We start from the raw sequence: 144179 nt of genomic DNA on the forward strand, positions 1-144179 counted from the left end.
GGAAGAGCAGTCAGTGCTCTTAACCTCTGAGCCATCTCTCCAGCCCGTAACATGAATCTTAAAAGATCTTATTAATAAAAAACAAACCCCGAGCAAAGTATTAAGGTGAACGCTGAAAGATCAGAGAAACAAAACAAGCCACATGCAACCTCTCCTTGCCAGTTCCTCAGCTGATCTTGCTTCCTCAGACTGAAAGCCTCTGAGTCCTCACCCAAATGGATCTCAGCTGAACTGCTGCTAAAAACTAAAAGCTTAAAAATCCTCTAGTTTCTGGTCTTCACGCCTTATATAGCTTTCTGCTTCTTGCCATCACTTTCTGGGATTAAAGGCATGTGTCTTTTCCAAGCAAAGACATGAGATTTCAAGTGCTGGGATTCAATGTGGTGGCTCTGTTCCTAGTGTGGCCTTGAACTCACAGAGATCCACATGGATCTCTGCCCCCTGAGTGATAGGATTAAAGGCATGTGTGCCACCATTTTCTGGCCTCTATGTCTTCCTAGTGGCTGTTCTGTTCTCTGACCCCAGATAAGTTTATTAGGGTGCACAATATATTGGGGAACACAATATCACCACAATTTATATTATATTCTGCCACTGCGAATACGTGCAAGTCATTGAGTTAATATAAAAGTAGTCACTGAAGATCAATGGAGCACTTAGTTCTAGTACTTGCAAACTGTTCTAGTTATGTCATTGTTTAATTGGCAATAATGAACCTAAACACTAACTTTTGATTAATTATTATCTTGGTTATTTCTACACTTCCCATGTTCAATGTTCCTTAAAAGCACCTGTACTAAAGTCATGGTCTCTAGATTTCCCCTAATAGAAAGTGGTGCACACTACAATATGAGATCTGGAGGTCTTCCAAGAGACATCATTTGAGAAAATTGTGGTACTTATTTTGAGAGTGTTCTGTTCTTCAGGTTGCATGCCTAATTCTCAAACTCATGAAACAAGCTGTCACTGGAGTCACAGAAGCTTTCTTCATCTACCTCTGTAATTTTCTATGGTTTCCACATCAGCAATCGTGGATTTGTATAGGGAAACAGAGAATAGTGAACAATGCAGACTTGTCTTGACTAAGAATGACACAATCAATTATTTCTTGTAGCCAGTCTTGTGTAATATCATGCCACTATATATAGTATGCTGTGAATGATTGCCATGTAAATTGAAACAACCCATTAATAAGGATCTTCTATTATATTTAATTGTCTAAAGATTTATCCTTTGTCTTTAAGCTCTGCTTAATATTTTAGGAAATGGCTATCATTTTGTTTGTGTATTTTGTTTTACTGCCCTATTTTGAAATCAAGAATAGCTCTTTTTACATGAAAATTTCTCAATAAATGATGGTAAAAAATTAAATGTACCTTTTATCTTGTGCTTCACTTTGGCTTATGAGATTATATTATGCACTAGAGCCAAGAAAATTACCCACCATTTAACAGTTGTGTGCTGGGTGGAAATGGTAGTGATTGAAGTCCAAAGCCACTCTGACTCACCTTATTGGGCTTAGTGTTTCTGTAAATCATTTTATGTACATGCTTGCATCCAATTCTGGCATATATATAGTAGCTAAAACCCAATTTTAGCTAAATATAAGATAACAATATAGTAAATATAACATAATGTGATGACATTTAAGTTCATATACAATCTTATGAAAAAATAGTAGTTAAATATTTGTATTGAAAATATAATTTTATGTTTCCCTTAAGAGAAAGCATTGGGTTAATACTACATTTATTTCATCAGGACAATGAATTCTTCTTATAAAATTCTCAAAGAATGTAAGACAATGCTTAAGCAATCCTTTAATTGCAAAATTTAAAAGCAAAAAAAAATTATTTTTTAAGTAAAAAAGGATAAAAGGATGAAACCAAGAATTGATTGCAAAATTACAAATTTGTGAGAAGACAAGTTATGACTTGAGACTTAGACTAATACATCAAGGAACACAATCACTTTTAAATATAATATTTATTTTTCCCAATGCCATTTGCTTAAAAAATTATCAGTCATTGATTTTTGTACTATTGGTTAATTATATTGAGACCTTGAGATGTAGGACTTTAGAGTTCAAACGTTCCTTTGTGTCTAACGTGTTATTCGTGACATTTCACCCAGTGTATAACCCAAGATTTGCTATATAATTAGATTCTAAATACTAGGATTTAAACTTGTGATTATAATAGTCCATCTAACCAGAAAGGACCCCAAATATCTACTCTTTGTTACATTTATAAAAAATAATAAAAAAAACTGTGATTAGGGAAGTTTAAAAAACTACATTAAGAAAATAAATCATATCACATATCACAATAGAAAGTCAGCTATAATTTGAAAAAGGTAAATGTATAGTAAAGATAGTAAACAGTGTCATTTTTCATGAGAGCATTTTTTTTTTTTTTTTTTTTTTTTTTTTGGTTTTTCAAGACAGGGTTTCTCTGCATAGCTTTGCGCCTTTCCTGGAACTCACTTGGTAGTCCATGCTGGCCTCAAACTCACAGAGATCTGCCTGGCTCTGCCTCCTGAATGCTGGGATTAAAGGCATGTGCCACCACCACCTGGCTTCATGAGAGCATTTTCAAGCTTCATCCTAGAAAAAGGCTAATCCATGTAGCTAGTCCATGGTACTTCACTTACCAGTCAAGCTTGCTCAGTAAGTGAAGTACTAGTTCAGTGAAAAACCTTGCTTTTAAAAGCAAGGAATCAACAGCAGAAGATATCCATGCCTCCCCATGTACACACATGCATGCAAACATACAGGTTTTTATTTGAAGGTCATAATGCATTTGCAAAATGCTCCTTCAAAATTTTACAAATGCCTTTGATTAGAAAAAAATCTCATACAACTAGTGTAAAATGTTTCTGTAGATGAATGGCCACATTAAAATACTGATAAATTATTTATTTTTTTAAGACAAATGTGACTGAAGGAATTTTTGTAGGGGGCTTCATTTTCCTTAATGTTGATAGAAAGAAATTCATTTGCCATGCCAAGCCTTATCATGGAATGGCATTGGTGATTCTCTGAAAATTCTTACGCATTATTTGTTATCATAAAACTGATACTAATTCAAGCCTATAATTTACTTCTTACATGGAAGTCTAATTGTTTAAATAAAGTTTTTGGTGAAGTTTAGGATAAAATCAATTGCTTGTATACTCTATTTTCAGTATGTTTATCTCAAGATTGAATTATGACATTTTATAATGTAAAGATTTTGTCTTAGTTTGGGATTTTATTGCTGTGAAGAGACACCATGACCATGGCAATCCTTTTAATGAAAACATTTAATTGAGCATGGCTCACTTACAGTTTCAGAGGTTCAGTCCATTATGATCATGGTGAGGATTATGGCATCATGCTGGCAGACATGGTGCTGGAGATGAGACTGCTATGTCTTCCAGGCAACAAGAAGTTGACTGACAGGCACACTGAGGGAAGCTCAAGCAAAGGAGGGCTCAAAACCTGCCCCTACAGTGACACACTTCCTCCACCAAGGGCACAATCAATAGTGCCACCCACTTTGGGTGCCATTTTCTTTCAAACCATCACCGATGTATGTTTTAATGTATCCCAAATGATCAATTCATTTATAATATTATGATTTTATGTCTATTTTACATATGTGATATAAGACTGAGATGTTTTCTGTTATATTTGTGGTTGCACTATGTCAGAATACTACACTGCCTTATTTTTAATTTTTTAGATGATTTAATTTTTTGATGATTTCTACAACAGTGATAATTAGCACTTTGGAAGAGTAACTCAATGGGGAAAGATACACCACCTCATTTAATACTCAGATCCTTGGACAACTGCATTTTTTGCTTCTTATATATTTTCTATTATTATTGTAATTATCTCCCAAGTAGGTTTGTGTACTTTGTTAGGCTTTTTCCTAGTTGAAGTGACATGAAATCAATTTTGGGTGGGTTTTTTTTTTTAAAAAATCAAAGAATAAACACGTTATATTGTAATGTTTAGCTTATCTGCATTATTATCCACCTTTTGAAGCTGGAATAACCTGTATTTTTCAGTTCATGGATTTTCTGTATAGTCAATCAAATCAATTATAATCTTTGGAGATTCATGTATTCTTATGAATTCTTATGACTTGTATATTGCATTTTTTCATTTCTTCAGCCAAGGTTTATCAGTTTGAAAATATATGATATAAAAGACCTAAGCTTATTTTTCTTTCTATAGTCCTCTAACTGTTTACCAATTATTTTAATGTATGACTGATTAACTTATAACTACTTTATTTCTACTGCATTATATATGTTCAAATAATGAATAAATACCTATTTACCAACTACTTTTAAGTATATGCTTTTCAGGATACTAACTGTATAACAAATATAGTCTTTAAGTATAAACAAAGGCTTTCCAAAAACTGCAGGAGTTTCAGTAATTTAATTTAATTATTTTAAACTTTATCATTTTTAACTATTTTTATATAGTTGTGTCAGAAAAAAATGTATGATTGCCTTTTCACAATTGTTCTTTTGTTTTGAGCATAAAATTTACAATATGTATAATAGGAACAAAGGAAAATTCAATATATCTTGACATGCAGATTTCATTTGTAAAAGTAATCTAAGTTTAAATAATTTATTGTTTCATCCCTCATCTGAGGCATATGTTGCTTTGTTAAGGTTATACAGTATAATATAAGGACATAATATTTTAGTCTCGAGTAAGAGACTTAGAATCAAGGTATAGTTTATAGTGATAGAAAAACAGCAGCTTTAATATGATAACTTCACTTCTTTGACTCTAATACTAGTGTAAAGAACCATTTTACTGCTAAGCCACATTAAGACCAGATGCAATAACAATTCCTCACATAGCAATGGGTGCTGCTTACAGTTGCTACATTTCCCCCAGCTTAATCTTTTTTAGCAGTTCTACCCCTTGTTTGTCATATATTATAAACTACTCTATTGCTTTCTGTTATATTTAATCTATCTATTGTTTTCCATGTGTTTATATGTGGTGTGTGTAAATGGGTGCATTGATTTACATGTGTCTGGGCCCACTTGTATACGTATGTAAATGCACACATGTGTGTTGAAGCATGTAGAGTTCCCCATCTGAGATTAGCTATCTTCATTAATCTCTCTTTGTGTCTTATTTGTTGAGACAGGGCCTCTCATTTTGTTGGAACTAACCACTCCTACTAACTTCACTAGCCCACTTGCTCTTGGAAGCTTTCAGAGGCTGAAATTGCAGGCAGGCTGCTATGCGCTGCACTTGTGGAAACTGGGGATCCCAAGTCTAGGCTTAATCTGACTGCTTGAGAGGCAAGCACTTTATCTGCTGAGCCATTTCCCTAGCCCTATTTCCTGTATTTTACTCCTTGAAAAACAAATAAGCATGTTTGGAGTCTAATATGTGTTTATCTGTGACCCCATCACATGGTGATTGGCTTTCTTTCACCAATGAAATATGTAGCAGACAATTAAAGGCTATTAATTTAAGTTAATCCTTAATATGCATTAAGGGCTATCAGGGCCTTTTCGAATGTTTGTTCTCCAACAGAAGTAAAACTTTCCAAATGGCATTGATTCTTCTCCTGGGAACTAAGAAGAAAAACAAGGAGAGAGCTGAAAGAGTTCATTTGCCTAACGCTTACACTAATCTCAAAGACCAAGTAGGTGTTTCAGAAATTACAGTTTGCTTTTGTTGCAGGTAATATTACAAAATGAAAAGGTATTTTCTGCTCCATAAGTCATGTTCATGTCTGTATATATATATATATATATATATTTGGTTTTTCGAGACAGGGTTTCTCTGTGTCGCTTTGCGCCTTTATTGGAACTCGCTTTGGAGACCAGGCTGGCCTCGAACTCACAGAGTTCCACCTGGCTCTGCCTCCTGAGTGCTGGGATTAGAGGCATGCGCCACCACCACCCGGCTAAAAGGACTGGACTCTGCATGGTCCGGAAAATAAATATGACTTTTTTTTATGAAGAATAAAAGAGACTGTAGAAGATACATAGTTATTATGTGTGTGTGTGTGTGTGTGTGTGCAATTACAGTTCATTTTATAAAAGTTATACTTGACCTTAGTATTGTTAAAGTTGTTTGTAAATGTAACACAGTACCAGGGGACAACAAATGTAAGTTTTTCTTGAATAAAGAGTTGCATACTGACAGGAAACACTGCTACACCATTAATAATAACAATAGTAATAATAATAATAATAATAATAATAATAATAGTAATAATAATAAGTAATAATAACCTCGCATTGCTGTGAAAAATGCAGTTAACTAACGTGGAACACCAAGAATTATATTTGGTAGAAGGTACTGGCTACCTTCTACCAAAAAGATGCACAGACAGAGAGAAATGAAACTATTTGAATTTAGTTTTAGTTGTATAAATATCCAAGGAACAGTCTATATTTTTTAAAGGTTAAATATTGGACTTTAAACTATCTCATGAAGTTTTTCAGAGAAAGAAATAGGAATTTTAAATTAAATGAAAAATTCTTGAGTGTAGATGTAACCAACCATCTTATTAAATAAGAAACACAGAAACAATGTAAAAGAGAAAGCCGAGAAGTCAGAGCTCAGAGCTAAAATCTCACCCTTCCTCCTGCTGTCCCAGCTTCGCGAAAAGAGACCTACTTCCTGTCGGTTCGTTTTTTTAAAGTATGTTGTTCTGCCTTCTCATTGGTTGTAAACCCAAACACATGACTGCCTCGTCACTGTCTGAATGTACAGCCCCCTAGGTCTTAAAGGCATATGTCTCCAATGCTGGCTGTATCCATGAACACACAGAGATCTTATGGGATTAAAGGCGTGTGCCACCACCGCCACACTCTTGCTATGGCTCTAATAGCTCTGACTCCCAGACAACTTTATTTATTAACATACAATCAAAATAATAATTCAGTACAATTAGATTATCACCACACTTGAGACTGAGTACTTACAAAAGAAGTAATGTATCAAATATCAATATTAAGCAGACTAGTCCACAAAATTTAATTTGACAAAGTGCTATATTTACTTTCTGTTTTTTTGATAATTTCACATATAAATACAATATATTGTGATTGTATCTATCCTCCCATTACCCCTACCTTTCTTTCTGAGCTCCCTTTTCTTCCCAACCAGTCCTCTAATAGCTATAATTTTGAAGATTATGACATCCTACCTTCTAGAATTCCCTAGCTGCAGGAGCTCCCCAGGAAGTGGTGGGTCTCCAGTTTTCCTCTGCCATCCACAATGGGAAGCTAAAAGGCATCAACGTTTAGCACTGGTAATTTCAATAGCCATGCTATTTCTGATGGTCGTGTTTGAGGGACCTTGGTAGGGTTTAAGTAATGAAATCAGTGTCAGTTTAGAGAGGAGTGCTCAAAGACAGTCAGATGTTTCTAGCACTTTGACTTTTTTTTGCATTAATTTTTGCCCTTTGCAAAGTAGAGCATCTCTAGCTTAATCTGAGAGCTACAGTTATTGATGAGTATAAACATAGATAATTAAGAAGAAATCCAGTGTTCATTTAGGAAGACAATGTACTTAGTTCTCCCATTTCCCAATCAACTCTTCTGCCATAGTCTTTTAGCTATGTTTATAGTACTAGATTTGTATTTCTTACCATTGAGCAGGCTTCCAATCCAATCGCAAAGTACTTGATTTCCCCTCAGATGGTCATTCCACTATTGTACCAGTGGGCATATCCTGCTTAGCAAAATGGGCAAGCATAGTATAGACCTTGAAGAAACCTTTGATGATTTTTGTCCTCCAGTAGCCTGCATTGTACCTGCAAATGATAGCCAACAGGATTGGAGTTTCTGGCTAAGTTTAACCTTGATTATGCTGTGTCCTATATGCAAAGTGTGTGGTATCTTCAACAGTGTAATTGTATTATACAGTTTTGATAGGTAATGAATAATAATGGCAGTAATAATTATTCTTTTGGGGGTCTTTGGGATTATTCCTTCCAGCAACTCATAGGGAACATACAGAACTTGGCATTGGGCTTTGCATTACCATTAAGAAATAAATCATAGTTTTAGTTTATAAAACATTGTTTCCATATGGCTTTTTCATAGTTAGAATTATGAACCATTTAATGCACAGAATGTATAGATATACATTTTATCTGATTAGCATAAATCCAGTAATAATATCTACAAAAGAGAAATTTAAAAAAAAACTTAATAAAGTAGGAAAAACCTTCCTTAACAGGACACTGATAAACAAGTCATGAATAAAATGAGACCCTATGAAACTAAAAGCATTCTTTACAGCAAAGAATAGCATCACTCCTGTAAAGAGGCTCCCTCCAAAGAAAGAAGATCATCTCCATCAGCTATACATCTGACAGAAGAATAAGGCTTATTTGAGCCCTTTCTTAAAAGCTTCTATTTGCAGTAGACAATGTTAAACACAGAGACCCACGACTAGCTAAACTGCAGAGAATAAGAAACTGAGAAATTCTCAACCCTAAAGGGAACATATATACCTTATCTGTCCTCTCTGCTCAAGTACCATTGTAGAAGAGGGAGTGAAAACTGTGTAAGAGCCAGAGGCAGTGGATGATTAGAAAGAAAGATTATCTTCTGGACATAACAAGGCAGCTGGACACATGAACACTCAGCAGCTGCAACAGAATAAAGAACTTGTGTCAGCCCAAATCAGCCCAAATTCCACCATTGAGAGAGAAAGTGAATACGTACCCCATAATTCCACACCTAGCCTTGAAAGGATAGCTAGTTGTTACTTCTGGAGAGGAAGAGACAGTTTTCTCTATGAGTGTATGCCCTGCTAAGCCAACCATGCTCTATTAAAAGACCACATATCAAATAATATTTGGGCAGCACAAATTGTTTTTTATGGTAAAATATAAAAGGACATGGAGTAGGATGGAGGGTGGGCAAGAAGTGGGGAGTGGATCTGGAAAGAACTGGAGGAGCAAGATGGGTAAGATCAAATCCCATCATAAGAAACTAACAAAAATAAACAAACCAATTTCAAAATTACATTGTTTGTTTCTAAATTTATCACAAAATCTGAAAATATATATTCATAAACTGCATTTTCATATGTAAACAAGATTACATATTATCTTATTATAATTAAATAGCTTAATGGGAAAAATAAATGGGGCCAAAACTTCCAAAATTCTTCTGAGGTTCTAGAGATGGAAAAAGAAAAAGGTGATCAGAGGGAACCAACATAGCATTTAGTAAGTTATGCTTGGACATAAAATCTCAGTATAAGACACAGCATTAAATAAGAATCAACCAAAGTGCAAGATTGCCTGACATTCTCCTGTTTAGTCCACACTCAAACCTTAAACTTAGAAAAGACAGGGAAAGAAAGTATTGCAAAATATCAGAGGTAAGGGAGGGGTATTTATCCCTCTCGCACAGATGAATCCGTTTTCCACATCTGAAGTCTGAGACTGACATATATGTGAGCTCACAAGACTGTGGCAGCATGCAAAGGGCCTGCACATCTACACCGGATATGGACCCAAGGCTGGGGAAGGGGAAGTACAAATGAGCCCTAGTCCTAACCTAGAAGCTATCTCCAACTGATAATCTCTTACATAGAAAACAAATGTTTTTCTCAGCTGAGTCTCATGGACTTACAAACCACACCTAAGCGCAGGCTTCATGCCAGCAGTGAATGGCTGACACAAAATAAACTCTGGGGAGGATTTTTTGTCTCAAAATGCTGTCTGGGCTTTTTTTCTTTTAACCTTCAAGTCTTTTGCTTGTATGTTATAGTTTCTAGTTGTGTTTTTAGAGGATGTGTGTGAATGTCCCTGTCTCTGCCCCTGTGTCTGTATGTGATCATTTGCTTCGGCTCTTTTTTTTTGGTCTGTTTTTCTCCTAGTCATTTTTAATTTTATTTTATTTAGATGGCTGTTTGTTTTCTCATGACAGTGAAAGAAAGGGTGTGGATTTAAGTGAATGGGATGATCTGGGAGGAGTTGAGGGAGGGAAAAATCATCAAGCAAACATACTGCATGAAAAAAATCAATTATCAATTAAAAATATGACATAATATGTCATGAGTAAAGCATATGATCATGGCTATAATAGCAAAAGTTCAATAATCTTCATTTTAGAAGAAAGAAAGAATGGGAATATAAATCCATTAGCCATATTGTTATTAAAATATAGATCACCATGCATATGTGGTATATACTTGGGGTGCACATAACAGAATTGAGTGAGGCCCCATGTACCTGTCACTATACTCTCAAACCTTACCATTAGGTCATTAGAATATCATATGGAAAAAAATTTTTTCAAGGTAAAAATAAAAAAGGACATGGAGTAGGATGGAGGGTGGGCAAGAAGTGGGGAGTGGATGTGGAAAGAACTGAGATGCTGATATAGCATATTTTAGGAGGGAAGAGGGCAGTGTTTATCTTTTTCTAATAAATAAATCTATTGATACACGTACTCATGTGATATATATGGTTGTAAAGAACTAAAGTCCTAAGATCCCCCGATAGAAAACCTAGTTCTATGGTGGTTGTAGTAGTCCATTTATGTTATGAAGTCTGTTGTTGGCCTTCTCCTTCTCAACCCTATCATAAACAAACAAAAAAAAAGATCTAATAAGCCAGAATTCATCAGTTTTTGAATATGCTATCTAAACAGATATAGAAATACAAAAGAAAGTGTGATGTTACAGAATTGAAATTTTATTTTATTAAGAAAAAGTAGTAAAAATGCACACTCGTTTTCCCATAAAATGTCTTTTTTAAAGGTCTTAATGAATATGTGTGTGTGTGTGTGTGTGTGTGTGTGTGTGTGTGTGTGTGTGTAAAGAAAGAACCAATTGGCTGTCAGAAAAATATGTTTATAACTAAGAATCAGGGAAGAGTGGAAGGTCACGTGAAGGTAGGGGTGAGACACAGTATGGGCGTTAATTATCACAATCGGTTTCTGTACTTTTGTATGAAGTTTGGCTATGCAAACGTCTGTTTGTGCTTGTCATTCTGGGGAATGAATCAAGGCACAGTCATCATTAAATAACAGAGTTATTTAGAAAACATTTACAGAGTAAATAAAATGGTTAAAGGACCTTTGCACACATCAGTATAGGACAACATGGAAGCCACTAGTTTAAACAAATGAGCATATTTGAAATTGAATTCTAAGTTCTTTACCCTAACCTGGCCCTATTTGCTACAAAATACAATTGCAAAATACCTGTTCATCCATTGTGTTATCTTAGTATTCTATTATACTGACAGTCATAGAGATAAATCAGATTTGGGGACAGTGATGTGTCATCTGTACCTTCAAAGTTCTGAATGGGATTAGGTTCAATCAGAAAAGGGTTTGAAACTTGACATCCTTTTTAACTAGGTGTATGACCTTGAGTGACTGCTGTCACCACCCTGAGGTTGAACAAAGCTGTTAATGAGCTTGCAAAGATGGTCCCCTAGAGTCATCTTCACAAAGTGCAATTAGGGCAAAGAAACAGGCCAATTAGTGGTAGGAAACATTAATTGATTCACAAAGGCCTCAGGATGAGCAATGCTGCACTTTATCAATCAACCTGTCAATCAATCTGACTTAAGAAAGGAAAGCAACTAGTAGTTTGCTTGTATAAGTGTACTAATGATGGCTTCTTTGAGACATTAACTATATGTCACCTGTTTGTAAAGGGCTTTTCATCTGAGAAAGAGTAAGTGACTTGAAAAAAAAAGTGGAACATGGAGTTAAAAAGAAGTAATTTAATACATATAAAAATATTTTAGGCTAGGTTGTATTTTAATGGTAGAGTGTTTGCCTAGCATATGCAAGACACTAGACTCATTCACCCGAATGACAAGCACAAACACACTTTCACACAGTCAAAATTCATACACACATACATAGGTATGTGTGTGTGTTTGTGTGTGCGTGCTAATTGTCACACATATATCTATATGTGTGTATATATTTACATATATGTTTGTTTGTGTTTGTGTGTGTGTATGCTAATTATCAGTACCATGGCTTGGATTATGGAAACAATGTCTGATTAAAACTAGAAGATTTTCTCCCTGATACTTATTTATGGAGAATGGTGTAGATGTAACCAATCGTATTATTAAAATAAGAAACACAGAGCCAAGGTAAAAGAGAAAAGCCGAGAGGTCAGAGCTCAGAGATAAAATCTTACCTCCTGCAGTGCTCCTAGCTTCCCCGAGAGAGGGAGGTACTTCCTGTGTCCCTGCTTAAATAATCTTTCTGTTCTGCCTTCTCATTGGTTGTAAACACAACCACATGACTGCCTCATCACTGCCTGTAAGTACCGCCCTCCAGGTCTTAAAGGCGTATGTCTCCAATACTGGCTGTATCCCTGAACACACAGAAATCTACCTAGCTCTTCTAACCACCACGCTCTTACTATGGCTCTAATAGCTCTGACCCCAGGGCAACTTTATTTATTAACATAAAATTAAAATAACATTTCAGTACAAATAAAATATCACCACATTTCCCCTTTTCTATTTTAATAAAAAGAAAAAAGGCAAAAGGTTATAACTAACAAAAGAAAAACTATATACAAAAGTACAATAACTATATACAATATATACAAGTAACAAATACCTAAACGATGTCTAGTCCATTTGTATTTGACAAATCAGAGAAAATAATTCCCTTATCTATCCTATTTTAGTAAGTCCAAAATGTATCTAATTCACTTTCTATCCTAATTAATCTTCAACTATAACTAACTAATCTTCAACTCCCTCAGAGACCCAAGAAGGAAATAATATTAGCTAACAAAAATAAAAACAAGAAGTGCACAAAAGCAACTTCCAAAAATTTTGTGAGTTGACAGAAACAGCCAGCTGCCTGGACAGTCACCTGAGGTTTCTCCACAGTGTTGGGGCATCATCTTCAGCCTATAGGCTTATCGTATCTGACAGACTCATTTGTGAAGTAGGTTGTACACAAGGTCAACAGTTCAACCTCACATTGGGTGAGAGCAGTCCATATACCAGAAACACCTGTATTCCACTAGTGTCATGTCATGATTCAGGATTTTAAATTCTGGAAATTGTTGATGGTTTTTGAATTCAGCTGTCCATTCTTCTTGGCTGTGTATACATGGCTTCATCTAAGCATGCCCTTCTCCACATCCCTCTATTAAATGCCAGTCTACTATTGAGAGGCGTGAGCTTTCAGTTGCTGTTCCATTGCACAACAGAAGCCATCGGCCCACTGCCTGTTCAGCTGCCTTCGAAGAAAAGGGTACTGTACCTTTTCCAGATTGTGAAGGCGACTTCAGGGATGGTGCCATATTGTCCTGGCCTCAGAAGATGCCTTTTGATAAAGCCATAACCACACTTGTTTTGGCAGGAATTGGTAGTCCTTTGTTTCGTGTTCTGTCTGTCCATTTTTTCCTGTTGATTTGAGGATACTTTGTTGTCCAGTGGCTAACTTTTGCCACAATGAAAATTAACTCCATATGCAGTTTCTTCAATGCCCATATTTTCTCTGAAGTAGATTGGTACTGCCAGGAGCCGACATGTCTCAAAAAAGAAAAATTTCTAAGTTATTAAAATATTTTAAATGCCATATTCGTTAGATCTCTGAAGGGTTTGAAGATGACCTGTCTAAAATATATCTGCTCAATTTTTAAAACATATCTAATATGACTACAATTTCTATTGTAATGTCTAACTACTAACTTTCATTTCTTTATATCCTAATAGTTGGTAATAATGTAAAGTATTTAAAACTAGTAATTGTCTTTTTCTTTTCTTTTCTTTCTTTTTTTTTCTTTTCTTTTTTTTTTTTTTTAAAAAAACAAGAACCTTAAATCTAATCTCCTTTGCTTAGCCTTTTTCCTAACCCTTGACAACTTGTAACCAACCCCCCTAAACAATGAAAATTATCCCAGACCCAAAACCCATTAAAAGAACCAAAAAACCACCCGCCCCACACCACTTCTTTGGCAATGTGGGTGTCATATTCTTAAAATTGCTTCCTGCTGGGTATGGGTGAAGTTATCTTTATCCTGAAAGAAAAATTTAGGTTAATTGTCAAATTCTAGGAAAGGTAACTATATCCTTCATTATTATCCAGTCTGTGTATAAAGCCAAAGTTCAGGGTTTATCTCAAGTCCTTATTCAAGTAGTCTTTGAGACTGGATCATCTCAGCTAGTCATCTCAAAATTGCTCTGAGCACCTTGTAGTTCAAAGCTGATCTGTAGATGATGTTTGTCAGTTTAGTGATATTATTATTGTCCACGTGGAATTGTTGTTGTTGTTGTTGTTGTGGGGCCCCATCTTCTTTCCGGAGACTTCAGTTGATGTTAGGCCTGGCCGTGATTTCCTGCAGAAAACTGATAAGAGACTCGAACACAAAGACATATATATGCAGCTAATTGAAGCCTTTTTTCTAGAATTAGTTAGTACTCTATATGACCATTCATATCTTAACAAAGTTTAAAATGCATATATATATTAATCTTGTAAATTTTGATATAAAATTTATACTTTAAGAAAAGTTTAAAGAATCAGAATAGAATCAAAGAGTTGAGATTAGTAATAGAATAGTCCCTTAATTAATTTGGCTTTTGTCCTGTCCCATAGCAGAAAATGGCTCTTTTATTCTGTCATGATACAGGGAGTTTGCATTTTCCTTTTAACAACATGCTTGAGTTTAAAGAAGGAGAGAGCCATTCTCCAACTCCAAAGTCAGCTTTGAATTTTAATTGAACTGGGACTATTAGAAAACCAATAGTGTTAAATCTTTAGAGAAAAGCAGAAACAAACATTTAAGAAGACATAAATTTTTTTTTAGATTATATATACCCATACGCCGTTTCACTTTGTTTCCTGGGATAGATGATTTGTCCCTTTTCTTCAGTTGTCTCATTTGTCTTGTGTCCTTCAGATTCCTTAACATTCATTCTCCTAAAAGACAAAAACAAAAACCTTCCCCCAAGACTAATTTTGGGGATGTTCCTTTTTGGCAAGTTATTATCTGATTAAATGAAAAGACATGTGTTACAGGTACAAGTTAGTTTAAATTGGATGTTCATGCTGATTGATGAACTATCACCTCCTCTAATTAAGAGGTTTTTCTTGTTCAAATCGAACCTTTATCAATTTTGATGGTATCCACAGCTTATCTTCTCCTGTAGAAACAAAAGCAAAACCTCGTCCCCAACGTAATACATACCCTGGCTTCCATTCTGAGGTCAGCACATCCTTAAAGTATATAGGCTGATTTAATTCTGTAGTTTTTTCTATTACCCAATGTCTCTCTGCAGCTGTTGTTCCTTTCTCATTGGCATTCAGAAAATTCAAAGTTAATAGAGCATTATGCAGTCTATTTCTGGGGGTTTTTGTTACTCCTTTCTGTTTATTTAGCATATCCTTTAGAGTTCTGTTTGATCTTTCTATAACTGCTTGACCTGTAGGATTATGTGGTATACCTGTAATATGCTTTATATTGTAATAAGCAAAAAACTGTTTCATTTTAACAGAGACATATGATGGAGCATTGTCAGTTTTGATTTGTGCAGGTATACCCATGATGGCCATAACTTCTAGCAAATGAGTGATTACAGAATCAGCTTTTTCAGAACTCAAAGCAGTTGCCCATTGAAATCCTGAATAAGTATCGATAGTGTGGTGTACATATTTCAGTTTTCCAAATTCTGCAAAGTGAAACACATCCATCTGCCAGATTTCATTCCTCTGAGTACCCTTTGGGTTACATCCTGCTGGTAATGGCGTTTGATTATAGAAGGAACAAGTAGGACATTTCTTTACTATTTCTTTGGCTTGTTGCCAGGTTATGGAAAAATCTTTTTTTAAACCTTTACTATTGACATGATGTTTTTTATGAAATTCTGAGGCCTCCAGCACATTTCCTACCAATAATTTATCAATCTCATCATTGCCTTGTGCTAGAGGGCCTGGCAGACCAGTATGAGATCGGATGTGAGTTATATATAAAGGATGACTCCTTTTCCTGATTGTATCTTGTAATTGAATAAATAGTGAAGTTAATTCTGAAGCATCAGGGATAAATTCTGCAGTCTCAATATGTAATACCACTCTTTCAGCATACTGAGAGTCAGTTACTATGTTGAGAGGTTCTGAAAAATCCATTAATACCAACAGAATAGCATACAATTCTGATTTTTGCACTGAATTATAAGGACTTTGTACCACTTTACTTAAATTTTCTGATTTGTAACCTGCCTTTCCTTGTTTGTTGGCATCTGTATAAAATGTACGAACTCCAGATATGGGTTTTTGCCGTACAATTCGAGGCAAGATCCAATCAGCTCTCTTTATAAAATCAATTCTGTTGCTTTTGGGATATTTGCTGTTAATTTCTCCCAAAAAATTACTGCAAGCTCTTTGCCAAGGTTCACTTTCTGTCCATAATTTTTCAATGTCCTCCTTAGTTAAAGGTACGACAATTTCTGCTGGGTCTATTCCTGCTAACTGACGAAGTCTCAATTTTCCTTTCCAAATCAAGTCAGAGATTTTTTCCCCATAAGTTTTTAATTTTTTATTTGGTTTATTTGGTAAAAATATCCATTCCAATATAATATCTTCCCTCTGCATTAATATTCCAGTAGGGGAATGCCTAGAAGGTAAAATAACCAAAATGCAATCCAGCTTTGGATCAATACGATCCACGTGCCCTTCATGTACTTTCTTTTCTACCAAGGCCAATTCTTTCTCAGCTTCAGGTGATAATTCTCTTGGACTATTTAAGTCCTTGTCACCTTCTAAGGTTTTGAACAAATTAGTCAGTTCATCATTTTTTACCCCAACAATAGTTCGTAGATGAGAAATATCTCCAAATAATCTTTGAAAGTCATTAAGAGTCTGTAGTCTATCTCTCCTAATTTGCACCTTTTGGGGTCTAATTTTTTGTAGCTCTATTTTATATCCTAAATAATTAATAGAATCTCCTCTTTGTATTTTTTCAGGAGCAATTTGTAATCCCCAGCAAGGCAAAATTTTCTTTACTTCTTCAAACATTCTTTCTAAAGTATCTGCATTTGAGTCAGCTAGTAAAATATCATCCATATAATGATAAATTATAGATTTAGGAAATTTTTTACGTATCACTTCCAATGGCTGTTGTACAAAATATTGGCACAGAGTTGGGCTATTTAACATTCCCTGTGGGAGGACCCTCCATTGAAATCTTTTAACCGGTTGAGAATTATTATAAGTAGGTACTGTGAAAGCAAATCTTTCTTTGTCTTTTTCTTGTAAGGGTATTGAAAAGAAACAGTCTTTTAAATCAATAACTATGAGAGGCCATCCTTTTGGTAACAGAGTAGGCAAAGGAATTCCAGATTGTAGAGAGCCCATTGGCTGAATTACTTTGTTAATTGCTCTAAGGTCTGTTACCATTCTCCATTTACCAGATTTCTTTTTAATAACAAATACAGGAGAATTCCAAGGGCTGGTTGACTGTTCAATATGCTGAGCATTTAGCTGTTCTTCTACCAGCTCTTCTAAAGCCTGGAGTTTCTCTGTTGTTAAAGGCCATTGCTGAACCCATACAGGCTTGTCTGTTAACCATTTTAAAGGTAGAGCTGTTGGTATTTTTGGAGGATTATCAGTTGTTGTGCCCTGTTCTTGTATAATATGGATGGCTGGTGACCACTCAAAATAATGCCTTCTAATATTTCTCTCAGAAACATGTGCTAGTTTATGATTTGTTTCTGAGATTGGAGGGATTTTAATCTGAGTATTCCATTGTTGCAACAAGTCTCGACCCCACAGGTTCATAGCTATGTTAGCGACATATGGTTTTAATTTTCCTCTCTGTCCTTCTGGACCTATACATTCCAGCCATCTTGCACTCTGTTTCACTCCAGATAATGTCCCAATTCCTAACAGTTGAACGTTTACCTCTTGAAGAGGCCAAGCTGGATGCCAAAATTCTGGTGCAATTATGGTAATGTCCGCACCTGTGTCTACCAGACCAGACAACAAAACACCATTTATTTTTATCGTTAATTTTGGTCTCTGTTCATTAATAGAAGTTTGCCAAAAAATTTTCTTTATGTTTTCTCCTGAATTTTCTATTCTCTCTGTTTCATCATCCTGACCAGCATGATTTATTCCAATAGTCATTTGGGTATTTAATCGCTCAGAGCAGGGATTTCCTCTACAGCTGCAGGAAAGGTTTGAACTGGTTTTGCTATGGGGGCCTGCATGAGGCCCCTCCGGGAGTTTCCCGAAAACTGAGGCAAAGGATTACCCTGTCTGTCCTTTGTTGATCTACATTCGTTGGTCCAGTGTTTTCCCTTACCACACCTTCTGCATACTCCAGAAGGAAGGGGCATTCTGTTGCCATTGTTCCTTGAAGAAACATTGCTTCTAGGATTGACCTGTTTACAGTCCCTTTTAAAATGTCCTTGCTTTCCACACCCAAAACATCTAACACTCCTCAAACCTTTTGAAATTACTTCTCCAACCCACGTATCATGCTCATCAACCTCAACATTAATTGTTTCTCTAATCCAATCTTCCAAAGGTGCAGATCTTGCCCTTAACGGCCTGATTATTCTTTTGCATGCTGCATTCGCATTCTCAAATGCCAAAGCTTCAATTATTGCCTTACTAGCTTCTGATCCTGAGACCATTCTGTTTACTGCTGAAGCCAGTCTTTCTAAAAAATCTGTGAAAGATTCTTTAGGGCCTTGCATAATCTTTGTGAATGACTCATGTTTTTTTCCTGGTTCATCAACTCTGTCCCATGCATTCAAGGCTGCCATTCGACATAAAATTACGGTTTGAACATCATATAAACATTGTGTTTGTATTGAAGCATATTGGCCTTCTCCAATAAGCTGATCCTGACAAACTTGTATTCCTTTATCCCTCCATTGTGTTTCTACGTTTCTTGCTTCCTCCTTAAACCAAGTCAGAAATTGAATTCTCTGGCTGGGTTCCAGAACAGCTTGTGCAAGGTCCCGCCAGTCCTGTGGTATAATCCTATTATATGTTGACCAAGAGTTTAACATTTGCTTTACATATGGGGAATGCATGCCATAAGATACTATTGCCTCCTTAAACCTTTTAAAATCCATCAGTTCAATTGGAGCCCAGATATTTTGTGTAGCCATTTGATCAGGCATCTGCTGTACGGTTACAGGATAAATTAAGGATGATTGTGTGAAAACAGGCTTTCTTTCTGTAACCTTATGATCCAAACTTGAACCAACTTCACTGTTAAAATTAACAGGTTTTTCTAAAGCTGTTATCCTGGCACTTAAATCGACTATCTTTTTAAATAGTAAAATGAGAATAAGCATGGTGATTAACTGCATAATTCCCATAATACTAATCTTTTCATATAGTTGTTCCATTGTCAGACTGCCTAAAATTTCAAACAAAACCCAATTTTCTTCCAATGTACACAGGAAACCCATTTTTTTAAATGTGGAAAAAATTTGTCTTTTAAATAGTTTCCTTTATGACTTACCAAATCTGCGTAGAACAGTAGAAATCCGAGCGAATTTCAAAACAGCCACCTAGAGTCCTAGGTGTAAATCCAGAGAGAGAGAGAGAGAGAAACAGAGAGAAAGCAAAAGCGAAAGTGAAAGTGAAAGTGAAAGTGAAAGCGAAGGGGTAGCCGGCTAAAGCTTAAAGCCAGCCACTTGTTCCCTCTGAGCCGAGTCAAGGCTTGGCTTTACAGCCAGGGGCCCTGTTTAGCAGGGCAGGCCTGAGCTGTTTGTAGCACTGGCTTTAAGCAAGCAGCTCACAGTCCGGCCTGAGCCCAAGCAGACCTGGGCTGGGGCTAGGGAGCCGGCTGCTCCGGCTAGGGAGCCGGCCCCAAGCAGTTTTTAATGGATTCTTGTCACGTTGGGCGCCAGATGTAGATGTAACCAATCGTATTATTAAAATAAGAAACACAGAGCCAAGGTAAAAGAGAAAAGCCGAGAGGTCAGAGCTCAGAGATAAAATCTTACTCCTGCAGTGCTCCTAGCTTCCCCGAGAGAGGGAGGTACTTCCTGTGTCCCTGCTTAAATAATCTTTCTGTTCTGCCTTCTCATTGGTTGTAAACACAACCACATGACTGCCTCATCACTGCCTGTAAGTACCGCCCTCCAGGTCTTAAAGGCGTATGTCTCCAATACTGGCTGTATCCCTGAACACACAGAAATCTACCTAGCTCTTCTAACCACCACGCTCTTACTATGGCTCTAATAGCTCTGACCCCAGGGCAACTTTATTTATTAACATAAAATTAAAATAACATTTCAGTACAAATAAAATATCACCACAGAATGGTTTTATTTAAAAGTCTTAAAATATCTCTGGACTATAATTATGTTCTTCATGCAAAGAACATCTTGGGGTAATTTCCCCAAATCTCTTTGATATAAAGTTATATAATTATATTACTTCAGTTTAAGTAACAGTGACAGTGGGAGCATGAAGAAAACCTAATTCCAGGCAACATTGCAGAGTAAGTACTGTTAAAAAGAACTTTCCCATATTACACATGGAATTTAAGCAATGTGGTCTCTCATGGATTATATTCAAAGCTTTAAAGTCATGTATGGCAAGGTATACCTATTTCTGGCACTATTCACGTACAACACATAGATCACAAAAATTTAGGTCAATATATAGTGAAATTCCACTGAAACATTTTACATCCATAAAAATGACCATTTTCTGTATCTCATATTTCCAAGAATTAAATGTAGTCAATCAGTACACAGTGTGTCAAGCTCTCTTAATTTAATATCTTAGCATCATATGTCCTAAGCATGGTAGTAACAGTTACAGAGATTATGAGATGTTGACAATGAGCAGCCTTGCTGTTTGGTCCTGATTCCATTATTCAGTGCTTTTATTTGTTATATGTGTGAGCTTTCTATCATCTTCCTTTAATTCCATCAGAAAGGGCTGTTAAAAGGGCTATGGTTGTTGTTCTTGTATCCTACCAGCATGGTTGGCCATGGGACCTGGTTTGAAATTGAATTTCATTAATAGCACAGCAGCCTATTAGCGTCCTCTCTGTATGAAAGCATGTCAGATTCATAGAGAACAAGCAGGGGCCTGTCTTAGTTTGATCTCACAGACACCATTCCTTCTAAAATAAGGGAAAATGCTTAATCAAACCACTGGCCTTGATGCATCCTCGTTTCTGAAGACACACACCCCAGGTGTATGGGTTTGTCTCATTTTTAGATACACATAATAAAACGGTCATTCTGAAAGTTCATTCATGTGTGCCTGATACAACTGCTGACACAGGGGGCTTGTATTCTTTTAGAACATGGGACACAGTAGGGGTTTGCAACAGGCTCTATTTGCTAGTCTGCTCACAATGGATCACAGATGAAGTCCTTTCACTCTAGGTTTCAAAATTGAAACAGCAACCCTCTGAGAAATCTTTCATGTATTTCTTTTAAGTTTGGCTGCAAAAATAATGAGCAATTAGCTCTTGAAATGATGCACTGCTGTTTAGATGAACGACTTGTAGATATTTCAAGTAGCCCATTTGGATCCCAGAGAAAAGAAAAGAAGTCTACCTAGGATGAGCCTTCCTATTTAGTCTTCAAAGTCCTAGGTTGTTCGCCCCCAAGCTGAGCTTCTGAATAAAATCATTGCTTTTAACCTCGATGAAATGTTGGGACTCTGTCAGAATCGTGTTGTTAAAGTTTCATTTTCTAGTGCCAAATTTCTGTGCTCTTTAAGTTGCCTCCAAGAAAATTAGAACTTTAATGTAGCCAACTGTATTCCTTTTTCCTGGTTAAGTTTGATTAAATAAATTTATTTGTAGCTGTCAGCCCACATAGGGATTTTATTTAAAAAAATAAAATTGAAATCCTTGATCACTTTGCAGGGAGATAGGCAAGACTACATCTGGAAGCTGTTTGACAAGTATGTCATTATAAATTAATTTAATCATATGACATATAGTAAGTACATCAGAAGCACTTTCTCCCTGTTAATATTGTTTTGTATTATTGTTAATGAATAACTTTGATTTTCCTCCTTTTATAGAAGGTGTGAATAGCTATAAAGCTACAGAATTATGGTACCGGCATATAATAAGTTTAGATCTAGCAGGCTCAGTGAATGAAACATTTTAAAGCAAAAAACCTCATATTTTCTATACTAAAATCAATTCCAAATTGTGACCAAAGCTAGTCTGTGCCTAATGTTGGCTTAATGCATCTTCAAAAGAGAGTCTGCTATAAAAGGCTAAAAAAGTTGAACATGTATCTTTGAATTTCTCTATATACCTTACTTCTTTGTAATATGTTATTTGTTTACATGAGTTTATGTTAATATAGTGAGACAAGCATTTCTATCACCGTTTATCAACAACTTAGTGAATGTATATTGTGATGAGCATCACCATGTCAAGAATCCCAGTGTCTTAAATGCATGGGAATGTCAAAAACTTTCCTGGTGGATGTCTAAATGATGACTATTGGTTGACCATCAGCTAAAACTACTATAGGAGGAAACTATCATACCTAGCTTTCTCATCCCAGATGACAGCAACATAAAGTTGATCTACAGAGACCCAACACTGAGATTAGCAAACCTACCTCCTCTTCAGCTCTATATAATAAACCTACCTCTTCATTAAGCTATATATGTTAAAAAAACAAAAAAAAAAGTCAGATGGTGGTGGCACATGCCTCTGATCCTAGCACTTGGGAGGCAGAGCCAGGCCGATCTCTTTGAGTTCAAGGCCAGCCTGGTCTACAGAGTGAGATCCAGGACAGGTACCAAAACTACACAGAGAAACCCTGTCTTGAAAAACAAAAACATACAAACAAACAACAAACAAAAAACAAAGCTGAAGTTCTGTGGTGCAAGTGCATTTCTATCAAAGTACAAGGTCCAGTGACCCAAGATTTTTTTGTCCATGACCAGTTAATTCATTCCCTTGGTGCCCTACTCATTTCAATCCCAAAGCTGTGCAGTTCATGACATCCAGGTAAATTATTATTTTTAAATATTTTATAGAGAATTAAAGACTAAAAAAGGAGATTGGCAAGATGGGTCAGCAGACAAAAAAATAATCTTAAGAGCAATACCTAAAATACAATTGCAGATACCACCCAGTACCCATTAGAGTAATACAATCAACTGTAACAAGTTTTCTTCATGCATGGTATATCACATGCATACATTTATACACAAACACAATCTATACACTATTTACACACATACACACACATATATACACATATCATATATATGTATATATACATACATATACATACATACATATACATATATACTCTATTAAAATATGCATAGTTAGAAAACATAAAATGGATAGCTCACCTTTGATGCTAAGAACAATGCTAAGAACAAGCACTGAGTGGAACAACATTGATCTGATGTGTACACTGGCAGTCTACCACTGAGATCAAAGCAGGCTCTTGGGAAGAAGCAAGCTCATTTTCAGCAGAATGTGTTTATTTCTTACTATCATCTCATTTAAGATATTGCACCCAATTCCTAGCAACTAGAACTTATCAAGAACTTTAGCTTGCCTGACTAAAAAATTGAGGTGTTTTGTCTGAGATGCTTTTTTATGAAGTAGAACATGTGAGAGCAGGACTTAGAAAACTGAATGAGGTTGTACCAGCAGGTTTTTTCCATAATGTTCTTTTGTGGATAAGTGTTTTACATGTAACTTATTGATATTATTCTAGAAAGAAAGGTCTTTTTTGTTTCTCTCAAATTCTTTTGAAAATCTTAGTCTGTTTGTGACAGAAACAGAAACTGCACATGAATACAGACACTAGTAGAAGAATGGCTACAGGAAGTCCTGTGTTTAGCCATGTAGCTTCATAGTAGGGTCAGAAAGGTACAAATAGCTGTGCTGTTTGCTTCAATGCTTCAGAGCAGCAACTGGAGGCAAGCCATTCCCTCAACGCTGGTTCCATGTTCTCTGTACATCCATTTTAAATTCTACAGGGAAGGTTTAAGAATGAATAATATACTGTGGATTTGTGCAACTCAGAAATGCTTCTTTAGTGGAGGATTAACTACCAAGAAAATTAGAAACACTTCAGGAATAGAAGAGAGTAGAAGTTAATAAATGGCTAGTAATGGAAAGCTGGAACAAAGGTCCTAGGGGGATTAGCAATCTAAAGACTACTTCATCACAATTTTGAAGTGAGGAGGAAAACCCGTCAAGTCGGAAAGGAATTGGACCATTTATTCTGCTTACAGAAGAGACTGTACATGCTTTTTATAGTGACTTTCTAAGTCAAAGAAAAAAGTGAGAATGTGGCAAAATGTACACACACCAAAAATCAAACAGAATAGTAAATCTTCCATTTTTTTCCTGCATGACAGGGCTTTAATGTTGAAAATTTCCTGACAAAGAGGATCAAGAACAAGAGGTCCCTGTTCCTGCCTCCAGTAATATTCTCATGAATGCAGAGCTATGGGCATTGCACAGAATGCTTACATCTAGAAAATAAGTTTTTGGCTTCTCAAAGTTTTTAGCACTGAGGATTGTTTTTACTTTGGGTATTTTTTCTCCAAATGTTTATCTTTAAAAACCAAGGTCCCGCACTAGTTTCTTTATCATTTTCAGTTTACTCTTTACAGAATTTTTCACTTTTGGTTTACTTTCCTTTATTATTTTTCCAAAGTCAATGTTTGGACTTCATATGATCTTCAGTCTTAAGCTCCCTGGAAGACACAGTTACTAGAACACTTGAGTTGGTTAGAAGCTTGTACCACACATTCATGAGCAGGCAATATCTCTGTGAAATGTGTACATTCCTCTGCCTCCCTCAGGTTGGCACTCATTCTTCTGTGGTGTCCAGTGAAGATCCAAATATAATGGAAAGGGATCATGCTGGGGCTCTAGGGGAGTGATGGGTGTAATCAAGTGAGCCACGTACATCGTTTCACTAGGAAAATCCTAAGTCTTCCCAGATAAGAAAATAAACAACAAAAGCAGAAAGATAGTCTTGAGTCTCAACTTAACTGGAATGAGAAATACCTACAAAATTAATAAAGTAAGTCTTTGCCTTTAGAGGTGATAACATTTCCAGGTACACTTCATAGAAGAAAGAACCTAGGAATCCATAATTTGGATGACATGTTCATGGAATTGTGGATTTCAATGCCTCCTTGGTAGAAGTAATTTTCCTGGGTAGAACTTTAGAGCCTATGGCATGCTCTGTTCCATTTTGTTTCCTATCAACTATGAGGTGGGTTGTTTAGTCGTGTCCTAGCTACAGTGATGGGCTAAAATCTCTAAAACTTTGAGCAAAGTAAAATTTATATGCAGTTTGGCAACATCACAAATTCTGATTTGCCCAGAAAGAAACAGCCATTAGAATGGTTTTTTTCTTCTCTCTTTCTTTTCCTGAAACACACAGCAAGGAATCAGAGTTAAATTTCTGTACTTTGCCCTTGAATCTCCCCTCTCTTCAGCCATTATCATGATGTATTCATCTTTGTGGATCACTTCTTTAAAGTACATGCTTTTATATTCCACCCAATAGGAAAAAATGTATATTTATAATGAGGAATATGAACAACTCCCTGATGGCCAAGCCACACAAATGTTTCCTTTTTTCTTCATATGAAAAGCAGGAAACAGTCATATTTATTAAACAAAGACAAATTTTGGATTCCTGAACATTGAACTAGAATTCAGTACACATCATTTACTTTTCAGGGAGATCTAAGACAGTTATTTATAAAACATTGAATGATAAAACCTGTTCTTCATGATTAATTTTAGTATTCTTTAATTTACTTAGAGTTAAAGATGGAAGCCATTTGAACTTTTGAATGACTACCTAATGGCATAAACATTTCTCCAAGAACTATTGGAGATAGAGTCTGTGAACTTAATTTTTTTAAACTTTTCTTTAAAAAAAACTCCACCTAAATAAACATTCTCTAATAATCTCCATGATTTTCTCTTTAACCAGTGGATGAAAATGAAGTAAAACCTAGTGGTGATAATGTACACCTTTAATTCCAGCACTCAGGAAGCAGAGACAGGTAGATAGAGTTCAGGACCAGCTTGGTCTAAAAGGTGAGTTCCAGGACAGCCAGAGCTGTAACACAGGGAAAGCTTGTCTTGGAAAACAAACAAACAAACCAAAAAAAAAATGAAACTGAACATTTCAATATATGTATTTAAGTTGAGCAGATATATATGGACATATATGAACAAATATATCCATCTATCCACCCATCCACCCACCTATCTATCTATCTATCTATCTATCTATCTATCTATCTATCTATCTATCTATCTATGTATCTAGATTTCAATAATCTCATACTGAGATACTGACTTCTTCATTTGAGTTTGCTAATGTTTTGCAGAATATTGAAGGGGCATCATTGGTGATGGCTGAAGGCAAATACTTTACAACACAGTCCAGTCTTCTTATTAACATTTGTCTTCCAATCTGAAATAGTACTGTCCTTTTTTTCTACTCTATATTTTTACCCTGTCTGTATCATTGAAAAAGTTTTTATTTTGATGACTAGAACATTTTATTTTTAATATTTTTATTTTTTGCTTGAAAATTTTATACAATTTATTTTTATTATACTCATTCTTGCCCTGTAACTCCATCTAAATCGTCCTCATCACTATAACCACATATTTTAATATTCTTTCATTACCCCTCTTAAAAATGAAAATAATCAAAACCCATCCATTCTAATTAGTGTTGGCCAATAATTCCTGAATATGAGGACTTACCTGTAGATTGGTGGATACACCATTGCCATTGCTTTAATGGAAAGTGACCTTTCCTCTCCCAGGAGCAAGAAAATACCAGTAGCTCCTTATCCAAGGACATACCTTCACTTCTTCTTGCTATGATTTTGTTTTTAAACCTCGCATGAACTTGTGCAAGTCTTGTACATGCTGTCACAATCTCTGTCAGTTGATATATGCACCTGCCTGTAGTGTTTGGAAAACACAGGCCCTTTATATTTATCTGCTAGTGCTGGCACTTCCAATACTGTACCTGCTTTCACATAGATCTTGGTGGTGAAGGATGTGCCATCGACATCACATTTAAGTTTGGGTTATCCAAAGTCTCTTTTTCTTTGCTTGTTTTGACCAGTTCTGTTTTTCTGTGTTGATTGCCATCTACTTCAAGAAGAAAGTTCTCTGGTGAGACCTGAGAAAGGAACTTATCTAAGGGTATATTAAATCATTATGGATTATTTTATGTCTATATTCATTTATAAAAAATAATACTATTAAGTTTTCCCCTAGAGACTGTAAAATATTTACCCACAGGTCCTTGGGTTCAATGACAGTGTCAGGTAGGGTGTTCCATGTCATGAAACTGGTCTTAAACACAACCAATAAATGATTGCTTCCTCCCCTAATGCTGATTCAAATAATACACTACAGATACATCTGCCCAGTCAATTCTTTTTTGTAGCCTGTAGGGTTCACAGCTAGGTGAGGGTGGGGATTGCTTTTATCCTTTGGTAACATGTATAGCACTTTCTAATACTATGAATGCTAGCTTGTAGAGATAAGGCTGTCAGTTGAGTGGTAGCTAGATTTCTCCATGTTCTTCGCCATAAGTATGGAGTGTCTTCATATATAGGGTTTTACTCTCAACTTGTGGCAAATAACCAATTATAGCATTGACAATAGCCTATAATGTTTGTGTGTAGGGTCTGTATGATACCACAGTCAATGGTTCAAATAATTGTAATCCATTTCTGTTACACTGGTGTTTCTATTTGAAAGAATGTGATACCTAGTTGGTAGTTGATATATTGTATACCCCTTTATAGTACACACACACACACACACACACACACACACACACACACACACACACACACACATTTTCCATATGGCTTTTTTAGTGTCATTTATCTCTCCCCAAATCCATTCTCTACCTTGCCCTTTATCCCCCTATCTTATATAATCCTTCATTTTCAATTTTATCCTTTTTTCTCCTTCATAGCAGTATATTCTGTTTTCCTTTCCTTGAAAGAACCTTCCTGTCCCATGATTTCTTAATAGTCAACAACTCTTTTATCCATACTAAGAGAAACCTGAAATCTGAAACCTTGTTTTTTACATTGTATATTTTCTCACATATTTTTAAGACAGGAGTGTTGAAATCTGAAAGAATATATCATAGATATATAAAGAAAGAGGCCAAGTTCTCAAGTTCTATAAACATATCTGGGCGTTCTATCATCTATCATTTATTTATCTATATCTGTCTATCTATCTATCTACCATCTATTTATCAATCATCTATTTATCACAGTATTTGATTTTATCTTTCTATGATGTTGTATAGTCTCTTACCTGATAGGGCTCTGCATATTAACACTCCCCCTAAACACAAATAACAGAACTGTGATTTTGTGCCATATTTTAATGGGACAATATGCTAATATTTATTTTTGAATGCTTAAATTCTGTAATTCATTAAATCTCTTTCATATTTTCCTTACTTTTCTTTTCCTATGGTTCTCATTTAGTTCTTAGATAATAGTCTTTTTTATATATTAAAATAGTAAAAAATTCTAAGATATGAAAAAGAAATATCAACCACATGCAACTTTTTCTCTTTGATTGGCTTGCTTCCATTTTCTGATCACACACAAACACACAGACACACACACACACACACACACACACACACACACACACACACACACACACACACACAAACTGCCTTCAATTCTTTCTATTACCTGTATCTCCACTCTTCAGAGTGAAAAACAGGCTAGAAGCCCTTAGCTAAGTTTCCTATCTCACTCTTTCATGGAATGATAGTGAGCAAACAGCCAACTTTTCTTTCTCTATTTTCTTGTTTTCCCTCTTTTGATGAACTTCTACAAGAGTAAAAACAAATGCAAAGCTTACTTAACCTGATGTGCATCTTCACTAAGAAAATTAGTAACATAGTATGTATGACTGATGGAATAGTTTAGTATCCTATCATCAAGTTTGTTAATAATTCTCAGTGTTGGCAAATTATGACTTCATAAATTTAGAGTGCAATGGATGAAATGACGATGTGTAACTGTAAAATCATTCAGAACTAGTGCATAGTAGTGAAGAAATAACAATCTTAGAAAATGAAGTTTTAGGACAATTAATGCTTCCCAAAGCCTCAAATTAGAAAATACGTGCCTCACAAATGGCTGATAACCAAAAAAAGAAAAAGAAAGATATAACTTTAACTTATAGAAGCTGAGAATAAAATTTTAACTCCAGATTTGTTATATACATAAAGGATTATAATACAGATACAGATAATGGATTAAACACTGAACAGTGAAATCATTAATTTTCTTATTAAATCTCATATATTGTTAAACAAATTAAAATTTATAAAACCATTAAAGTAAATTATTTTTCTTTGCCTTTAAATAATTTAAAAGAAATATATTATTCTCATTCACATATAAGGACTTCCTCAAAAAACTAAAATATCATGCTTAAATTCAGATATTATAGAATAGATGAACTGAACTCTGGGTCTGAAACTATTCTATCTGGAATTGCATGGATCAAATGAAGTATTTCAAATATCTAGTGATATTCCATCTATCTACATTGCATCATTAACTATTTATTACATATTTAATATGTAATATTGTGTGTTTTTTCATATTATAAGCACTGAATCATATTTTATATAATGCATAAGATAATTATTAAGATGAAATACACCATTAAGTTTATTTATACAAAAATTAAGATAGAGGTGAGAAAAATAATGTAGCAGGTGACATCACTTTCTAGACCATCCTCATGACCTGAATTTAATCCCTGAATCGCACTAAAAATGGAGAGAACCAACTCCACGTTGCTATCCTCTGACCTGGACATACAGAGAAAGAGGCATAAACAAATTCAAAATTCTATTAGAAACAGGGTGACATTTTGAAGTAAAGCTTAAAACTCAGTTTGGCTATTGCATAATCCATATACATGTGATTACTAGTACAAGAACAGAAATTCTTGTCTTATTTGACACTGAGAGAGTCAAAATTGACTAACCTTTTTCAGAAATGACTCAAGATGAGAAGAGAGTCATGGAGCATTTTGGAACAGGAGATGTTAAAAACAAGAGCTGTGGTATTACAATTTTCATGTAACAATCATATGTAGTTAAAAGGGGGAATAAAAAGAAAGATAGACCTCTGTGAATAGGAATTAAAAGCAATAAATGACAAAGGTTTTTAATGGGTAGACATGAAGATCAATTATAGAGGTCCAAACTATTGCTCATAAATAATCAACATCTCCTGTCAAATAATGGGATTAGTGAGCTGAAGCAATAGCTCGGTTGTGGAGTGTTTGCCAGGTGAGAATGGGACCCTGATGGATTAACTAAGAACACACACACACACACACACACACACACACACACACACACACAAACACACACTCATTTAAGACCAATGCTCTATATGGAGCATATAAAAGACAGACACCCATGTGAAGATTCATTATTCCATAAGTAAATGAACCAAAAAACATGCAAACAAATGTCACAGATCAGACTCACTCACTGTATCTTGGGGATATAGTGTTATTTGACTATTGTGGCATTTTGGGACAGGAAGCTAAGCCTAGCCTATTGGAACTCCCTGAGATGGGGCTTCTGCCTCACTTTATTATCTAATGAAATGTTGTGCTAATCAATCAAACAGACAAACAAAACCAAGTTTAGGAGAACCGTGAGGCATATGCTATAGTTCTGTATTTTGGGAAGTATAGATTGTAGCATGAATCTTAAATGGTCTTATTAATAAAATAAAACCTGAGGCCAGTTATTGGGGTGAATGCTAGAAGATCAGAGAAGCAGAACTAGCCACAGCTTCCTCACCTTGCCAGTTCCTTAGCTGATCCTGTTTCCTCAGACTGGAAGCCTCTGAGTCCTTATCCAGAATGAATATCAGCTGAACTGTGCCGCTCAAAGCTTAAAAGCTTAACCAGCTCTAGTTCCTAGTCCCCATGCCTTATATAACTTTCTGCTTTCTGCCATCACTTCCTGGGATTAAAGGCTCACTTCCTGGGATTAAGGATGTAAATCACCATACCTGGCTGTTTCCAGTGTGGCTTTGAAATCACAGAGATCCGGATGGATCTCTGCCTCCCAAGTGATAAGATTAAAGGCATGTGTGCCACCATTTTCTGGCCTCTATATCTAGTGGCTGTTCTGTTCTCTGACCCAAGATAAGTTTATTAGGGTGCACAATATTTTGCGGAACACAATATCACCACAATGACGTTATTTGAAATTCCTGAAATTTAAGGAACAACTGAAAAACTACTATGTAATACAGGATTTAAGAAATGTCCTTAAAGGAATGATTATATCAGCATCAGAAAAAAAAGAAACAAAAGGAAGGAGAAAAAGAAGAAAGTAAACTGAGTGAATAAGAGAATATCATGGAAAATGAGATATTAGAGAAAATACAGTTTTACTACACAAAGAGCACTATGGAAAAATGAACCTTATATTTTTGAGGTTACTGTCATGTTTATTTTTGAATTTTGCTAGTTGCTTAATTTCCTTAGTTCTTATAGTCTACGTAACTCTTAACAGCTGTGTAGCTTAAGTTCAACTAAGTTATCTAACATAATTTTTAACTTGTCATGTGCCACTGCCTGTGGTAGAAACTAGAATCAAAGCAAGAATGAGGAATAGTTTAAAGCCTCTAGTTTTCCACTTAGGAATATATCAACACAAGTAAATATATATGGTAATATATTAGGGTAGCAACAATTCATCTACTCAGTCCATAAATGATGACTACCCGTATCGTATAAATGATTCAGAGGAGACCATCAAGAAAAGATGGGCTTTAGTGACTCAGAATTATTTTGTATGTGGGTATGTAAAATCATCCACTGTATTTAACAGAAATATGTAATTCCAATAAAAAAATAGTAACTCTAAGTCTGGAAATCTAACAAAGTTCTGGAACATTCTGGGAATTTGGGTGTATATTTAACATTCAACGCTAGTTCTACATGGAACTATAAATCATAGAACATTTTAAATAGAATTGTGACATAAACAGATTTTTTTTTAGAAATATCACTTTGTAGGCAAGATTAAGGCCTGACTGGACATGAGCATTTCCAGAAATAGAAAGATTAAGAGGCTCAGAGAACTGCATCTGTCCCTGGATGAAAGAGAATGCAGGAATATAACAATGACAGAAAATTATCCAGATACTGAAATTTGATTATAGAAAGAGTATATATTTATGACTATAAAATATCCTGTCTTTGTGATATTCACACATGACAATGTATATGTACTTCTTATAATTTAAGTATAACAGATGTATGCTTGTGTACTCCCTACATTTACACTGTTAGGGAAACACTATTCAGAAATATAGATTAAATTTCAATATTAGATGTTCATTACAAAGATGATTGGAAACATCTTGAAGTTAAAATTGGAGGAACACATCAAAAAGGAGGTGCTAGATCATGAATTACAAGTGAAATGACCATGTATCTCTCTGACATGGTGAACATGTTGCTCAACCTAACTGTTCATCATGGGAATTTGAATATAGATGGCTAGAGCCTGTTTGACCCCACCTCTTTCTTACAGAGTGTATAGAAAAGTAAGGAAAATATGAGAAAATAAAATATTGGACAAATGTTTTCTGTCTAATGATTGTAAAATTATAGTGCCAGTGCCATATTAATGAGGAATAAGTGGCAAATGCCGTGATTCTTACTAAAGTACACATCATTTCACAAGTCATATCTTTGAGCAAAAGTCAAAGTATTTGATTCAATTTAATAAAAAACTCAGTGTCTTCATATGTTCCAGCCACTGTACCATGTCTGGACATTTGAGGGTTAGCAGAAGATAAGAGGCCCAGGGAATTCTGCCAAGAATGTCAATAGTCCATTAAATTAACACAGGTGGAGAAGGACATAGTTATGTTTTACATAGAAAATTATGCCAGGTACCAACTCTAAATGTGAATTCAAAAATTTAACTTTTAATTGGAATTAATAATCATACTATACAATCTTTGACTTTATATGATGAAATGATTCTAATAGGAAATTTTCAGACATATCAAAAACACTAATTCAGGCTATTTGATACAGTTAATGAATGTGAATATAATTTAAAATTTAATAACACTGTGATAAAAAAATAGAACAGCTTCTTATACAGCCTTTCAGCCACCACACACAGATTTTTATCTTATTTTTATTTCATTTATAATAAATAAAACTTACTTATTTCATTCCAAATACGTAGAATAGAAACTAAATGTGAAACATGGGTCTTATAATTATAGTAATTAGAATAATTCCACTTGAGTTTGTAAGACCACTGCATATTCTGTTTAGCTTTATTGTCCTTACATTTTGATTTTAAACTGTATAGAAATCCAAGAAAACATGTAAATGTATATAAAACAGAATATATGCACATATACACAATATTTATTAATGAAAAAATATACATTTGAAAGAGAGCTAGGAGAGGTGTATGGGAGGGATTAGAAAGAGGAAGGAGAAGAGAAAAATGATGTATCTATAGTATATTCTAAAAAAAAAATAAAACAAATATCTAGAAACAAAAACACGTCTGTGACAATATTACCTGCCAAGGGGATAAAATTCATTCACCCACCTTCCTAATGTTAAAAGTGAGAGCTGTATTTTTTTTTTTTTCAGTTTTTATTCCTGTTGGCACAATGAAAAAAAAAATCTGCTCAGCTCTCTGAGTTCTTACAAGCAGCAGCAATGGGATTTCAGACATGCTGAGAAGAGCAGCATGCCCCAGTCACAGCTCAGGAGCAATTACTGTAGATGACAGTGTTTACTCTCTCCAGGAGATGTCACTAAAGACTGGCAAGGACAAGCTTCACCTATTTGTGACAATTAGAAAACTGGAGAAGGTAGACGCAGTGGGGTATACAAAGCTTCACTCACACTGAAAATATATTTTTCTGCTTGTACTATGTTCAGCCTCTTAGGAAAAGAACAAAAAATACATCCTGCCTTATAGGAGAATTTGCTTCTGCTCATCAAGGAAAGCAGCTTTTATCTATCTTAACAGATATACTGCTACTAAAATTAGGAAAAAAGAAAATCCTTGGCTGCTGCGTATTGACATGACAGCATTTGCCTTTTCTCTCCAAAGAGGAGCCAAAGAAGAACCTCAGGGCAAGAGTTCATTCATGAAATTTGTGATGTGTGGTTTTAAAATTTTAATTTATTTTTAAATATGAAAATACGAAAAACAAACAAACAAGACAGGCTATTGCTAAAGCTATGGGTTGCCCCTTCCCCCAAAAAATAATGATGGTAAGGTCCTATTCCTGAAGACAAAATCTATACAACCCCTTGAAAATGGAAAAATCAAACTGGTGTCTTGCTAGAACCTTAAGCACACTAATGAATCTTCCTGGTACTGCAAGGACTCAGCAAGCTACTAAAGAGAAAGATAAACCCTAGCACAGCTACAAACACTTTGATCTACAATGGTTACCTGCATTCAAGGTGTGCTAGTGGCACAAATTTAGGAGATTAAACAACCAACATCTAATTGGATTTAAAGTCCATTCCATGAAATGTAACCCATCCCTGACACTGCTTTATAGCCAAGAACCAGAGACTAGATAGTCCAGGAACAAGGAAAAAAAACTAACTACTGTTCTATTAAAGAAAAAAAGGACTCCTAAAGACATTCTGATATACTCATAGATGGGTACTTTGCTCAGCCATCATCAGAGAAGCTTCCTTCTGCACCAGAGTGGAATAAATTCAGAGAATCACAGCTGGACAGTGTGCAGAGAATAAAAGACCTTTGGATGCTCACTCCTAAATGTTATGTCTTCATCAAATTCCTCACCTCATGGCTCAGAGAACTCTGTTGAAGTGAACATGGAATAGGAGCTACAGGGGATGGAGGAACCTAAGGAAATAAAAACCTTCTAAACAGCAGGACTGATGTACGCATGTACTCACAGAAATTGTGAGTATTCACAGGACCTGAAGGCTGCACCAGATGGAGTACAAATGTTGACAGGGGAAGTAGACACAATCCCCAATCCATAATCTAAAAGCTATTTCCAATAGATTACCACTTGCAAATGAAAAATTAGTTTTCTCAAATAGCGTCTCCCTAAGGATACAAACTACTATTAAGTGCAGGCTCTATACCCAGCAGAAGATGGCCAACACAAAGTAAACTTAATGCTATTTTTGGAATATTTTAATCTCATGATGTTTTGTCCCATCATTTTTTGTCTATTTTTTTTTTACTTATCATATAGGTCTTTTATTTATATATAATGGTTTCTGATTTTGTGCCTTTATGGGATTTCTGTGATTGTCAATATGTATATTTCCATGTCTATACACATTTCATGTACTTTTTCTTTGATTCTGTTTTTCTATTCACTTGTTTATAATGTCCTGATCAGGTTTATTTTTTTTTTACTTTATATTATTATTTTTTTTATAAATCTGTTTTCATAAGGAGAGAGAAGAGAAAATGGTGTGGATTTGATAGGAATAAGAGGATAGGGAGGTGGGGAGGATCTGGAAGGAACTGGGGAAGGGGAGTCATAATCATAATATGTTGTATGAAAAATCGTATTTTCACTAAAAAATATTCATACATCATTTCCCCCTTTCCTTTTCTCTCCACCGCTCCCCATGTCTCCCATATGCAGTCTCTCACAGTAACAGTCTTCTTTTACTATTGTTACGTATGCACATATACATACTCACATATGTTGCTAGAGTTTTCCTGGTCCTGCCTGGCCCACGGTCAGGACAAATCTCTCTTACCCGCCAGTCCTGCAAATGCTCAGACTCAAGCAAGTAAACACAGGGAGACTTATATTACTTATAAACTGTCTGGTCATGGCAGGCTTCTTGCTAACTGTTCTTATATCTTAAATTAACCCATTTCTATTAATGTATAATGTGAGGCTCGTGGCTTACTGGTATCTTAACATCTGCCTCTCATTGTGGTAGCTGACAGTGTCTCTCTACCTCAGCTTTCCACTTCCCAGAATTCCCCTCTTTCTTGTCCCACCTATACTTCCTGCCTGGTTACTGGCTAATACGCACTTTATTTATCAATCAATCATCCACAGCACATATATATATATACTCCTAAGTATCTAAATACAGCTGAGTCAGTCTGTATAATGTCACTTTCATATAAATACGCACACACACACACATACACACGCACACAAACACATATAAGTATACATATGCATATACATACATATATATGAAGTAACTATATGTACATGCTTTGAGGGTTAATCACTTGGGGCATTTTAAAAGTATCTGTAGTATTGATATAATGGAAGGAAGTTTATTTTAATAAAGCTAAAATTTAACCCAGCTAGTCTTTTTAATGGGCTAATAACTTTAAAAATATAAATGACTCAGACCTACAAAATGCAATGTGGATTTTATTTTATAATATCATAGAGATTTCCATAAATATTTTAAAGTAGGTATTTTTATAATAAGAATGTCTGCTACTTATTATTATAGCAATGCTAGTGATTATAATCTCAATGTTAAAATCAAACACTACTTTGACATTTAATAATTATTATAGAATTAATTTTGCCTGAAATATTTAATCTTTAAAAATTCAGAATGGCTTCAGTGATGTGGTCTTTGATCATTTCTCAAAATCACTTTTTAAGATGAGATTCAATCAACTTAGGTATATTAAATAGTATTAGTTTATAAAATATACAATATCTATAATAATACAATATATGTAAGTTTATAATAATATGATGTATGTGCCTTTAAAAACCATCTGCAATTTTGCCTGATCTTGAGACGTCATAGACCTAGACATCTTTACAGTTGTTTTGTCAAAGGCACATGCTGTCTGTCCAAATCCATTCTGAATCCTTCTTTATAACTGTAACCTTTTGTAGCTCGAAATTGTGGTTTGGAGAAGCTATTTTTTTTCCAGTGGACAGTGGTTAATGCAGACTACTATCTGGTGAAAGTACTGAGAACAAATTACTCTGAGTCCTCAGTTATGATAATCTATAACAACCTCCCATCATCCAAAGCTCAGGAAACTTCATGGAAGAGCCTGAGGGCAGGGACAGTGCAGACTTATTGACATCAGGACTTGACAACACTGTATCGCACATCATTTCACAGCAGCCATACTTACCTGCACAAGATCAGCGTGAGATAAAGACAATCAAAGTGACAGCATGGAATGGGAGTAGATTCTGAGGTTTCATGCATACCTAAATAGCTACTGTTAGTTTATGGCAACATCTTATGGACCAAGCAAAATATTAGCTTCAGGAATATTTTCAAAATATTTCAGGAATATTACAGAAATTATTTGATAATATAATACTATTTTATGGAAAATATCACTTCATCTCATTTTTTTAAAAAAATATGATTCATACAATTTCTGTTTCAAAATTAGAAGGTCTTGGCTGGAAATAACCAGAATGGAAACAGTTGTTGCTATTTACAGAAAACCCTCCTGATAATTTATGAGAGTATTTTTGCTTTGTTTTTATCAAGGTCATTTTTTTATTCCTGGATCAGCCATTTAACATTTAACCAAACATCAAACGTATTGGTATCATTGTACTCTCACTAGATATTTTTATCCTTGCTGTGACAAAAACAACCAACCAACCAAACAACAAGTTGTCTGACAAGATGCCGCTTAGTGGCAGAGGGCTTTAAATTCTGTGTACTGTCAGATAGGAGTACTAAAGATGGGAGCAGCACAGTCACGGGAAGAGGAGGTAGCCACAGCCAGGCAGCAGGAAAAGAATGTTGGTACTGAACTATCTGTCCCCTTTTTATTCATTCTAAGATACCAGCCCATGTTATTGTCTGCTCACATTCAGTGTATGTCTTCCTTCTTAGTTAATACTTTCTCTCAGCATTTTGACCAACACATGCAGTAGCATGAATCTATGGAGATTCTAGCCCTTGTCAAACACAACTAATAACAACCACCATGATACTTCTATGGAGTTAGACACAATATACTATTGTTACTAACAATAACTTCTCACTTATGAAACTTTGTCCCTTTTGCTTTTAATTTTACTTCAGTTAATCAGGAAATACTGATATTCCATGCCCCAAATAGTAATATAATGCTTAATAATATAGTTAAAAATCTAAAAAATGCATGTGGGATGATTTTTTCTCATCATGTGAACATTGCAGAATTCACTCATTATGTGAAGATAGTGATAACATGAGTAAGTGATATAATTTAATGGGACCACTATAATATATGAATTCTGAAATTCAATAGAATGCTACTTTGTTGTACATAATATATATTGGATTGGAGTAAAAATTAGATCTTGAGAGTGAAACTTATGATAAGTGTATACAAATATGTTTAACTTAGGCAGCTATGATGCCATCTGTCTAGGCAGAGGATGAAAAATGGGGTGAAAGGAAGATCTAATAAATAATAGCCAAGGAATCAGATGTTTGAACAACATGAAGGAACTGCCTTGTCTAAGTAAGTGGATGTGAGGTTTAACACAAAGAACTAGTTTTGATTTGTTACACTGATTTGAAAGTTTTATACTAGTTTGAGAATCTCATAACATAGCTCATGATTCATATTCACACCATGCCATACATTTTTCACAATGTAGATACTAATTTTAACTTCATTACTTTATGGACAGCATCTGTTTCAATATCAGAAGGGAAACTGACTTTTGAACCTAATTAATAGTGTTCTTTATGGTTGACTTAAGTGACTTTCATACAAATTTTGCTTATGATAATGTACTTTACATTCTGAATTTAGAACTTCATCTATACTTAGCTCCAAACACATTTATAATGCCAATGCTGCCTTTTATAATGACATATATTTTGAATTAGAAACAACTATTTCCTGAGAAAGAGAGACTCGGAATAAATAGGCCCCTTTATGTCCTTGAATCAAATGCTACATAGTTGTAATAACAGGAAAGATTTGTTAACTGCCTTTCAAATAAAATCCAACACTTTATCACAATACTGCCCAGAGAGTGCCTCCTTGTTGTGATGAACTTGTGAAATTTTCCTTAGGTCACATTATAACATTGTGTATAAAAAACACAATGTGAAAAACAGGCATAACCTAGCATAAACCATAAAACATGAAAGCCTAGAGAATTGACCACTTGGGGGTAAAAACAAAGCCTTTTTTAATAAGTCTTGCATACTTCCTTAGAATTTTGGCTATGAAGCTTTCCTATCAATATATTGTGGGTATTTTGCAAAATTGAAATCATAGACAGCAGCACCTACAAATGCATATATTAACACATACGCACAGACAAGATACACATGTACACATGTACTCATATATACAGTAAGATTGACACCGGGGACTGAACATAACATTGTTGACAAGAAAGCACTATCAAAGACGAATACTTTTCAGCTTTCTCACATTTCCACTTCTCTTATTTTTTTTCCTTAGTTACTTTCACGAACATTATAATAATTGTGATTGTTTCTAAATTGTAGACTAAGGGTATCAGGACATAAGATTTTCTGAAGTGCCCTCAACTATTTAGAATTGTCTCCCAACAGTTGACATGTCAAACTACTTACTTTCTATGTGGAATATCTTATCACCCCCCTCCTGCCCTCAGCCACTAAAGTCCCAGAGACCAGGCAGCTGCTTCTTATCCCATCTCCTATGGCACCAGTGACCACCAGAACCATATGTCCACCCTGTACCAATTGGGAACAGGTAAGGCCCTAATCTTCAGACTGGGCAGACTATTTCTCTAGTCCCTAAGCCCCTGTGGCACATTCTGCATAACCCCCCCCCCCCGCAAGCCTTACAGCCTCAGGGACCCAAAAAAAGCTTCTTCCCGCACCCCCTCAACAAATCAACTATCCCCTGTGGGACCAGTGACCACGAGAGCCATATGCCCACCGTGTACTGATTGGGAACAATGACCATCAGAGCTATATGCCCCTCCTGGCCAACTGGGAAGAAGAACAACCACAGGAGCCAGAGGCCCCACCTTTACCAATTGGAAAATGAGTGACCTGGAGCTCCACCTGTTTGGATTAAAGGAAGAAATGGGTAAATGGGAGTGTAAGAACATATTAAACAACATAAAGAGCAATATAATGCCACCAGAACCTACTGATCCAACACCAGCAAGATCTGAACATCCCAAAGCAGATGATACAGAACAAAATGACCTTCAAAACAACTTTATGAAGGTGATAGAGGCCATAGGAAATGTTCAACATCCTTAGCTATCAAGGAAATGCAAATCAAAATGACACTGAGATACCATCTTACATCTGTGAGAATGGATAAGATCAAAAACACAGATGACAGCTTATGTTGGAGAGAATGTGGAGAAAGGGGAACACTACTCCACTGATGGTGGGAGTGCAATCTTGTACAATCACTCTGTAAATCAGTAAGGCAGTATCTCGGAAAATTGGAAATTAACCTACCTCAAGACCCAGCAATATCACTCCTGGACATGTACCCAAAAATGCTCAACAATGCCACAAGGACATTTGCTCAACCACGTCCATAGCAGCATTATTTGCTATATCCAGAACCTGGAAAAAACCTAGATCCCCTGCAACAGAGAATGGATAAAGAAAATGTGGTACATTTACACAATGGAGTATTATGCAGCAGTAAAAAAAAAAAATGTCATCATGAAATTTGTAGGCAAATGGATGGAACTAGAAAAAAAATATCATCCTGAGTAAGGTAACTCAGAACCTGAAAGACAAACATAGTATGTATTCACTTATAAATGAATGTTAGATGCAAAGCAAAGAATAACCAGGCTACAATCCACAACCCCAGAGAAGCTAGGTAAAAAGGAGGACACTACGAGCAACACACATAGATTTCCCTGGGAAAAGAAAAGGTTTAATATCTCCTGGGTAAACTGAGAGAGTGGAATAGAGGAGAGGAGATGGGAGGTGAGAACATGGGAGAGACATGGGGAGGGAGAGTAATATAAGAGATATGTTTACAGAATTTACCAATAACAGGATAGGGAGAAAGCTGAAGCTAGGGAATATCCCAGAAACAAGGTTGTCCCCAGATAAGACTCATAGAAATTGTGAAAAGGTGCTTGAACTAGCCTTTCCCTGCCCTCAGATTGGTGTCTACCCTAATTTAGTTCATCATAGAACCTACATCCATTAACTGATGGAAGCAGATGCAGAGACCCACAGCCAAGCACTTGGCCAAGATCCTGGGGTTCAGTTGAAGAGAGGGAGAAAGGGTTGTAAGAGCAAGGGTGGGTCAGAATCATGATGGGAAAACCCACAGAATTAGTTAACCCAAGGTAATGGGAGCTCATGGACTCTGAACTGACAGCTGGGAAGCCCGCGTGGGACTGAACTAGGCCCTGTGAGTGTGGGTGAAAATTGTGTGACTTGATGTGTTTGTGGGTCTCCTGGCATTGGGACCAGTACTTATCCTGGGTACATGAACTGGCTTTTTAGACAACATTCCCTATGGTGTGATGCCTAACTCAGCCTTGACGCAGGGAGGAGAGGCTAGGTCTGTCCCCAACGTGGTATGACAGCCTGTGTTGATTACCCAAGGGAGGCCTTCTTCTCTATGAGGAGGGCATGGTGGTGGGATGAGTAGGTGGGATGAGGGAGAGTGGGAGAAGAGGAAGGAAGGGGACAGAGCTTGGTATGTAAATAGAAAGATAAAAATTATATAAAAAAGAAATATTGGATCAATCAATGACAATAAAGTGCAGGAAAAGTTTCTTACTGTTAGGCAAATGTATAATGGTGAATCAAAATAAAAATTCTGTAGGCTTCAATGTAAATGATAAATCCATGATAATCAAATAGTAAGTAAAGAATAAAAGATGTCATATATATATGAATATACATGTGGCATTTAAACTTTATTGTCTTAAGATTCAAAATTATAGAAGTATTTATGTAATTTTGAATTAATGTCTGAGGTTGTTTTATTCTCACCATTTTTCATACATCAAAATATTAAAATAAATAAATTGCTTTATTTTACATTTAGTCCAAATGTAATGTTCAAGGCAGTCCTTCATTTCCCTCAGCTAAAGGAAACTTTGTGTAAATTTCTTGCTTCCTTTCGACCTTGGACCTTCTTACCACCTAGTTCTTAGAGTATTCTGATGGTCTTATCATGAAAGCCCCTCCCCTCTATTCTCTTAAAATGTGTTTCCTAGAAAACACGTCATGTAAATTCTCACTGCCTACCTAGAGATGTCTGTAAATCCTTCTTAAAACTCAAGTACTGAGAGGTATCTTATGAAATGTCATCCAGTCAGAAGGCATTCCTAACTCAAATTCCTAGAGATGATATGTATTTAACTTAGGTGAGTTCCTTGTCAGAGTAGTAAAATGTCCCTCTGTTATGAGATATAAGTATATTTACTTTTTAAATTGCAATTTATAATACGAATTTACAACGCTTCAATCCATGTCTTTATATTCTCCAGCCGAGGAATTAGGGAGGATTGCACACTTCATGTACTATTGCCAAAGCCATGAATTGAATTTTCCCAACTTATTCAATGTTTCAAATTAGATTTGTACTTTGCCAAACATTATCATATTTTAATGTGTTAAAATCTCCAAGGATTTTTATCCTTATACCACTTTCATAATGCATAAAAAGTGGACATTTACTTGAAGTTTTCTGTTACTTATTTTTACACCTGTACATATTTTATTATAAACAAATAATAATTTTTACTCTTGATGATTAAAACATAACATTCAGAAGTTTGCTTCTCATTGTACTAAAGTATCTATTCAACAAAGAGTGGTAGAGAATAATATACAATGTATGACTTGCTCAAAAATCAAATTTTCAATTGAAATAAAAACTAGTAGTTTCCACAATTTTGACAAATGGAATCTTTGAAAAATCATGTGATGAAGATGTTATTGTCAGGCCACAAAATACAGAGGCAAGGAGGTAAGAACTTAATGCTGGAGAAAACACACTTTGTAAAGTATGAACCTGTATATTGCCAATGCCCTGGCTTGTCTATTGGTTCTCTTATTATTTGATAGAAGAACTTCTTATAATTTGGTGTAATATTTTTTATAACATCTTGTTAATTTTATAAAGTTTGCTTTGCACCATATTCATCTTAGATATGCCAGTTCTGTAACTAATAATTTCAATTTTAAGTAATAAATCATGCTTTCTTTTTTATTTTTGTAATTATTTGAAATAATATGAATGTATAACTCATGTTTATATCATAATTTCAATACACTTAATATAAAATCCACTGAGTTCTAATGAAGTTTTAAAGTATAACATGACCTGTTTTTCAAGTAGTTTGGTTATATTATATTCAACTGGCTTCAATAGTGTCTTGTTTATGAATTTTAGTCTATCAAAAGTAGCTTTCTTTAATACCAAATGGCTCAAAAATGTTATTTCTGATTTGTTATGCACAATAGCACATTCATTTTTATTCATTGGACTTTTCTCAAAAACTGCATTACTTTATTTAATATGCTAACTTTGATTTTACTACTTATGGTAACCGAATGTCTAAAAGACCAAAGGTGTATATTAGTTCAGTGTACTCCTCAGTTAAAGAGAAAGTTTAGTACCTCTTGCTCAAAACTATTTCAATATTTTTTGAAACATATTATACATTTAATTTTCATTTAAAATATACATTTAAGCTCTATATGTATTGTAAATAAGAGATTTTGCAGGTAAGTTGAACCAGGCTACACTTTAGTCTGTAATACATCATTTCAAGGGCAATATTGTTTCTCAAACTGGAAAAAAATATTTTATCTATCATTTATTTACTAATTATAATAAACTTTCTATACAAAACAATTAATATTTACCCTTATGATGATGCACTTATCTTGTTTTTAGTTTAGCTTTGTTCTGATTTATTTTACTCTGAATATGCTAACGAACATAGATGATGGTCAAATACGTGCTGTTTGATCAGACCTATTTCAAAGCAAATGAACTCAAATTCATTTTTAAATAGCTGAAACAACAGCACAATTATATTTCTTAATTTATGTAAATGATTAATTTATTAATTTATATGAATAAGTTTAGTCTTAGAAATAGTTCAGAGGTGTCAATAAAATCATGACTTTTCCTTGTATGACTTCGTTTTTGTTGTATGACTTCCTCTTACCAAATCTGCTAGTTTCAAAGGTGTCTGTACTCCAGACATACCACCTGAAACTTCTGTTCCCCCAAAGGAAAAAAGAAAATCAATAAAACACAATTGTTTCTCAGAATTATCTGAGTTCCCTAGACAAAGTCACAAATAGGCATTTCGCCACAGTGTTGGCATGTGTTTCTGCCTTAGATCAATAGCTACACCATAGAGGAGGCACGTGTTAAACTCTCTACCCAAAATAGAATATTATGAAGTGAAGGATGGTGGCTTATGAGGTAGAATGCATTGATGGAAAAACATAACTCAGATTTTACTGATTCCTTAGTATCTAAATTTTAAATTTCTTATGAAGCAAAGTGCTAAACTTTGTATATTCTTTAAAAAGAAATAACATTTTATATCAAATATTATTAATTGAAAATAAAATAACACCACTACTGAGAGTTAAAAATGCTATAGGATAGTTTCATTAAATTAATGAGCCCCTGACTCTACCCTTGATGTCTCTTCTAATTATACATGATGCACAGTTTCTTTCAAGAGAAGACATCTAATTAATTAAATACAAATGTCATCTATAGGTCGTTGACAGACAGGATGATTACTGATGATTCAGTTTAGTCCATGGCAACTTAATACTCCTCTGAGATTTGCAGAAAATGTCATGTTAAATCAAAAACTTCTCTCACAGAAGAATTTCAAACGAAACCAAAGAAAGGACAGAAACAGGAAAACTATATTGCCAACTCTTATCTAATTCTTATAACTCTTATCTAATCTGAGCACTAATAGAAACTTTCCCAGATGCACATATGTAGAAAGTTCTTATTAAAGCACATATATAGAAAAGAAGAAATGAACAGTCACATTAGTCTATGAGTATCAAACATATTTTCCATTTGTACAGGAATAATGTACTGCTTAAATTTGTGAAGCGTTATTTACTTGGGTTTGATTCCAGAAACTAATGAAGTATTCTCAAAATAAAGAAGAAAAAGAAAATAAATTTGCTATTGTATATATTTAAGACATTCTTCTTATGGAATATAAAGTCTAAGAAATACATCTGCATTTTCTGATAAACTTTGCTTAATAATTTTCAAATACCTGTTTTGTTCATGTTTTAACATGTGCAAGAAAATGGAAGTGTCATTAATTAGTGAATACTTTTGGAACAGTTGTAAGCATATACTCCATATTACATTTATGTTTTGTTTATTTTATTTGGTTTGTGTGGGTGGGAGTATTGCATGTGCAAAGGGTGAGTGTAAAGGCCAGAGAACAACTTTTGGGAGTTGATTCTTTCATTTACCTATACAGAACTTAGAGAATGAACTCAGGTCCTTGCACTTATAAGTAAGTGCCTTTAATAGGTGAGCCCTCGTGTAGGCCTCGTATTCACCTCTTACAGTTAGTATAATAATATTTCAATGGAATGACTGGAAATAGTTCAAATGATATTGTAATGAAATCACATAATTAAAAATATTGTAAATAATAATAAAATAATAATAATAATATTCTATGCTTGACCAAAATAATTTTCAAGTGACTTGGCCTAATTGCATTAATTTTCAACTAATAAATATTATTATTAAAAGGATGAAGCATTTTAATATTTAGGATGTATGCAGAATTTTATTAAAATATTTTAATTATTGGATGTTTTAAGTAAAAAAAATGATTATCATAAATGTGACCTTTCAAAACTGAAGTGATACATTAATAAATTACATTTATTAATAAAGGTAATAAATACATTTAGATATAAATATTTTCCTTTTTTGTTAATTTGTTGCAAAATTATTATTTTCTCCTTTCATTTTAATATTATAGAAGGACAGAGTGTTCTTGTTTTGTGGATTAATGTTTTGGAATCAGGATATGATACTCTACATATTGAGTTAGAAAATCAGTACACATTTATTAAACATAATGGCATTTTTCTTAATTCCCTATGATTTATAATCAACCAGAAACTTGTTAGTATTTATTCATATTACTCTCTAGATGTATTTTTTCTTCTAGTCTTCTCTCATACATTATATCCATTCCTCCACTCCTTCCAGTCCCTACTCCTAACTCACCTCTACCTTAGATCTTCTACTCCTCCATTTCCAGAAGAAGAAGAAGGAGGAGGAGGAGGAGGAGGAGGAGGAGGAGGAGGAGGAGGAGGAGGAGGAGGAGAAGCAGAAGGAGAAAAGGAGAAGGAGAAGGAGAAGGAGAAAAGGAGAAGGAGAAAAGAAGGAGAAGGAGGAGGAGAAGGAGAAGGAGAAAAGGAGAAGGAGGAGGAGGAGGAGGAGGAGAAGGAGAAGGAGAAGGAGAAGGAGGAGAAGGAAAGAAGAAGAAGAAGAAGAAGAAGAAGAAGAAGAAGAAGAAGAAGAAGAAGAAGAAGAAGAAGAAGAAGAAGAAGAAGAAGAAAAGCAGGCACCCAGGCAACCCATCAGTTTCTGGATGATGACCCTTTGATGACTCTTGAACTAGGCATCAGTCTAAAAGCATAGCAGAATATAATAAGGAATCATCTAAATGTATTTTTAAATTTTATTTTTTTAAGTAAATTTATTTTACAACATCATTTAGTTCAAAATAATAGCCACAGATTCCCCTGTTCTCCCACTCTCGCCCCCCTCCCCCTCCCCCCACCCTACCCGCCATTCCCACCTCCTCCAGATCAAGGTCTCCCCCGAGGACCGAAGAATGGATAAATAAATTGTGGCACATATACACAATGGAATACTACTCAGCAGAGAAAAACAATGACATCATACGGTTTGCAGACAAATGGATCGATCTAGAAAAAAATCATCCTGAGTGAGGTGACCCAGACTCAGAAAGACAAATATGGTATGTACTCACTCATAGGAAGATGCTAGATGTGGAACAAGGATGACTGGACTGCTACTCACATCACCAGTGAGGCTACCTGGAAAACGAGACTCTAAATTTTATTTTTTATTAAATCTATTCTACATGTTTTATGTTATAACCCAGGCTTCCCTAGAATTCACAATGTAGTCCAATCACAATGTAGCTTCAAACTCATGACAATCTTGTTTACCATGATTTGTGAGGTTTTGATTCTATTGTGAGTCAGTGAACCAAACTATATGTACTTATACTGCATAAACTGAGAGCATGGCTCATAAGAAAAAAAATTGCTGAATATTTCTCTTTTGGCTTTTGGAATCTGTCTAAAATGATCTAGCTTTTTGTGTTGACATGAGGATTTATTAGGTATGCATTGCTCTCTATAAAACATATTTATATGCTATGCAGTTGAAAGTAACAATGGATATTTGGACTAATTTTCATAGTGTTTGTCTTTATAAATTACCCCAAAGAATGACTAAGACAGGGTTTTATAGAACCAGAAATGATAAAATGAATTGGTTTATGATGTTTGTTAAGAAGTGCCTTAGAGTATGTGGACTGACTATTTCAGCAACTGCTTTCTCCCAAAGGAAAGATCAAGAGTCCAACAGCTTTCCAGTCCACATGGAGGGATCTTTCAGCTTGTCTTCATTATACATCATAATCCTGAAGAATTAGGCTGTAATACCAGTGAAAGAAAGAACTTTTCGATGAGAGTGAGGGCCAACAGGCAAAGAACAAATTTTTTTTTCCTCCATGTCCTTATCAAAGACTGCCACTAGAAGGTGAAACCCACCTCAATAAACAAACTCGAGAAAAAATATCCCCTCACAGTTAAACCTAGCAGTTTGAGTTATAGTTAATTCCAGCTATAGTCAAATTGTTAACCAAGAATAGCCATCACAGTAGGTTTAGAAACAATTAAAATATCAAGAAGAAATATTAAGAACCAGAAATATTGGTCATTCCTGAGAGTTGGAAGGCTATTAATAAAGGATATAGGAATATCTATCTCCTGCCTTCATAACACATTGTTATTGCTAATGTTATAGCATATGGAATATAACCCATAATAAAAAGTCTTGATACTATATAAGACATAAAATGTACGTGGTAATTGATATTATATGTAATGCTAATTATTACAGACTTCATTAAGGTTTGAGATGAATAAACAATATAAAGGAAAAATGTCTTAAAACATGTTGGAGGCAAATTAGTAATTCTTTAAATATTTATTTGAACATTTGACCTAATTTGAACATTTGAAGCCTAATGACTTCCTTTACTTATATTTTTAATTATTTATTTCTTTTATTTTACATCCCATGCACAGTTTCTCCTTCCTCTTCTCCTCCCATTTCCTCACCAATCTCCCTTCTGCCTCTCCACCCCTAGTCACTTCGCTATTTCTGTTCAGAAAGGGGAAGGCCTCCCATGGGTGTCAAGAAAGCAGGGCATATCAGGTTGAGGTCGGACTAAGCTCCTCGCTTTGTATGAAGGCTGGGTGAGGCAACCCAGTATGGGGAATAGGTTCCCAAAAGCAAGCTCAAGCATTAAGGACAAGCCTTGATCCCACTGCTAGGAGGTCCATAAATGGACCAAGCTACACAACTGTCTCACATATGTAGAGGGACTAGATTGGTTACATGTAGGCTTCTGAGCTGTCCTTCCAGGGTCTGTTAGCTCCTATGAGCTCACATTAGTTGTTTCTGTGGGTTCCCTTGTGATTTTCTTGACTCCTTTTTTTCATACAATCCTTCCTGCATCTCCTCAACAGGATTCCTCAAATTTGGTTTAATGTTTGGCTGTGGGACTCTGCACCTATTTCCATCAGTGTAAAAATATTTTCAAAGGGTTAAAAATCAAAACTGAGTGAATATTTTATTTAATAAAATTATAGTTACGCATTAAAATATTTGATACAGATATCCTAACGTATGCCTGTAGACCCAGAATCTAGATGTTGGGTAACAAAAATCATGAATTCATGCTTAGCCTAGCCTACTGTATCGAAGGATTGTGAGACCATCTTGGACAATCTGTCCCAGCACACACACACATACATACACTCACAATGTTGTTGAGATTTGCTAAACAATGTTTCATACTTTATTTTTATTAACAGTAATATAAGAGCAATATTTGCTTGTATCTAAGTAACTTATTTATGTAGAAGTTACTGGGCTCCAGCAGTGAAGGACTAGAGGTAAGAAGACAACTTTTGAGTCCTGGTGATGGAAATCAGATCATTAAGTATATGGTGGTATGTGCCTTGCCATCTCAGCACCTCTGTTTGGTTTTCTCTAACTAACATTTATTTTAATAAATTTGGAAATAAATACCATAGCATAAAAATGTTTAGTGAACAAAAATCACACATTTAAATATAAATTTTGACAATGCAATCATAGTTACTAAAATTTAATTGTGTGTAATGTTTGTTTATTGAATTTTAACTCATACATAAAGCTTAGAATATGAGATACAAATATTTCATTTAACATAAAAATTTCCAGTTTCCTGTACATTAATTTCTTTTGTTACAAAGGAATCTCTTACTTTCCTGTAATGCTGATGTATTTCGTTTCTTGACTTTGTTTCCAGTGTTATTAGAATTCTTTTCAAAATATGCTTATCTCTGTCTCCAATTTAAATGCTTTACTTTTTGTAAAGTGTGTGTGTGTGTGTGTGTGTGTGTGTGTATATGCGCGCGCGCACGTGCCCGCGCGCGCACAAGGTGATTACGTATGAGTTTAGTTTTATTCTTCAATGGTAGATATTCAGTTTGCTTAGTAGAATTTTGTGAGAAAAATTTACCTCAGGGTAATCTTTGTAATTTTTTACACCTTTGTGACTGAGAACCTGTTAGTTTATTTTTTGGTCCAGTATTATATGTCATTGATCAATGTGTTCCTTTTTTTCTCAGTAACATATAGCTATTATTTGTAATGTTTTATATTGAACTTGAAATAAGATATATGCTGTTCTTTTTGTTGTGGTTATCTGGTGTCTTTTCTATTTCCATATTAGGTTTAGAATGCCCTTTTGAAGATCTGGCATGATGCACACTGGGATTTAATGATTGACACGAGTTTGTAGATTTCTTTCAGAACATAGCCATAATAACAATATTAATTCTGACAATGCTTGAACATGTAGAATATGTCCATCTTTTATTATTGCCTTCAATTTTTTTCTGTGTCTTCAAAGTTTAATTAAAAGGTCTGTTGCATACTTGACTAAATTTATTCCTATTTTTAAAAGAAGCTATTACGAATGTGGCTCCTTTCCTAATTTATTTCTTACCAAGATTGTCATTGTTACTGTTATTCAGAGTATTACATAGTTTGGTGTTAAATTTATAGTCTGATATTCAGTTTTATATATTTATCAAGTCTCAGATTTTTTGGTGTAATGGTTAGAGGGATCATCTTCACTGCAAATAAACATTATTTGACTTATTATTTTCCTTAGATATTATTTATACTTATTACCAATTTATTGCAAGTTTGACATTTTGATTTTACTAAGGAATTAACTATTTTACTATTTCTTAATTTAATTAAAATAAAATTTCACTTTTCACTAACTCTTCTTCCTTCTATTCTTCTTATGTACTTTACTTCTCCCTCTCAATTTGGTCAATTCATTCAATGCCTCCTTTTCTTCAGCATTTGTCATATATATGTACATACACACATATGTATATGATCATATAACTATAATTTGATGGTTCCATTCTATATTCCCTGTGTTCATATGACCGTAGGGCTGGACAACTAAAGTGGATAACCAATCAGTAGGCTAATTCCTGGAGAAGACTAATTCTCCCTCCTTTAGCAATTGTTAATTTCTTGTAGCTCTTCAAATGTTTGTGGAGCCCTGTGAGATTTTCTCCACATGTGTCAGGATGTCAATTATTGTTGATATGGTTCTTGTCTTGTGTAAGCACTGGTGGTGAGATTTTGTGGGTGTAGCTTTTCTGCCATGGCTAGAATGCACAAGCACAGAATAGACTTCTGGTCCTCTGGCTCCTACAATCTGTGTATACCCATATACCCTATTTTATAATATTACCATATCCTTAGGTGCAAGGGTTGTGATACAGATGTACCCACTGTGTCTAGGTTTCCCAGGGACTCTGTTTTGAAAAGCCATTACACTCTACTTTCACCTACTCATTTGAAAGTATCAAACATTGCCTCTGTCCAATTGTTAATAAGTCCACTGATGCAGAGATGCTCATTGATAGCTAAGATTATTGCTTTCTCAAGCACTGCAAACAAAGGTCACATACCTTCAATCAGTAAAATGATCAATGTAATGGAAGGTTGAACAAAGATAAATTTAGGAATACATATTATATATGTATATATATATATGTATATATATATATTATTTGTATTTGAAATGAGTTATGTGTATATGAAATCAATTACCATTTTAAAGTATGATTCCCTGAACAACAGGAAGCATGTAAGAATTTAAATTTTCCAGCTTCATTTCATATATCCTAATTCAAATTTTTCTACTAGGGAAATCTAAGAAATTGTGTCTTTGCATGCCTTACATTAAATGCTGCTGTGTAGTAAAGATAAAAGAATAGATTACTTTGACACCAAGAATAGAGAAAAGAGAGAGTGTTCAAGGCATTATTCTTCAGGCATAACATATAGGACCCATAAGAGAGACATTTTATTCAAATAACTACAAGAAAGCCTCTGATAGAGCATTAAAAAAGAAAGTTGATGAATTTAGATTCAGCCTGTAATCAGGGACTTTATTTTATAGAATTGTACAGAATTTTAGTTTTTACTTTATTTTAAAGAAGATTGAACATTTTAAAACATTATTTTACATAAAAACAAACATATTAATTCCTTCTATTTTTACTCTAAGGAAAGAATATCGCTTCAACCAAGAAAGCATGTAGGCTAAACTGCAGATCTGTGCATTTCTGTCTCTACTTGCCCAATCCCTATCTCCTAGTCTTGTCCACATCTCTGCAGCAGAACACATGTTGAAAGCTTCCTCTACTTTTCTTTTTTTTCCCTTCTTCAGTGGATGACAGTGATCTTATCCTCAAAACATTTTTGGGACACTCATTGATTTTTCCAAGACCCTAAAACCAAGAGGAATCTGCTGGGCACCCACAGGCCACTTGGGCCAGCTAAGCAGGTAAACTAATAGCAAATCTTTACCTCTGTTTCCACTCCTCCAGTACAATTCCAGGATCTCATCCCCAGGTCTGTAGCAGAACATTCCTGTGGCCTCTCTTCACCCTCTACTCTAATTTCCAGGGGACTAATCACATCCTGGGTAGGACACTCTGTCCCCCTCCATTTTGTGGACCCTCTTACATCTATCCTATCTCCATTTCTAATATTCAGCTTCTATTACCTAGAAACATGGTACTTACATCCCCAGTGGCCACACTTTTTCTGAATTCCAGAATTATTTCTAACCAAGCAAAACACTCACTTTCCTAAAAGAGAATGGAACAGAGACTAAGGGTCAAAACATCCAACGGACAAAGAGGAGACAAAATAGCAGCAGCCAAAATGACAACCTTGTTCATCCCAGAAGCCTAGACTCCAGCATAAAAACACAATTGGCAACAGCCAGGACAGCTGCACTGGAGCCCAGCAACAGTAGCAGAGCAGACCCTGAGTACTACAACACAGCAGAAGCACAAGCAGAATACATTAATATAGGCTTTATGAATATGAGAGTGCTCCTTAAAATGGTAATGAATGAATCCATTAAAGAAATCTACAAAACACACACCAAAAGGAGGAGGGAATGAATAAAAAAAATCTCAAGACCTGAAAATGGAAATATAATTTTTTAAAAAAGAAACCTAAACTGAAGTAAATTTGGAAATTAAAAATTTAGGAACTTGAGCAGGACACTTAGTGGTAAGACTTATCAACAAAACACAAAATCTGTAAGAACAATATTCATGCATTGGAGATGCAATAGAAGAAATGAATACTACACTCAAAGAAAACAGTAAATCTAAAACATTCCTAGTGCAAAAATCCATGAAATAAGGGAAACTCTGAAAATATGAAATCTAAGAATGATAAGGATAGAGGAAAGAGAAAAAAAAACCTAGGTGAGAGACACAGAAAATATTTTTAACAGAGCATAGAAGAAAACTTCCCTAACCTAAAAAAAGGAGATGTCTTTCAAAGTAGAATAAGCATACAGAACATTAAATGGGCTGAACCAGAAAATGAAATTCTCCTCAGCACATATTAACCAAATCGGTAATTATAAGGAACAAAGAAAGGCTATTAAAAAGTACAAGGGAAAAACACCTAGTAGCATAAAGACAGACCTATTAGGATAACACCTGATGGCTCAATAGAGAAAAAAAGCCAGAAAGGTTTGAACAGATATTTTACAGATTCTGAAAGACCGCACATGCCAGTGGTCTAGACTATATACCCAGAAAAACTTCCAATCTGCATATAATAAGAAAATAGACATTCCATGATAAAACTAAATTTAAGCAACGTCTATCTACAAATAAAAGCTGTGAAATAATCCTTCTGTACACTGTGAATATGTATTACTCTCATTGTCCAATAAAAATTGGACAGGGCATTAGAGATGCAGGAAATATAGGTTGGACAACCAGACACAGTGCACTCTGGGAAGAAGAAAGCTGAATTCAGGGCAGATGACAGCCAGCTACCAAGGAAGCACAACATACCACCATCAACAGCACACACACACACGTACACCACAACATACCACCATCAACAATAACATTAACCAAAACAAAAAACACATATCAGAAAACACTTCTAATCTATAAACCTTGACATCAATGGTCTTAATTCCACAATAAAAGACACACAGTTATAGAATGGATGTGAAAACAGGACCTATCCTGAGGCAGGGTGCACAAGGCCTGCCCAATTATGCACTAGGTTTTCTGCATGTATTTTATGTACAGTCTTCATTTAAATAGACGTATAAAATATATATCTATTATTTACCATTTCATAGGAACTGACCTTCATATATATACATCTTTGCTGGAAAAGGTGAACTAGTCTTCATTTTTTTCATAAGAGTTTCTCTCTCTCTCTCTCTCTCTCTCTATATATATATATATATATATATATATATATATATATATATATATATATATATATATATGAAAGAATCATCCATTTTATGCATAAAATTGGGAGAGTTACTAGTCATTGTGACAATCTGCAGATGCAGTGATTTGTTCATCCTTTCAGCCATGGCAAAAGGAAGAGAAGAGTGAGGACAGTCCTTTCCATTACATGGTTTCATATAGCCCTGAATAAGGTTGTTACGGGTAGAAGATTTTAAATGTATTTTTTTCAGTATACTTCCCTTACATTAAAATGTATGACATTCTTAGCAACCCTTTAAATATTTATGTCTCACTTTCCCTGACTTCACAAAATGCAGGTAAACAATAAAATGTTACAACATGTTGGATGAAATCAGTGAACAGAAGTAATTTTTAAGTTTCTACCACATTAGATTCCATGTTTTTACATAGTATATCTCTGTATTTCGTTTTAAGATGAAATGCAAATGTTACACTGGAAAGACAATATCAAGACAGTGCAGAAAACTAGTGTAGAGGGAAAGTAGATAATTGACAAATATATATAACAATATCTTTCATAAACAGTCAAATTGCCTTAGTGATCCAACTCATGCATATTTTATGTCCCTTTCCCCTTGGGGGACTGAAGTATTTTTTTTGCCATGCAATATGATTATTTTTGTTTAAAAATGAAATATGCAGCCATATACAAAATACAGTATTTTCCCCTCATTTTTATCCCTTCAATTTAGCAGCAAGGAAAAAATATGTTGAAGAGAAGATAACTTTCACATAAAAGTGAATATGGGTTCTGGTCTAAAAGACCTAAATACCAGTTGTCACAATTAATCTTTAGTAATACAATTTCTTAACTGTAATACTTGGGAATATGACTTTGAAACACATTCATATAGTCTACTTTTGAAAGATTTTATTTACTCAGCTAAGTTTAAGAAGCTAAATAGTATCTTTAATTAGAGATGTGTCTTCTGTAAAATCTAACAAAATATGACACAATTCACTTTGCTTATATATAGATTTGATCAAATATGTAGCATCCAAATTTTTAGGAAGACAGAGTATGGCTCCTTTCATTGTTTTAATTATTTCTATAGTTGTTTTATCTTTCAGTTAAAATATTCATCAAATTATTGATAACATTTACAAGTTTTGTCTATTATAAATATAATGGACCAGAAGATATGTGTTTTTCATTGCATCAAAGTACACACTATTTTTTACCTTTTATATTTTTCAATTCTTCATGTGTTATCATTCTTCTCCTTTAATGGAAATCATGTATTTAAATTATTTTGTTAATATCAGACAATTTCTACCTTCTTCACTGGTTGTTCTGATCTTCTAAAATTTTCAGCATTAGTTATATAATTCAACTCTGAAATCCTGCATACCACCAATGTTCATATATTGATTTAATCAGGTTTTCTTATATTTCATACATATATGTTCAATTCTGCTACAACTTGAGTTGATTTGTACAACTAACTTGTTCAGTTATGCACTTTTTTGTTCTTCAAGAGTTTATTTTCTCTTTTGTTAGCTCCTGTTTGTGTTCAGTAAAGTACCTTCTTTAAGGAGATCTTTGCTCACATTCTTATGAATTTATATTTATCTTTTAATGCTGTATAATTTTGTGGTGCTGTGAGATGCTAAAAGAAATCTAACACTTTTGTAATACCTAAAATACATATTTCTGACAACATAAACTAGAAGTCCATATTCAAAGTGAAGATGTTATCTTTTTCTGTTGATCTTTGTGATACTTTCTAAGAATAGAATCATTCTGTGAGATGTATTGATCAGGTTCAAGTGAGATCACCCAAATAAGTTGTGAAAAAGCCCCGCGCTTCATATTTTGTAATCTTCAAAATGAATGCACTGACCAATTTCATGGTTTAAAATAAAAAAATTCAGAAACAATGCTGCATTTGTTTAGAAATGTGCAGAATGCGTTAGATAAACCAATCAATACCTAATTACAAGTCTGCAGCTTTCTCTGTCTTAATGCTTGCACTTTCACAGAGATAAACCACATGCTGTGTGACCTGATGTATTTGTTCTGACAGCACTTTTAAAGGAATGTTCAAAACCTGGCAATGACTGCATTCTTCCAAGAGAAATAATTTTCCAAGAGACTTATTTCCACACATGTCTGAATGAATGTAAAAAATCCAAAGAAGTGCATCAGTAAACAAATATACAATGCTCCAAATATTTGGTTCTTTTTAAGATAAATGCAATAATTAAAAGAAAAAGTGGGTATTCAGATTATAATGTGAATTTTATCAGTGACCACATATAGTATGATAATCGAGTTGAAAACTAATATAGCCATTAATGCTGCTCAGACATATTACTGTTTGTCCACACAGCATAAAGATTGTTAATACTTGAAATTGATTCCACAAAAATAGCTAATTGTTTTTTGTGATTGGACATTGGTCATACATTGTAATATACACAATGCAAGTCTCCATATCAATTCCTGAGTGGAACTCACTTAATCATAATGTCCAGACCTTATCCTACATAAAGATAACACTGTGTCAAGAGTAACCTATTATCAAAAGCATTTTCTGTCTCTTGACTTTCCAAACATTAATGTTTTAGTTGACAAAGACTTAAGGAAGAGGAAACAATTACAGGAATGTTTACTTTAATTTTAGACTGTTTCAAGTATTATTTAGTTGGGTGAAAATTTATGGATATTTTAAGCAATGGTTGTCATGGTAATGCTTAATGCTATTGTTCAATATTATTATTGTTGTTTTCTTGGAAATAGAATGTATTTTTAAAAATAGAGATTTGTTTGTAAAGATAGTGTTATTCATATTCATCATTTCATTCACTTCAGTACTCCCTCATCTTAACCATTTTGTTTCCTTCCTTTTATCTAGGAACTACTTATACTCCTTAGTAAGGGTTGTAATTATCAGAATGTATATTTTTCTATCATTTCTTTTTAAATGAAATTTATTTTTAGTATGACTCTCTCCCAAAATTTGCATTGTTTAAATTAAACGTGTTTTAAAACTATTTTTCAAATAGTACATAAAATAATGGGTGTATAAAAACCTTCTCACACGTTGTTGTTTTCACAGTTTCCTAATTGAGGCAATTTCCTCATCTTCTTCCCAGCCTTGGCATTTTCTGTCCCTCTATCTACTGCTTCTGCCTTAGTTCACTTGTACTCTACTGAATTCTCTTCTATTTCCTTCCCCCTAAAGTCTCTACCTCCCTCTCCCAATTGTCCTTCTAATCACAAACATATACATCCTCCCTGCAATCCTTTATATGAGAGAAAGCATGCAATATTCTTGTTTCTAAGTCTGACTTATTTCACATAATGTATGTTCTCTGGCTCCATTGAATTTCCTGAGAATTTTGAGTTTTAAGTGAAACAATTTTAGTTCCTTTTATACAGGTAACACAGTGTCCATATTCTGAATATGCATACAGTATATTTCTTGAAATTAGAGAGACATATACTGCCTGAAATTTCATTCTCCTTAGTAGAGATGTGCTGTAAAGCTGTGATTCTTTGTGTAGCCATATCTCATGAGGAAATGCTCCTCTCAAGTTCACTATACAGTGCTTATTCATTTCGTTTATGATTTTAGTGATGAGGGTTTTAAACAAACTCAGCATTTAAATCTCACATACAAGAAGGAAGTGATTTCCTGACTGCCCTCACATTTTATTTTTGCATATGACCTGCAAACTCGACTACATTTTGAAGACCTGCAGACTTCAATCTCTTTGTAATTCTGGTGAAATGAAATAAGTTCCATTAGTTCCCTTCTTTTATTAATTTTGAATGCAACATGTAGTAGGCAAGAATTTTACTAGAGCAAATAGTAGAAAATCATGCTATTTCTGCCATTGAGTACACTCATTCAGAATTCTGTCGCCATCAATTCCTTAATATTTACTCAGAGTAAGAATTCTCACGTATGATTCACTAAGAATCCTAGAACATTTCCTCTCGCCCTTGCAGCTATTTTTGAAGCCACAAGATTAAATTGCATGCTTTCAACATTTCAGGAAACCATGGTGGTGCTACCTCAAAACCATAAACAATCTTTCATTAGATGTGAAAAGATGAGTGACTGCTATATGTATATTCAAATGACCTGTGATTTACTTAATACAAGTTCATATGCTTAATATTATGTTAGCCATATACATATATTCCTATATTGTGTAGAAGAAAATATATAGTTTTTACATATATCCAATATGTAGTATGTGTACATGTATATACAAATAATCTATGTATATAATCTATATCTATGAAAACCTGTTTTGTTCATTTACATAAATACATGCATTTTTTATAAATGTATTCTCTGGCTGAATGAGAAAATTCACATTTCATATTCATATTGACTTATAGAAAATTAAGCATTTTTTCTGCATATGATTTGTCAGTTTGTTGCAAGATGTGTTAATGGGTAAAACATGTGTTTCTAATATTATTTATTTCTAAATTATAAGTGTGATATATACTTTATTCTGGTATTAATGCGAAAAATAGTTCTTTTCAGCCTTACACTTTTCAATAGTCATTTACTCAATTATAAAGGCTAGGAATTGCCATATATTCATACATATCTCTGCCAATCATAGCAACGTTTTTAATATTATATTTTTACTGTCAAGATTATGATATTATTAGATGTTTTATCCCTTTGTTTTCCCCCACAAATCAAATGCCTTCCATATATTGTAGTATGCTGTCTTTCAAATTCATGACCTCTTCCTTGCATTAATTGTTGTTACACACACACACACACACACACACACACACACACACACACACACTATCTGTAAATACATAACTATAATCAGTTCATTTTCGGGGGGTTTAATTCTTCAATTAAAGTTTTTTTTTTTTTCATTTTGAATACTGCCCACTGTTCGGCCTCTCTCCCCTTCTCCAGCTTGCACCACCTCCCCCCATCCTACCCCACCAATTCCTCACAGGAGTGAAAGCCTCCCTTGGGTGTTCACCATAGGCTGGCATACTAAGTTGGGACAAGCCCAAACCCTGCCCCCTGCCTTATTCAGCTCAGTTTTTATAATGGTGTATGTATGTTTTGGGCTCAAAATTTCATGCTAGACAAGCAATTGATATACTCTTCAATGAAACAAAAGACCATTTCTGCACTCCTACCTTCCATAATTCTTCGTATAAATTTTCATCCTCCTGAGCAGTCCTTTTCCCAATAGCCAGTTACATTAAGGCAACTATGTTAGTGAGATTGTATGGGTATAATATATGATATTACTAACATCACAACTTTGGGGCAAAGTCTCTCACTCTCTGGTCCATGGCCCTTAAAAAGTTTCTGTTCATGATTCCACAAAAGTCTGTGATGTGTAGGTCAAAATGTGCTGAAGATGTGTCCATTAGGTCAGAGCTCAAAAATTTTATATTTTGATTGGTTGTAGATTTCTGAAACCGTCTCCATCTGGGCAAAGTAAAGTTTCCTTAGTGAGGGATGAGGACTACTCTGATCTGTTGGTATAATCACAAACTTTTAGAGATTATATAGATTTAGTAGAGCTACAGTTAGTGGTTCTCCTCAAAATTTCCTGACTTCATTAGGCCTGAAAACTTAGCTAGGTTTCCAGTATCAGACACGGTTACCCCTGTTTTGAGTGGTATCTTAAGTCCAATTATGTAGTTTCCAGTTATCATTTTAAGCTTTTTGGCCTTTCTGTTATCAGTTATAGATGGTTATTGTTTGTAAACTGTACAGTATATTCCATGTTATTATAGCAGTACAGATGATCCATGACAGAAATAAAGCAGCTGTAAGAAAACTTCAGCTTAAATCTCAATTAAGAAATCAAAGAATTTTTATCACTACAGATAAACTAGTTTAATATATGTGATATATAATAATATTTTACAATGAAAATGATATATAAATGCATGGGTGATGTTTCTTGATTCTCAATAAAATTGACCACTTTTTCTAATGGAAAATGGAGGAGGAATGAATTTGAGGAAGAGGGGAGGTGGTCATGGGACTCTGGTTGGGATGTAATTTATGAGAGAAGAATAAAAATAAAAAGGAATAATAAAAACTAGGAATTTTTATCTTATTTACTCAAATTTCAATAACTTACTCAAAGATTAATAATTTTATTGAAGATCCCAATATGTGTATAGAAGTATTAGGAAAAATTAATAGCTTTTGCTTTTTTGTAAAATTATCTAAAATAAAATTATATACACCGTGTTGCTCACAAGAATTGTACTAATGTTTTATGTTCCTGATTGACTTATACTTGAAAAATTCATTTCCAGACATAAATCGATATTAGCATATAGATAGAAATGAATATTATGTCAATAGTGATTGACAAAGTTGATACATTGTGGCTGCCACATTTTAGATTAGTTTTACCTTTTGTCTTAGAAGCAGAAAATGTAAAATAGTGCATCAATTTTCCAATCCATTTAAAATGAGAAGAAAGTAATAAGCTAGAGAAAAATAATAAAGGCTTTACAGTTAGTATATGACTGACAGCTGGCTAAAATGTGTTTCCATTGTAAAGACAGGCTAGCATCAACAAAATTATGTTGACTTACTTGGTATCTTGTGACATCCTTTGTCTCTGCAAATACTAAAGTACAAAGCTGTAACTATAAAATAATAGTAATACTTTGTTCTTTTTCTGTGGATTTCTGTTAATGTGACACTGTTTTTATATATAAAATACATTTGGAATGAAACTCGATACCTAAATAGTATAATTAATTTAAAGCATTTCTAGTGTTTAAAAAAAGTTAGTGATCTTTGCAACTCATTATGTGATGAGCAAACAATGTTTATATAAACACAAGTATAATGAAATAATAAATATATTAAAATATACTGAAATTCAAATGCAATGTTAGATATTAGAAAATTAATTGTAAATATTTCGAAAATAAGAAAAAAAATTAAAGAGCATCATTTCCTGAATAGAAATAGAAAAAAAAAAAACAACTACAAAAGCATGCCAGGGTGAAGTGAAGAATTTTAGAATTTACTACACATACAAACACACACAGTCACTAACATCCACCCACATGTACATTTATGCTTATGAATAATTTGGATGTGCATATGGAAATAATTAAGTAAAGAATTCTAAGATCTGGGTAAATGTGTTTAAGTTTTTCTTTATTGCTAAAAGATGTAGAATTGAAGCAAAAATTATTAAATAAAACTTTATAAGCTTTCTTACAATTTGTCAAAATGTACAAAATAATAATAGTTTCATTAATATCATTAATGCTGTGTTTATTATTGAAAATTGAAGTGGTGTATAACAAAAGAAATGCACTAAATCAGCTTTCAAATTTTTATAATTTATTTTTTATTTATGTATATTTCAGTGATTGTGTGTGTGTGTGTGTGTGTGTATGTGTGTGTGTGTGTGTGTGTGCAGGTGTCACACAGGCCAATAGATGGCTTCTGATTCTCTGGAGCTCTACTTAGTAGAGGTTCTGAGTCATCAGAAATGGGTTAAAGGAAGCCAACTGCCACCAATGCAAATAACCACTGAGCAATCTTTCACGTTCCCAAAACAACATTCAGATTTAGGTCTGACGCTATTTGGGATATAATCTTGATTAATTGTCTCAAATCATGGAGATGAATCCTAGTTTCAAAAGCTAGAAACTTGACAAATTTCTCTACTTAGTACCATGATAGTATGTAGCTCATGATTTTCTAAAAATAAATAATGGCTTCTAATTGAAGTCAACTCAGTGTCTCTTTTTCTCCTTGAGCAATTTCAAAGCTACTAAGACTTTTAGCATCTGCTCTGTGATCTCACTTTTCCCCAGCTTCCAGCTCCATGGGGCTTCTTGTACTCTTGTAAGTCATTGCATAACTGAGCAGTCAGGATGTGATCGATGTCAGCAGCCACTGTCCCTGACAGATGCTGTTTCCCACCAGTAATTTGTCATCTCTTATAGACATGAAACATTCAACTATTTCTTGATGATTTACTATCCCAAATCCTGTGTTCTATAGCTTCTGTTTGGAAGAGGAAAACCTTAACATGTTTTGGAAAAGATGCAACAATCTCCATTATTTTCTCAATATAAGAAAACTCTAAAGCAAACACATTTTTGTCATTTATATTCCATTTTTTGCTGACTAAAAATCAAGTGGAATTTTCTTCATCTACTTTTATATGTTATAGTAGAAAGCAGTATATTAAAAATAAAATGTTTCACCATAGGTTTCATATAACAGTGAACATGACATATAAATTGCAATATGCAAGTTATAGTATGATATAAGACATACAATATTCTTGAAACATAAATACACTCTGATTATATCATTCCTCAATACATTCCAATAATATTTCTAAATTCTCAATACTCTTAACATTGTGAAATGACCAGGAGTAAGGATTTCACTTTAGTTTATGCTAGAAATTTTAATTGATGACTGCCAGAATTATAAAACTAGATGAAAAAAGAAGTTTAAATTTTTGAAAAAATTCAATGTTATTAATTGGTAGAAAACACTATTTTTCCAAAATTTGCTCTTACTTTAAAAAAAGTCTTTACAAGATTTACAATAAGATGTATGAGATTGCTGAATTGATAGAAATAGATGTTTTATGTATAACAGAAATCAAATAATTCAAATTACAGAGTAACTCAAGACAAATGTAACTATTTTATAAGATGATTTTAGAATATATTCTTTTTTATGTTCTCAATGTTTAATTTATAATTTTAAAGAATATTTTTCTAGCATTAGCAAGTATAGCAGTCATTGACATAACTTGTTAAAGCAGGTGACTAGAAATAACACTAGGGGTGTTGATTCTCTAGATTGAGAAGATTTTCACATAATTAGCAACTTTAACAAATTCACAAGTTGCAGTGACTCTTTCACACTGGTTAAGCCCTTTTCTAAGCTACTACTCTAAAATTCAAACATTAGCAGTACATGACTATAAAGCTTCCTTAGTCTATCCCCTTTGGCACCTGAACTACATGAAACATACATGACTTCGATCATGCTTTTCTCTGAATAGTGCTTTTTAATGGGTCGTAATGTGTTAACCGTGGGGACAGCCTATCATGTCATGCTCCTCTCCAGGTCTAACTTATTCCCCGTTACAAAAATTGTTTATACTGTTTTCCAGACAATTCATGAGATCGTTTAAGCACATGTTAATTCTTCTAAGCTACATGAGTTACAACTATTACACAGGTATAGAAATTCAAGATGTCTATGGGTAGTAGATTCTTTGAACAGCTCCAGGCCTCATGTTTATCTGTGGTGAACTCTTTGGAATCCAGTTTTTTAGCATAGTGCCAGGAATAGATTGTTCTTGCTGCTTTCTAACATATGTTTTCATTGCAATTGCTCAACACTGGGTAGCCAGTGTGATGATGATCTCCTGATTTGGGAGTAACTCAGATATCGCATAACCATAGAGTTTTGAAAAAGCAATATCAATCAGTAACCATACATACCTTGATGTAGATTCGTATGTACTCAATATGTAATCCAGGTTTTGATATTATGAACAATTTTATTTTATTTTTTTTATTTTTCACATGAAAAGAATTAGTGAGTATTCTCCACCGACAAATTTGGATTATGGTGTTTTTTTTTTTTAATATAACTTTTATAAAATTTATTCTAAAACTAAAAAAATAAAAAAACACATAAAAAACAACAGCAAGAACAAAATGCAAAGCCTCAATTATTTAATAATAAATGTCTTGGCTCTCTTGATTGTTCCAGTAGTTCCAAAGCTTAATTTACTCTCTTACTTAATGGGTGTACATTTAAAAGTTATAGAACTAATATGACATCAGATATTATGTATAAGACATGTAAATGTCATTTAGTTAATTCTACCTTAATTCTTTATATCATATTGTACACACCAATGATTGAATGCACAAACACCAGTTATGATAAATATAATCACTGGTTTTGCTACTGGTCTCATTCACTGTTTAAATTCACTTTAGATTTACTTCAGGATTTTCAGTGTGATAATTGGAGGTAATTGTACTAGAAAGCTTCATTTCATATATTGATAGTAAGTATATTATTGACATGTTTATCTTGGAAATGTGCAGGTCTTGAAATTTTGTTCATTGTAATATTATTATGTTTTTTGACTTCTATTTTACTCACAGCTCAACTACTTGTTCTTTTGAAAAATCCTTCTGTGCCTGCAATTAATGCATTCTGTTTCACTCTTTTAATATCATTCAATTATATAAATTTTTATGTTTGCCTTTAAGAAATCTGAAAAATGTACTGAAAATAGATCAGCATTTAAGATCCCAGATTGTTGTAAAAGACCAGAGATCAGTTTTCCATCCTCAGATCTGGCAGCTTACAACCTACTGTATCTTCATCTCTAAGAGAGCTAAGGTCCTCTTCTTGAATCTCTGGTCTCTGCATTCACATGCCCAAACACACACAGACAATATAATTTAAAACAAATATTTAAAATATGCTCAAAATGTATCAAATAGTTTTATCATCCTCCTCATCCTCACCGTCATCATCTAAAAATACTCCCCAAAGCATCTCAATGTAAAAAAGTATACTATGACTTGTTATTTACTACATAATGAAACTTTTAAAAATAATTTGTAACAATAAAGGTAATTAATAAATTAATCAAGTACGATTATAGTGAGCATGCACTTAAATAAGAATTTATTATTCTGATGACAGTGTTTATTTTCTAAAAACACATCATGTTGTGATATTTTGGTTTTTTCTCTAACTACTTACTAACGTATTATCATATTTCAGTATAGTAAGCAATTTGGAATTATAGCAATGTTTATTTTAAAAAGCTTTAAAATATCCAAGATCAGTGGTTGGCATTTATGTTTTCAGGCCAATATCTGGATTATAAAGAAATAAGTACTGAGAAAGTTCCAAAATGCTAAAAATAAGTGGAAGCAATTAAATTTACATCTGACATCTATTTGATATAACTATGCCATAGGTCATCCAGAAGCCAAGTTGCATTGGTTTCAGGAAGTCATCATTAATAAATTGGAAGAAGCAGTTATTTAATCAGACTACCACCTTCCCACTACCCCACCAGTCACTGCTCATGGTTGAAGGCTAAGTTATATATCAACATTGATGCTAAAGAATGGTTCACATTTCAGGTACAGTCACAAAATCTTTCAGAAAATCTATCACTTACAATGATTAGTGAATGAGCATTTATTGTGAAACAAAATAAGAGAAAACTAAAACAAGTCACAAAACAGCAATAATGAGTGAAAGATGAAATATAGTGAATGGAGAGAAGCATGGTAGCCCGTTAGATATTCTTTACAGTTCTGAGTTAGTGAAAGGAAAACTGGAGAGACAGAGGGTGAAATTGGAAGTAGAAGCAAACGAGGATGAGTTCTTCAGTGTATTTCCAGATTTTGGTACCTAAAATGAAAAATAATTGACTCAAAGTAGCAATCCCACTCCAAAGCTCCTCCATGAAATACATTTACAGAAACAAACTTAAGAGAGTCTGGAAATAATCATAGACATGTGTCTTCATGATACAGAGACAAAATATATGACTGCTAATCTGCCTGTTTAGAGACAATACTTTTTTTAATTTATTGGAGTTTAATATTTTTTCTTTTTTGTTGTATTTTTTATTTATAATTTAATTTAATTTTACATATCAGCCACAGATTCCTGTAGCTTTAGTTTTCCAGCCTTGCCCACAGTCAGGACAAATCTTTGTCACCCGCCAGTCCCACAGTCGCTTAGACCCAACCAAGTAAACACAGAGACTTATATTGCTTCAAACTGTATGGCCGTGGCAGGCTTCTTGCTAACTGTTCTTGTAGCTTAAATTAATCCATTTCCATAAATCTATACCTTGCCACGTGGCTGGTGGCTTACCGGCGTCTTCACAAGCTGCTGGTCATGGCGGCAGCTGGCAGTGTCTCTTTGCCTCAGCCTTCCTCTTCCCAGAACTCTCCTCTCTCCTTGTCCCACTTACTTCCTGCCTGGCCACTGGCCAATCAGTGTTTTATTTATTGACCAATCAGAGCAATTTGACATAAAGACCATCCCACAGCAGATTCCCTTGTCCTCCCTCTTCCTGTACCCTGCCCCGACACCCCCCCCCCCCCCGCCATTCCCATCTCCTCTAGGGCAAAGACTCCACTGGGGATTGAGTTCAACCTGGTAGATTCAGTCCAGGCAGGTCCAGTCCCCTCCTCCCAGGCTGAGCGAAGTGTCCTTGCATAAGCCCCAGGTTCCAAACAGCCAGCTCATGCACTGAGGATAGGTCCTGGTCCTACTGCCTGGATGTCTCCCAAACTGATCAAGCTAATCAACTGTCTCACTTATCCAGAGGGCCTGATCCAGTTCGGGGCTCCTTAGCTATTGGTTCATAGTTCATGTGTTTCCATTCGTTTGAGTCTGGATATCATTTTTTTTCCCCAGAGGTGAGGACCGAACCCAGGGCCTTGTGCTTGCTAGGCAAGGCAAGCACTCTACCACTGAGGGAAATCCCCAACCCTGGATATCATATTTAATCATAAGTAGAGTGGTGCAATTTATTTTTACTTAGAATTTTTATCTAGGAGAACCCAAAAATCCAAGTTGGGCATGAATTGTATTTTTTGTTTGTTTGTTTGTTTGTTTGTTTTTCGAGGCAGGGTTTCTCTGTGTAGCTTTGTGCCTTGCCTGGAACTCACTTGGTATCCCAGGCTGGCCTCGAACTCACAGAGATTTGCCTGCCTCTGCCTCCCGAGTGCTGACATTAAAGGCGTGTGCCACCACTGCCCCAGCTGAAGAGGTATATCATTATTTTTAATCTTTTCCATTGAAATTAAAAGGGAGACAGTGGATTACAAACATTCTAAACAATTGAATATTTTCTTTAAATCAATATTATAAATACAGAATGATGTGATATATTTAGAAAACTGTAAAAAAAAAAAAAAAACCCCGCTGTGGCATAAAATTATGTGTCGGAGTACAAGGGGAGAAGGTATAGGGAAGTCTCTTTTGGTTTAAAAAAAAAGTGCATAATATTGGTAGGGAAAAGTGTTTGCACGAGCATATATGAGGTGTTGGATGAGGGAGTCAATGATAGATTTGATCAAACTGTTTTATGCTTTGCATGCATGAAATTCTCACACAACAGATAAAACTCCACTGCTTTGTAGGTCATTTCCATTTCATGTTATGTTTTGCATAAATACTCAATAAGTAGGTGAGAGAAAAGTGGCGTGTAGTGTACTCTGCATGCCCTGGTTCTGTTTGTTTGCTCATTCATTTTTCAGAATTTAAAAACCTGCTTCTGCTCCATTAAACTTAAAACCATTTATTTTAATACCACGAATAGCATTAACAGACATGGAACACAAACTATTGTTTGTACAGCAAACTTTGTGCTCTCTCTCCCCTGGCTCCTCTGCCTTCACATCCTTGCAATCATTTTCATTCTTCCGTGAGCTTCTAATTTCCCCCCAAGTATGAGGTCACTTGAAATGTTTGTCTTCTCATGCTTCATGTATGTGATGTAGTCCAGTAAATCAAACTGTCACGCATTCAAGTCACTGATGTTTGGAAGTCCCGGGTTTGTAGTCTCATCATCAGGGACTTCAGATGTGATTCTTCCATGGTGCTTCTGCCCACTCACTCTTACCATCCTGTAACACCGGCTCCACTCATCCATTGTAGGTTTTGCTGTTCTATGTAGTGCACCTCCTTCTTTGAAAAGGAGTCAATCAGCAAGAAAGGCGCTCGATATGGGGTGCTCCATTCTTTGTAGGTGCCCCAGGTATTCTATAACTTGAACCACCTCCTCCTCTACTGTCACTGCCCAAGTAATTGGCAGTCTTCCAATTCTTTATACTTTAATGATCATAGCTTCTTCTTTAACTTTGAACTACTGCAAACTCAGTCCTTCTACAATATCTTACTGGATCGGGGAGGAAGAGATTGTCAAAGCTTAGGTAGTATTTGGAAATTTTCAACATGTCTACACTCACTGTGAATTCATTATTAGATTTAGCATATGACAACTGAATTCTTAGATCTGATTTTATAATATTTTACTATTAAATTATATTCTTTCCATTCATAAACAATGAAGGAATACCTTAACTTTTTGCCCAAAATAAAATGATCAGGCTATTCTATTACTTGCAAGTAGTATTTAGTTTTTCCATCAAATCTTTCCTTAGGAGTCATCTGAGATTGATTTTTGTAATTCTTCTACAACCGGAAGTTAATATGATATATTATAGTACTGCTCCTGTAAACATCCACACTTTATTTTTAACTCAATGGATCTACTTTAGGAATTAATATCTGAACGTGATCCTGAGAATATTAATTTTTATTTTTTGCAGTTGGATGCAATGACTGTGTGAAACAATCATGTGTGCATTTTTATTTCATTACTCTTATTTAATGTGTAAGATGTCAAATGGCAAACATGGAGCCAGACACTTGTATTATTGTATCAACTGCAGTGGTTTGGACTTTTTCTTTTATGTAATTTAATATATAGTAGTAGGTAATCTCTTTAATTTATCATAGTGAAATTAATTATTTTGAGTTGATTATAACTCATCAATTTTATGTTTTTGAAAACAGGAATATAATTTAAAAGTCATGGGTCATAGGTTTTATGATTTTTGTTAATTCAATAGTTCAGTTATTTCTAGCTATAAATTAAGATTTATTTAAATATTATATGTTATAACAATAAGTTAATTTTACAATCTCCCTCAAAATACCAAGGAATTTTAGCTTTCTATAAAATTAGGCCAGTTCCTTTGGCTAATTTTATCTTTACTGAGAATGGCAGAGTTTGTTTTTCTTTTCCTAATAGATTACAGTAATAGGCTTTGTATTTAGTAAGATCAATATGGGTTTGATATGTAAGTTAGTAACATTACTTTTTCTATATAAAATACATCCCTTATTGAAAATAAAAATTAAATGCACATAGAAGTGCTTTTTATGAGAGTGTATTATTATTTTAAATTGAGATAATATCAGGAAGGCCATCAGAATACATGAGTAAATGATAATTTATGAGCTACTGACATTTCAGTCTTAGTTCTAAATCATAGAAAATCCATAATTACACAAATTTTAATTTATTCCTAATGCTTCTATAAGTGAGACCATATAGTTGATCGTCAGGTTTGAAATATTCTGATTTCGTTTTGAGTCCTGTTTATTGTGGATGTCTGTGTACCCTTCAGGCTGTCATAGGAGTACCTGGAAAAGGTACATTGTTTATTCTTCATTCAGTGTTTTGCAATATTGATTTCTTTTAAAGGGAAAACATGAAGGTTTCTTTTTTGTTATTCTAAAGAAGTTAAGTGTAACAATAAAATAGGTTTTAAATTTTTTCTAATGTAAGCATTTTAATTTTAAAGCTAAAAAATAAAAAAAGTATTTCTTCATCCAATAGAGGGGTGGTGAATAATTCTTTTTTACATATATTCCCGAATTCATTTTTCAAATATTTTATTAAGAATTTTTGCCTATATCTGCATCTCAGAGATCAGTCTATAATTTTCTTTCTCTGTGTGTCTTTAGTTTATCTCTCTACGAAATGCTAGCTTCATAAACAGAATTTGGAAATATTCTTTACTTTTCTGTTTTATGAGATAATTTATGAAACATAGGTTTTATTTCTTCTTGAAAGTTATGTTAAAATTCAGTAGTGAATCAATTTCAAGTTGTGTACTAATTTTTGTCCTTTTGTTTATCTTGTATTATTTGATGTTTTCCTACTTTGCATTTATCTAACAAATGTCTATGGTTATTTTATTAATGTCTGTAGCTATTTAAGTATGTTTGAAATTGCCTTCTGTTTGAAGTATTACCTCTTATATACTCTGTAGAACTTTGTTAGTTGACAAAATTGCTTCAAGTTATTATATTGATAGAGAGTTTTTCTTTCTTTCCACATTAAAACAGATAGTTTTGCTGGGTATAATAATCTACACTGACACCTGTAGTCATTATGGACTTGAAAATAATTCCTCCAAATCCTCTGGATTTGAAATTTTTAATTGAGAAATCAGCTATTCTTCTTAAAAACCTGCCTTTATGTATGGCTTGCCTCTTTTATTTTACAGTTTTAAATGTAAGTTCTTTGTTATATGCACTCAGTATTTTAACTGCACTGAAGTATGGGATACTTGTTTTCTGTCCCTGTGTATTTTTTGTTCTTTATACCTTTGCACTTAAATAGGCATCTCTTGGGAAACATTTTTTCGATGACTTCATTGGAAATATTATTTATGATTTTGGCATGACATTTTCTTTCTTCTATGCTTACCATGTGCAAATTTGCTCTTTTCATATTGTCAAATATAGTTTGTATGCTCATGCCATATAGCTTGATTTGTTTTCCTTGATGTAAACCTTTACTGTAAATTCAAATCCTATTAGTCTATCTTCCACATGATGAATTTCATTAGAAATTCATTTTGCTTGTTAAATATTTTCTTTTGCAGAATCATTTCAGGTTCCTTTACCTTTAGCATTTCTCTTTGTTGAAGTCTATTTTTATATTCTGAATTGACATCTTGGTTTCATTCAACTCCCTGTATTTTCTTGGAACTCATTTGGGAAATTATTCAATACTCTTTGAATTTTTGTATTAGTTAATTTGGGATCTTTATTAGGTCTTCTAACAGTCTTAGGAGAAACAGACAAAGGAAGTTATTGCAAGGTCATAAAATCCATAGTATTCATGCTTTGCTCACTGAGTGAAAAATTCTGAGTGACAGAATTTTGCCCTGGGTGGAAGTCATCCAGAGTTCCTTACCTTTCTAAGCCTGGTTGCCAGAGGAACCTAGATATGTGTCTAGAGACAGGAGTCAAATGGACTCCATACCTGCCAGAGCCAGGTGCTGTCATGGCAGAGCATATGTGCTCCAGTGCCAGAATGTCCAGTACCCCTTTCCTAAATGATCTGGATATTGACTTGATAAGGAAGTTTATGCTGGAGGCAATGTGTTTGAGATACCCTCTTCTATTTGCTTTAGGTACTGGTTAGAGTAGGCAGAACATCTTAGGACCCATTTCCTATCTGCTGTAGGTGTTCTTGGGAAGAGGGAATTATTCATTGAATGTTACATATTATTGACCTTCAATCCCATGATGAGAACAAATTTAGCACTCAAACCCAAGTTGTCTTTATCAAGGAGTCTTAATGAGAGTCTACAATTAAAATTGAGCAAAGCATTTTCTGTAAATCAATATAAAATATACATGTATTAGTAATGTTGCAATATTTTAATAATTAACCTTAGTTAAATCAGATTTTTTAAAAGGTAATGAGGTATTTGCTAGATTAATTAGAACCGAAGCAGGGAATGGCATAGTTCATATAAATTTAGCATATGACAAATGGCATAGCACATGGTCTTTTAATGCACTATTAAATTGCAACTGTCTTGGGTAAAAGAAATATACATAAAGACTGTCAGGAGAACCTAAAGTAATATATCATACTCTCATAAATAATAGTTACCTGTCACCATGGAACTGCTTTGTGCGCAGTAATTCAAGTTAGAGTGCAGCATTTTCATTGTGCATCTACTCATACTCTTTCCGTATATGTTTTCATGAATACTGACAATAAAACACACATATTAAACAATAGTATTTTATTTTTATATGTTGAAAAAAAGCATACATGTGGCTTCACTGAAGGCATGATGAAAATGTAAACTTAATGAAAAATATTTCTTTTTATTTAGAGCACTTATTTATTAATATAGCAATACAAAATCAATATTTATTAGATATTCCTTTTTAATTTGTTCAGTTATCTTTATACAAATTGTACCTTAGTGGCTTCTAAAATGTACCATTAGCTGATACTTTTTATATTCCTAATAATTCAATTTTATATATATGTATGTATGTATATATATATATATATATATATATATATATATATATATATAATAAGACATCAAATGAACTTAAGTTTTATGTCAAGCTCATTTTGACAGATTTCAAATACCTCAGATATTTGTAACACAGTGTAGCTAACTCATCATATTCTGTGGACAGAGAATTGGCAACAATTATCAGTAAAACAAAAGTTCATGTTTTTCTGGATTTAATGTTTTACTGTAGTACATTTCTTAAACACATTCATATATATATGAAGAAAATATCCATATCTCTTTTTAGAGAGCAATATCTGAAATTTTTGTGGATGATGAAGATCCAGAAAATGAGAATAATAATCAGCACATAGCAATTGGAGACATTATTTACTTATTATAATAAACAGTATCATAATCAAATACTTCCTAAGTTGGCAAACAGAGAGTCAGTACAACATTAAAGATGATATACCAGAAATCTAGAACATAAACTAATGTCTCATAGTTTACTTTTAAGTAATACTAAACTCACACTCTCCCAACATTTTTTCTACTTTCAATTTAGATATCAATATTAAAAACAGAAACAAATAAAATGAGCCATCAAAATATGTATGGCTTCTATGTCATGATAAAGTAATATATATATATATATATATGGATTTATATATCTAAATGTATAAGAATTTATATATATTATATATAAATATATAAGAATATATATAAATATATAAGAATTTATATATAAATTCTTATATGTGAAAAGCCCTGAGGAATAATTAAATTTCTTTGAAAAAAGGTTCTATATTTTCTACAAAATTCACATTATAAATATTCCATACAGTCTTTATTTAAGGAATTTGTTTTATAACTCAAATAATTATGTTACAGAAGGAAAAACAAGAAATACATTCAGCAATTAACAAATTCAATACAAATAACCATACCTTAAGATTTGGGATGCTGCTTGGACAAACTGAATGTGACAAGCTTAAATCCTACCATTAATATAATATTGTAATGAACATTATCTGTAAGAATTTCTCTGTTTTATGAATGTATGACTGAGTAGATATAAGGGATCATTGACAGAATCACCTATTACTTATTCATAGTTAATTCAATAGGACAAATAGCAAATATGAGTTACAAATAGTATTCTATAATTGAAGTATTGGAATAAATTTACCTGATTTAGTGAGGGTGTCTAAGTAAAACAGGAAAGACTTTAGCAAAACTAAAGAAATCATGTATATGTATGGATATGTGTGTCTATGTTCAATGTGTTTAATACCAAATAAAACAATGTACTATTTATAACATAAGCAACCAATGACTTAGAGAAACCATATGATAATGTAAAGTATAACAGTAAATGAAACAAATGAAGTACAAGGATCAACTTGTCAATGTCTCAATTCTGTGAGGCAAGACACCTGTTTGTTCTCCACATATGTATGCAATGATCTATTATTCACTTTATGATTCATATCTTTCTCTAGCAATTAAAATTATATTCTTAAGAATAAAGAGGTCATAGAATCATGAAAGTGGAAAACGTTTCCCCAAAGATTGTTCTGGCTACTGTCAGTTTGAAGTCAAGATGGGCTCTGTCATAAGAATTAACAAAAATACCCCAAAGCTTACTCTGTGAAATTTAACAGAATCACTTTTTAATTGGTGTGTATTTGTATGTGTATTTGTGTGTGTGTGTGTGTGTGTACATGTGCACACAGGTGAATATATGTGCTATGCATAGAATGCCATACAGAATGGTAATTCTAATATGAAACTTCTAGCACTATATTCTCGTGAGCTCCATACTTTCCCCTGGTTTATCTAAATGGAGTTTTAGAATGTTTTAACACATAGATTAGTAAGTTTCCCCTAAATTTCCACACCGGGTTCCGTTACTCAAGCTCATGTGGCTTGTCCTACTAGGGAAGTAATATTTACAGACCCATAGGTTCTTCGACTGATTGATAATACCAGTGAGTTCATTTGCAGCTTCTACTACACCTTCTCTTTGTTTAGACCAAGTGTAACTCCCGAGAATATAAGATATTAAAATACCAAAAGCTCTCACTCTCTATGTGTGTATATATATATATATATATATATATATATATATATATATATATCTGTAAACAAGTCTGCATTTATTTCATATATAATTTATATATTTCAATATATATAAATCATATATATTCACAGTAAAAATAATCTATTTTAGAAGCACATATATGACATTATTCCTATAGGTAGCTATAATATTTGCTGCATTATTTTACTTTAAATACATATAGAAATTTGCTTTAGACACATAGATAGAGTATAGGAATATTAAACATAAACAGTTGTAAGAAAAGAGGACTTCAAATTCCATCTTGCAAAGTTTTTAACTCTGCTGAGTAGAAACCAGCATGATTGATCTTTTTTTTTTTAATTTTATGATTTTTGTTGATCATAGAGAATTCAATATATTCAATCCATTTTGCTGTTTACCTATTTTACATATTTCATTGTAGTCTTGCCCACAATGGAATCGCCATTTAAGGTTCCTGAAGAATATCTCTTGTAATAATAAGAGAAGAATCATTTCATCAACATTGTTATCTCTGCCATAGAATAACACACTCTCTGTTCCTTCAAATATCTGGCAAGAGAGTGAATTTACCAGGCTTTAAAATTAAAAGTATGTTCTCATATCTCTTTTGGGTAATCGTGGAAGCTGTCATGAGGGACTCATGGCATAATTCCACAAAAAATCTTATCAAGGTTGCACAGCTTTCTGCTTTTTTCAGACAGAGTTGCTGTTAAACAAAGTACCCATTAAAATCACATTTAACTGTAATAGAGTGTCAAAAATGATAACATGCTTTTATGTCTCTGTTTTAAAATTTAGTTTGTAATATGTGCCAAGCCATTTTGTACTTCAAATATCATTTTACAAAAGTATGAAATTGTCTAGATTATTTGTATGTAATAAATCAGACCTCTTTGTATTTGAATAGAAAAGCTTAAAAATAAATGAACACCTCTGCAGAATTAGGACACTAATTGTAATTGTGCGTCTTCAAATATCAGGCACTAAATAATGCTGTTTTACTTTCTTCTTAAACTGTGAAAGCTAGACTATCATAATATCTGTGATTACTCCCAGTCCTTCACGAAGAGCTTTGGTGTACATGTTGAGTTTTGAGTTGTGCATTTTGTTTACTATTTTTCAGTTTAGGTGCCACAACTTGCAAATCCAATCCAGATGTGGCACTTTCTCCTCCTTCTCCATCACCATGTCAGCCTGTGTGCCGAAACTTCCTGCCATGAAAATAATGGATTAAAACTCTGAATCTGTAATCCAGACCCAATTAAATGTTTTCATTTATAAAAGTTGCAGTGGTCATAGTGTCTCTTCACATCAATAGATACCCTATGACACATGCTATTCTGAAGTCACTTCTAGGGAATACATTAACAACTGATAATGATAGCTGCACTTGAGTATTAAGTTATCTATGGGCACAATGTTCATGGCAACCAAACAGTAGCAAAGCCATTATATTATGCAGAATTCCCAAATCATATATTGTTTGTATATATACATAATATATGTATCTGTGGCTTTTATAAAATCAAATTGAAAAAACTCTAGAAGAGATTGAAAGTTATGCTTGTCAAATGCATGGAAGCTTAAGGCTAGAATACTTGAAGATTTATATGAATAAATATTACAAACTGCCTTTGGCATTCTTCATTGTAAAACTGGAGGCTATTAGTTTGTTTTTGTGGTTGTTACTAGTAAGCTCAAGAGCTCATAAAGAAAATATGTAGGAGAATGTCAACATTTATGCTTTACACAATAATTTCAATTACATATAATTTCATTTTCTTTTATAATTGCTATTTTTAATTTTTGTTTTACAGAGAAAGGTGTTTTAGCTGCATTTATGTACATGTAGTATGTGCAAGCAGTGACTGCTGAGATCATAAAAAGATGGTAGAACTCCTGGGAGTGGATTTGCAGAGGGTTTGGCACACAATGTGGGTAAGGGAAATCAAATACTGATTCTGTTCAAGAACAAAAATACTCTTTACCACTGAGTCATCACTCCAGCCCCTATTTTCATTTTTCTTAACATAAATATGTCATATTAGGTGTGATTGTATCTTCACTGGCATTTCCTAATTAATGTGCCAATCACAGGCAAAAGAGAAACTTGACAGTTTATATCGAATGTCTTTACATGTTTCAAGCTGCCATTTACTATGTATAATAATGAATTTATTTCCTTAATTTTCCTATGTGGTCATTTTGTACACCTAATAACCATGTGGTTATGGTTTGTTTATTTTTTTTGTTTTTATTTTCTTCTGGAAATTTAAAATATTCTTATTAAGGTTTACAAATAAAGTTATGTTTAGGCTGATGAAATGACTCAGTTGTTACAAAATAGTGTCTGCTTTGGAAGAGGACTCTTGGTTGATTCCCAGCACCCACAGCATGGTTCAAAGCTATCTGTAACTCCTGTTCTAGGATTTCAAAGTCCTCTTCTATCTTCCTCAATCACCAGATACTAGGCCCACAGTAGAATGGAGATTTGTATAAATGAAAAACACCCATGAACATAAAACAAATTAAAAATAAAAATTTAATTTATCCAGTTGTAGGGATTATTAGAAATTTAAGAACCTTATCAAAATTTACCTGCATTTTTCACACAGACTGTAATGAATATGACCATATCTAGACATAAAACAGTTTAATGTTGGAACTACAGGCCCATAATCTGTCTCTGTTCTGCCAATATTTGCTCTTCAATAACATTCTCAATGCTACTTTATCTTCCAAGAAACTCACAAGGAAGGAGGATTAGAGTAAAACACAAATACTAGTCACATACATGATTGATTAATAGATTAAAAAATTCTATAATATATTTTCCTCAGATCCTTTCACCAACTCTGCAAAGAATAATAGATTTGCTTTTTTTTTGAAAATCTGAACTAATAGATAAGATTTTTTGTGCCTCAGAACTCATCATTCAATGAACAAAGATAAACAAATAATTCCATGTACAATTAACTCAAATTATAAGTATTTTATATGCTTAAATTATAATGATTTAAAATATTGTATATTGAAACGCAATTATCAATAAAAACTTTGAAAATTGTACATTGGATTTTCAGTGGTATTTCAAATATTCATTTTGAATTATTGCTTTGGGAAACATAAGAGGTCAAGTCATTTTGAAAAGGTTATTTGAATCTGTGCTTTGGGAACTTTTTTGTTAACAAATTGAAACCATTTAATCTTATACATGTCATTCAGGTAATTCATATTTCATAAGGCTTTTAAAAATTTAAAGCAAAGATTCGCAATTATATCCTAGAAAGGAAGTGCTGTTATTGAGTTCTTTTATGAAAGGCAAAATTTATGCATTTAATTAAACATGAGTTATTTTTAATACACTGACTAATCACTGTGAGTAAAGATCCTAATGACAGCTGAGTAAGGTCAGGTGGCGATCACCTCCCTGCAGACACATTACACTGAATAACTTTTTGTACATAAAACTATCTTTATAGAGAAAAAGAGGCATGCAAGAGTCCATGGGCCTGGTGTTAGCATCCTAAAAAGAAAGGGCACCAGGAAGAAGGCTGGCAAGAAATGGAGTGCCTGTGTCAGCTTTCTCCAGCTGATGGTTTCCAAAGACAGATTTGGAAAGGAACCATTCACTTTGGGACGGGAAAAGGAACTAAATGCAACCATTATACTAGAAACATATTATCAAGAGAGCTACAGTGTAAACAGTGATAGTCAAAAGGCCTACAGCCCAGATCCTGGGACTAGTGCCAGTGGATTAAATGACTGGAACTGCATTTTCAAGATGACTAAGTGATTAGTCTTCCAGCCATTCCCTGCAACGTTGGCACTGAAGGAGGACCAAGGCTCTCTTGCTTGGAGATAGGAACAGGATCTCACATAAGAGTCTGCCTTGGAATTTAGTGATAATGATAACCAGAACCAGGAAGAAACACATGGAGTCTCTAAATCAACCCCATATTGAGTAGTAAGATATCATCAGATATCAGTGTAGAAGAACACTTTTGAGCTTTGGCCTGTATTGGTGACAGTCTTTGAAATCGTCCCGAGATAAATCATATACTCTAATGTATATAGGTCATTGCATCTGAGAAAAACAGAAATGACCATACTTATAGTTTGTTTCATCATATTTATTTGCTAATACTTTACTTAAAATAATTGTCCATCCATATTATTACTAAGGACATTATTGTGTTATTTAAGTATTTAAGAGACATTTTCTTAATAGTAACTGAAATTTTGCCCATCTTGCCAAAGCAACTTGAGCAAGAAAGTGTTTATTTGGCTTGCCCTTCCATGTCACACATGATCAATGAAAGGGAAGAATTCTGCGAAGGTACTCAAGCAGACAATAGTGAGGATGAATCATGGAGGAAAACAACATAGGGCCTTGGGCTCTGGGGCTTGCTCAATTTGCACATAGTAAGCTTAGCTCTCTCATATCAATCATTAATCAAGAAAATGCCCCCACAGACTTGCCAATGGGTAATCTGATTGAGGCAATTTTTTGATTAAGATTCCCTCATCCCAATAGCCTCTAGATTGTATCAAGTTGACAAACACAAATCAACACAGCAGGCGAGCAGTTTAGCATGTTTTATTTTAAGTTGAGTGAATGGAATCCAGCTATCCAAAGTTTCGTGTTAGTTGATTGCTCTTGCTGCCTTGGATTCCAAAAGAGTTCAAGAGTAGCTGTGATTTTGCAAACTGCATAGTTTGTTATTGCTGTTGTTGATGCTGCTAGAGTAAAACTGATGTTCATACAATTTCCCAACCCAAAATGAAAATAGACATTTATGTGGTGGTAATCTAATTGTATTGAAATATTATTTTGATTTGTACTGAAATATTAATTTGATTGTATGTTAATAAATAAAGTTGTCTGGGGGTCAGAGCTATTAGAGCCATAGCAAGAGTGTGGCGGTGGTGGCACACGCCTTTAATCCCATAGATATCTGTGTGTTCAGGGTCAGAGCTATTAGAGCCATAGCAAGAGTGTGGCGGTGGTGGCACACGCCTTTAATCCCATAAGATCTCTGTGTGTTCAGGGATACAGCCAGCATTGGAGACATATGCCTTTAAGACCTAGGGGGCTGTACATTCAGACAGTGACGAGGCAGTCATGTGTTTGGGTTTACAACCAATGAGAAGGCAGAACAACATACTTTAAAAATACGAACCGAGAGGAAGTAGGTCTCTTTTCGTGAAGCTGGGACAGCAGGAGGAAGGGTGAGATTTTAGCTCTGAGCTCTGACCTCTCGGCTTTCTCTTTTACATTGTTTCTGTGTTTCTTATTTAATAAGACGGTTGGTTACATCTACATCTGGCGCCCAACGTGACAAGAATCCATTAAAAACTGCTTGGCTTGGCGGCAGGTCCGCTTTCCCGCAAGGGCGGCAGGCGGCCCGCGGCGGCGGCGGCGGTGGCGGCGGCAGCGGCGGCACACGGCGGCCGGCGGCGATCGGCTTCTTAGTCCGAGCTGCTGGCTTCCTAGTCCGGGTAGCAACTTCTAGCCCGGGCCTAGGTCTGTGAGCAGCTTGCCTAAAGCCGGTGCTACAAACAACTCAGACCTGCCCTGCCGAACAGGGCTCTGCCTGTAAAGCCAACGCACGTGGTCGGAGCTTAAGGAAGCCAGACCCAAGCCTTGACTCGGCACAAGAGGGAACACGTGGCTGCATTTAAGCTTTAGCCGGCTACGCTTTCTTGTGCGTTCTCTCTTTTCTCTCTCTCTCTCTCTCTCTCTCTCTCTCTCTCTCTCTCTCTCTGGATTTACACCTGGGACACTAGGTGGCTGCTTTGAAAATCCCCTCGGATTTCTACTGTTCTACGCAGATTTGGTAAGTCATAATATATCAGATATTTTAAAGGAAACTATCTAAAAGAGAATTTTTTTCCACATTAAAAAACAAATGGGTTTTATGTGTACATTGGAAGAAAATTGGTTTTTGTTCGAAATTTTAGGCAGTCTGGCAATGGAACAACTATATAATATTAGTATTGGTGGAATTATGCACCTCATCACTATAATAATCCACATTTTAATATTTAAAAAGATAGTCAATTTAAGTGCCAGGATAACAGCGTTAGAAGAACTTGTTAAACCTGTAAAAATTCAGACAGAAGAAATTAACAGTGAAGTTGTTTCAAGTCGGGATCATAAGGTTGCAGAAAGAAAGCCTGTTTTCACACAGTCACCCTTAATTTATCCTGTAACAGTACAGCAGATGCCTGATCAAATGGCTACACAAAATACTTGGGCTCCAATTGAAATGTTGGATTTAAAAAGGTTTAAGGAGGCAATAGTATCTTATGGCATGCATTCCCCATATGTAAAGCAAATGTTAAACACTTGGTCAACATATAATAGGATAGTACCACAGGACTGGCGGGACCTCGCACAAGGTGTTCTGGAACCCAGCCAGAGACTTCAATTTCTGACTTGGTTTAAGGAGGAGGCTAAAAACATAGAAAAACAATGGAGGGATAAAGGAGTACAAGTTTGCCAGGATCAGCTTATGGGCGAAGGCCAATATGCTTTAGCACAAGCACAATGTTTATATGATGTCCAAACCCTAATTTTATGTCGAACGGCAGCCTTGAATGCATGGGACAAAGTTGAGGAACCAGGAAAAAAATCTGAGTCATTTACAAAGGTGAAGCAAGGCCCAAAAGAGTCTTTTACAGATTTTTTACAAAGACTGGCTTCAGCAGTAAAGAGAACGGTCTCGGATTCAGAAGCTGGTAAGGCAATAATTGAATCTTTGGCCTTTGAGAATGTGAATGCAGCATGCAAAAGAATAATCAGGCCATTAAGGGCAAGATCTGCACCTATGGAAGATTGGATTAGAGAAACAATTAATGTTGAAGCTGATGAGCATGATGATACATGGGTAGGAGAAGTAATTTCAAAAGGTTTGAGGAGTGTTAGATGTTTTGGATGTGGAAAGCAAGGACATTTGAAAAGGGACTGTAGACAGGTCATTTCCAGAAACAATGTTTCTTCAAGGAACAATGGCAACAGAATGCCCCTTCCTTCTGGAGTATGCAGAAGGTGTGGTAAGGGAAAACACTGGACCAACGAATGTAGATCAACAAAGGACAGACAGGGTAATCCTTTGCCTCAGTCTTCGGGAAACTCCCAGAGGGGCCTCAGGCAGGCCCCCAGTGCAAATCCAGTTCAAACCTTTCCGGCAGCCATAGAGGAAATGCCTGCTCTGGAGAGCGATTAAATAACCAAATGCCTATTGGAATAAATCATGCTGGTCAGAATGATGAAACAGAGAGAATAGAAAATTCAGGAGAAAACATAAAGAAAATTTTTTGGCAAACTTCTATTAATGAACAAAGACCAAAATTAACGATAAAAATAAATGGTGTTTTGTTGTCTGGTCTGGTAGACACAGGTGCGGACGTTACCATAATTGCACCAGAATTTTGGCATCCAACTTGGCCTCTTCAGGAGGTAAACGTTCAACTGTTAGGAATTGGGACATTATCTCAGGTGAAACAGAGTGCAAGATGGCTCGAATGTATAGGTCCAGAAGGACAGAGAGGAAAATTAAAACCATATGTGGCTAACATAACTATAAACCTGTGGGGTCGAGACTTGTTGCAACAATGGAATACTCAGATTAACATCCCTCCAATCTCAGAAACAAATCATAAACTAGCACATGTTACTGAGAGAAATATTAGAAGATATTGTTCTAATGAGTGGTCACCAGCCATCCATATTATACAAGAACAGGGCACAATAACTGATGATCTTCCAAAGACACCAACAGCTCTACCTTTAAAATGGTTAACAGACAAGCCTGTATGGGTCCAGCAATGGCCTTTAACAACAGAGAAACTCCAGGCTTTAGAAGAGCTGGTAGAAGAACAGTTAAATGCTCAGCATATTGAAGAATCAACCAGCCCTTGGAATTCTCCTGTATTTGTTATTAAAAAGAAATCTGGTAAATGGAGAATGGTAACAGACCTTAGGGCAATTAACAAAGTAATTCAGCCAATGGGCTCTCTACAATCTGGGATGCCTTTGCCTACTCTGTTACCAAAAGGATGGCCTCTCATAGTTATTGATTTAAAAGACTGTTTCTTTTCAATACCCTTACAAGAAAAAGACAGAGAAAGATTTGCTTTTACAGTGCCTACTTATAATAATTCTCAACCGGTTAAAAGATTTCAATGGAGGGTCCTCCCACAGGGAATGTTGAATAGCCCAACTCTGTGCCAATATTTTGTACAACAGCCATTGGAAGTGATACGTAAAAAATTTCCTAAATCTATAATTTATCATTATATGGACGATATTTTACTAGCTGACTCAAATGCAGATACTTTAGAAATAATGTTTGAAGAAGTAAAGAAAATTTTGCCTCGCTGGGGATTACAAATTGCTCCTGAAAAGATACAAAGAGGAGATTCTATTAATTATTTAGGATATAAAATAGAGCTACAAAAAATTAGACCCCAAAAGGTGCAAATTCGGAGAGATAGACTACAGACTCTTAATGACTTTCAAAGATTATTTGGAGATATTTCTCATCTACGAACTATTGTTGGGGTAAAAAATGATGAACTGACTAATTTGTTCAAAACCTTAGAAGGTGACAAGGACTTAAATAGTCCAAGAGAATTATCACCTGAAGCTGAGAAAGAATTAGCATTGGTAGAAAAGAAAGTGCATGAAGGACACGTGAATCGTATTGATCCAAAGCTGGATTGCATTTTGGTTATCTTACCTTCTAGGCGTTCTCCTACTGGAATATTAATGCAGAGGGAAGATATTATATTGGAATGGATATTTTTACCAAATAAACCAAATAAAAAATTAAAAACTTATGTGGAAAAAATCTCTGACTTGATTTGGAAAGGAAAATTGAGACTTCGTCAATTAGCAGGCATAGACCCAGCAGAAATTGTCGTACCATTAACTAAGGAGGACATTGAAAAATTATGGACAGAAAGTGAACCTTGGCAAAGAGCTTGCAGTAATTTTTTGGGAGAAATTAACAGCAAATATCCCAAAAGCAATAGAATTGATCTTATAAAGAGAGCTGAATGGATCTTGCCTCGAATTGTACGGCAAAAACCCATATCTGGAGTTCGTACATTTTATACAGATGCCAACAAAGAAGGAAAGGCAGGTTACAAATCAGAAAATTTAAGTAAAGTGGTTCAAAGTCCGTATAATTCAGTGCAAAAATCAGAATTGTATGCTATTCTGTTGGTATTAATGGATTTTTCAGAACCTCTCAACATAGTAACTGACTCTCAGTATGCTGAAAGAGTGGTGTTACATATTGAGACTGCAGAATTTATCCCTGATGCTTCAGAATTAACTTCACTATTTATTCAATTACAAGATACAATCAGGAAGAGGAATCATCCTTTATATATAACTCACATTCGATCCCATACTGGTCTGCCAGGCCCTCTAGCACAAGGCAATGAAGAGATTGATAAATTATTGATAGGAAATGTGCTGGAGGCCTCAGAATTTCATAAAAAACATCACGTTAATAGTAAAGGTTTAAAAAAGGATTTTTCCATAACCTGGCAACAAGCCAAAGAAATAATAAAGAAATGTCCTACTTGTTCCTTCTACAATCAGACGCCATTACCAGCAGGATGTAACCCAAAGGGTACTCAGAGAAATGAAATCTGGCAGATGGACGTGTTTCACTTTGCAGAATTTGGAAAATTGAAATATGTACACCACACTATCGATACTTATTCAGGATTTCAATGGGCAACTGCTTTGAGTTCTGAAAAAGCTGATTCTGTAATCACTCATTTGCTAGAAGTTATGGCCATCATGGGTATACCTGCACAAATCAAAACTGACAATGCTCCATCATATGTCTCTGTTAAAATGAAACAGTTTTTTGCTTATTACAATATAAAGCATATTACAGGCATACCACATAATCCTACAGGTCAAGCAGTTATAGAAAGATCAAACAGAACTCTAAAGGATATGCTAAATAAACAGAAATGGGTAACAAAAACCCCCAGAAATAGACTGCATAATGCTCTTCTAACTTTGAATTTTCTGAATGCCAATGAGAAAGGAACAACAGCTGCAGAGAGACATTGGATAATAGAAAAAACTACAGAATTAAATCAGCCTATATACTTTAAGGATGTGCTGACCTCAGAATGGAAACCAGGGTATGTATTACATTGGGGACGTGGTTTTGCTTTTATTTCTACAGGAGAAGATAAGCTGTGGGTACCATCAAAATTGATAAAGGTTCGATTTGAACAAGAGAGACCTCTTAATTAGAGGAGGTGATAGTTCATCAACCAGCATGAACATCCAATTTAAACTAACTTGTATCAATAAAACATGCCTTTTCATTTCATCAGATAATAACTTGCCAAAAAGGAACATCCCCAAAATTAGTCTTGGGGAAAAGTTTTTGTTTTTGTCTTTTAGGAGAATGAAGGTTAAGGAATCTGAAGAACACTGGACAAATGAGACAACTGAAGAAAAGGGACAAATCATCTATCCCAAGAAACAGAGTGAAACGGTGTATGGGTATATATTATCTAAAAAAAAAAAAAAAAAAATTATGTCTTCCTAAATGTTTGTTTCTGCTTTTCTCTAAAGATTTAACACTATTGGTCTTCTAACAGTCCCAGTTCAATTAAAATTTAAAGCTGACTTTGGAGTTGGAGAATGGCTCTCTCCTTCTTTAAAATCAAGCATGTTGTTAAAAGGAAAATGCAAACTCCCTGTATCATGCCAGAATAAGAGCCATCTTCTGCTATGGTACAGGACAAAAGCAAAATTAATTAAGGGACTATTCTATTACTAATCTCAACTCTTTGATTCTATTCTGATTCTTTAAACTTTTCTCAAAGTATAAATTTTATATCAAAATTTACAAGATTAATATATATATATACATTTTAAACTTTGTTAAGATAATGAATGGTCACATAGAGTACTAACTAATTCTAGAAAAAAGGCTAGCTGCATATATATGTTTTTGTGTTCGAGTCTCTTATCAGTTTTCTGCAGGAAATCACGGCCAGGCCTAATATCAACTGAAGTCTCCAGAAAGAAGATGGGGCCCCACAACAACAATTCCACGTGGACAATAATAATATCATTAAGCTGACAAACATCATCCACAGATCAGCTTTGAACTACAAGGTGCTCAGAGCAATTTTGAGATGACTAGCTGAGATGATCCAGTCTCAAAGACTACTTGAATAAGGACTTGAGATAAACCCTGAACTTTGGCATTATACACAGACTGGATAGTGAAGGATATAGTTACCTCTCTTAGAATTTGACAATTAACCTAAAATTTTTCTTTCAGGATAAAGAAAACTTCGCCCATACCCAGCAGGAAGCAATTTTAAGAATACGACGCCCACATTCCCAAAGAGGTGGTGTGGGGCAGGTGGTTTTTTGGTCTTTTTAATGGGTTCTGGGTCTGGGATAATTTTCAGTATTTAGGGGGGTTGGTTACAAGTTATTGTCAAGGGTTAGGAAAAAGGCTAAGCAAAGGAGATTAGATTTAAGGTTCTTGTTTAAAAAAAAAAAAAAGAAAGAAAGAAGGAAAGAAAGAAAAAAAAAGAAAGAAAAGAGAAAGACAATTACTAGTTTTAAATACTTTACATTGGATTGAATTGTTTTATATTGTACACAAATTTGAAACTGATATTGTTAGAAAATGCTATATGTATATTTCTAATTGTATTTATTCCATCCATTTAACAATGTAATGCAAATTTCTGATCCTTGAATGTTATTATTATCAACTATTAGAATATAAAGAAATGAAAGCTAGTAGTTAGACATTATCATAGAACTTGTAGTCATATTGGATATGTTTTAAAAATTGAGCAGAGATGTTTTAGACAGGTCATCTTCAAACCCTTCAGAGATCTACAGAATATGGCATTTAAAATGTTTTAATAACTTAGAAAATTTTTCTTTTTTGAGACATGTCGGCTCCTGGCAGTACCAATCTACTTTAGAGAAAATATGGGCATTGAAGAAACTGCATATGGAGTCAACTTTCATTCTGGCAAAAGTTAGCCACTGGACAACAAAGTATCCTCGAATCAACAGGACAAAATGGACAGACAGATCACGAAACAAGGGACTACTGATTCTTGCCAAAACAAGTGTGGTTATGGCTTTATCAAAAGGCATCTTCTGAGGCCAGGACAATATGGCCCCATCCCTGAAGTGGCCTTCGCATCCGGAAAAGGTACGGTGCCCTTTTCTTCGAAGGCAGCTTAACAGGCAGAGGGCCGATGGATTCTGTTGTACAATGGAACAGCAGCTGAAAGCTCATGCCTCTCAAAAGTAGACTGGCATTTAATAGAGGGATGTGGAGAAGAAGGGGATGCTGAGATGAAGCCATATATACACAGCCAAGAAGAATGGACAACTGAATTAAAAAACTGTCAACAATTTCCAGAATTTAAAATCCTGAATCATGACAGGACACTAGTGGAATTCAGGTGTTTCTGGTACGTGGACTGCTCTCACCCAATGTGAGGTTGAACTGTTGACCTTGTGTACATCCTACTTCACAAATGAGTCTGTCAGATACACTAAGCCTATAGGCTGAAGATGATGCCCCAACACTGCGGAGAAACCTCAGGTGACTGCCCAGGCAGCTGGCTGTTTCTGTCAACTCACAAAATTTTTTTGGAAGTTGCTTGCATGCACTTCCTGTTTTTATTTTTGTTAGCTAATATTATTCCCTTCTTGGGTCTCTGAGGGAGTTGAAGATTAGTTAGTTATGGTTGAAGATTAGTTAGTTATAGTTGAAAATTAATTAGGATAGAAAGTACATTAGATACATCTTGGAATTATCAAAATAGGATAGATAATGGAATTATTTTCTCTGATTCGTCAAATACCTGTTTAGGTATTTATTACTTGTATATATTGTATATAGTTATTGTACTTTTGTATATAGTTTTTCTTTTGTTAGTCATAACCTTTTGCTTTTTTTCTTTTTATTAAAATAGAAAAGGGGAAATGTGGTGGTAATCTAATTGTATTGAAATATTATTTTGATTTGTACTGAAATATTAATTTGATTGTATGTTAATAAATAAAGTTGTCTGGGGGTCAGAGCTATTAGAGCCATAGCAAGAGTGTGGCGGTGGTGGCACACGCCTTTAATCCCATAGATATCTGTGTGTTCAGGGTCAGAGCTATTAGAGCCATAGCAAGAGTGTGGCGGTGGTGGCACACGCCTTTAATCCCATAAGATCTCTGTGTGTTCAGGGATACAGCCAGCATTGGAGACATATGCCTTTAAGACCTAGGGGGCTGTACATTCAGACAGTGACGAGGCAGTCATGTGTTTGGGTTTACAACCAATGAGAAGGCAGAACAACATACTTTAAAAATACGAACCGAGAGGAAGTAGGTCTCTTTTCGTGAAGCTGGGACAGCAGGAGGAAGGGTGAGATTTTAGCTCTGAGCTCTGACCTCTCGGCTTTCTCTTTTACATTGTTTCTGTGTTTCTTATTTAATAAGACGGTTGGTTACATCTACACATTTATATGGTACTTAACATGGTTTAATTATGGATTTCCAAGATGATAACTTTGAATACTGCTGCATCTATCTTAATATATATATATATGGAATGAAACCTTTTCCTTAACTCCAGTGTGAACTGAAAATAAAAAGCTAAAATAAACTTATATGTTTTTATCAATCAAGCATCAATAGTTAAAGGTAGAATAAATGAATGCTAGTATAGAAAATGAAAGACACATATATATAACGAGATGAATATTCAAATAAGTAAAGTGTGCATCCATTATTTTATTTTATATTTTTTTTCATTTTTTTTATTATTATTATTTTACAACACCATTCAGTTCAGCATAATAGCCACAGATTACCCTGTTCTCCCCCTCTCGCCCACCCCTCCCCCCAACCCACCCCCCATTCCCACCTCCTCCAGATCAAGGTCTCCCCCTAGAGGACCGGGGTTGACCTGGTAGACTCAGTCCAGGCAGGTCCATTCCCCCCTCCCAGACCGAGCCAAGTGTCCCTGCATAAGTCCCAGGATTCAAACAGCCAACTCATGCAACGAGCCCAGGACCTGGCACCAATGCACAGCTGCCTCCCAAACAGATCAAGCCAAATGACTGTCTCACCCGTTCAGGGAGCCTGATCCAGTTGGGGGCCTCTCAGCCTTTGGTTCATAGATCCTGTGCTTCCATTCATTTGGTTATTTGTCCCGGTGCTTTATCCAACCTTGGCTTCAACAATTCTCGCTCATATAAACCCTCTTCTTTCTCACTAATTAGACTCCCAGTGCTCCTCCAGGGGCCCTACTCAGCAGAGAAAAACAATGACATCACACGGTTTGCAGGCAAATGGATGGATCTAGAAAAAATCATCCTGAGTGAGGTAACCCAGACTCAGAAAGACAAATATGGTATGTACTCACTCATAGGAAGATGCTAGATGTGGAACAAGGATGACTGGACTGCTACTCACATCACCAGTGAGGCTACCTGGAAAACGGGACCCCCAAAAAAGACACGGAGAAATGGACGAGATCTACATGAACAGCCTGGTCATGAGTGGGAACAGTGAAGGGCGACAGTCGAGGGAAAGAGAGTGGGAGATCCTAACTGGATCAAGAAAAGAGAGGGAGAACAAGGAATAGGAGACCATGGTAAATGAAGACCACATGAGAAGGTGAGAAGGGGAGGAAGCAGAGAGCTAGGGAGGCCCACGGAGATCCACAAAGATATCCCCGCAAAAGACTGCTGGCAATGGTCGCGAGACGGCAGGAACTGACCTACTCTGGTGATGGGATGGCCAGACACCCAGATAGTGGTGCCATAAACCCCATCCAAGGACTGAGGAATCTGAATGCAGGCATCCATTATTTTAATTATAAATAAAGTAAACAACAACATATTAAGAGAGTTTACAGGAAGTATTCCATAACAGTTTATGGTGGTATTCTATTTGTACTGAAATGTGATTTTAATTGTATGTTAATAAATAAAGTTGCCCGGGGATCAGAGCTATTAGAGTCATAGAAAGAGCATGGTGGTGGCAGCGGCGGCGGCGGTGGCGGTGCATGCCTTTAATCCCATAGATCTCTGTGTGTTCAGGGATACAGCCAGCATTGGAGACATATGCCTTTAAGACCTAGAGGGCTGTACTTACAGGCAGTGACGAGGCAGTCATGTGTTTGGGTTTACAACCAATGAGAAGGCAGAACAGAAAGACTATTTAAAGACATACACACAGGAAATAGGTCTCTTTCAGGAAGCTAGGAGCACCGCAGGAGGAAGAGTAAGATTTTAGCTCTGAGCTCTGACCTCTTGGCTTTCTCTTTTACATTGGTTCTGTGTTTCTTATTTTAATGAGATGGTTGGTTACATCTACAATGGTTCTGCAAACAATAGGATCATTCCCTACAGTAAAGGCATTCATAAAGTTCTAAAGTAGCTGAGGGAATCTCAATAGGACTTAAAAAGGGGAAATATAAAGTGAGTTATATTGGTGAAATTATTAAGGCCATTCCATGTAGTTAAAAGGAAGATTTATTTAGTGGGTGACTTACAAACGAAGGAATAGGTAGATTGCAGGGGTCTGGGGAAGGTGTATCACAGTCCAGCGGTGTTCTCTGGGGCTCTGCTCAGTCAACCTCCACTGTCTAGGGTCCAGGAACAGAGAGAGCGCTCGCCCATCCAGGTCTCGGGTCTCCAGACGCCTCCCTTGGCCCTGCCTCGTAGGCGTGACAGTTGCCAGAGTCTCAATGGGGGTTGGAACTTCCAGATCCAAGCTGGAATGGCTACCCACTACAGAGTTATACATAAGTTACATTATCAGCATTAATTTTAGCAGGTATTGTGCTAAGAAGAATGCTTTAATGGCATCTAAAAAGTAGAGGCAACTACTGCTTCAAAAATTATTTTTTACTGCAATGATAAGAAATACATTGACTTAAAAATCAAAAGGATGCTTTAAAATTATGAGGAAAACTAGAAATTTAAGTTTTATAGTAAAGTGTATCTAATAAGTAGACATTAAATGCCAGTTGTATTGTAACAGCAAACATAAAACATTAAAGAAAATCATGTAGATATTGAAAACATGTCTATGAATCAATGTGAATATTATGTGTATACACAAGGACAAATTAACATTCTTATATTTATTTCTAAAAAATCATAGCAAAAACATTATCAATAAATAAAATCAAAGTATCAGTTATACTGACACACGTGTCATTTGGTGTACTTGGCGAGATATACTTGCTAGGAGAATGAAACATGCAATTACTGATAAATAATAAGATGCATTATATTGTCATTTTTTGATAAAAGTAAATTGGGACAAAACCTTACTGATAAGGTGAATTAGATGATATAGAGTTAATTAGGAACATCTATTTTCAAAAACACTGTTTTAGAAATGGAGAGATGGTTTACTAACTACGATTACTTATTGTTCTTGTAGAGGACTCGTTCTATTTTCAACATGCAAGTCATGAATGTGTCAACCTTCTGCCACTCCAAATACACGGGATCTGTTACCCTTTTTGCCCGTCCCTGGGACCCAAACTCTTGTGTGCTCATACCTATTCCCAGAGATAACATACACATGAGTATGTTAAAAAGTAAAATGAGTCTAAATATAAATTCAAAGGGTTTTCATTTACCATGGTCTCCTATTCCTTGTTCTCCCTCTCTGTTCTTGATCCAGCTGGGATCTCACGCTCCCCGAAGCTCTTTTTCCCTCGACCCTCGCCCTTCATTACCCCCACTCATGTCCAGGCTGTTCATGTAGATCTCACCCAGTTCTCCATCATTGGGTGATCCCTGTGTCTTTCTTGGGGTCCTGTTTTCCAGGTAGCCTCCCTGATGATGTGAGTAGCAGTCCAGTCATCCTTGTTCCACATCTAGACCCTCCTATGAGTGAGTACATACCATGTTTGTCTTCTGAGTCTAGGTTACCTCACTCAGAATGATTTTTTTCTAGATCTATCCATTTGCCTGCAAATCTTATGATGTCCTTGGTTTTCTCTGCTGAGTAGTATTCCATTGAGAATAGGAAGAAGCAAAGTGCTAGAGAGGCCCACAGAAATCTACAAAGATACCTCCACAATAGAATCCTGGCAATTGTCAAGAGACAGCTGGAACTGACCTACTCTGGTGATGAGATGGTCAAACACCCTAATAGTTGTTCCAGAAACCCCATCCAATGACTGAGGGAACTGGACGCAGAGATCCATGGCTAGGCCCCAGGTGGAGCTCCGGGAGTCTAATTAGCGAGAAAGAGGAGGGTTTAATTGAGGGAGAATTGTTGAAACCAAGGTTGGATAAAGCACAGGGACAAATAGCCAAATGAATGGAAACACATGAACTATGAACCAATGCCTGAGGGGCCCCCAAGTGGATCAGGCCCTCTGAATGGGTGAGACAGTTGATTGGCTTGATCTGTTTAGGAGGCATCCAGGCAGTGGGACCCTGTCCTGTGCTCATTGCATGAATTGGCTGTTTGAAACCTGGGGCTTATGCAGGGATGCTTGGCTCAGCCTGGGAGGAGGAGACTGGACCTGCCTGGACTGAGTCTAGCAGGTTGATCTCAGTCTTTGGGGAAGCTTTGCCCTGGAGGAAGTGGGAATGGGGGGTGGGTTGGGGGGGAAGGGGAGGGGACAGGAGGGGTGAGAACAAGGGAATCCGTGGCTAATATGTAGAACTGAATAGTATTGTAAAATAAAATAAAATAAAATAAATGGAAAAGAAAAAAAGAAGAAAAAAAAAACCTGTTAACTCCAAATTGGAACTGCTCTGGTAAACAACACGTGGTCTGCTACCACCTTAATTAAGTACAACATGTGGGCAGCCACCATTTTGACTAAGGTTGGAGAAGAGGGAGGTCATGTGACTTTATTGCCATCTTAAATAGAGGTGACCACATTAAGTGGGTCCACCAAGAAAAAAAAAATTCAAAGGGTTATGTTTTAGAATAAGCACCCTGACAAAATTGCATTTGTGGAAAGACTTGAGGGAACATCAAATCTCGCCAAAAAAGTAACAAATAGAAGATCACCCTAGGCAGAAGGAAGAGTGAATAATGATAAGGGCAAGAAGAAAAAAAAAAAGAGAAGAAAATGAAGAGAAGAGAGAGTTAACTATGAGAGGGGTTAACGAAGGAAAACTCTCACAGATTTATGCAGTAGTGGTGAGAAGACGCTAGAACAGTAATAAATGTCAACAAGCAGTAACAAAAATTGGCTTAAAGTAAAATAGGTTATCACTGGAAAATTTCATTCAAAAAGTAAATTACAGGAAATGGGCTTGAAGGTTCATGTATCTAATTGTTTTTCATTTTGCTTCAGGTAACAGCAGGGTCAAATATATTATAGATTCAGCCTCAAGGAAGCTAAGGAAAATATTCATCAGGTTGATAGTACATTATAAAATATAAAGACAAAATATTATTTAAGCTGGGCGGAGGTGGCTTACGCCTCTAATCCTAGCACTCAGGAGGCAGAGGCAGGTGGATCTCTGTTAGTTCCAGGCCAGCCTGGGCTATCAAGTGAATTCCAGGAAAGGCACAAAGCTACACAGAGAAACCCTGTCTCAAAAAAAATTAAATATAAATATTGAAAATCTTCATGATTATGATATCCTTATTAGATTTTCTGTTTTCTTATCCAGGTAAACTATCTTCTTGGCCAGAAAATATTTATTTTTAGAATGCCAAGTCTATTTAAAGCAATTTTAGAGATATCAGTGTTTATTTTTTCTTTTATTGAAACATTGATTCTCTTCTCACACAATATATTCTGATAATACTTTTTCCTCCCTCTTCTCCTCTCTGTTCCTCTAAACCTCCCCTCCCCTCTGGTTCCACTCCCTTTCCTTTCTATCTCTCATTAGAAAGGGACAGGCTTCCAAGGGATAACAACCAAACATGACAAAAGAAATTATAAGATGAAGCAAAAAATTCATGTCCAAGTTAGATACAGCAGTCCAGCAGCAGAGAGTCCCAGAAGCAGGCACAAGAGTCATTTTACTCACTTGTCCTCACAGTAAAGGGTTCCATAAAAATAGTAAGCTAATAGCTATAATATATATTCAGAGGATGTGGTGAAGATCCATGTAGGGCTTGTGCTTGCTGTTTCTGTCTCTGTGAGCTCCCATGAACCTTGTTTAGTTAAGTTGTATTTGCCTTGCTCTCTCTCTATTCCAGCTCTTACAATCTTTCTACCTCCTCTTCTTTGGGATTTCCAAGCTCTAAGGGGAGGGATTATTGGATACTTCTCATTTAGATAATCTCTGAGTAATATCTGGCTGTGGGTCTCTGCATTTGTTCTCATCTGCTGCTGTAGGAAGCCTCTCATAATAACTGGAAAAGGCAATGATCTATGAGTATAGGAATCATTATATTGATCCTTTACTTTTTTTTTTAAAGACTAGTAGAGTTTGGTTTTACCCTAGATCTCTACACTACCTAGTCATTGTTTGTTGGTTACCCAAGCAATGTCTAGCAAGAGTTCCTTCTTATAGAGTAAGCTTTAAGTCAAAACAGACATAGCTTGGCTACTCCCACAAGTTCTGTGCTACCACTGCCCTAGCATATTTTCCAGGCAGGGCAGATTGTAATTAAAAGGTTTTGTGGTTGTGTTGCTTTTTGTGTTGCTCTTTCTGTAGCATGCTGAGTACCTTCCCTCACTCAACAGACTAGAACAAAGGGATAAAGACTCCATGTAGGCACCACTGTTGCTAGAGTTTTCCGCCTTGCCCACAGTCAGGACAAATCTTTGTCACCTGCCAGTCCCACAGCCGCTCAGACCCAACCAAGTAAACACAGAAACTTATATTGCTTACAAATTGTATGGCCGTGGCAGGCTTCTTGCTAACTGTGCTTATAGCTTAAATTAGTCCATTTCCATAAATCTATACCTTGCCACGTGGCTGGTGGCTTACCGGCATCTTCACTTGCTGCTGGTCATGGCGGCGGCTGCAGTCAGTCCTTCTGCCTTCCTGTCCTTTTATTTCTCCTCTCTGTTAGCCACAGCTGATCAGGTTTTATTTATTGATCAATCAGAACAACTTGACATACAGACCATCCCCCAGCACAGCCAAGTGCAGACCATCTCAGACACCTGCACTCAGGCCCATGGTCCTAATCATCCTCTATGCAGACCTGCTGGGTAACGCCACAAAGAACCCAAGAAGGGCTCCCACAGGACATACAGAACATCCCACAGCACACTACCTAGAATTTAGCATGTCTAATGAGTTGTTTAGGTGTTGTCTTCAACAATGGCACCCTGCTGTTTGTTATTGGAGAACAATTTTTTTGTCTTAAAAGCAGCCTGAGTTGATTGATGATTTCCATGGGGCCTGCTTTGCAAACATCTCAATTGAATGCAACCCAGTCATTCCACTGGAAGCCTTGTGTAATTCCACTGGAAGCCTTGTGAAAGAAAAGATGAGCAGTTGAGAATCAATACCCCCAATTTCTAGGATTCTCAATGGGACCAATTTCATAGATTATGGGAAGTTTTCACTTTACTAGGTTTCCTCTCCTCCCTCTAAAGCTGCCCCAATTCAAGACATCTCTTCTGAAATGCTCTGCCTCCACTCCTTCTCACTCATACTTGACACCTCTCTGCTCCCATCTTCATCCACCCCAATTCTGCCTGTAAAATCTATTCTATTTCCCCTTTTCATGGGTATCTATGCATCCACAGTAGACTCCTCCTCTACACCTAACCTCTCTGGATTTACATATTATAGGTTGGCTATTGTTTCCTTAATGGCTAATATCCCCTTACAAGTAAATACATACTATATGTATCTTCCTGGGTTTGGATTGTCTCAGTATGTTTTTATTTCTAATTCAATCCATTTGCCTGCAAATTACATGAGGCCTTTTCTGACAGCTGAGCAATATTCTATTGTTTTGAAGCCTTTTCTGACAGCTGAGCAATATTCTATTGTTTTGAAGCCTTTTCTGACAGCTGAGCAATATTCTATTGTGTAAACATACCACATTTTCTCCATCCATTCTTCTGTCGGGGGGGCATATAAGTTGTTTCCAGTTTCTGTCCATTAAGAATAAAGCTGCAATGAACTTAGTTGAGCAGTGTCCTTGTGTTAGGATAGAGCATCTTTTAGATATATGCCCAAGAGTGGTATAGCTGGAGGTAGATTGATTCAAAACTTTCTGAGAAATCACCATTTTAGCTTCTATAGTGGCTGTACATGTTTTCATTCCCACAAGCAATGAAGGAGTGTTCTTCTGGCTCCCCTTCCTCAATAGCATGCTTTCACTTGTGTTATTGATCTCAGCCAATCTGACAGGTGTAACATGGAATTTCTTAGAAAATTTGATTTGCATTGTCTTTATTGCTATGGACATTTAACATTTCTTTAAATATTGGTCAGCCATCTGAGTTTCCTCTATAGAGAATCCTTCATTTATATTTGTACCCCATTTTTAATTAGGTTAATTTTGATATCTAGTTTCTTGTGTTCTTTATATATTTTACATATTGACCAGTGTTTTACTAATTTTGTTTTTTGACCATTATATACATGAATTTAATGTACCCAGATTACTCTCTCTGCCTCATCTTTTCTTATCACTTTCTTATTCATGTCACATTTTGTCCCATGCCCACCATCCTTTCCCAGATTCATGTCTTTTGTTTGTATTTTTTGACCCGCTTGTTTTAGTGAGGACCATGTATGTTACAATTGGATTGGAACTATTTACCAAATCCTGATGGAGGTAAGCAATTGGTACCCAATTCAAAGCAATTATTTTGATTCTCCTTGAATCCATTAGTAGCAAAGAACATTGTTATAGATGTAACCAACTGTCTTATTCAATAAGAAACACAGAACCAATGCAAAGAAGAAAGCCAAGAGGTGTGAGCTAAGAGCTAAAACCTTACCCTTCCTCCTGCGGTGGTCCTACCTCTCCAAACCAGAGCTACTTCCTGTGTTAAAATCTTTATATAGACTTTCTGTTCTGCCTTCTCATTGGTTGTAAACCCAACCACATGACCGCCTCATCACTGCCTGTCTGTATTGACCTCCAGGTCTTCTATGGTTTGTATTGAGATTAAAGGCGTGTGTATCCAATGCTGGCTGTATCCCTGAACACACAGAGACTTACCTAGCTCTGCTACCAAATGCTGAAACCACAAGCGTATGCCACCACCGCCTGGCTTTCCTATGGCTTGCTAATAGCTCTGACCCCTGGGCAACTTTATTTATTAACATACAAATAACATTTTAATACAAATAAAATATCACCATACATTGTTTTAAGAAGTATGGCTCTATGGTCAAGTGCAACCTCTATATATACTGTGAAGTTATGATTAAAATCACTATTTCTTGCCCTGATGTCTTTGTTACTTTTCAACTGCTGTGACTAATCAATTTGTCTCAAGAATTTAAAAATAAAAATGTTGTTTTTGGAGCTCTTGTTTTCAAAAGGATAAAGTTCATGATGATTTATAGTGATGGAGAGTATCACAGCCAGCAGGCAGGTATAGTAATGGACTATTTGCTGATTGCTCAGTCTTAATCCACAAGCTGTAGAGAGAGAGAGAATTAACTAGAAATGGTGTGAAATTTTGAAAACTCAAAGCCAGGCCCAGCAACACACCTCCTCCAGCATGGTTTAACTTCCTAATCTCAAACAGTTCAACCAGCTGGGAATCAAGTTTATAGAGGCCATTTGCTTTCAATCACCACATTCCATTACCATGGGTTTCTAATGGAAAATGCATTTAACCCGACTTTACTAGTCCCCATAATCTTTCATGGTTGCAAAATCATTTTTAAAACTCAAATCAATTTGTTATATAACTTTCTCTAAAACCAAGTCAGAAGTGATCTAAATTTTCCAACACACAATAGTACAAATACACAATACAATTTCAAAAAAAAAAAAAAACCCAACCAAAAACCAAACAACAACAACAACAACAACAAAAAAGGATAATGGGAAATATGGTGAGGAAATACTAGACCAAAGCAAGACTGTTGAAACCCAGAAACCCAGAAGGGCAAACTCTATATACTAAACAATCAAGTTTGATGCCAAAAGGCTTAAATGCCATTGCCTTTCTACATTTGCTGATTGCAACACACTTCTCTTTTGCACTAGTTCAACTTACAGTCTGTATCTCTCCTTGACAGGTATGACATAGTTCTGTCATCTCTAACACCTTGGTTGTCTCAAACACAATTCAGGGCTGTCATGCAAGGAATCACCTGATGCATGCCTGGCCAAAGCAGCTTTCCTAGAAAAAAGGGAGGTGGGGAGATAACAGAATGTCTTTACTTTCCTATCCTAAGGCCATTCATATTCAAACCACCACACTAGAGATGTCATTTCACACCGTTCTTATTTTAGGCCTTTTCCATTTTTTTTTTTTTTGTTCTACCACTCCTCCAATGTCCCTTAAGTCTGAGGATGAATAGTATGAATGACTTTTAAGGGCTGAGCTTTCATCAATAATTTATTCTCAGTAACGTAGCTTGTGTCTCTATATTCACCACCACTCTCTGGGAAGAGAAGCTTGGTTTTTATTTATGGGTATAAACATAAATATTTAGAGGGCAGGTTGGTGCTATAACAATTTAGTCAAAGAATTGTATTTAGTTCCACCATAGAGCCATGGCATCCCTTGTCATGAGATTTTGACAAGGTTTACAATAGTAGGAATGTATCTAAGGTTAATTTCATGTTCATTTCAAAACGTACTCTTTTTAATTAAGACATTTTTAGAATTAACAATAGTTATATTTATAGTAAAAACACTGAAATACAGACTTTATTGTAGGGTAGTTTTAATTAAATATTTGAATATTTATAATGTATAAAATACATATTTCAAGACAATATTCAAGACAGTTATCAACTGGATGCATGTGGTTTCATAGAAATTAAAATGATTTAAAATTTTCAATACATAATTTAGTCTTCTTTGCAGTTGCAAATATTAATATTTTACTATTAAGTTCATATAATTCTATGCAGAAAAATATAAATTCATGAGGTATTTTATTTTCTTCTTCTTAAATCATATGAGAACAGATTATATTATTCAGGTACTGGTAAACAAAGAATATGATCCTTCCCCCAAATGGAAATTTAGATATTCTTCCTTTTAAAATAAACATAGCCTGACATTACCACATGGTCTCTTCCTGGACATGTATGAGTTACTACAAATTATTTTAGTATTATCTGAAGTATTTTTTCATCCAAAGCCAAATTAAGTTAGGGAAAAGTTTCTGTTTTCTCATTGAATTAAATGCAGAGTGCTCATGTATATGCACAAACACTGGTGTTCAGCAGAGCTCTCATTACCATGCTGAGAAGTGTGGATTCAAATTAGAGCTGCATGTTAGACAAGGGCTTGCATAAGCTAAGGCTTGTTAAAACAATGTTAATGAGCCCCCATTGTATTGAACAGCTTCACTTTTCAGATCTTTCATATTTGTTCACACGAGGCCTGGGAAGATGCTGAACTGATTAAGTCTGAAATAGGACACAAAACCAGTTTCGAAAGTCACCAGGGTGAAAGGAATTAGGAAAAAAAAAACTGGAAAAGAAGCCATATATAGTCTGCTTTAGGTTAAAACCATGATTGTAAAACTTCATCTGTGGATCACCAGCTATGTCACACATAATTTAAAAACCTGGACCAGCAAAACATGAATTAGGTGGGTAATCTAACTGTTATCCTCTATTTTATTTCATAGTATAATTTGGACAGGCATTTTAAGGTTTTTCTTTACAGTTTGCTTCTTCAATAATTTCCTTCATCAAGAAATTCCATTATAAAATTCTTTAAGAATTTTATGCAGGTAAACAATGAAATATGATAATATGCTGTTCTACTTCCACCAACAAACTCATCAAACTATCCCCCAAAGAACTTCCCATCCCTAACTTTATGCTATTATTTTTTTAATAAACCAACTAATTCCTCATATATGAACATATATGAACAGGTATGGGACCATTCACTATAGCATGGTAAACCTAGCAGTAGCCATATTCTAAAGGAATGATTCTCTCTACCACAATAGTCAGTAGTGCCCAATGGTCCGTTGGTGAGGTTTGGGCCTGGGGAACACCTTTGACTCTGCAATAATTTTAGCTAGCTCAATCTTTTGTAGGTACTGTTGTGAGTCCATAAGTACAATACCCGTGTCATGTCTGGAAGACAACTAACTTTGGAAACCCCTTTACTTGATATCAAAGAGAATTAATTCTCATGGGAAACAAAGCACATTTAATAAGTGAAAATTAGCATCCTTTCCTCTGAGGCTATTACTGATATGTTATGATACTGACTATAATTTTAGGAGGAAAGACTTGAAAATAAATTGTAGTATTAATATAATACATCATAGTATTTCTGGGCCCTAGTAAATGATACATAAATGAAATTTAAGAAGCATTACATCAAATATTACACATAGGCACACTGTATGACAACCATAGCAGAGAATAGATGTAAGTATCAGAATCCACTTAGGAAGTATGCTGTGTTTTTGAATACTCTTTATAACATATACATTAGTACTATCATGATGGGTTTTTATATTGGTCACAGTAAATGGAAATTTAACATTGACTAAAAAATGTAATAATAATTCTAGAGGATATATAGATAACAGATATTTTATTGACTTAAATAGTTTTCAAATTATTTTATTTCATGTCTCTGAGTGTCTGACCTTATTCCTCTGTGGGGACAGCAAGTACTATGAATTGAGGAGCCATCTCTCCACCCAGAAAGACTGTATTCTTAACCATTCCATTTAAGGATGTATCCTCAAATGGACATGACGTCAGGCACCTGGGTGTACTCAAGAATTCAGATATGTGAAAATGTTGCTAGAGCAGAATCAAAAATATGAGCTAGGAAGGGACTTTCCTGTTGTGATATATTGTATACCATAATAAAATTTGCCTGAAGATCTGAGGACAGAACAAGCCACTAGATAGAAGCCAGGCAGTGATGGCACATACCTTTTAATCCTAATACTTGGGAATCACTTGCCTTTAATCCCAGCAAGAAAAGTATATAAGGTGTGAGGAGACAGGCTTTTAGGCTGGAGGTACTTTTCAACTGAGGAACCCCTTTCGTCTAGAGGCCTTTGGGCTAGACAGGCTTTTCAGTCTAAGGAGTCCTAGAGGTAAGAGGTGGCTTGTTCCTTTGTTCCTTTGTCTCTCTGATCTTTCAGCATTTACCCAAATATCTGGCTGCAGGGTTTTTTTTAATTTAATTTTATTTTTTTTAATTAAAAGACCATTTAGCAATTCATGTTTCCTCTGGTGCCCAACATGGGGCATAAACTCACAACTCTGAGAACAAGAGTCTCATTCTCTACCAATTGAACTAGCCAGGCAACTACTTGGCTCTAGAGTCCATCTGCTGAAGCTGGACTTTGAACCATCAGTGACAATAAATTCCTTTTCAATGATAGAAAGTCTTATTTTCTTGTTTTGGTTTTGCAAAGCTCAATTCTTTGGAGGCTTCACAAGGTAAAAAGAAGAGTGTGTTGAATAGAACTGTGGCCTCCCCCTAACACACAAAAGCAGGCCCCTTTTACCCAGTTAAGAACATGAGTATAAAGTTTGTCAAGCACAGCAAGCAGCTTGGGAGCAGTTGCACAACTACTCTGAAGAATGCGTGACAGAACACAAACCAAACGCGGTTCCAAACTTGCAGGGACAGGATGTGGTCTACAGATTCCAGTGCGCATGCTCACTTTCCATTCAGCTGGCCTGTCGTCACAGGTAGCTATACAACTTCATTTCCAGAGCTCACTCCTGGAGACCCCAGTGCGTACATGCAAGGGTTCATATGGTATCATCATCGAAGGCAGAAATTTAGAGCCACATTTTTCTGTATCTGTATCTGAGATGAGGATGAGTCTGGGCTGGGATCTTTGTGGTCTCTGCCCAGGAAAGGAGGGTTGGGGTGAGGGTGGGCTTGTCCTCCCTTGTAACTGAAAGCTGGAACCAAAAGGAGACCCCACATCCCTGATCCTTACCACAGCAAAGAACTAGCCCTCATTTGTTTCATGTTTCCTCTTTGTGGGTTTGGAGCCTCTAAGATAAGGCTTTTCAGGCTGAGGAGTCCTAAAGGTAAGAGGTAGCTTGCTCCTTTGTCTCTCTGATCTTTCAGCATTTACCCCAATATCTGGCTGCAGGTTTTTTTTTTTAATTAAAATACCATTTAGCAATTCATGTTACCCTTTCCCAGCTGTGCGAGGATTGTGTTAGAAATTATGTTTTCCAGGTGACCTCCCACAGACATTATCCTTCCTATCCAGGATATTCTAATACGAAAGAATGAAAAATGATCTAACTGCGTCCTGCAACTCATTAATGGTTTAAAGTGTGTGACTGTACAAATAGTACAGTTTATTCATGAATTTGAATAGAAGGGGCAGGTGAAATAAAACACAGAGAATTGCTCTGAGAAAATAAATTAAATGTTTATTTTTTCCTATTATTTTATATTAAGGCTTTGTGACCCTATCAGTAATTGATAGCTAGAAAGCACTGAATTTCAGCTTCTCAGCAGAGACACCAGCTCTCTTTCTTACAGAGCATATATTTTTTTTTCCAATACCGGACTGTTAGGGTACTCACTACTATGGAGAAAATAAATTATTAATAACACAATTTTATAGGTTGTGCTGCCAAAGGTTTTTGAAATGGTAGAATATTTCTAGTGTATAAACACATCTCTCCTTTCCAATTACTTAAATTCAATTTCTCTCTCTAGTCTTCATGGAAGAAGTAGGTTTTCAAATTTGTCCTATCATTAGAGTTCTCCAAGGTTTTTAGTTCTAAAGTAAACTTCATTCTTATATCTCATAACACCACACACTAATTTTTACAGTTATCACATTATAATGACATCACTAGATCAAAGTTCATTTATTCGTGTTTCTGTGGCTGGTAGGTATTAGTTTCAAAAGAACAATGCATGTTCCCTTCGTTCATTACTATCTATCTAGGGCTTAATAACGTTCAAGTGACAAAAACATGTACTCAGTGATTGCTTCCAGAAATAAAGATCCAGAATAGAAATAAAATAAATGAATGACATGATTTTTACAGTTATATTGAGGGTTAACTATATAGAAACTCTGCTGTCTATGGAAACTCCAAAGCAAGACCCTGAAGACGCTGCAACAGCAGTGTTCTGTGAAGTCTCAAAGGTCAGCAAATGCTTCATGAAAGCCTTTTGAGGACAGCTGTCATTACGACTTCATTACAGAGTAAGCTATAGTTATAAAAGCCCTTGTGGGAAATGAGAGGCACTTTGGAACCAAAGGCTTACTGCCGGAATTATTTTTACAGGTCATGTCCACTTACAAATAGATCAAGAAGACAAATGAAAAGTCCAGTACACAAGGAACAGGTGATTTTTGAAATAGATTATGAAATTTATTAATTAAGTTTCTGAGTTTTCATCCATGGAAAACTGGATATTCACTAGGAGATGCAAATATATACCAAAAATCATCTATGGTTTGTTCATGAATTGTTTTCTCTAAAGTATAGATTCACTTAACTGTCAGTCTTATGTGAAGATGACAAAAAGAAATGGATTGAAGATTTTTAAAGCTGAAATGTGAAGCAATCCTATTTTCTTCTCCCCCATATTAACAAAGATAGTTGTACATAATGGGAGATAAGATCCTGCTTTTACAATTTTAGTCATTGATGTTTCATAGCTTGAAATTTCCTGTAGTTTAGTAATGTTTTTGAATGTAATAGAAAGGAGCAATTCTAAAGATTAGTCTCTCAGTAACATTATTAATCATGGTGGACCTGACCTTTAGACATAAAATGATTTGTCAAAGGTTTGTAGTTGAATGTACTCTAGGGTTAAGTAGTGCTCAGAAAAGCATCAGCCCCAAAACCTGACTTGTTCACAAAACTTACATGGAAGGTTCTGAGGAAGAAATAATTTTTTGTGTGTGATTATTTAAAAAGCAATTTTGCTGAGTTTAATACTACAAAAAAATCCTATTTGATTGACAGATTGTAACACATATTTAGACATCTATTCAATGTGATGCTATTTTTAAGTTTTATGAGGTCATGTGTGCCAACATGACACATGTCATTGATTCATTGTTGATGTCCTTACATCTCTCAGGTGAGAGGACACCATTCACTGGCTGTTGGTCCTTGTCTAGCTTGTATTCACTAATTCTGCTGTAATACAAGAAACATAATTTGGCTATGCAAACTGTTTCCCTAAATAGATTTCATGATTCACTGGAAAAATAAGCCCTGGAATAATGGTCCGTCTTCATTTCTTTGCTGTGATAAAATAGTCAGACAAAAACCTGCTCAAAGGAGAAAGGGTTTATTTGGTTTAAAATTCTAAGTTACAGTCCATCATTTAAGGAGTGTGAATGCAGAAGTTCAAGCAGGTGAGTTTTAAACCTCAACATTATTAACTTAATTACATTGTGCAAAATTTTAAAACCAATACCAAAATATGAATAAATGTACCTTAAATAATCATCCCACCCCATTCAAAATGGAAAAGGCAAACAACTAAATGCTGCTAAAATTACCCACTTTTCTTTACTCCACAATATAATTGAAATCTTTTACAATTTTAATTTATTTAAACTAACATACAGGGACTAGATAAATACTAAAGGACATAATCAAAAATTAGTGTGCATTACACTGCTGCACAGGGTCACACACATCTCTATTCCTTTACTAAAGGCTAAAACAGAAGTCATATGAGTCTAAGATCACCTTGAGATATGGAAGCTCCAGTTCAGTACAGCTAAGTGTACAAAATTACAATGGATGAAGTCTGGTGTGTTATTCCATGTCCACAGTGCAGACTAGCTGTCTGTTCAGCAGCCCTTCCCCTTTTGTTAACACATAGAGATTTTATGAACACATCCTCCAGGTGACTAAATGAGGTGTGTGGGAAAAAGGGCTCTAAATTTGAGATTGGAGATTTTGTGAATGACTACAATGAAACAGTATTTTTGGGGACAGAACACATTGGTAACTAATGAATTCACCACAGTTGTGACAGGATGCATAAGATCCTCACAAACTCAAGTAATCCAAAATTCTGGATAAGAAGAGGGGGGTGATAATGAAGGCCCACTCCTGGTTGAGGATCTATTCATAATCAATAGCTTCTGTGAGAATTTCTTCAATTGTATTTCCTTTAATTGGATGACCAATCTAGTGGATGTCTGAATACATGGGCATCTCTGTTGAACATGGTAGGTTAAGAAGAACAAGCAAAAATAAATAAATACATACATAGAATAAACAATAAATAATGGCGCAGAGTTGGGTAGGTAAGGAGAGTGATAAATGTGATCAAAATACATTGTATGAATTTCTCCAAGAACTAAGCAATAATAACAAAAATTTGGATTCCTGAAACACTGAAGAACATCACAATCGGTCAAATATATTTGTCCTACAACCACACCATGAACACTTAGAGAGCATAATGAGAAACATATATAAATTAAGAAAAGTAATAGTTACTGGGAAGGGCAATAGTTAACGCGTAGTGAGAGAGAGGTAGCAGAGAACTTAGCCAGAGCTTGCTGCACCTCGTCACCAGGGCAATAGGAAAAACTTCCACTTCAGGGTATAAGGAGCTGTCCATGGTATTGCTATGAGGAGAGAGAATGATCATGTCTAGACTGAATAACAAATTTCAGAAAGGAAACGTACTTTCATGAGAGTCCTTACTTAAGTCAGCTGCAGGAAACAAGAAGAGTGCTGCCAATGGCATGTGTTGGCTAATCAGCCAAGCTCACACTTCCAGAATCAATAAAATCACCTGGGGTACCTGTTAATAATTGACTTTCCTGAGCTCTACTCCATGCCCATAGAATTACAATCTCCTGGAGTGAAAGCATCTGTATTTTTAGTCAGAAGTCATGCAGGTGATCCTCATAATTAGGGAAGTTTGATAACATTGGTATATATCAACAGGCTCCAATCATTGGGAAATTACGTGAACTATGTCAAGCCAGTCTGTCTTCTACACCTCTGCAGGCCTGCTGTATTTGTTACTGTTGTTTTTCTCTGTCATCTATTAATATCTCCCTGCTTATAAACTATTTGTTATTTAAAGTCCTTCCCGCTGATCCAAACTCTCCCTCTGAAGAGGTTAATACTACAAACTAGTAAGGTTCTTCTGAAAACAAAAAATGTTCTTTGGAGAATTAAAGAAAGTGATGCAGAAAATTCACTATGTCTCATACACCTAGGAAGCATATTGTTTTCTGATAGGCCAATGTCTCATTATGCTGTTATTGAACATGGAATAAAAAATAATAAATAAATAAATAAACCTAGTGTTTTCCCATGTCATGTTTACATCTCTTCAAGATTTTGTAATTCTTATCTCAAGAGAACATATAAAATGAAACACCAAGCAAGCATAATTAAGCAAAACAAAAATTAAATGCAGTATGTTTATGTTTAAGAATAACTTTAATGCATTTTCCATATAAATCTTAAGTCCTATTAAGGATATGTCAAATGATAAAAAGGAGAGATGGCTTGAAGACAGATATATCTTCCTTTAACATATCCTTATTAATATAATCTAAATAATATGTATATTATATGTATATTTGCACACACAAACATGCACACAGTATATACCTTTCATACATATATATATATATATATATATATATATATATATATATATATATATATATATAATAGATAGTAGATTGATGGTCAATGAATGAGTATGTAATATATAGATGTAGATAGATAAATAGATGGTAGGTAGATAGACAAATAGATAGGTCATAGGAGATAGATAGATAAATAGATAGATAGATAGATAGATAGATAGATAGATAGATAGATAGATAGATAGATAGATAGGTGACAGATTATAGGTAATTTGCATATTGGAATTCAGTTTAGTGAATATGTATACGATTTTGAAGGTCAAATTTCAAACTCTAGAAGGACAGTTAAGAAAAGTACCATGGAAGTTTCTCTGTGCTAGTTTTAGAAGATGAGTCACTGCTGACTCTCAAGTTATCTGTGATGCCTCTTGAGGAATTATGCCATCTAAGGAAGCCCATAAATGTCACCCTACAAGTGGGACACTGCCTAATGGAACTTATAATTCTTAGTGTACGCTTCCCTTTGGAACATTGATGTATTTTTAAAATTTGCTGTTAAGAGTGGATTGTGGGTTTTTTTGTTTGTCATTACAACACCAGAAAATGAAACAGTGGTTTGGCTGTGCAGCCCCAGGGATTCCAGCATTAAAAACAAAGCAAAACATAACATATACCTAAAACTGTAAAAGAGCTTTCCATTGAGATGCTATTTTTGGTGTTATGTATTGAGTTTTTACACAGTGATGAAATGCTGTACTTAGTGTTGGAAGAAGAGCTGATGCAAGGGCTAAAAAACTTTATCTGGAGACTAAGTGAAATGTCCTTTCTTCTTTAAGAAAGATGTTTTGAAATCTGATTATGATATTTTTACATTTAAATCTTAGTATTTGAAAGGAATACTCATTATAAGGAAATACAGTGCCCCAGAATTTTGTCGTTCATTCATTCATTTGATTTCATGTCAATGAAATAAAATGTCAGTGTAGTTTGTGATTAACAGTTATATGTATAAAACATGAATAAACATAGTAGAGTTGAAGTAGCCTTATTACATATCATAGTCCCAAGGCAGCAGAAGTAAATAAATCTAGCTTTCATCCATTAGGTCTCATGGCCATCCCCAAAGCTAGAGATTACAATAATCTGCTTCCATCTAAGAAGAAAAGTTTGCTCCGTGAACAGGCAACAGAAGACCCAAGGCAGCAGTATGCTTTGTGAATTCACCAACAGGGTGATACTGCTTCCCAGCTAAGGGCAAAAGAAGCCTTTTCATTCTCATGACAATATTCTCTAATGACCATCGTCTCGCCTGCAGTGCTGCCAATAGAGATGCATTACTGAGAAAAAATAAGTGCTAGATTGTGAGACACAAAGTCCTTGGAGTATTCTACAGTGTTCCAAATTATTTATTGTTTTCCCTCTACAGCATTTATTGTATCTCCTTAGAGGCAAATGTTTTGCAACTGATCAGTTACTCAGAATTCTCAGAGTTTATAATTTTGGTGGCTTCTCATAGAGGGCCTAGCTATAGCTCTGGTTGGAAGCAGATCATTGGTCCCATGAGTGCATCCTTAGAATTGCTGGGATTACAGGCCTACACACCCATGGCTAGGCAGAAAAAAAAGGTTAATATAGGATGCCATCACTTATCATACTATGTTCATGTACCATTATCTGTTCATAGTTACCTGTGATTTCTAGGGGTAAGTGGTACATGAGGTAGGAACTAAACTGTCTTCCTTTGTAGTCTCAAACCCCAAGCTAGCAGTGAAGTAATAACACAATGGCGTATTTACCAAGCAGGATTCTGTTTTCCTGTGTTCACACTTATTCACTAATTTTTATTCTAGAGACATTTTCCTCAACATTTTTTTCTTTCTATTATTTGGTATATATGGACAAAGTCAAGTCTCATCCAGACTATCTTATTAATATCTAATATCTGTAAGACAGATTGCTAAATGTTCTTATTAATAAAAAACAAAACAAAAGAAAAAAAACGGAGTCAGATATTGGGGTTAAAACTGAGAGATCAGAGAAGCAGAAAGAAGCCAGACATGTTCTTACCCCTAGGAAATCTTCAGCCAAAGAGAAAGCTACTTCCTGTATACTCACCTCTATATCCTTTCTGTGCCCTGCCATCTTAATTCCTCTCTCCACCCAGCTATATCACTTCCTCTTTCTGCCCTGCTTTATTACTTCCTGTCTGTGTGTACAGACCTCCAGACCTCTATGGTTAACTAGTGCTGGGAATTAAAGGCATGTGCTACCATGCCTGGCTCTGTTTCCAGTGTAGCCTTGAACTCACAGAGATCTGGATGAATCTCTCCCTCCCAAATGCTGGGATAAAGGTGTGTGCTAGCATGGCCTGATTTCTATGTTATATGTAGTGACTGGCTTTTTCCTCTGATCTACAGATAAGCTTTATTAGGGTGCACAAATAAAATATCACCAAAAATATCTGATTAACCTTCCCATTTCATCTATGTACAAGAGTCTTTTGTTATATGTCTGTATAAAGCTTTTCATCTTAGAGGAAAACTTGCATAGGAGAACAAGAAACAAAGAAGCAAGTCAGCTGAATGAATCTTTTGCCTGACATCATAGTGAGACTCCTCAAAAGCAGGGAACAACTTTAAACATTTTCCCTTCACGACTATCTTTTCTAACCTTAAGTCTCTGTTTATACTCCTGAAGTATTCCTATTGAAAATGCAACCCTACCTGGGCAAACATACTCCATTTTAAATTCCTTGCAATTTACCTCCTTGGAGTGCTGATTTCTACTTTTTTCCATCTTGCCTTTTCAAAATTCTCTCCACTTTGAATGAGGAATCCATTATGAAAAATACAAGATTACTGTTGATAATCAAGGCTGTGCTTTATTTAGACAACATTACTCATAAATATTAGGTAAAATTATAATTAAAATATTGATAAGATCTTAGTGTAGAGTGCCTGCCAATATTAATAAAATACCACTTGTGCATCTCTTAATTTCATGATTATACTGATTTTTTGGCGGGGCGGGTATTTGAGACAGGGTTTCTCTATGCAGCGTTGGTGCCTGTCCTGCATATCGCTCTGTAGACCAGGCTGGCCTCGAACTCACAGAGAATCGCCTGACTCTGCCTCCCAAGTGCTGGGATTAAAGGCGTGTGCTATCACTGCCCAGCTAAAGTTATACTGAATTTAAGGATGTTGTAAAAGTCGAAACTTAACTAGAATATTGGTATTTTAATTTCTTCATGTCAACATTTTTTAAGTTTTATTTTTTATTTAAGATTTTTTTAATTCATTTTATATATCAACCACAGATCCCCTTTGAACCCTCCTCCGATCTCTCCTCCCCTGCCCTGCAACATTTCCTCCCTACCAGCCCCACATCCCCTCCTCCAAAAGTGTGAGGCCTCTCATGGAGAGTCAGCAAAGCTTGATACATTCAGTTGAGGCAGGAATAAGCTGCCATTTCCCTGCATCAAGGCTATGCAAGGTGTCCCACCATAGATAATGGGCACCAAAAAGCCAGGTCACTTCATTCCAACTTGTAAGGTTAAGGAACATTGGCCTTAAATTCATGATAATAGGTAGACATAAATTGTTGTCTTAAATCCAAACGCCTGCTCTCTGATATCTGAAACTTCTCTGACCTTGAACTGATAGCAGTAGCCAACACAGGCATTAATTCTAGTAAAAGGAACTGATATCTGTAGTAGGGTTTTCTCCAGTCCTGCCTGGCCCATGGTCAGGACAAATCTCTGTCACCCGCCAGTCCTGCAGCTGCTCAAACCTAACCAAGTAAACACACAGAGACTTATATTACTTATAAACTGTATGGCCGTGGCAGGCTTCTTGCCAACTGTTTTTATATCTTAAATCGACCCATTTCTATTAATCTATAAATTGCCATGTGGCTCGTGGCTTACCAGTACCTTGGTACCTTACATCTCAGTTTTCATGGCGGCAGCTGGCAGCATCTCTCTGCCTCAGCCTTCTACTTCCCAGAATTCTTCTCTCCCTTTTTCCTGCTTACACTTCCTGCCTGGCTACTGGCCAATCAGTGTTTTATTTATTAACCAATCAGAGCAACACATTTAACGTACAGACCATCCCACAGCAGATATCTATTCAATATTTCTAGCAATTCAATTATCCCATATCAAAAAGTAGGATTATCAAACTTTCCACTTCATATATGGGTTTTAATTGTTCAAACTGAATGACATCTTTAATTTTAAAGACCATAACAGAACTTTATAATTAATCCCAACCTAAGAAGTATTACTCATTTATTTAAACCAATGACATGTCACTATTAGTTGTGTGATTTATTAAAGCACATCTATATGCCTTTTTTGTATTAATCACACTGTTGTTTCTCATACACATTCTTAACACTATTCCTGGAGTTAATTGAAGGTAATTTATGTATGCATTTATATCTATCTATCTATCTATCTATCTATCTATCTATCTATCTATCTATCTATCTTTTATCTCCAAGCTGTCAGTTGAATCTGGCCATAGCCCCCTTCTTTACTTCCCTGAACAATTAAATTTATAACTATTAACAACACGAAGTTAGTGTGTGCAGTATAACTTAGCTTATCTAATACTGTCTGAGGATGTACCAGTTCTGTACATAGGAAAAGTTTTCCTTTGCTCTATCTTCCTTCTCCTCAGATATCAATTTCCATGTTATTTCTTAATCTGGGCACATGTTCTCATATTGTCTTCACTCACTCATGCTTCTCAATCTTCCTGAACTGGAATTTTCACTTTTACATATTTCAGGCTCCTATTGAGTCATCAAAACCCCAATCAGATACTGTTTCTTGAAACATACCAAAGCCCCTTTATCTAGGACCTCATACATGACTGGCTGTGTGATCCATAGTTGCCATTTCATGAGAAATAATCAACTTAACCAAGAGAGCTGATACATGGTTCAGGATGCTGAGGTGGAAGGATTCTTAGTTCAAAGCCATTCCTGCCTAAAGCAAGACCTTTCCTCTTCAAAGAAAAGCCACCTATCTTGTCGTCTTTTGTTGTGCTTGAGTATTTCTTTTAAGAGTCTATCCTAAGACAACTCCTTTCATCTCCAATGTCTTTGCAGTTGCTTTACTGCTTTTAAAGCTTCAATTAAGATGAGTAGAAAGTTACTTTGTCCACACAGCACCTAGTTCTCTAATTTTGTATTTAGATATCTGTACTTGTTTATAACTGTGATAATGAAAGTTGATAGATATGTTCTCTCTTTTCTCTCTTAATGAGTACAGCAATGTTTAATGACTTTATACTGAATTATTAAGGTATTCACAAAATGTCAATTTTGACATTTTGAGATACAAAATTATCAGTGTATTATCAAGTTGATCATAAAACTTGATATTGAATCCAACTACCTAGTGAATTCACATGGTATCAGTAGAAGGAATTTAACAATTTTATTCATAGAAATCTAAAAATAGGTAAGAACATGTCAATAATCTTATAAAATAAAGTTGGTATAAATCAATCTTTTCCTTTCTTTTTTTCTGACTTTGTCTTTGGGGTCATTTTATTTCAGTCATTTAATATTCCTCAACCCACAAATCAGTATCATTGTTGAAAATTTTTCAAGAAAAAGATATTAATGAATTTTATCAATTGCCATTTTTTTCTGTAAATTTATCTAAAATGTCCAATATCAACTTAATGATAAGAATTTTACAAGAAAAAACTAAATATCAGCATTAATTAATAAGTGCATATTGGATTCAGCTTATCAGTGCCTTTCTTTATAGACATTACCCTCTGTATACAAACAAAACCATAACTAGATGTTCTCTAAGCTGTTAATATCTTAACCTGAGTTGTAATCATTATTTTTCCTAGTCAAGCATACAAGTCTTTAAACAATGTGCTATTTATGACACGATATTTACCCAGTATAGCATAGTTAGTGCAGGCCTTATCAGCATCTTGTGTGATTGGAGTCATCTCTGAAGGTTTTATCAATTCTGAGAATATTGTATGGTTAGCTGTTAAAATTATGGAAGAGAAAAGCTTAAGTAAGATTTAGAAAAGCTGTGGCATATTTACTAATACTAAGTAATACAGTTGAAATTTATATAACAATTTGACTACAACATAGTATGTACTGTAAAAATTTATTACGTGCTTATTTCATTGAAAAATTATTATTTTAATATATAACATTTAATTGTCAGAAATACATATATGAATTAGATTATTTAAAATGAAGTATACTCTTTGACTATTACTTTTTTTAAATGGTCCATGATATGCATTAAATTTTGTAATTTTTTCCTTTTATTAAATTCAAATACAAAATTTTGAAAATACAAATTTCAATCACTTAGAAATCCATAAAAATAGCTTTCATGGGTTTTGGGAAATGAAACTAATTTTAATTAACAAACCCTGAAATGGGTAAAAAATGAATTAAAAAGCTTAGTAATAGTTTTTTTTTTTCAAATAAATTAACTTTGTGGAATTTTATTTAATAGATTTACTGCTGTCAGAATTTAATTTAATTGTGTGTTTTAATATAAATGCTCTCTGACCACAGTTTACATTTGTCATTTAATATATATAATGTTAAAATATTTAGAGTAAGAAAGGCTGTGAGGAAAATGCTCGATGACATATTTAATTATTGCAGTGCTAACTTTCCATCAAACAAATTTCTGCAAATTTCTCTGGTGATTGGTGAGAATTTACACTTGGGGTGATACACAAATTATTTCCTGTGTTCTTCATTTCTAATTATACTTGAGCATATCATAGGCATAAAAAGTTTATATGTCTGACAGATTCATTGTCATTTTTTCATTATTTAAAATATATTTCAGGTTATTTGATACAGTATAGGTCATATTCCTAAATTATATGAATAAAAAATTCAAGAAAGAAAACACCTAAACACCATTCATAGGGGAACATATAGAAGTGGATTTGTACATTGAAACCACAATTCCTATGTACATTGGTAGTATCATCTAGGGATAAATATAACTTACGAAGTTACAATAAGACTAAGCATGGCCCCTCATATTAAGACTGAATGAGGCAACCCAATAAGAGAAAAGGGTCCCCAAACCAGGCAAAGAGTCAGAGACAGCCCTGCTTCCACTGTTAGGAGTCCCATAAGAACATCAAGCTACATAGCCATAACGTATATGCATAGCACCTAGCTGAGATACATGCAGGCTCCCTGATTGTCAGTTCAGTCTCTGTGAGGCCCTGTGAGACAAGCTGAGTTGATTCTTGATTCTATGGATTTTCTTGTGCTGTCCTTACCCTTCTGGCTTCTGTAACCCTTCCCCTGCCCCCTCTTCTGCAACATTCCTGGAGCTCCACCTAAAGTTTAACTGTGGGTCTCTTCACCAGCTCCAATCACTCTCTGGATGAAGTCTCTGTGATGATGATTATGCTAGGCTCTGGTCTACAAGTGTAATTGAGTATCATTAGGAATAATTTCATTGACTTTTTTTTTTTTGCTGGTTGTTTTTGTTTTATTCTATGCCTCTGGTTCCTGGCCCTCCAGGTAGTGTCAGGCATGGATTCTAACTTGTGGCATGGGTCTCAAGCTGGAACAGCTATTGGTTGGTCACTCCCACAAGTTTAACACCACTTTTACCACAGGATTTTCAAGAATAGAATGATTACTAAATAGTTGTGATTTGCAATGAAATACCATAATTATTATTTTATTTTCTTGAATTTCACTTAAGTTATTACAATAAGTCAACCAAAAAATGCTTAAAATAAAATTGAAATTATTCATTTGTGAATAAAACTCCCTCCATCATGACATCTAAAAAAGTGTATAATAGAATAACTATAATCAGGTCACTTTTACATGCAATAGTTACACTATATTGTAACCGAATTGTATCCAAGCATTTTTTGCATGCATGTATACTAATATTAGTCACTTAATTACATCACTGAAAAGAGATAAATATGATACTGAGAGAAAATATACATAAATTAACTGCTTCATAGTTATTAAATTTAATTTTCTCTCTTTGGATTTATCCTGTTACTCAATAAGTATTTAAAATAAAACTTGATATACATTAACTCTTACACTGCATTCATAATTTAATATTTGTATATTGTGAGTATATGTGTGGGTGTATAAGGATGTTATACAGAACATATGGACATCAGAAACACATTTCAAGAATCAGCTCTTTCCATTAACAATAAGAATTATGAGGGATACAAGCGAGTTTATCACACTTGCCTACAAGAGCTTTTACTCACTGAGATATGCCACTGAGCTCATACTGCATCCTTAACATAACATGAAGACACACTTGTTCCAATATTTCCTGTCACTGATTCCCAATATTTGATCATCTCTGAACCACCTTGATGAGGAGAAATTTTCAAAACTAAATTATTTTTTAAAAAACCTGCTTTATTCCATGAATTCTCAGTAGCATCAATAAGACTAAAGTTCGGATCAGCTTTGCAGTAAACAATACAAATGATTCAGCATGTTTTCATTCTGTTTTACTTGTTTTTCAAAAGTAAACCTTACAGAATTTCACAAACTTTTAAAAATACCTCACAGATGTAAACTTTTTCTGAGACCTCTGATTTGCTATTCGAAGCTAAGCAAGTATTCAGTTGTGTATAATATGTATAGCATTCAAAATTCATGGCATTTTTGTGTCATGGAGTTAAAACTGAACTCTCTCTAGTGAGCTACCTCATGTAGATTTATCATTGCAAATTCTTTACTGATGTAAACATGTAAAATATAGACTGTTTATGTATAGAAAGGAACTAAAGTCCTTAGTTCATTCCCTGCCTAATATATATTTATTTATATTATATAGAGACAGTTATGCATTAGAGACACATATATTGAATATATATATATATATATATATATATATATATATATATATATATATATGTGTGTGTGTGTGTGTGTGTGTGTGTATTCATATACATATATGAATGCAGGTAGTGTTATGTGTAAAAAAATATATAGCTTCTAGAGTTCATAATAATTGTTTATTGCAGAAAACTGTTCAATTTATCTCCATTGCTAATGTTACAAAGAAGAGGATGTAGTCACACATTCTTAGACACTGATGGTCTATATTCCACTGTAGAGAGAACCTGCTCACAGTTACACAGATAATGTGCATAATCCAGCTAAAGATTATAGCTCTATTTCTTTGCTTCTGCTCAAAGAAATTCAGTTTTGTAGCATGTATTAAAATAAGATTTAATGTAAATGTATATGCAAACAAACATGGATTATTATTATTATTTTAAGTGTTTAAAATCCCAACAGAAAATAATTTTAAAAGATGGGTCCCTGTTTTGTGTCATAGTCAATAACAATGGGTGGCTACACATACATACATTAAAAGATCTCTGAATAATAAATCAATTTTTGAACATAAAGCTAACCGCTGAGTTTAAATAAAGACTAAAAAAGGACCTTAACAAATGAGTATTTTACAATTCCTAAGGGAAAACATGATGATGTCACACTTCCTAAGGGAAAATATGATATGTCACACTTCCTTTAATTCCTAAGGGAAAATATGATATGTCATACTTCCCTTAATTCCTAAGGGAAAATATGATGTCACACTTCCTTTAGGAAACCACAGCATAAGTTCAACACCCAGTGTTCAGGAGTACAGCTCATCCTTCCTATATTATATTATGTTATTTCAACTTCATACTTTACACAATTCAATGCAGTGGAGTAAATTTAGCAAATAATTCCTTTGCTTGTTTTGAAGGTCTCTTCTGATGAGATTCAGGGCTTTGAGATTTCCTGGAAATACATCAAAGCCTTCCATCTTCTGTTTTAATGTACAAGAAGAAAGAAAGCCTAGGAGCAAGAAAGTGATGTGTTTGGAGTCTTTACATTCTTTCAGCTTCAAGTGTAGGCTGTGAAATCCATGCCCATTCTCTACAGTGGGATGTTTAGAGTGTACTCTAAAATAATGGGCAAGCAGCTTATACAGTGGTCTAAAAACTACAACCCCAGCTTAATACTGTCTTCTCACTCTCCCATATAATTTTAGGGGAACTAGTGTCATTGTTTGACTTTAGTAAGAGGGAAACAGTCTTTAGATATCCTAGTCTGGAATAGTAATAGAAATAGATCCCAATGTGAGGTGCCTACTTATTCAAGGGCACAGGAACCCCTTTGTAAGAGTCATTTTGGAACACAAGACTCCAACAAAAAATTGGTTAACAAATAGGTATAAAATAATCTTCAAACCAGAGATAAAACTATACAATACAATAATGTTAACATCTTGTCAAACTCACAAACCGCTGAACTTAAAAGCCTTTGTTTTGAAGCAAATACTTCCTTTTAAAAATTGGTACTTTTTTATTCATTTTTCTTTTTGAGATTAAAATATAATTCCATAATTTCCCATTTCTTCTTTCCAAAACCTCCCCTATGCCCTTGGTTGTCATCTTTCAGATTTCTGGACTCTTTACCATTGTTTTTGCATACACATATGCTGAATAGATAAATACAACTGCAAAGTCTCTATAAAGTACCACAAATATGAAGACCTGAAGAATATACCATGGATAAAAAAACCTAAGATAAAATCAATAGAATAAACATTCCTAAAAATGTTACTTCTCTAACTCGACAACAGCGTTTTCAGAGATATTTTTAATTTTCAAACTTTAGCCATACATTAGCTGTTCTCCACTGCTGACTTGTGTAACATTTTGTCTATTTACCTTGTAGCAGTTAAAAGACTTGGCCTTCTATCTAACACAACAAAGTCAGCAGCTGCATCCCAGACACATTCATTGTCTTTGTTGGTGAATGGTACCATTGATAACACTTTCTCTTTAGGTTTGCATTTTACCCACTGGATTTTCCTCTTCAGCAGGTATTGTCACATACTATAAATCTTTAAGCATGTCTCACTTAGCTGATAACACTTAAAGTTAACTTTTAATTTTAAACAATCTACTAAATGAAAGTATCCACCAAGAAAGAAAAATAAAAGAAGCAAACTGCTTTCCTCTATTCTTCTAATTTCTCATTTACTCCTTAAAAAAAAGAGGATGCAGGAAATTTGGTGGTGAGATACATTGAAAGGTAATTAGTCTCTAAGGACATGAAAATGAAGGGATTCTATTTGCAATTAAGGCAAATTTTAGAATTCAGAAAGAATTCTGTTCTTTTGTGCAGCTATTATCCTTTTCTTCCTCTCTTAAGCTTTCCTGACATCCCCCTACATTTAGCTTTGTAATTACTGTAAAATTAAATGATCTCATTGTTGACAATGTTTCACTCACAATTTTACCTAGATTCTTAATGAATAGCTTGGATGTTAGAATATAATTTAAGGCAAAAGGAATCCATTTAGTAATTGCCATTTATAATCTGTATTTTTAGCATCTCTACTTGAGTGAATTTTTTGTATGTGAAAGAAAGAGAAATATCACACAAAAGATTTGGTGTCTGTGTGTGTGTATGTGTGTGTGTTACTATATAAATACAAGATACATGTTGATGTATCTTAATTTAGTTTCCAATAATACTGAATAGAGCATGTTATGCAATAGAAATTTAAAAGAATAATTTTTTCTGTTAAAATTGACGTTTGTATTTATATGTATCTCTACCTTAATGCCATAGAATTGTATGGTAGCATACAAACCACACACACACACACACACACACACACACACACACACAGAGGACAGAGACATATATATACACCCTGGTGTAGAATCCAATATTTTGAATATGATGTGAGAATCTTGCAATGTGATAGTGGCATAGTCATTCTGAAATGATCATTAAATTTGTGTAAATAAATTAGCTATCTGAGTTCAGTAGGATTTCAGAATAAAAATTTAGGCTTTTTCAGGATATAAGTGATTAAATTAAAAACTTAGCATTGAACTAGGTGGATAAAGAAAAAGCTGTATTAGACAAAAAAAAATTATACATTTGCTGAAATTCTCCACTGGGTGGCAATAGTTACCCACTCTTATTTTTATGTTAGTTTTTACAATTCAAAATCTGTAATAGGAGGAAATGAACTTTCTGGGCCTCAAGGTTATTTGTGGGTCCTAAGAAGTCCTTTCTTTTCAATGTATTCCAGTTTCTTTGTTTTCCACACAGAATAGACTCTGCAGTTTGTTTCTGAGGAACTGTTCTCAATCCATTAATTGATCACGGCACACAGGGGCAGGCAATAGAGAATTAGCAGTGAATGCAGAAGAAAAAAAAAGACCAAGGAGCTGTGTATAATGACAACACGGACTCATATCAGAATGCCCATTTTGGGAACTGAAATCTTGAGACTTAGCAGCAATCATTTCTGAATCAGTCCCTTCAATAAGCTTCCCTTCCTGGTTTTGATTAGCATTCAAAACCATTTGATACAATAAATTGGGCTGAAAATTAAGAATGTATTGCTCAAAACAGTCACAGTCCAATAAGCCTTACCCTGACTCTACCACAACTTCCTCTACTGATCAGACTGACCCAGTATGAATGGACTGAGGGTAGTTAGAATTTGTCACATTTCTCCCCTCCTTACTGTGCTGACCTCCAGCGATAGCCAGGAATCAAAAGGGTTTTCTGTAGCTTCACTGCAGACAGCTTACCAGCTTTAGGATATCCGGTATTTTGACTTTCACTTAAAAACTTCCTGCCTCTGCATTAAAAAGATCAAATGGAGATGACATAAAAGCTCCCTCCGGAGACAGTCCAGACTGTACAGCTTTCCACTGCTACACTTTCTTCCAACATCTCTGTCCCATGAGAAGTCAGACCTAGAATCGTTTTATACTTTAGAGTAATATATGGGATTCAATAACAGGGTTTACTTTCTACACAATGGGTTTTGCTAGTGAGTTTCAGGACAAGAATTTCCAGGTTTGGGAAGCATCACTGGATTGAATGCAGCTAACAGTACATAAAAATATTAATGACAAATAGCAAAAAGATTTGTAGTTAACGTGGAACCTAGGGAAAAACAGAGAAGAGAATGTATGCCCACAGTCCAATTTGAGGAACAGTTGTGTTTAGACATTCTGTGTGAATGGTTAAGTAAGTGTGGGCTGTTTAAACACTATCCTGCTTCTGGTTACATATGAGGACTTGAAGAAATTATCATCGTTGTCATGACTGCTGTTCTCATAGCATTATCACTCTGTTTCTAAGTAAAATCTACAACAACAAATACTTGCCCTCATTTGATGGTGATCTGCTGTGTTAAGCTTTGCTCCTCCTAAATCCAAGGTGGTTAGTGATTTAGGACCATACCTTCAGAATTCCACATGAAAATTTGGGGATCTGAAACAGAATGTTGTAAAATCTGACAGTAAGATAACCAGAAAAAACTCCCTTTTTCTCTGCCTTCAGACTTGAAAGAGATTGAGAAAGGCCAGATATGAGCAGGTTTGACACTTATACTCTTTGAGTGACCAACCAGTATGTGTAGAGTTGAATAACTTACTAAAGCAAAGGAGAAACACACAAAACAAAGGCACCAGCCTATCAAGTTGCTTTTTATTACCTTGTGGGGGTAAGTATGTCAGTGCTTTGTGCACAAACACAGTTTCTAAGTACCTGCTGCAGTTGAACAGTATCCCTTTTTTTCCTTAGAAAAGACCATGCATAATTCTGGTTTCAGATTACTCTTTACTATTTCTTGTAGTTGTATTGTTTGTTACCTTGCTGTAGCTTCCTTCTAAAATGATTGCAAGAAAAGAAAAGGTATCTCTCAAATCCCCAATAAAAAAAAATGAGTGTCTGTGACCTATGGAAATGATGTACAGTATTCCAATATGTGTTTTATTGCTGTCCCATAAAGAAAGGGCAGACAGGGAAAGAACAAATTAATTTTAAAAAATCCTAAAATTCTTCTGGATGATACTCATGGTTCATAAACAAGGAGATTTGCACAGGAATAGCAGAAAGGATGTTTACATATTCACTGTGTTTGTCCTGGTTTCTTCAGTTACAGGACAATGGAAAGAGATGTACGTGGTCTCTGCATGAAGCAGGTGTTGGATTAAAAGTGTGTAAACATAAATATAGAAACCAGTGACTACAATACCAGACAATAAATGCTTCTTCCCATTCTTCCAAAGAAGGCATTGTCTTTGTACTTCTATGGCTTAAATTTGCTTGGATTTCAATCTGTAGGAAGTTTTTCTGTAAGAATATATAAATATGTAGTCTGAAGATTAAAAAATATTCTATCAATAAAATATTTGTTCTCTACCAAGTATTTCCAAACACATAGGATTGAAGATATGTGAACATTCCTTTCTCAAAAGACATGCAGGAATGTTAGTGGACGTTGCAAAAGAAAATTATCCACTTACTTTGGTAAGTTCATTTATTTTTTTCAAGATTTTTGTTTTCCTGATTTCATTTAGATTAGATATCAGAGGTTATTTTTGTCAGAGGGTACTTGGCCTTTATATTATCATTATTTTTTTTCTTTTTCATTTTCTTTTTAGTACTGCACTTCAGATACCCAGGCGAGTTTTTTGGACTCAACTGAATTACTATTTAGGAATCATTGTTGAATTTTTCTAAGCTGTATTCAATGCTGGCTTAACTCTAAGTCTCATGAAGTCAAACTATTGAGGCAACTTGCATCCAAATACATCCCGAGTGGTGTATGTATTTTGTATTCTTTCACTTTGGATTGATGGAAAAGAACAGAAGGTACACTATGCTCTCACTGAGCACAGGGGATGATGGAGATTGCTGCCTTTTTAGTGTTATTTCTTAGCTTCTGATAAGTTTATGCTTGAGCAAGAAGAAATTAGAACTCAGCCGAGGCTCAAAGGCAACTCCCTGAAGATATCAGGACTATTTTTTTTCTTTGTATAGCTTTCCTTTCGCCAGTACTCTGGTGAGAAGTTGTAAGTGCTGTCACGTCCATTGGCCTGCATCTCAGCCTCCTTAATGTGGAAAAATGTGGGTTCCACTTGACCTTCTTCACTCAGTGTGGTGACCTGGAAACTGTTCACAGGCAGCAGTGAGCTGATGGAATTTTAGAACTCACCTTACCTGGTTTTGGTCTCTGTTCTCAATAGATGAAAAGTTTGGTTTCAGGGATTTTGTTTTCTCTTTTTGTTAAATATAGAACTTGTCCCCATTATTTGATCATGACTTGAAGAAAAATTTGTCAGAATATTACACTTGTCTTTTCTGTTGGAAGTCACATCCAAATTTAGACTAAAGTTAATTTCTATCCATTAGAGTATTTGTAATTTTTTATTGAAAATTTATAATATGACTATATTTGGCTATAAATCTCAGACTATTCATAAACACAGGAATATCTTTATTCAAATTCTAGTATCAAGTAAAACTCACAAGAGCATATAGATAATGTTTTGGCTGGTATATACATGTGCAAGCATGCATATAACAAGTTTATTTCCTGTGCCTAATTATTTACATCTTTCTAATTTGAATATCATGCTAATTTTTATATGAGTTGCATGTTATGCTGCATGTAATTGACATTATGTGTCCCCTAAAATGAACATGGTTCTGATTTTACAAAACCATATCAACTTATTTTTAATTATTTCAAGGGGAATTAGTGGACTATTAAAATCAATCATTTATTCATTAAATACTATTTCTGTGATTTGTTATTATGTTTTTAAGTGTTTAAAGATCTGATTGTTGTAATGCCAATATTTATGGGTTAGAGGCACAAGAATCAGAAATATCAGGTTATCTTCAGCTACACAGTTTGAACAATCTGCATGAGGCTCAGTCACAAAAAATAAAAGTTATAGGAACTGAAATTAAGAGAGATGCTATCAACTGAGATTTAAAACATTAAACATTGACATGGATTTCAAGCTAATACAAATATGATTGAAACTGCCATCACATAAATAAGGTTTCTACTTTGCTGTTGTTACCAACCTATGGTATATTAGTCAAGATACACATGAAGATGATTTTAAGCTTCAAAAGGACAAAGGCAAAAAACTATATATTTATTTCAAGGGGAATAAAGTTGATTACCTCAGCAAATTTGTTTCTTCATATTTCTAACTTCTACTTCTTAGGTATATTTTTTCACTTTCACATATGTTTAAAGATTATAAAATTATCTAAGCAGTCACAATATACACATAACTCAAAATTTAAAAACACATCAAATTTGCACAATTATTTTGCCAAGAACCTAAAGCTTTACAGGAAATAGGCCTAAGAAGAACTATTATTTAGCTAAATGAACACAGAATTTAACTCACTCCAGATATGTTGTCATTATATTATTAGATTAATGCATTACTCAGCCTTCACTAGAGAAGCTTCTATTTGCAATAGATGGTGATTAACAAAGAGACCTACAACTAATCAAGGTGCAAAGAATAGGAGACTGCTAGATCCTTAGCCCCAAATGGGATACATCACACCCTACCTCCCAAGGCTCAGTGACCATTGCAGAAGAGGGTCAGAAATGTGCAAGAGTCAGAGTTAGATGAGTACAAGAATGTAATGTCTTTCTGACACAAAGCAATTGTACATATGAATTTACAATAATTATGACAGCTTTGTACAAGTGCAGGACTGACCAAATCCCAGTGTGGATAAAGGATGTAAGTACGAATTCTATGTCCCCCTGTCCCCAGCCCCTGTGGCTCTACTTCTTCCTCCAGATCATTTGGCTGCATTGGTCCACAAGGGTGGAGGAAGCCTAAATCGGGAATAGGCTATGGGTATAATGGAGACAGCGCTCTGTTCGCGTGGGTGGTCTACGGTGAATCAGCTCAACTTTATTCCAGAGTATAAGGAATATATAGGAGTGGAGAGCCTGGCGAGAAACACTAATTGGCATTAAATGGATGGATCATAAGGCTTCTAGCACAAGTCTTACTTATCAGATGTGCAGCAAGGGAGTCTTCTAGCAGAAATCTGTGCCAAGGCTCATGCTCAAGATAAATCAGGCATCTGGCTTAGAAACTGCTTTCAGGTAAGGTCAGTCTTCTGGGCCGAGGGACATACTCTAGATCAGGGTAGGTAGAGTGTAGTAAATTTCGCTGGGGAGGGACGAAGTCTCTATGTTGTCAAGGTTTTGGAAAAAGCTGCCAGGCCATGCTAGACTGCAACCTTTGACCAGCAAGCAGTGCCGTTCAAGATCCCATATCTGAGGTACTATCCTTAAAGAGTATGGCCCCTGATAATTCAACCATGCTTTATTGGAAGGCCAAAGGAAAAAAATGTGAGCAGCACAAATTGGACATTATTATTATTATTATTATTATTATTATTATTATTATTATTATTTTAAATAGGGAACATAAAGGAGTCCAAATATGAAAGAGAGAATATATCTGGGAGGAGCCAAGGAGGTGGGTGTGATTGAAATATATCCAAAATTCTCAAAGAAATAATTTTAAAAATCACATTGATTTGATACAACTACTAAGGAAATAAAGACTTAAAAATAGCTGAACCTATAAAATATAGCATTTCCTAATGAGGAAAGTAATAATACAGATTATTTATTTTAAAGACATGAAATATTTATTAAGTAATGCTTACTATACTTCAGAGAAAAACATATCCATGAGTTCAAATTCTTTTCCAAATGGTATTAGGCTTCAGAGAAGAAAGAATGCACACATTACCTGATAAGTTCTGTTGGCTGGCATCTAAAAGATTGGCAAAGGACCATTTTCTTGATTATTTTACCAGAGACAAAGAAGGGCATCGAAGACTAACCTGCTCAAACCACAATTTCATTAGGATATGTGGCATGCATCCATTTCCCGCGAGTAGTCTTAATTTAATTGCACTAAGAAAATTGATGTATAAAATCAAAATGGCCTTTTTGGCAACACAATCACTTCAGTTATAATCCAATACACAGCATCCCTAAAAGTCTACAGAGCAGCAACAAAAACATTCATTTGTGCCTATGACATAACTAGAGGTGTCTGAGTCAATTCTTAAGCTTGGGTAGAAATTTCCGTAATGAATATTTAAAGTAAAAAAAAAAAAAAAAGAAGTGGAAATGTTTGCACCATTATCATTACAACAGTGCTGGGAAATAATCAAGACCATACACATGGACAGTAACTCATTTGCTTGTTCAACTGCTGTGAGAGTCAAGGGTTGTGCCAAGCTCTAAGAGACTGGATGAGGTAACATGATCTGTGATAGCAGAGGAATCACAAGAGTCGGTGCTGACTTTCCCTTTTAATAAACACAATGGACAGACTCATGCTGCTGATACTGGATTTAAATTTAGATCTATGTGTATCATTTGACATACACTCTCAGAATTTGTGTTTTATTTACATACATATAAAAATATCACCTGTAGGTCCAAAGTGAAGGTTTAATTGGTAAAGCAATTACCATGAAAGCATGTGCCTATGAATGAGTTAGAGATTGTTCAAACATTTAGCATCTAGTATAATGGGCGAGAGAAAAGTTTGCAGTTTGTAGACTAATTGAACAGTGAAAAAAAATGCCTCCTTACTCATATTATATAGATGATATTTGAGTATGAGAAAAATTACATAAGAAGATAAATAGCTACTAGTTACTTCCTCACCTTTAGTACTAGCAGGTTAATAATGTTATAAGGTCCAAATAAAACAGACAACATTGCTAAGCATGAAGAAATCAGAACTCTGGATTAAAGTAACTAATAAAGAACCAAGTCTTCTACCTTGTCAATTTCACATATTTGATTTTTCATGATGCGTCATATCTTTGACAGAATGATTTAGCTTTTGTGAAATAGATGTGTATAGAGACTGTCTCCTGGGTGGCATTTGAACCAGATTCCTGGGCTCTAGCATGGACAATAGTTTTGGGTTTGGTTCGGTTTGTTTTTCTTCATACTCATCTACAGAAATCACACACACAGACACACATGTGAGCACACACATCCACACCCACACCCATACCCACACACCCTCACACCCTCAGCCACCCACACACACACACACATACTACATAATTAGAATCTTAAAATTTTAGAGGAAAATGTAATAACTCACTACAGTATCCTGCATTGCATTTTAACTTAATGTTTTGGTTGTAGCTTGTGCCCTGATATCCCTGTGGTGGCACAATTTATACGAGATATTATTTACACATTCTCTTCATCTCTGCACCTTTAGAATTTTAGTGCTCTTTCTGCTAATATTAAAAATATATGAAATTTTACACTATAATAAACATCATTGCTTCAAAAATAAAAAATTCATAGTAAAGAATTACTTGTAAATTTCATACTTACCATCAGTATATTTAATTACAATTGAAATATAATCATATCCCTCCATTTTCTGTTCAAACGCTTCATAGACTTCACAATATATCCTACTTACAATTTAATGTCTTTTTTTGTTTCCTTTTTCTTTTAAATAAAATAACTAAGTCCTATTAGAGCTGCCCATACGCTCTGGTGCATGGTTCTCCTTCGTTGTTTCTTTATTTTTAATATTTTTTTTAATTTTTATTTTACAGGTATCCCAGGAAAAGGATGTTTGATGATTACAAAATTACAGAAATTATTGTTAGTCGAAGATATCTTACATTCAATAACATTTTACTATGTACAATTAACTCAGAGTAGCTATATGTACAACTTAAAATCAAAGAGTACTATTCATTTGTGAAAATAAAATGTATTTGATCTACTTTCAGAAAAATTAAGACTGTGTTATAAGAAAGCAGCTTCCCAATATATCTTCTTCTCTTGGCAGTGTGGCTGACTGAGAAGGACATAACCATGATCTGTTCTCATTCAATTCTCAGTGGGTTGTTCTCCTATGAATTTAGAACATTTTATTCTAAAAGGTTTCTCTATTTCTACTTGAAATAGTTTAATTAGTCTGATAACTAAGAGGAAAATCTTATTAGCATATACTGGTTACAATTTTGTAATATGGCCAAAAGTATATTAGCTCAAATTTTATTATATAGCTGTTAGCTCAGGCAAATTACATGAAAATTGGAAAGCACACAAAAAGATATACATACCCAATATTGTTATAATTCATGTTTGGGTATCAATTCCTGAGACTTTGAAAACACTAATACCACTTCTGAGATGGTATTTTTTTATGTAAAACAGAAAAAAGTGGCTTACTACTTTTATTGTTACACTGCTTTGATGCATATGCATTTGCACATATCATAATGATTTTCATGTTATATTTGGCAACCAGTCACTTAAGGGTCAATATAAAAAGAACTTTTAAAGTAATAATCAAAGGTAATGAAAATAATTTCTTTCCTTTTATTCAACTCTACTTTCACTCTGAATGAATACATATGGTAGGAACACTGAAGGTTTCTCCAAATAAAAAGCCATAATGAGGGAAAAGTTAAACTAATTATGTTTTTAACCAGTTATCAAGCTCTGAAATTAGCTATGTTTGATCATTAAATTTCATCTATGAATATTGGCCAGTTCCATTGATATGCATTAATATACTAATAATATCCAATATTTACTTCACCCTACAAAATCCCTAATTCTCAATAAAGATTGGTCCATCATGCTTGCTTGATATAATATTACAGAAGTAGTAATTATTTCCTTTTAAACAGAACAAAATATAACTGGGAAAACATTTATTTTCAATAAAGTATAATGCAAAAAAATTGAAATGCCTATTTGAACATTTAGAGACATTTCATAGTTTTCCAACACATGATAAGGTGAGTTTCTGATTTTGAAAATAAACAGACTGAAGAAAAATGGCAACATTAGTATGAAGGAAAACAGGAAATGGAAATAAAACTCAGAGCTTATCAAAGCAATAAAATTTTAGGAGTTGGAATACAAGGGTATTCCAATATAGGATAAGAATAACTAACCACTGGTGTATATGGTCTTTAAGGTGTTTTGCTGTATAACATGACTTTGCATTTGGATATCCTAAGGTCTGGGACAAGTGTTACTTCCTAAGTATTCTTCCTTTCGATTTTTATCTGAATCTTTGTGATAGGCCTTCAGGAGTTTTAAGTGGGATTTCATATTGTGAATGTTAATATTATGCTAAACGTTTCTTTTCAAAATAAAATATAGGCTGTCCTATATATAACATAGTAAAATTTTTGTGAGCTTTTTAATGTCATCATTATAAGGGAATTTAAAATATTTAACTTGTCTTCCAGTAATAAAAATTTTAATCATGTAATATTTTTAGATATTTATTCCAGAAAATATCTTGTGTATGATATAGTTGACATTTGAAATAGAGATTTGAGTGAAGAAAAAGTAAACCCATAAACTCAAACATTTTAAGGGATTCAAGGACTTAGACCCTTGAGGTTTTAAGATTTTATTTTTATTTTTCTTTAAATTTTATGAGAAAATACAGAGGACTTGTTAAAATAATAGAGTGTTCACAGAGGAAATTCTAGTGTTTCTATGAAGTCAGTGCAGATCTAATTTAAGCCCAGTACCCACATCTGCAGTTCCATATAGGCATTGATTTTCTCTGGAACTTGGCTGTCATTTACTGCCTTCATTTATTCACTCTATTTTTTCTGCTATAGCTATACCCTGTCATTTCCACCTATTGAAATCCTATTTATCTGCCAAGCTTCAGCTAACATGTCACCTGCAAAGAAGAAATTTATAATCCCCATCCCCTTGTAGTCAGCACAGATTGCTCTCTTCTTGAACTCATGTAGTATTTTTATACCACAACATACAACAGGTTACCAGGTACTACAGTCATTTGCAACCCATAATGATTACATGCTTCTTGAAAATAGATAATATCCCTTCTTCAGCTCCCAGAGCATAATAAATAGCCTTAGGTAACTAGTAAAACCATTGCAAACATATATGGTTAGGTATAAATTAGAGAAATGACTGTATCCCATAAAAAGGAGAATTGCTTTACTCTGTGTCTTTATATTAAGCTTATGTAAAATTGTATTGCTTATATTAAGCTCTTTAACCCTTTTGCAACAGATTGATTATATAGATGGCCATATATTCAGTCATGTCTGCATGCTCTGAATTATCTTCAGGTGCATTCTGTCCCATGATATCAATCAGATAATTGAATGACTCTCTTCAACGCATTTCTTTGCCACTTATCAGTTTCATCATCTAGACTAGATACATCAATGCATGGATAACCTAGACATTAATCTATGTCCTGGGATGTAAGGTCAAAATAATAATCAACAAGTAATTGTAAAAACCATTACACGTATGTTGGCAGCAAATGAAATACTTAATGTAAGCTAGAATTTTAGTGTGTTGCTTCTTTAAAAGCTCATGACTTTCACTAGAGATCTGAATGCTTTGTCTCTGCTGGTGCTCTCATTAATAAGGACTATGATATGGAAATTAAGAAAAAGACTTCTATGACTTGTCTATGCCTTACATATCACCTAAACAGCATTGTGACTATTATATTAGACAACTTTAAGGTTTTCTGATCACTGTTCAAGAAAAGAACTTTTATTTATACTTATTTTTTCTATTGAAATATCACCATATTAAACATGTTTAGTCAGTTATGCTAATGGGAATGTAAATAGAAATTAAAAGTTAAGAATTTCATATTTTTCTTTTGTTTTTTTTGGTACCTGTATGATTGGGTAATACATACCGAGTTTAGATACATAACTTCTACAAGAAACTGTTTCTTATTGCAAGGATTTAATTAGATATGTTTGACAGGTAATCAAGGTCTTACCCGGGATGCTATATTTCCAATGATGCTTTGATAATTAGATTTGACTATAAACTTTGAAGTAAGTATAATGTAATGAAGCAAATGTATATAAAGTCCTCAAGGGAAAAGTGGACAGTTATCTGACTTTCATCATCTATTGACACATTTATTCAAGGCCCTACATGTCAGTGAGAATGGTTACCGTCAGTTAGGAGTTGGCAGCTTATGGTTTTGAGGCTTTTGAGAAAGGAATCCACTTAAATTCATGGTCCTGTGAGGGGCTGTAGAATCCTAATCTTTCTAGAAGTCTAACATCTGATTAAAGGTATAACCTGAAGGTTCCCTTAATATATTGGGTATTCCTTTTTAACTCTAAAATAGGAAAAGTAAGTACAATGTTTTAAGGTTCTGAAATTTGAACAAAGGTTTTGTGGTCAGCCTCTTGGTGATATCAAAATTTCAATGTATTTCAATGGAGTGGAACTTAGCTCAGAAACTTTTCTTACTAATGCCATTTGTCACCTAAAGAATCTGAGATACCTTGAAACCATCCAATACTTGCTATTTTTAAATGTTCTTTCATGAATAACAGTATTTGCACTCTGTCATAAACAATAAGATATACCCATATATACCTATGGTTCTATAGTTCCTTTCAAAATGATCTTACCTCCATACATTCCATAAACCAAAAACTTTCTAGGATCTACATGATATCAGTCATTGATATTTTGCTGCCATTGTGTCACAAAATCTTACTTATTTTAATACTTGGCTCTCTTCCAGACAAAGCAGGGACATGCTAGTATTAACTGCCCAGGTCCAAAACAACATTCTCTCATAAAACTATGCTTCCAATGTGTTTGTTTGTTTGTTTGTTTGTTTTGGTGGAGAGTGAAGGTAGTACTTGAGATCAAAACTAAGAAATTGTTTATGTTTGAACATTTCACTACCCACCATATAAATATTTTCCAATTGTATCACAAATTATTAATATTAAATGGGATAAATCAGACATTTCCTTAAAAGTGGAATATTTCAGTAGATTGTATAAGCATGCTTCAAAATCCCTTGCTTAGCTAATAACAGGTAGGGAAAGGATTGATGAAAATATATAATGGGTATGAAAGCACACCTCTTATATTGTATATAGTCCATCAATGTAAATTAAACATTCAAGATATAGATTGATGCAATATAACTAAATAGTTATTGTGTGATAAAATATTTTTAAGAAAGTACTCAAATGAAATATTATGGTCAATTTCAATCTATGGATACACTAATATTACAACCATTTGACAGAAAGCTATATTAAATTAAGAGGACACTACATGAAATAATAACTGAAAAAGAGAAAATAAATCTGTAGCAAATGAGATTTCCAGAGAAGGCAATTATAAACGTTAATCAATTAAAAAGCAGAAGAACACCAACATCAGAACAAAAGACAAAGAGAAATTACCAACAACTTAAAGGCCTAAACATAACCATATCAATAATCATGTTACAATAGCATAAGCATCAACTCAAGAACAGAGACAGTTGAATTAATGGATTTAGTTCTTAGTTCAAATATTCTATAGTCCTAACATTCAGTTCCTTTCAAATTTGCCCAAATATCCACACCTACCCACACAGATCACAGCAATGACCTGCATAAAAAGAATAAGGAAATGTATGATGCAAATCAACCTAACACTGTCAGCATTTCCATATTCATGGAGATTCTTAAACATATTGTGATCATGTTTCTTTTTATAGCCATTTCAGGTATTAAGACTAGATTCATCCAATGTCCAAAATGTTCTTTTTCTCCTTTCAAGAAGGAAGTATATGTTTCCTTTTAATGCTGACTTTTGTCTTCCTTGCCTTAGTAATAGTTAATTATTTGAAAACTAGTGCATTACACTAAAAAGTTTAAGACTTACTATAAAACTACATTTAATTTCATTCACTTCAAGGGAGACATGCCATTTGGTGGGATGCCATATCTATCTCAAGGTGATGCACTTTCCCAAATGCACTGCTGCTTGTATCTCTATAAACTACACACACACACACACACACACACACACACACACACACACACACACACACACATATATATATATATATATATATATATATATATATATACAATATTAAATTGAATAGTTGAAATTCAGGAAAATATAGCCATAAAACAATACATTTATAGAAGATATCAACAGTCATTTCACTGCAGGTAAAAAAAAGAGTGGAAAACCTCATTTAGAAAAATTGTCATAAACAGGCAATATATATATTTTTTACTCATTTTAATGTGATGGCAAATGAAATATTTATTTTTATCATCTGTCAGGAAAACTCTCATTTCTTTTAAATAAAGAAATACCAATCATATCAAATGAGACAATGAAGGAGAAAACATCTGAGAAGATATTTATAATCATCATAAAAATTGAGTGTCTTGAGGCATCAGAATATTATTGCCAGAGATGCTAAGACATAGAAATTTAGGTTGAGACTTTATGCATCACAAAGTGATAATTGGAAATGATACTAGTTTAATATATCTGTGTTAATGTTACAAATTGAACTAACTAGGAAATAGTTCGTGTAGTTTGAATTTTTTCCCTGGAATTTGCACAGGACAATGGAATCTGTAAGTATCTTTTGTTTCCGTTGCTCTGTTCACCATCTCTCTCTGCCTGGCTGCAGGCATAGGAATCTGAGTTTTCTGGGCTAAGTCATCTGAAATCCATCGCACACTGGCTTTCTCTGATGTTTATAGAGAATAGAAGTTAGTGATAGGAGAGGAAAGTGTGTATGTGGGATCAGAAGGGTCCGGGTCTGTGTTTTAGCTGTATCCATTAAGGAGTTATTTCTTTGCAGGACTGCAGTTTCAAGGTGATTTCATAGCAGCTTCTTAGAAGACTGTTTGCTCTTCTTAACCTCACAGTCCTTTTTTATTATAAAACCTTCCCTGCACCTTTCTCTATAATCATCATATCTTCAGTTTGCCCACAAATATGTTAATAGTAAAATGAAATTTATATGATGGGACTCTGTTTACTGGATTCTCCTAGTGTGTGACCAACTATAACACACTTTTCATATGGTTAAATAGAAAATTTCCTTAATCAAAAATATAAATTATGTAAGGTGGCAGTGTAATAGTTTGTGAACCAAGAAGGAATAGGCCCATCAAAATTGAGAATTTGATCATAATGAAAAAGGAATCACAACACGTGTCTCTCCATGTTTTTATACCTCATTTGTGTAGTTAGGAGTTCCTAATAAAGCTGTGAGATGGATAATATCAAGTACTGTTGTTAATTGTTTTACTCTTTACTCATTGCTCTTTATTCTTTTGTGGGCCACCACTGAGCTCCCAAATAAATACACACTGAGTCTTATTCTTTCTTATGAATGTCTGGCCTTAATTTGGCTTCTTTTTAGCCAGCTTTTCTTAAATTATATTAACATTTTGCCTATATTTTGCCTCTGGGATTTTACCTTTATCCTATAAACCTTTCTTTACTTTTTACTCTGTGGCTTACTATGTGGCTAGGTGGCTGGCCCCTGGAGTCCTCCTCCTTCTCTTACTCCTAGCTCTCTTTCGCCCCACATTTCTCCTCCTGTTTATTCTTTCTGCCTGCCAGCCCCACCTATCCTTTGTTTCTGCCTTACAATTGGCCATTCATTTGTTTATTAGACTAATCAGGTATTTTGGAAAGGCAAACTATTACAGCTTCACAGAGTTAAATAAATGGAACTTTAAAAAAATACAGCATATCTTTGCATCATTAAATGTTTTACAGCATAAACAAATGTAACACACTTTAAAATAACATTCTACAAAAAAGTACTGTTAATAAGAGTAGTTATTTTTTATAATTGAGCATATTTAGTACAATGCATTCTGATTATGTATTCTTGTCCTCCAGCTCTTCCCAGATATTCCTCATTTCTTCACCCACCCAAATTCACACTCATTCTTTCTCTTTCTCATTAGGATACAAGTGGGTAACTATAGAACCAAACATGCCTGGAAGGGAAAAAAATGTCAATGTAATGATATTTTGCTATACTCATAGATTGGCTCATAGCCCAGTTGTCATCAAAGACATTCCAGCCAGCAACTGATGGAAACAGATGCAGACCCACAGCCAAACTTTAGGCAGATCTCAGGGAATCCTGTAGAAGAGGGAGAGTTGACGAAGCTACATAATTTTAAAATATATGCAGAATGCCTAGATCAGTCCCATGCAGACTCCCTGGTTGTTGCCTCAGTTTCTGTGAATCCCAGTGAGCCCAGGTTAGTTGAATTTGTGGGTTTTCTTATGGTGTTCTTCATAAGACGAATTGCTAAAGAGTTTTATTAATAAAAAACCCAGAGCCAGAGCTGTGGGATGGTCTGTATGTCAAATTGCTCTGATTGGTCAATAAATAAAACACTGATTGGCCAGTGGCTAGGCAGGAAGTATAGGCGGGACTAACAGAGAGGAGAAAAGAAAGAACAGGAAGGCAGAAGGAGACACTGCCAGCTGCCGCCATGACAACCAGCATGTGAAGACACCAGTAAGCCACAAGCCATATGGCAAGGTATAGATTTATGGAAATGGATTAATTTAAGCTATAAGAACAGTTATAAGAAGCCTGCCACTGCCATACAGTTTGTAAGCAATATAAGTCTCTGTGTTTACGGTTGGGTCTGAGCGGCTGTGGCACTGGTGGGTGACAAAGATTTGTCCTGACTGTGGGGAAGGCAGGAAAACTCTAGCTACAAGCCAGATATTGGGGTGAAAACTGAGAGATCAGAGAAACAGAAAGAAGCCAGCCACATTCTTATGGCTAGGAAATCCTCATCCAAAGAGAGCTACTTCCTATATACTCATGCCTATACCCTTTCTGTGCCTTCCCTTCTCACCTCCTCTCTCCACCCAGCTATACAACTTCCTATTTCTACCCAGTTCTATCACTCCCTATATGTCTGCACAGACCTCCAGACCTCTATGATTAACTAGTGCTGGAAAATAGAGGATCTCAGGGAATCCTAACAGTGAGAGCAGGAACACTCTCTGACACTTTTACTGACTTTTGGAACCTTACTCCTCATACTGGGTTGCCTTGCCCTCCCTTAATACATGGGGAGGTACTTAGACTTACTGAAACTTGATATGCCATGCTTTGTTGATATCCATGGGAGGCCTGCTCTTTCCTGAATAGAAGTGTGGGAGTGGATTTGGAGGTGGAAGCAGAGTCCTTGTGGAGCGAAGGTCTGTAAGGAGAGGAGGAAGGAGAAACGGCTGCTAGGATATAAAACAAGCAAATAAATGAATAAATAAATAAATAAATGTGAAATTAGATAAAATAAAAATAAAACAGAACAGGAAAAATCAAACAAATAAAAAAGTCATAAAAAATGTTCACCACACACATATAGACAGAGACATACACATTTGTGCACACTGAAATCTCCCAAAAACACAAAACTGAAAAACATAACTTCTACACAATAGACTCTAATGGGGAAAATGCCCCAACTAAGCATTATTTGACAATAAAACCTCAAAAATGCCAGAGTTTGTTTTGGGGTAGCCATCCCATCCTGGGCTCGGTGCTTTAAGAGTAGCTTGCCAGCTGGATCAAGAACAGAGAGGGTGAACAAGGAATAAGAGACCTTGATAAATGAAGACCACATGAGAATAGGAAGAAGCAAAGTGCTAGAGAGGTCCACAGAAATCCACAAAGATACCTCCACAATAGACTACTGGCAATGGGTGAGAGAAAGCCTGAACTGACCTATTCTGGTGATAGGATGTCTAAAGCCCCTAATTATCATGCTAGAAATATCATCCAATGACTGAGGGAAACAGATGCAGAGATCTACAGACAGGCCCCGGGTGGAGCTCCAGGAGTCCAATTGGTGAGAAAGAGGAGGCATTGTATGAGCAAGAATTGTTGAGACCAAGATTGGAAAAAGCACAGGGACAAATAGCCAAACGAATGGAAACACATGAACTATGAATCAATGGCTGAGGGGCCCCCAACTGGATCAGGCCCTCTGGATAAGTGAGACAGTTGATTAGCTTGAACTGTTTGGGAGGCCCCCAGGCACTGGGACTAAGACCAGTGCTCAGTGCATGTGCTGGCAGTTTGAAACCTGGGGCTTATACAGGGACACTTAGCTCAGCCTGGGAGGAGTGACTGGACCTGCCTAGACTGAATCTACCAGGATGAACTCAATCCCCAGGGGAGTCTTTGCCCTGGAGGAGATGGGAATGGGGGGTGGGCAGGGGTGAAGGTAGGGTGGAGGGGGAGGACAAGGGAATCCGTGGCTGCTATGTAAAATTAAATTAAATTATAAAATAATATTAAAAAATATTAAAAAAAAAAAGAGTAGCTTGTTTACTTGGTGAGCCTCTATTGGATTCCTACACTCAATCAAGGCTAAGGAAACCTTGGAGAAGAAGAGGTTGGAAGATTGTAGTAATCAGAGGGGATGGAGGACATCAAGAATAGAAGACTTTCTAAATACAGTAGAATGAATGCACACATGAAAACGTATGAAGGCAAAAGGACTTTGGTAGCATGCACAGGACATGCACAGGTCTGTGACTGATAGGGTCCCAGTGATTAGAGCAGAAGTAGACGTAAAACCATACCTCTAACCCAGAAGCTATTTCCAATTGATAATGACTATTATGCTTGAACAACACTCACCAATGAAAACTTAATTTCTAGTGTCTGTCTGTCTCATTAATTTCATACCATATTGTCTTGATTATAGAGTACAAGGAGCATTAAAAATTTCTAGTTGACTAAAAGACTATATATATATAATGGATTTTGAATATTTTTGCAGAATTGTAGAATTTCTGTAAAACTTCATTATTATTGTACTTATAACATGTAACTACTCATAAAAATAAACATCAGTCATTTAATATTGGAATGTATTAATTAACTTCACACATATTTTGAATACATGTTAAGTATATAAAGAGGATATTCATATAAGAATATGTGGTAATATCTACTAAGGGATATAGTCACAATTAAAATTAAGATGAAATTCACACTCCTTTAGATAATAGATTTTAGATTTTTTAAAATTATTTTATTTTACAATATAATTTAATTCTACATATCAAACACAGATTCCCTTGTTCTCCTCCCTCCCGGCACCCTCCCCTTCCCCCAGCCCACCCCCCATTCCCATCTCCTCCAGGGCAAAGACTCCCCTGTGGATTGAGATCAACCTGGTAGACTCAGTCCAGGCAGGTCCAGCCTCCTCCTCCCAGGCTGGGCCAAGCGTCCCTGAATAAGCCCCAGGTTTCAAACAGCCAACTCATGCACTGAGGACAGGACCCAGTCCCACTGCCTGGATGCCTCCCAAACAGATCAAGCCAATTAACTGTCTCACCTTTCAGAAGGCCTGATCTAGTTGGGGGGCCCTCAGCCATTGGTTCATAGTTCATGTGTTTCCATTCGTTTGGCTATTTGTCTCTGTGCTTTATGAAACCTTGATCTCAACAATTCTGCTCATATAAACCCTCCTCTTTCTCAACAATTGGACTCCCAGAGCTCCACCCGGGGCCTGGCCATAGATCTCTGCATCCTGTTCCCTCAGTCATTGGATGAGGTTTCTAGCACGACAATTAGGGTGTTTGGCCATGCTATCACCAGAGTAGGTCACTTTGGGCTGTCTGTCGACCATTGCCAACAGTATATTGTGGGGGCATCTTTGTGGATTTCTGTGGGCCTCTCTAGCACTTTGCTTCTTCCTATTCTCATGTGGTCTTCCTTTACCATGGTCTCCTATTCCTTGTTCTCCCTCTCTGTTCTTGATCCAGCTGGGATCTCCCGCTCCCCCAAGCTCTCTTTCCCTCGACCCTTGCCCTTGATTACCCCCACTCATGTCCAGGCTGTTCATGTAGATCTCATCCATTTCTCTGTCATTGGGGCATCTCCATGTCTTTCTTGGGGTCCTGTTTTCAAGGTAGCCTCTCTGGTGTTGTAAGTAGTTGTCCAGTCATCCTTGTTCCACATCTAGTATCTTCCTATGAATGAATACATACCATGTTTGTCTTTCTGAGTCTGGGTTACCTCACTCAGGATGAATTTTTCTAGATCCATCCATTTGCCTGCAAACCTCATGATGTCATTGTTTTTCTCTGCTGATCAGTATTCCATTGTGTATATGTACCACATTTTATTTATCCATTCTTCAGTGGAAGGGCATCTAGGTTGTTTCCACGTTCTGGCTATTACAAACAATGCTGATATGAACATAGCTGAGCAAGTGCTCTTGTGGTATGATTGAGAATTCCTTGGGAATATGCCCAAGAGTGGTATAACTGGATCTTGGGGGAGATTCATTCCCAATTTTCTAAGAAAGCACCATATTGATTTCCAAAGTGGTTGTACAGGCTTGTATTCCCACCAGCCATGGAGGAGAGTTCCTCTAGCTCCACATCCTCTCCAGCACAAGCTGTCTTCCGTGTTTTTGACCTTAGCCATTCTGACAGGGGTAAGGTGGTATTTCAGAGTTATTTTGATTTGCATTTCCCTGATAATTAGGGATGTTGGGCAATTTAAATGTCTTTCAGCCATTTGAGTTTCCTCTGTTGAGAATTCTCTTTTTAGTTCTATAGCCCATTTCTCATTTGGGCTGTTGGGCATTTTGATGTCTAATTTCTTGAGTTCCTTATATATTCTGGATATCAGTCCTCTGTTAGATGTGGGGTTGTTGAAGAACTTTTCCCATTCTGTAGGCTATTGCTTTGCCTTGTTGACCTTATCCTTTGCTCTACAAAAGCTTCTCAGTTTCCAGAGGTCCCATTGATTGATTGTTTCTCTCAGTGTCTGAGCTACTGGTGTTATATTTGGGAAATGATCTCCTATGCCAATGCGTTCAAGACTATTTACTACTTTCTTTAAATTGTTCCACACAATAGAAACAGAAGGAACATTACCAAATTCCTTCTATGAGGCTACAATTACCCTGATTCCTAAACCAAACAAGGATACAACAAAGAAAGAGAACTCCAGACCATTCTCCCTCATGAACTTTGATGCAAAAATACTCAATAAAATACTGGCAAACAGACTCCAAGAACACATCAAAACAATTATCCACCATGATCAGGTAAGCTTCATCCCAGGGATGCAAGGGTGATTCAACATACGAAAGTTTGTCAATGTAATACACCATATAAACAAACTCAAAGAAAAAAACTACATGATCATCTCACTAGATGCAAAAAAGGCATTTGACAAAATCCAACACCCCTTCATGATAAAGGTCTTGGAGCATTCAGTAATACAGGGAACATACCTAAACATGATAAAGGCAATTTAAAGCAAGTCAACAGCCAACATCAAATTAAATGGAGAGAAACTCAAAGCAATTCCACTAAAATTAGGAATGAGGCAAGGCTGTCCGCTCTCCCCATACTTATTCAATATAGTACTTGAACTTCTAGCCAGAGCAATAAGACAACATAAGGAGATTAATGGGATACAAATGGGAAAGGAAGAAGTCAAGCTTTCCCTATTTGCAGATGACATGATAGTATACTTGAGTGATCCCAAATATTCAACCAAGGAACTGATACTACTTATAAACACCTTCAGCAACATAGCAGGATACAAGATCAACTCAAAAAAAATCAGTAGCCCTCCTATATACAATTGACAAATAGGTGGAGAAGGAAATCAGAGATACATCACCTTTTACAATAGCCACAAATGATATAGAATACCTTGGGGTAACACTAACCAAGTAAAGGACCTATATGACAAGAACTTTAAGTCCCTGAATAAAGAAATTGTAGATTTTAGATTTTGATTAAATATTAACTTATTACTTTACTATCCTTGTTAGCAATCTCTATGATAATAGTTATTTATCAAAACTTGTTACGAATCTCAACTCATGCTTAATACCTTTGATTGCCTAAGTGTACTAGATAATCTTAGTTCCTAGCCTTATGGTCAGATGAAATTTTTTTTATATTAACACCTTTTTTCTTTGCTATCTCTTAAGCATCCTTCAAATCAGCCCCTTTTGGGAGCTGCTATTATCTCTGAATTTGAGTCAGATCTTTATTTTTTTTTCTCCTTGATTCTCTGGAACTATAATCAGCTGTAACTCGGATTTCCATAGATTTGTTCATTTCCATTTTTATAGCATGGTGTCTTACAGCATAATTCATAGGTCACAGTTTCAGCCTCTTATGGATAGCAGTTTAAAGCCATGTATCCTGGGATCACACTCTAGATATCTTAAATTCCAAGTCTAAAGCTTGTCAATCAGCCCTGGTGAAAATTATGGATGATAGTATTTGAAAATATCTACTCAACAATTTATTATAGCCTAGGTATTACCTTTTGATATCAAGAACTCTCTTTTAGTATGTGTTTGGTAGGAATACCTTTTCCATTGGTGCTTACACTCTTCCTGTGCATGATTAATGGACTGCATCTAAGTAATGAACACTTTAATTAAAATAAAAGTCATATAACTAAGGGGACATTGACTATACTAGTTATAATGTTTAGTCCCAATAGTAATCAAAATAAATCAAAAAATAATATCACTTTGATTTTACATTTTTTCAAGCTAATTTCAAGTAATATAATTGTGTTAAAATTAAAACTAAATTAAGAGTTCTAAATGTTGGGTTTTAATTTTCTTACATACATAAGCCCTCAGAAATTTGTTAGTCATGGTCACCTGGTATTGATGGTTTAGTATTTCATCCACACATTGAATGACAATTACATTTATACTTCTTATTTTATGTTTTTTTATCCCATTAATTTTTATATAATTTAGAAAGTGATATACTTTATCATGTATCTGATTTTACCTGAATATTCATCATTATTAACTGACAGTTATTTTTCAAAATTTTCATCTATTTTAATTTTGAAGTAAGGAAGGTGTAGGCAGAAATTTCTCTGGTGGTTTGGATGAATCTCTCCCACCTGTGGTCCCGTAACCCCTTATAAAGTGGCTCAGAGGCTTAATATTAATTAATATTAAATGTTTCTAATGATAAAGTAGATATAAAACTTTAAACTCACAAATATAGAATAGATGATAGAGGTCTGTGGCTTAGTTTTTTTTTGCTAACTAGGTTTTATAACTTAAATTAAACCATTTCTATTGGTCTATATGTTGCCACCTGGCTGTCATGTTATGTTTTCGCTCCTATCTTCTTGCTCCTTCAGCAGCAGGCTGATGTCTCACTTATTCGTCTTCATCTTCAGTTTGAATGTACTGCCTAACACTAACCTTATTCTGCCTCACCATTGGCCAAACAACTTTTTTTAATCAACAAATGAGAGCAATATATATTCATAGCATACGGAAAGACATCCCAAAACACTTTCCCTTTTCTGACAAATCAAAAAGAAAGGTTTTAACTTTAATATGGTAAAATTATAAATAACAAAACAGTTATCAAGCAAGAATTACAGTTACAATATCTAGTCTATTTGTATTTGGCAAAATTAAAGAATGTACCAGGCTCTGCTTACTCCCCTTGGGAGGCTTTGCCTTGGGGGAGGCGAATACGGGGCATGAGATGGGGGGGAAAGGCTGGGGGTGGGAGCAGGGAGGAAAGGGAGATCTGTAGTTGGTATGTAAAATGAGTAATTTTTTTAATAATAAAAAAGAAAATCCTCTATCATCTCTTCTATATTTGTGAGCTTAAAGTTTTATATCTAATTTATCATTTATTATAACTAAAGAAAACTATAATTAAATATATTTAGCTGGGCTACCGAGTGAGCTCCAGGAAAGGCGCAAAGCTACACAGAGAAACCCTGTCTCGAAAAACCAAAAAAAAAAAAAAAAAAAAAAAAATTTAGTCTTCAACTCCATCAAAGACCCAAGGAGGATACGATATTATCTGAGTAAACAGGAAGTGCATTGTAAGCAACTTCCAAAATTCTAGAAATGGCAGAGACATTCGTGCTTTCCTCTGTGTCCTACAACATGTCTGGCAGTATCCTATATGAAGCAGGAACCTGAAGGACCATCTCACCTTGTTTAGGCAAAGTTTTGTGGTCATTTTCCTATGGGTTCTGTATTTCCACTTTACACAACATACTGTCCAGCACTCCAGACAAGAGTAGTTTCTTGCACAAATGGCTAACTTTTGCCACAAAGAAAAACTCCATATAGTTTCTTTGATGCCCATCGTCTTCTCTGAAGTAGATTGGTGCTGCCAGAAGCAGACATGTCTCAGCGCCCAGAAAAGTCTAAGTTCTTAAAATATTTTAAATGCCATATTCTGTAGGTCTTTGAAGTGTTTGAAGATTGCCTATCTCTCTGAAATATATCTCTGCATATCTATAAAACCTAACTAACATGACGATAAGTTTGACTATTAAGATCACTATTAATTAATTTGTATTTCTTAATTATAAAATACAATTTTAAATAAGTTACATAAACATAATACCCTAAACAAGAGTAGATATTTACATACAGTATAATAAAATTAACTTTAAATTTGTATCAATATACTAAAATATCTCCTAACATAAAATATGTAAGATTAATGGTTGTTTTTGTATTAAAGCAGATTCAATAATCTACCATTTTATCCTATCATTTCTATACCATACATTTCTATACCATATCCCCTTTCTTCTTTTAGAAAGAGATTGAATATGAACAATAACAATTTGTAGCCAACCCCTTAAACAAATACAAACATCCATAATCAACTTTTTGGGAACATTGGCATTGTTTTCTAGGTAATTCCTGCTTGTTAGGGACATGTTAATCTTATGGGGACCCTGAGAAAATTTAGGATTATGGTCAAGTCCGGACTGGAGTAGTCTGTGGGGCTGCATTAACTGAGCTAGAAGCCTTGAAGCCTTTCTGGATGCAGAATTCAGAGGAAACTGCAACAGAGGTGCTCTGAAACACTGGATCATTTAAGCCATTTCTTTTCATTGGAGTCTGGTGTCCTTGTCCTGAAAATAAATACATTTTTAAAGGTAACATATATATCTGCATTAATACCAGTACAGGCTGGGAGTTGTGCACAAGTCAGCTGAAGATAATTTCTTGTTATGTGTTTGAGCAGGTTAAATATACATCATCTGTCTCGCAGTTTTTCAGGTTTATGTTTTTGTCTCTGTAGTCAGGATTTCAGGGGATCTTCCTTGATCAAATATGATCATCTTTAATTTTGAATGAATCCATCACCTCTGTGGAAACAAAAACATACCCTCTCTCCCAAAGTGGCATGCCTTTTGACTTAAATTTTGGAATCAAGATTTTTTTTTATTTTATTTTACAGTACAATTCAGTTCTACATATCAGCCACTGAATCCCTTGTTCTCCCCCCTCACGCCCCCCATTCCCACCTCCTCCATGGCAAAGTCTTTCCTCCAGCCCACCCCCCATTCCCACCTCCTCCATGGCAAAGTCTCCCCCGAGGACTGAGATCAACCTGGTAGACTCAGTCCAGGCAGGTCCAGTCCCTAAAACATGTAGGTTGGTACACTCCATTAACTTTTGTAATCAAATGTTTCAAGCAGTCAAAAATTTTAAAGACAACATAATAATATACATAATTCAGACTTTCTGTGCAGTTTTCATTCTCATGTGCACCATTTTCTTTATATTATTTTACTCCCCTTTCTAAGGACCTTATTTTATTACTTTATAACTATATTTTTTTTCTTTTAATGACTGTCTATACCTTCTCTTTACTCTTCCAAGCCTATGCATATTTTTACATATATTGTAAAGCATTTAGAGCTTTTTTTCCATCTGAATCTATCTTATTGTGTATCTGTAATCATTTTTTGACCAGGAGAGATTTTAAACTGCTAAGCTGTGTGACTAGGACAAAAGCAGCAGCCTTGGTTGCTGGCTCTAGCCCTTTCGGCTTTTTAACATGGCAAAGGTACATTTTTACCACCAGCTCCATGAGCTATGTTCACTGCCAAGTCTGGGAAGTAGTGAGCTTACGCCTCCATCAAGCTGTGTGTAGCCCAGAAAGCTTTTTTTTTTTTCCTTTTGCCTTTTGTCTGTACTAGTAAAAGCTCAGTTCCAAGTAAACACACAGAGGCTTTTATTGATTACAAACTGTATGGCCTGTGGCACAGGGCTCATTACTAACTAACTCTTATAACTTAATTCTACCTACTTCTATTAATCTCTGTTTTGCCACGTGGCTTCGTGGCATTACTTGATCTCTCACATCTTGCGTCTCCTGAAGGTGGCTTGCAATGACTGCCCGATTCCACCTTTCTCCTCCTTGTATCTCCACTCAGACTTCCCATCTGCCTCTAATCTGCCTTGCCATAGGCCATATAGCTTTATTTATTAAACTGTGGTAACAATATATATTCACAACATACAGAAAGATATCCCAAGGACTTTATATGTTCAAGTTGAGATCCTGTGACAACCTCATGAGGACAAGGATTCCTTAATATATTTAAAAAACAGCATGTCTTTAGTAAAAGTTTTGCATTTTTGTCAATCCTGTGATAAATACAATTGTAATTATATATGTACCTGTTAAGTTAGTATAATGATAAATGTTATAGTCCCTTTTGATTCAGAAATTTAATATGAAATACAGTGATGATATGCAAAATAAATTATGTACATTATGGAAATGTCAAAGGATCAAGAAGACAGAATTTTATAGGTATGACATTTAATTAGAAAAGACTACAAGAATAAAATGAAAATATAATCCACAATGGGAAAAAGGAGAAAGCAAAACAAAAACAATGAAACTAGAACTTGGACAAATAAATATATTTGATGCATTCATAGATATGCTATGGCACCATAAATATGAGAGTAACATTACATTCCAATTTTAATGACTTTTTAAAAATTTATTCTTTATTTTGAGGGGCTTGTGCACACATGACATAACATCGCATTTCCATCTTTCATATGGGTTCTGGTTACTGAACTAAAAGTATTAGCCTTAGTGGAAGTGACCTTATCCAATAAACTATTCTAGAAAACCAGATTTTACATAAATTATTTCATCACAACTTTAGAATATCTAGAATATGTATCTTTCAATAATCATATTTTATTCTGTCTCTATTAAATGCTTAATTTTTAATGTAATATTTTAGCAAATTCTTTTTCATTTGTCATTTAAGCTTACTGATTAAATGAAAATAATAAATTGTGTGTGTGTGTATGAGAGAGAGAGAGAAAGAGAGAGAGAGAGAGAGAGAGAGAGAGAGAGAGAGAGAGAGATTATGTAAAAGATTGCAGTACCTAAGTATGCCTGAAGAAGTGGATGAATAACAGTAGCTGGTGTTATCAGTGGTTGTGAGTTGCCTAACATGGATGCTGTGCCGCAAACTTGGTACCTCTGGAGAAGTAGTATATTCTCTTAAGTGCAAAGCCATCACTTCAGTCCTTCTTTATTACATATAATGGTCAGCTATTATATTATTATTATGCAATAAATAAATATATAATTTTCTTGTTAAATGCTTTCTTACTTTTTTAGTGTTGTTGTCAGATTTGGCAGAGGAGAAACTGCACTG

The sequence above is a fragment of the Peromyscus maniculatus genome, chromosome 9 (genome assembly GCF_049852395.1).
Source record: "Peromyscus maniculatus bairdii isolate BWxNUB_F1_BW_parent chromosome 9, HU_Pman_BW_mat_3.1, whole genome shotgun sequence".
Classification (NCBI taxonomy): domain Eukaryota; kingdom Metazoa; phylum Chordata; class Mammalia; order Rodentia; family Cricetidae; genus Peromyscus; species Peromyscus maniculatus.